A 125679-nucleotide genomic window follows, 5' to 3' on the forward strand; every position below is an offset into this window, starting at 1 on the left:
ATTAATCACTGAGCTGTCATTTGTCCTAAAAAGCAAAGCCATTCATCAAAAGGAGCAGAGGAAAAAATAAGGAAAGAGAGAACAAAGAAGAGAAAAAGAGGAGAGAGAGAACTATCACAGATCTGTGCGGCATTTAATTAGGTCAGTGGCAAATAATGTGGCTGTGTTAGTGCTGATCTTTGCTTTAGAGGTGGAACAGCAGGCTGGTCGCAGATCGTCATCAGCAGGAGAGTAATTCAATCTCATGAGAGAGGGAAAAAAAAGAAATAAGGTAACCTCAAACTCCCAAACGAAACCTGGCAACATACACATTCTTCACATTTCATTGCGCTCGTCTTTTACCAAACACTCAACTGGGTCCAAAACAGCATCACTAAAATGCCAGAGGTACTTGTTGTGCTTTTTCTCCAAGAGACACATAAACACAAAAAATGAGCAAGAGAAGTAAAACGAATGAAATAACACATTTAACCCGAGGGAATGTCATTCTCACAGTCTGTCATTTTATTTGACAGGGGTCATTCTTTGTTTTGCATTGCTACAGCTGGGCTCGTTCACGAACATCCTGTATAAATTTAGACGAAAACAAACGTTCTTGATTTGCTCTGCGCTGCTTGTCAAGGACAAGAGTTAAGGACGAAACAACAGGTAGAGTTAATGGGATCTGCCTGTGTCAGAGCATCTCTCAGGGAGCGAGAGAGACCGGGAAAGACTGATAAAATATAAGGGGAAGATGAGGTTGGTGTTGGATGAAGTGATGAGGGGAACTGATTCCGGTATGAGACCATAAGTCATGCTGGGCTAAACGCGAGCATGTGACGCATGGTGAAAAGAATAATGCACCTTGACAGAGCAGCACTCTGTGCCAGCACGACCAAACACCCAGAGCAGAGTGATGTGGAGTGTAAGCAGCACCTGTGAACTTCCACCCTGGGGGAAACTCAGCAAATATCCACCTGCTTAAAAAATGCTCTCTGTTTTTCATGAGATGTATCGCTTTGAGATGTGATGATTGGGATTTAAAAATCAAGCAAGACTCTCAACTAAAATTACGTAATTCACATCTGATGACTCCTGCTTGATTGAAAAGCTTGAACAGGCTATTTATATGTTTTAGTTTGCTGCTCACATTCACACCATGTTGTCATTCTTTTGCTTCCACTTCTGAATGAAATGCAGGTTTATATGGTCCCAAATGCTCACAATGTAATACAAAAACAAACCTGTTTTCCCAGAGCTGAAGAGACTGAAGAGGCCATGGTATCTGTGTGTGCCGTCTATAGGTGCACATAGAATGCAGCAAGAAATTGTCTGGGTCAGACGAGTTCAAACAGCGGGACAATATTCAGAACATTCGGTTGGTGTCTGGGTCGATCATACAGGATGGAGGACACTCCCCCTACACATTCACCAGAGATAGTCTGGCTGTATTCTCACACTGGCTCATTTAGACATTTTTCAGACATCGTGACAAGGTTGTTGGCAAGTTGTGACAAATGCCCTGAGCAACTTTTGCAGACATTTGCTTTCTCACATGCAGTCCATTTTCACACTTTCAGGAAAATGACTGGACTTAAGTGCGTGTCTGAAAGGAGCTTTAAAGCGCCAGTGTGTAATTTCCATCCCCAAAACATTGCCCCCCTCCCCCCAACAGAGCAGAGCAGTGAAACACCAGCGACTTTTCCATTAGAGAGAGTACCTGGTACACTTTTAGTACCTGCTCTGGCGAGGTTCCAAGTGAGGGTCTGACACAAGAATCAAACCGAACAACGCCGAAGTGCAGATCAGTTGAAGACTTCAAAATCCTGATAACATGCATTGATCGCCATTATATACCAGGGAAATCCGAATATTTAGTCTGGTGTATTTAGTGACAGCACTGCTGAAAGCTGGTCATTGTGAGCCGAATCACAACCCATCCGTTCATCCGTATTTCAGTTCAGTGACTGTGTCAGACAGCGTCTGCGCTCCGGTCATGCATGAAGTACTGAACTAATCTTTCTAATGAAGTGATTCTGATTCAGTACAGCGAAAATTACGACTGTGCTCGTCAATAGTTTGTGTTGCATATAAAACAACGGCAGCTTCATGCAGCCGTGGTATGACTACTAGAGTCATGGAAAACGACCCAAACCGTGTAGAGTCTAAAACTGTACAGTGGAGAAGCGCAATACAGGTATTTTCAGCAGCTACAATCTAAAGCTCAAAAACAAGCTGTTAAAGTAAAACACAGGCATGAAATGGGCTTCTGCAGAGAGAGAGACAGAGAGAGAAGCTGTCTGCAAAGGTCAAGACTATGAGGATTCGGAGGAAACTTTTCATGGGTGCTTTTTGACGTTTTCAGCCAAGGAGGCGGGCACTGACATCAGACCAGACTTCCCCTTCTCCTCCAGTGAGCTTGCAGAGCTTTGTAAAAGGATGCCACTCCCCGTCTCCCCGTCACACTTTACTAGCGTAGCTGTTGTGCATCCAACTTCCCTACGTCAGTCATGACATAACATACATCGTTTTGTGTGGAGCACGGGAATGTTGCCAGGCAACCCGAGATCTTAACACCATGTTACGTGCAGCTGATAGACTGACTCAGCGTTGTCTGAACTCCCATGACAATGGTTGGAATGTAACAGATATTTGTTTATCTGTAAAAAAAAAAGTTACACACTACAGCTTTAAAGAGAGACTTTGTTCACTGGAAAATTCTTCTCACAAATCTGTCAGTCTTGTTGGCTAAATGTATACAGATACAGATACAGTACTGTGCAATGATTTCAGTTGCTTTGCAGCTTTCCCCTGCATTTGCAAACTGCAGCAAAGTCCATCATAGATACTATATAGAGTGAAAACGGGAGCGATATAGCCATATGTCAGCACATTCACTGAGGAAAAACTGATGATTCTGAGGAACTGAGGTCTGCATGAAAAGTAACTTCATTTGATGCTCAGCGATTTCGTGGGAGTACGTGGCCATTGAAGCTGAAGTGAACATTTAAAGATATTTATCCAACCAAATAACCGGTGGCACAGATTATTTGAAATCTGCTCTCACCCTGAGTCTACATGCCTGGTTGGATATTTGAGTGAATAAGCAGGTGCTCAGTGAGTATATATCCTTAAAAAACTGAAACATAATCATTTTCACAATGCACTCAAATCAAGCACCACGTTGTAGAAGAAAAAAAACAAACAAACAAACACCTGAGGTGCGCATATTATTCCTTCAAGGGCAAATGTAGGATGCAGTGTGTGTGGTGGACAGTTCATTTGATCTTTATACGATGCAATTTCTTCACCGTGGTGGTGCCAGATGCTGAAAGATTCAGCATGTGCTAGTGCTGGAGTATGTAAATAGAGGTTTACTCAATCCCAGAGCTAATGGCTGTCTGAGAGGCAAGGGAGGTTGTGGTTGTACACTTAATGGAAAACCTGCACTGCTTTGTGCTGTAGTAATGGGAGGAGATTATCTTGCCATGCAGATGGACTGGATGAATGCCCCTCCACAAATTGCTTGTACCCTCTTCCCTCCTTCCCACAAGTCTCCCTCCCTCACATCCTTGATATGTATTATTTATATTATACACATAAGTGGCACAGACGCTTTAATCATGCTGAATCCATAGCTGGGTTATGTATAGCTCACAGTCACAACTTGATGGATTTTTGACTTGGTCATTTTGTTTCCTTACATGCTTACTTTTATTTGTCATTGAGGCAAGGCTACTTCTCTAAGTAACATTCTCCCTTGTATTTCTTTGGATGCTGTGGGCCATTCCTTTTGTCAGCACCACCGTGCTAAATATCCAGGTGACAGACTACCTAATGTTTACCCCTTAGAAAGATCAATATCACAGGGCAATTGTCCAGGCTTCGTCCTTCATGCACAATTGATTGTGTTTCTCGCCGTGAACCGGGCCCGGACACGAGGAAACCAGAAAGATCCACGTGGCTTTTTGTCAAAGTGAATGTAAAACAGTGCCAATGAAGTCTGTGACTGTTGAATATTGTTATTAGCTCACTTGAAGGACATGATCCCAGTTACTTTTTCAATTAGATTGTAAAGATATTGCCCCGGGGTGGGGGCGATGGAAGGTAAGATAGAAACTGTGATAATTAGCTTCAGTCTCTAAAATGTACACTGCAAGGCTTTCATCTGAAAATGGTGATGTCGTACTATTAGTCCTTATTTTCTTTGGGGATATGAAGTAAACAAATATCTAATCAGCTGAACTCAACTCAACAGCTGATGGCAAACAAATCAGAGACCCTGAAAAATGATCATCAGGATTTTAGAAATGCCATCATGTCTACCCTTCAGACACCAGTGAGAGGCTCTTAATCTTTTCCCTAATTGGATGTTCACATATTATTTATTGAAGTGGTTTCTTAATTGTTGTTTTTTTTATTTTAGCTGAGGTTTAAGTGCAACATCAGATGTTCAGAGATATTTAAAACCTTTTTTTTATGTTAGGAATAAGAAATACTTGCCGTATATGATATTATAACTGCAGTATGTGAACCCCCTAATGTGCTAATGACCCTGAATTCCCAGAATTAATATCAAGGACCTGATCTCAATGTTCTTGACGGTAGCAGTGACCATGACAAAATAAGGGTAATCGGGAGATTGTTTTTCTTTTGGTTGAAGCTACAAGAGGCAGGGTGGTTTAGAACGTTGTTGATTATAGGGTTTCATCCACAGGTTATTAAAATACCCAGGTTTTGGGATTGCAGCACCGTGTCCTGAGCTGCTCTCATCAGATGGACATGGACAGATGCACTCATTTCATATGACACGGAGACAAACTCTCCATCTCTGAAAGTCCCTGCTGTTGTTGACACATTTTTATTGCTTTTATTGTCCAACAGTTTCTTTCTTTCAAGTTTCTGTGCAGCACAGGAAGCTTTTGCTACAGAACAGAACAGATCCGTATGTGTAGTAGGTGTAGTATAACAGCCAGTTGCCCTGTGATACTGTGTTACTTTCTACGATCTTACTTTATGCTAAAATGTCAATACGGCTAAAAAATGCCATGCATACTGTACCTTTAACCAACCCCAAAACCTATAAATCACCACTGACCTAAATGCATTAAGAACCCTCCTGCTGGAGAGTGGGTCTTAGGTGCTCAGCGACACAGAGAGCCTATAACGTCCTATAACAGAGATGCTTGGGACATCAGTGAAGCTAGTTAAGCACAGCTTCATATGCACTTTATTATTTTCACTTAAGCATCTCTGGAGAAGCTGACACCACGGAGACCATGAGACAAATGTTTATGTTCATGTGACGCAGACTCAGACCTCCGTTCCAGCGGCGTCTTTGCAGCGCCGTGCCCCACCAGAGGGCGCTGTTGTGCAGGGGAGGATTATAAGATTGTATGTTTTCCTGTGTCAAAAATGTCGTGGAGCACAAGTTAATAATACATTCAACGTTGTCCCCAAAGAAATGTCCGCAGTTGATGAACGCAGTTTCCGCTGTAGACACATCGTGTAGTTGTATGTGAATAGTTGGTTGTGCCGGATGCTGCGCGTCCTCTGTTTCCGGTCGGTGGGGCCCGGCCGAGATATCCTCCCAGCGCCTGCAGTGTTGTGTATTGCTGAACTGCTGCGCGTGCACGCGTGGGGCCAGAAGTTCAGAAAACTGTTCAAGAAGTGAACGGTCAGTCTAATTTATTTTTATTCTAACTTGTATTTGATAACTAGTTTACATATTGTTTGAATTATACTGGAATTAGTGTGTGGTGGCTTTGCATATAGGGTGTGCGCCGGTCATGCCATTGTTGTTATTGTTGTCACATAGTTTTTTCGATCTTGAGTATTTGATATTGTGAGATTTTGAACACTGCTATTTGGTGGTGCTATTGATATGATAATATATGCCATCAGATTGGCATTGTTTGTGTGATGCCATTATTCAGCTGCAATTTTGTGCCAAATGTGCTGTGGTTCCCTCTCTCACTTGCTACTGTGTTTTTGCTGTGAGGGTATATGAGAGTAATATGTGGTATTTCTGGATTGCATTATAAGATTTTCCTGCATGGCCCCACCAGAATTTCCAGACTAAAATCGCCACTGCTCCGTTCATTTAACAGTATAACTGTGTACTCCTGAAGCACTCTGCATTCATTCCAAGCTACTTCAAGCATGTGGCCCGTGTCCAAAGCACTTATTTATACTTAAGTAGTTTAGCTACAGTAGCCTGACTATTCATTAATGCCATTCCAACTCATTTATCCCCTCATGTGCTTTTTTTTTTTTTTTTCAAAATTAATGAATATACAGTGTTGTGGTCCGTTAACACAATATTGATGAGGTAACAGTGATAGTAATGAGATGGCCGAGTAATGAGATGTCAAATGTTCATGATTGAATGAGCACAAGCTTCATATATTAACCCAACTGCTTCCATCTGACCATTAATTTAAGTGGTTGGGCTTGTTGTTATTTATCTTTTACTTTTCAACCATGGAAAATTATTCAGAAATCCATTTATGCAGTGACCATTTTCCAACAACTAATGCATCATCAAAATGTGGTTTGGCTTTCAATTGCATTCATATTCTTGTGCTCTGTGATCACATGATCTCTCCGGGCTGTACTTGACAAAGAAATCCAGTTCTTACTTTAGGTATTACTAAAATTATTATTATTAGTAGTAGTAATAGTAGTAGTATTCATAGTCACAGTACCAGTACTATTAGTAGTAGTAGTATTTCGAAGTATCCCCTGAAATATCAAATATCAGACAACAAATCAATAAATCAACCTTGTGTTGTATTGTGGGCTGTGTTTCATTTTTATCTCTGTGGCAGATGTCAGCTGTTACTAGAGCTGCCACAATAGGAATTAAAGAGACCAGACAGAAGCCACACAGCGGATCATCTGTCTCCATCTTGCTCTCTCCCGTGCGCCCACTTCTATTACACCAACTGTCCTTATGTCCTCCACCATCCATGAACCTTGTCTGTGGTCTTCCTCTTTTTCTCCTGCCCGGCAGCTCCATCTCCAACATCCTTTATCCAATATAATTGCTATTCCTCCACTGGAAGTAACTAAACCATCTCAACCTCGCCTGTTTATTTCCAAACCTTTCACCCTGAGCTGTCCCTCAAATATGCTCATTTCTAATCCTGGTCACTCCCAACAAAAATCTCATTATCTTGACATGAACCCATACTGCAGCTCGGCGATCTTCACTTCTTTCCTTAACCGGCAACTACATCTCCATTCCACAGGCATTTCCTCGCTCTCCAAGATTGTGTTGTGAACAATCTGGTCAAAAAAATCCTCTGCTCTCTCCTAGACATCTCCATACCTCCACAGGTCTGTCATCTGGACCAACTGTATTTCCCACTCTTCATCCTCTTCAGAGCTGCCCTCACTTCCTCTTTACTAATCCTCTGCACTTCCTGAGGCACTATCTCCCCTTCATTTCTCCCCCTATATCTCATTCTTCTCATTCATCAGTACTCTTTCCATCGTCTCAACTCAGTCTGTTCACTTGTTAGAACATTTCTATCTCTGTCCTTAATCACTTTAACCTGCTGCACATCCTTTCCCTCAGCCATTTCCATCCTTTTCGCAAAATCAACCTCACCATCTGTCCCGCCACATTTCTCTCCTTAACCCCATAGCTACCAAACACTGCCTCATCACCTCTGTTCCCTTCACAATTACCACTTCTCTCTTCATCTCTTCCCTGGAAACACTCTCTACCACTTCATCCAACTTACTCCTCTTTCTCTTCTAATTGACAACCAATGTGTGGGCTATAAGAACTTACAACCTCCAACATCACACCTTCAGTTTCTAGATTAAAACTCATGATTCTGTCTGACAATCTCGTCACCTCCAGAACACTCTTCACAAGCTCTTCCTTCAAGATTACCCCCCTATACCACATTTCCCTTCCTATCCAAACCATGGAAGAATAGTTTGAATCCGCCTCCAACGCTCCTGTCCTTGCCTCCCTTCCTCCTGGTCTCTTGCGCACACACACACACAAATGCTATTAAAGTATGTATATTATAATACATCATCATTATCATTATTTTTTTAAGTTGATTTGTCCTGCACACATCTATGCCATCTATGGCACGTCTCTCCGTCCTGAAGGAAGGATCCCTCTTATGTGGCTCCATCTGAGATTGCTTTCCTTCTTTTTTGTTGTTTTTGGATGTACAGATTGTAAAGCATTCACACACATCCAAACACACACAGCTGATATTGGTCATAGTAGCAGTGTATTGGTGGCAGTAGTCGTAGTAGTAGCGGGATGATTTAATGTCTGTGTGATGCCAGTTTGTCTTCTCATCCGTCTTTCTAAATCTCTCTCTCTCTCACTCACACACACACTCAGACACACAAACACACACACACATTTCTGCTGCCGCTGAGAAAGTGAATGACTTTAACCAGACACGTCACAAATAACAAGGAAGAAAAAGAAGGAGGGATAGAGGAGAGGCGAGCCAGAGAGAGAGAGAGAGAGAGTACAGAAAGAGAGTCAGAGAGAGACACACACATACAGAGAGAGCGAGAGAGAGTACAGAGAGAGAGAGACAGAGTGAGGAGGGTATTGAGTCAAAGCTGGTCTGCATGCTTCCCAGTGTGTGAGAGACAGAGAAACGTGAGAGCAGACAAGATGGAGTGCTGGCAGAGATGAAGACTGTCCCTGGGTATGTACTTGTGGATGGCTATATGTGTGCCAGTGTGTTTGTGACTGTGTGTGTGTGTGTGTGTGTGTACAGTACACGCACACATGTGTTTGAGTGCATGTGAACTCGCATGTGCGTATCTCTGCATGTAACAGAGGTGTGAGCGAATGGTGACTTTACAGGCAACACGCTGCAAATGATGATTTGTCCATGGGAAGCAAAGCACGGAATTTGGATTCTGTTACATAAGAGTGTGGAAATTAGAGACGGAGCGAGCGTCCGTATTAAGAGGGAGAGATTGTTTCAGTGCTGTAACTTCATATGATGAGCAGGCAAGCATGTGCGCTTCCATGTAAAGTCTTGTCCTGTTTGAATGTGGATTATCTGAATTGCACCGATATGAAAGATTATATGAGCATGTGTGTTGTTGTGTATAAAAAAAAGGGAGAAAGTCAATATTTTATGATGCACTAGAGGTATGATACACCAACATGGATGTAATGGTTTGTGGTATATTTAGTTTTTGCCTTTACAAAGAAATAATATCAGTGTATTAAATTTTGATAAGCTGCTGATTCTCCTGTGGCTTCCACATATAAGTCGACCACAAACGGCAGACTGGCAACATTTAATGGTTATCTTGCCATATTGATTACATATGGCCACATACAGTATGAGAGATAAACACATCAAACAGCAAAACTTATTCTAAATGACAATGTTGCAAGTGGCAGAAAATATCTTACTTTGATTGTAAATCGTTTCTGTCAATCAAAGTAATTTAAAGATATCATCCAAGTCATCTAATCAATCCTCTTAAAAATAAATGAGTCAATATACTATTGATCATTGAGTAATAATGTTTTCTCTTGGTATGCCAGGAGTCAACATGTTATTTTCTTTTTTTTCCTAAAGCAACACAAGACTAATGACCAAGCTCCAAATATGATTTGCATAAAAAACAGATGAATCAGTTGAGAGCCGAAAGAAAAAAAAGAAAAATAACAGCCTCATAAATCATGGCAACATTTACTAAACAAACTGCCCAGGCAGAAAAGAACAAAGTCACAAGATGACAATAATGAGCAGCAACATAATGGACATAATGAAATATAGTTTAGTGGAACAACAAGCAGCATTAATAAATAGTCTGCGCGTTTGCAACAGTGTTAAAGTCGAATCATATTGAGAAAGCGCTCGTTCTTGTTCACGGCGACCTACTTTTATTCATATTATCTAGTTCTTTATTATCATCGTGCACTTCACACACATATTGAGCATCACCAAGATGATGTGCGTTTGATGTGGACCAACAACGGAGCGGAGCGCGAGAGGAACTGCGTCTCCAGTGTCTCTCAGTGGCTGAGAGGGGAAATTATTGCATTTGGCTCGGCGACGTTGGAGTTTGGTAACAGTTATTACGCTTCATTTAGTGACAAATATGCTAAACACGGAGAAAATCCTTTGAAAAGTATTATGTAAATATTGCTTAGGGGATTTGCAGAAGGAGAGCGAGGCAGGAGGAGAGGAGAGAAGGAGGGAGATAAAGGAAGGGTTGGAGATAAGTGCATATAAACACAAGTGACGTCACTTGTTTCATACTTTACAGCACTATATATGAATAGGATTCTTAGCATGTAATTGGTGTTCTGAGTCACATTTGAAGTGGCAGTCGTGCTGGAAAATTCTATTTTGACTTTTGACTGCATCGGATCAGCGGATGGAAGCTGAGACATGTTTTTGGTGTCGGATGTGTCAGATGTGTGTGTGTGTTTTAACTTATTGCCATTGTTGACTTGTCTAGATTACCAGGGTCCCATGCTGCTGTACAAACTCACAGAAATTGGAATGGGCTGTGTTTGTTTGTTTTGTTTTACTTTACTAGTTTTGAGCCTCTTGTTTGTCCCCTTGCCACTGATCTGAGCTATTATTTTCTCACCTCATTCTTTCCTTTCTCTCCTCGTGATTCCCCTCTCATGCTCAGTCCCTTTTGACAGCCCACATGAGCGTCTCCAAACCTCCACCGCCGCCCTCCACCTCTCACCTAGCCCTCCCCCCTTCCTCCTCCTCCACCCCTTCCTCATCTGCTTCCTCCCCCTCAGCAATGCCCCACTCCAACCCTCTGCCCCCTCCCTCACCAGTCAAGATCTCTATGCAGGAGCACTTTGCCATCAACGTGTGCCCGGGTCCCATCCTCCCCATCCCACAGATCTCAGACTTCTTCCCCCGTTTCCATGATTACCCGTGCACACCACCACCTCCGAGGGAGAAGAAGATCCTGAAAGAGGAGACTTTCAATGGGGAGACAAGTGTGGGATACAAGGACGGGGAGAGAAGGGGGGACATCGACGAAGACAGGGAGGAGGCGCAGGACTCTGATGATGATGACAGTGAGTTCAGTGTGGGCTAAACTAAGTTTCGTGGTGTTAAGTTTTGTTCAACACGATGAATATTGTAAACGAGACATGACAGAAAAATCGGAAACTTTGGAGTGGAAAGTCCAGAGTGTGCAGAGATGGGCGAAAATTGCATCCAAAGTGTTTGTCACAAGGACCTCCGATGATTTATTAGACAATGTTACAATAGTAGGACTCAGCATGCTAGTTTCTGCTCGTTCCCAAACTGCAATCAAACAAAACAGATCAATACAAATTAGGAAAGTGTCATGTTTTTTAAGTGGCCATCTGCTACAAATATGACTCAGATGTATGTGTGTGTGTGTGTGTGTGTGTGTGTGTGTGTGTGTGTATCGTCCCTTCACTGGCAGTAATTGCTGTGGTTTGTGCTGTTTTCAGCCTACCTGGGAACGCTGGAGTTCAGCCTGCTCTTTGATCAGGAGAACAACTGTCTTCATTGTACTATTCACAAAGCAAAGGTACTCATGATTTCTAAATATCCTTCATCAAAACACTTCTTTGTCTGTCCGTGGGTCTGTCGGTCTGTCTGTGTGGTTGCATAATCTCCATTGAAGTCCCAGTGAAAACCGTCCTGCTGTAACGCTTTAATGTTTGTATCGGAGGCGTCGCACTTCTTTCTCTCAGCCCGTTTCAGAGGAGCGTGTTCGCCACAGCTTGTCACTTCATAGCAAATCATCTCATGGCTCTGTGAAAGGGTGGATAGTGAATCTCCACTGATGTGGCAGACACATTTAACGTGGCCATCATCCAAGGACACAAACCTTGTACTACATATTGGTGAATGTTATATTATGTTAATTATATAAGTGTTACTGAATGGTTCCCGTGAGGACAACACAAGGGAGTTGAGGAGGACAGAAAAACAAAGTGGCATGGAAAGAAACACCCAGAAGCACTTTGGAGATAGATAGATAGAATAGAGGAGGTCTGTCATAGTCTCTGTCTTTTGCTGACCCTGTCAGTTGTGTCAAGAGTTTTGAGGGCATGATGATGTCACTAACTCTTCACTCTGTGTGTGTGTGTGTGTGTGTGTGTGTGTGTGTGTGTGTGTGTGTGTGTGTGTGTGTGTGTGTTTGGATACATGCATGTGCATCTGCTTGTGTCCACAGGGACTGAAAGCCATGGACTCCAACGGACTGGCAGATCCATACGTCAAACTTCATCTTCTCCCCGGGGCTAGCAAGGTCACTGCTCCAACCTTACCTCACTAGCAATTAAAGTAAAAATGCAACAACACTGGGCTGTCCCAGACACGCACACTCACTCACTAAGTCCAAAAAAACCATATTCATAGACATAAGATAGATGCTACACTCCATTTGTCTATAAAAAAATGAACGGTGATTTATTTTTTGGAAATAATAATGTCCGCTGTCCATTTTTTGTTGATCAGACTCTGTGAAAAGGTCAAAATGCTCTTGCAAAAAAGGTGACATGGTCGTGGACTCATTTAGGGTGTCGTTTCGAGCCGCTGAGCACAGAGTGTTTTGTTTGGTTACTGCTCATTGTGGCTCGACCACTGCTCTGCTTTATCGAGCACAAACAAGTTCTGGTCTGCTGCACCGCTCTTGTCTTGTTCTTAGCGCAAGAGGCAGTGGAGATAAGGTTCACCACAACATCCCTCCACACACAAACACACACACAACAACAACAACAACAACAAAATGCAACCTGTTGGCAGCCATTTTGGCCCGAGGTTGACATGAAAAGAGGTTATGATAAGCGCAGGAAGGACACTGAGCAAGGAGAGGTTGAATGAGGCTACTGTCTGAGGTCTAAGGTGCTAACAATAACAATGTCTGGGGGATTTATGTCCTCCATCCTTCCTCTGTCTGTCTTCTCTGCCACTGTTCCTGGTCTTTTTCCCCCCACTTTCTCCACCTATCTCTGTCTCTATCTCACTATCTGGCTGTGACCCTCTTTGACCTTGAAATACCAACAGTGTGCAGAGACAACTGAGAGGGAAGGAAGGGGGACAGAGGGAGGGAGTGGAGAAGAAGAAGGGGGGGGGACAGATGAGGGGAGGAGAGCAGCAGGTGGTTGCCATGGAAACAGGGAGGATTGTTACACGGCTCACGTCAACAGGCAAGCAATGACGGGGAGAGGAGTGGAGTTGGTAGTGGTGTTGACGGTGGTGGGTGAGTGGAGGGTGGTGCAAAGAAAGCATCAATGAGTAGGTAAGTTCCATGTGCTGCCGCTTGTTGAATACCCACCAGACGGGAGCCACGTCACTTGAAAAGTGGGAGCGTGCACATGAGGTGATGATGACGGATGACACGCACTCCCACACCTACACTTATGCACATTCAGATTCAGTTTGTGAGTGTTGCAATGAATAATCCAGAACACAGAGGGTTTCAGTTTCCTGCGTCAAAGTACCGCGGGCAAAGGTGCACGTCTGTCCCACACACACTGTCCCCCCTCTCACCAGTGTACGAGTTAAACACGCTGCAGTGTCAATCACACAGCAAGCATGCGTCGCATGACCTTGTGTTTATAGATGTTACGGCTTGAGTCACAGTCACACAGAGACGCTTCCTTCATCCCTCCTTCTGCATCACTGCCTCTCTCTCTCTCTCTCTCTCACACGCTAACATGCATAAACACGTTAGATGCTGGAGCGTCTGTCGTGGTCACTGGTGTCTTCGTCTGTCTTAATCGAGATGCTTGGAAAATTCACTCACTGCCAGACCCTGCACTTACAGCTCTGGGAAGACGGGACTGAGGAAGAGGAAGAATATGAAAATACATAAAACGACCCATCCAGGCAAATGGAAGGAAAAGGAAGGGGAGAGGGACGGGCAGATGGAGGGCAAGAGATAAAACATTTAGGAACAGATGCAAAAGTGCTGGACTGGTGTAGAAGGAAGATGGAAGCAGAGAGCGTCAGGGGGCCGACAGAGGGAACTGGAGATTTAAATGTTTGTAGATGGGTCTTGTGGAGATACATCTTCTCAGACAACAAACCCAGTCAAACGAAAGAGGTGTGATGATTATTTGCGCCATAGTCCTCCTGTGTGTCTGTGCAACACCATGGCGAGTCGTGACTCTGCCTGATGTGCACGGTTCCTCCTGCACATCAATGAATCAGACAAATGACAGGAGTCAAAGACGCTCATCCCCTCAGGTGAATGAGCCCTGGAGGGCTGAGGCTTATCGATGAGCTAAAAGTTTCCAGCAGAAAATACAGAATAAGAAAGGCGATGTGATGGGAGCGAATAAGAGGCAGAGGGGATACAGCCCAAGCAGAACAATGGAACAAACACAATGACAAAAACAGACGGCATTCAGCATCTGACCCTGAGGCGATGTAGCAAGCGGCTGACTGTGGCAGAAAGAGAGAGGGGATGGGATGAGAGGATTTACCTGAATATGTAAGAGAATATGCTGCACATTGCATTTACCAGCTAGATATTCACATCATATACAATGTTGCAGTAATATTACCCAATGAATAATTGAACTTTAAGATCTGCCTTTCAATAACTGTCTGACTTCTTCAGCTTGCCTGCGACTCTCAGATCTGAGCCGATTCTAAATCCTTAAAAGTGGGTCACAGCCAGTTAAAACAGCTGGTCACTGTATTTTTCAGAAGGAGAAACTTCAGGAATAATATTGCATTTATTGGGACTATTTTCAGATGTGTATTAACACACTTCTAGTGAAGGATTATGGCTCCAGGACAGCGCGCCGTGTGAGTGGTTGACTGAAAATAAGCTACAGTGTCCGTGCTCATTATCAAGAGGGATGACGTCAGTCTGTGCACAACTGCAGCTCACTGATGTTTGTTTTTCTTTGTATGACAGTGAAGCTCTGCAATATCAATTTCACTAGATCTTACATTGTGAGTAAAACTCAACATTGGAAATTGATGTGAAGTTAAATTCATATTAATGTTGTATATTTGCATGAATTTAAGATCACTCAATTAATCAATTAAAGCATTAAAAAGACCCAGATTTGTGACCTGATCCAAACAAGGACGTTTGCATGTTATCCCTGTGAGTGTGTGGGTTTTCTCCTGGTACTCCAGGTACTAAACACATGCAGAGGTTAACTGGACACTATAAATTGACCATAGATGTGTGTCCCTGTGATGGACTGGCGACCTGTCCAGGGTGTCACCCCGCCTTTAGCCCTGTGTCAGCTGGGATTGGCTCCGGCTGACCCGGGACCCTCATGTGGAGGATAAAGCAGTAGATAATGAATGAGTGAATGAATAAAGCATAACATATGACCCACCTACATGTCTTCACTAAATACTTTCTGCTATTAATAGCCGTTTATGTGAACAAATGAATTCTGGCCGTGGCCCCAGAAAGTGTTATTATCCAAATGAGGATAAAGCAGAGGTTTGCATCAGCACAACTTGCATACCAAATACATTTTTAGAGGGATTTGTGAACATTAAAATAAACGTATAAGAATAAAAATAAATAAACAAGATGAACACATCCTCAAAGCAATCGAGGGAAATGAGGCGGAAAGTGGTTCAAAACTTTATTTATGGATGTTGGGAGTTATTAGGTGCTCATGTGAATTTAATCTCCCGGAGAGCTTTAATTTTCCATGCTGAATGTGTTGTGCAGTTTAATTGTCTGCTGTGTTGTGTTTAAGACGCTTGTTTATGAAGTCTGGCAGCACTGTAATGGTGGGGAGGAGACAGATGGACAGGTGAGGTGAGGGAAGCCCTATGTCCTCTCACTCTCCTCTACAAAGTCGGCAGCAGATGTTTGAGATTTCCTCTGGGACAGTAATAAATGATGTCTCCCCACATTTATCTCCTTCTTTGATCTCACAATACCCCCCAGTTTTTCTACCTTATATGCTCTCATTCTGATCTGAAAACATTTGCTCGCTCAACCTTTAAGCATCCTTCACTCTTCTTCTTCTTTTTTTTTCTTTTCCATTAATGTGTCTTCACTTTTTCCTTCCCAGGCAAACAAGCTTCGGACAAAAACCCTGAAGAATACATTGAACCCAGTGTGGAATGAAACGCTGATGTACCATGGCATCACAGCAGCTGACATGACAACCAAAACGCTCAGGTAGGTGTATTTCATTGTGGCCGGCAATTAGCTTTATTCCTCAGACAGCTCAGTGACCACTTTATTATGTGGAGGAAGCTTCATGCTTCCAATCCTCCTGTGGACAACCAGCCAATGCCTATGCTTCCCAGTTGGCTTTTAGGTGATTCATTATAGGATCCAGGTGACACCAGCCTACTGTTCCACTTGCTGTTACTGTAGTAACTGCTCAGGTGTTGGCCCAGGAGTCGCCACCCCCCCTCCTCCCTGCTGTGCTCTCCATATGGAGTGATTGAGGTCAAGCATTGCAGTTTGGGCCCAAAAAAAAGTCTGATGCACTGATGTGTAAGTCAATTAAGTCGATTCAGAGATTATGTGCGTGTGTGCTTTGTTTGTGAACATGTGTACGGCCAGCGACAGTTTGCACAGTGGATTCATAGTAGGGTTGGATGTCATTGTTTATTATGAGGAACCCAGATGCATGCATACGGGTGCACTCACAGATGACATGCACTCGCACACGTACGAACACACTTTTTTGCACAACGCAACGTGTGTGCAGTCATGTGTGTGTGCTTTATTCTCTTGTGTGTATGTCAAGGGCAATCAGTGGCAGGGAGGAACATGCATCCTTCCTCTGTGCGTAGAGAACACACACTCACATACCATATGCAAATAGGGAACGTCCGGGAGCGTTTCAACACATACATTTAGATATAAATCTCCCCTCCCCAAACTCACACCCAGACGTACACACAAAAAGCTGCTCAAGATGATACACTTCAAAATACAGGAAACCTAACTGACCTCTGTTCAAGGACACAGCCCACAGACATAAACCAGCGGGGATGCTGTGGGAGAGTGGGTGAGAGAGGTGGCTGCCAAGACCAACAAAGAGCAGGAGCTAAAGCATGAATGATGTCAAGTGACAGCTGAGGGGTTGTAGAAGAGGAAGCTCGGGAGGCTAAGACTCAGGGAGATGACACACTAGAGAGAGTTCATGTCTCATTTGAAAGAGAGACAGCATGAGGTGAAAATAAAGGGGGATTGCTCTGAGAGAGTAAAGAAATGGACACAGTCATGAATGAGGAAATTCACTAAGCTGAGAAAAAAAAAGTCAAGGGAGAACCCCAAAAAAATGAAAGAATGAGGACAGTAAGAACTATGGGAGACAACAAATGAGCTCGAGTGAGTGATACGCTGTTTGACAGCGAGGAAGTGAAGGCGTTCAAACCTGTTCAACACGATTCCTCAGCCAATAGACTGACTTTGTTCTCATTACACCACAGAGAGCAGTGAACAGCTGGAGAATAGAGAAACCAAGAGGGATCCCCGGAGAGATGTTTACTCGCTGGGGTTGTGCTCTGCTGTATCCTGTCCTGCCGGTCGCAGCAGGGAGCAGAGAAGGGGATGCTGCACTGATCATCATGTGCTGTGAACTGCTGAGGATCCAGACTCACATCTGCCCAGACTCAGTCTCAGAGAGACAGCACAGAGGGCAGACACAAAGTTAGTCAAACTGGGCCATAACACAACTAGTCAGATATATTTGAATTCATGTGAAAATAATAAATAGGCAGTGATTTCATTCAATACACTTAAGAATGTTTTCTTAATGTCTGGCAGCTCAGCCCACATCAGAGATGGTGATTAGTAAGAATGCAGACAAAGACTTGTGCGTCATTAAAATTCTATTTGGTGTCAAGTCCATTCTGTTGCACTGGTCTTCGTCTTAAAGTGCAAATGTAAAAAGACATGTAATGTGCAAAGAGGGTTTGTGCATTTATTTTCCATTTATTCACATAGTTGCTATTAAATGATTATATAAAGCCATTATGCTGAGGTTAAATGCATTTGCAAAATGGGACTAAGTGGAGGGTGGCGATGAAATGGCTTTAAGAGAAAAATTGTTGTCATTGCAATTCTATACTTATTCTTCATCCCCAACAATTATTTTCCTCAGTGTGCAGAGTAAAGCTCTACAGGCCACTAGAGTTTATGTCTGTTATTGGGTAAACTAATAACTTATGCCCTCAATCCAGACTTCATGGTTGACATCACATTGGCTAATCCCTTAAACGGTGCAGCAAGGCTTTTTTAAGGGGACTCAAATCTTCTTCCTCCTCTTTTTGCTTCACCCTTAAGGGGTCACGACAGCAGATCATCTGCCTCCATCTTGTCCTCTCCCTTGCGTCCTCTTCTGTTACACCAACTGTCCTCATGTCCTCCTCCACAACATCCATGAACCTTCTCTGTGGTCTCCCTCTTTTCCTCCTGCCCGGCAGCTCCATCTTTGACAACCTTGCCCCTCTTACTTTATCTCAGCATCTTCAGTTCTGCCACATTTAGCTCCGCCTCTTGTCTTTTAGACCGTGGCAGTGTCTCTCCACTGTCCAAGCTGTACACCGTAGCAGGTCTCACTACTGTCTTGTAGAACTTCCCTTTCGCTTTTGCTTCTTATCCTTCTGTCACACATCACCCGTCTCACTGTCTTCACACAGAAAGTACTCTGCCTTGCTCCCATAAGGTATTTGCCAACATGGACATGCTGGCTGGGAGAGGTCAGAGAAGAATGGCCGTGTGGTTTTAAGGGATAGAAAGGCAACAGTAACTCAAATAACCACCTATTACACCCAGGGTATGCAGATGACATTTCTGAATTCACACATTTAACCTTGAAGTAGCAGCAGCAGAGAACACACCATACACATACTTAAAGTGGCTCGTGACTTCAGATGCACAATGTGGATGTGAATGGTTAAGGGTCAAAACTATAGTGTAAAGGACTTTAAATGGTCATTATAATCAGATAAGTGCTTCATAAAATCCAAATATTTACCAACATTTAAAAGACACTTTTCTCTGACCTACAGCAAATGCTTGTCTCTTGATTGAAGATGTTTTCATTGCAGTGACATTGACAAGATTTTGAGATCAAGTCCAAATTTATCACTTCATCACGCTGCAGTCTGCCCTCTGCCTTTGGGCAAATTATAAATTAGAAAGCACAGACAGCGATAACAGTGCTCCAATCATTCCATTCACTCTGACGACACACCCCTTTTATGTGCTTATGAATACACACGCAGAACTGAGGTGGGATATGTACCTCGGCGAGAATCATATGATCTATACTGTGGCTTTCATCACTGGAATGATTGATGACTTGGAGAGATGGAGCATGTGGAGGTGTTGTGATGAGTGGTGGGGTGTCAAGACATCCAGATTTAGTATGCATGCTTATGTGCATGTTAAAACACTACCCGCGTGATGTCAGTGCAAGGTTCTTTGCTCTCTCCTCTCAGTTTCTTGTGAGATTCTCTACATCCCTCTGTCAGGCTTTGTAATATACTCGTTGCACTGTTGTTCACGGAGACAGCAGTACAAATTGTTGATTTGGTATTGGATGGAGGGTAAGGCTGAGGTTGGCACCTCAGGTGACATTCAGTCAGGTGCTGATCCCGAAGAACAAATATATCATTGAGTATTAGATGCTGTGGTAAGAGTGATTCTTGGAATTCTTGGAAATGGTCTGTCCAGCATGTTTTTTTTTTAAATATTGATGATCCACCGTAGATGAATCGTGGAATCTTGTTTTTCCTCTTGTGCCATGTGGTTACATTTTTAATTTGTCCAGTTATCAGCTGGTATTAACTTATAAATTAATTAACTCACCCCATTAATAAGTTTAACCAAAGTTTTCAGTAAAATTACCACCCCATGTCATGTCATGTCATGTCGATCATCTTTATATACAATCATTGATACAGCCTCAGAGCTGACAAGGAATTGCAAAGCTTTCACAAGTACAGACGCCCTGCAGACATGCTCAAACAGCCTGCACATGTAAAACTGTAAGTCAAAATGCAACGCCACACTGAATTTGGCACCACACGTTGAACAGATTCCACAAGCATCTGTTGGTATTTCAGAGGAATTTTCAGGCGCGGGAAATTGAAGGTGTGAGGAACATTTGTACAGAGGAAGTCAAAACATTTGGCTTGAACATGGCGGTGTCATATTTCAACACAACCTTCACCGCAGCTACACTACACGTATGAGAGAGTAAAGGCACATCAATCATTTGACAGCTGTGGTCATGAGTCAGAGTTGTTCTGAGGCTTCTGCCAGAGAGACTCATCAGTTATGACTAAAGCATGTAAAATGTCCAAATGTCAGAGGAACAGTAAGAGAACGAGAAGAAGGGAGGGTGTTGCCTCTTTTGGACCATAAACACTGACCTTGACAGGACCAGCAGGACTCATGAAGACCAAAATCTGGTCCATAGGAGGAAGAACCTCATTTCTGATTAAGGTTAGGGCTAAGATTTGAATTGTGGTTAGGTTATGGTTGGGGTTGGTTAGGCATTAGCTGATGATGGGTACGGTTAGGGATAATGCTTTGTTCAGTTGTTTTGGCTCTTCAAACAAATGGAAGTCAATCCTAAGAAGAATAGTCGTGCAAAAATGTGTGTGTGTGAAAAGAAAGAGAACGAGAGGCTGAGAATAGAGTGAGTAGAGGAGAAGAAATCAGAAGCAGCAACAATCCATTTGGGAATATTGTAGCAGGTGATGGGCTGGTGAAGTCTCTACTGTGACTGATTAAATATTCATGCTCCATCAGACATCACCATTGGCTTGAATAAGTGAAAAAATTCATGCTACAAGACTGCAACAACGGAGAGTAAGATATTGATTCAGTTGTTTCTGTAAAGGAGACACATTGTGCTTGTAAAGGTTTTTTTTGCAGTCTTCTTCTGGTGTGTGTTCTTTTGTGTAACTAAAAAGTCCAAAGTCATTTATAAAGGAAAGCACTGCTTCTAATGTACCTAAAATGCCCTGTTTTTTGTCCAGCCAATACTTTCACACTGCTGTAATATTATGGCCTTCATTTGCATAAAACATGCCCATAGCAAGATAAAGTGAGAGCAGAGATTGGGGTGTGACATTTCCATGGGGCTGTAATCATAACTAACAGACAGATAGAGCTGACATGTTTTTCACTTAATTTCCTACAGTGGGAGGAAGTGTAGACTTGTCATGCATCTTTATCTAAAATCTACGGCCAGTGTAATATTCAGCAGATGTGTGTATATATAGTATATATATATATTCCCCCAATTGCCCACTTGGGCTCGGGTCCCTCTGGGCTTTGGGAGCCTAAGGGTTCTGTGCAGTATCTTAGTTGTTTCTAGGACTGCGCTCTCCTACACAGAGGTCTCAGATGTCGTTCCAGGAAATTGTTGAAGCCACACTCCCAGTGTGGGGGTTACAGCCCCTAGTGGTCTTGTCACCCCTGAGACAGTGCCTTTACTCCCAACTTCTTCTCTAGCTCTTCTTTCAGCCCTTGGAATTTCTCAAACATCTCGTGTTGCTTCTTCTTCTTGATGTTACTGTTACTTGGATTGCCACATCTATCATCACGGTGCTCTTACCTCTGTTGTCCACCATCTTTCATCTTCTGTCTTCTATTCCATCTTGATCCTGGGACCTCCAGTCCATACTCAGTGCAGATGTTGTACAGTATTCCAGCTAATTGGGTGTGGCGTTCCATGTAGGACTTCCCAGCCAGCATCTTACACCCTGTTGTGATGTGCTGCACTGTCTCAGGGCATCTTTTCACAGCCTATACCTGGGGTCTTGCCAGGTGTGATATACACCAGCCTCATGCTTAGGGCCTGTTCCTGTGTAGGCATGATTAGTGCCTTTGTGCTGTGTTTCACTCCAGCCTGCTCCAGCCATTGGTACATTTTTCCAATATCAACCATTTCTTCTTGTTGGTGTGACATGTCAAGTAGGGGCTTGTCCTTCCTTTTTGCCACTCTGATTCCTCCTCTCTGCTGAGTTTCAGCTGCCTAAGGCATTTACTTAGCAGGCAATCACTGGGGGCCATCTCACAGATGTATTCTTGGATGTTAGTTGTTTCATCCTGGATAGTGTCTTTGACACGCTCTAATCCTCGGCCTCCTTGCTTCCACTCAGTGTACAACCTCAGAGTGCTGGACTTAGTGCGAAACCCTCCATGCTTGGTGAGGAGCCTTCTTGTCATGATGTCAGTGGATTCTATGGCCTCCTTTGGCAAGGTAGTTATGCCATTAGGGTATTTGATTACCAGCAGGGTGTAGGCATTGATGCACTGGATCTCATGTCCTCCATCACAATATCCATGAATTTGAGCTGTCCCTGGAATATGCTCATTTCTAAACCGAAATCTCAGCATCTTCAGCTCTGCCACCTCCAGCTCCGCCTCCATTCTTTAGTCAGTGCCACTGCCTCCAAGTCACACATCATAACTGGTCTCACAACCATGTTGTAGACCTTCCCTTTCACGTTTGATGCTATCCTTCAGTCAACCATCTCCACTCGGACTTCCTCATACAATTCCACAGTTCCTCTCTTGGCACCCGATCATAAACTGCAACTCCTTCTCCATCAGCACTCTCAAAGCAAAATTTGCTTCTGTGGTACTCTTTCTTGGCATGAACCCATACTGCTGCTGACTGATCTTGTCTTCTTCCCTTAACTGAGCTTCAATTCCTTCCCTCTTAACTTCATGGTCTTAAAATATGTATTTACCACAGCCAGTTCCACCCTTATTGCAAAATCCACGACCATCTGTCCTTCCACATTTCTCTCCATAACCCCATATCTACGCACTAGTTCCTCATCACCTCTGTTCCCTTCATCAACATGCCTATTGAAGTCTCCTTCAATCAACTCTCTCTCTCTCTCTCTCTCCCTCTCTCTGCAATCATATACAGTCTCTCCAACCTTCTTTCAGTTGCTCTCTTTGGGGGTCACCACAGTGGATCGTCTGCCTCTAAAGCACACTTGCTTCAACAAATTTGAATTAGAATTTGTTATTTTTGCACACACAATTATTGATAGTCAATTTGATATCTGCATTTAACACATCCTTTTTTACACACCGGTGAACACACACAATGAGGAGCAGTGGGCAGCACTTATCTGTGCCCGGGGAGCAATGGGGATTGGGTATGCCAGCCCTTGACCTGTACTGACAACCCTCCGGTTACCAGCCCATTTAATTTCCTATGGGCCATGGGCTGTGCAAAAGACACTTTAAATATACACGCCACAATTTCTTCTACCTACATAAAAATGACATGCAATCAGTTTGTGCCTTCAGCTCACAGAAATGCAGAGGGAAGACTGATTACCTGCTTCTGACAATCTGTTTTCTCTTACGTGGTTCAATTACGACAAATTAGCATCTGATGGAGTAACAGCTGAGAAGGAAGAGATTGAAATTCTCTGGAAACACTCAGCAGTGGTACAAATTCTCATTATTCACAGAGCTGTGTGTAGTGACTACGAGCTCATCTTGTGCTGCAAATGGAGCAACGGACCGATTGCTCGGGTGCACTTGCGATGTACAGTATTTGGCGAGGACTTCTTGGCAGTGACAGGTTTCATCTGTAACTTTCAAGTGACTCACCTGTGTCTTTTCTGTTTCCCTGTGGTTGCACGTGTGTGTGTGTGTGTGTTGTTTGTCTGTGAAGGTTGTGTGTCTGTGACATGGACAGGCTTGGACGAAATGAATTCATCGGAGAGGTCAGAGTGGCGCTGAAGAAACTGAGAGAGGGTGAGAGCAAACGCTACAATATGGGTTTGGAGAGAATTGCACAGGTATGTCAATTGTATGTATGTATGTATGTGTGTGTGTGTGTGTGTGTGTGTGTGTATTTACATATGTACTAAAAAGGCTCTGGAGGCTATAACCACAATGTCTCTCTCTCGCTCTCTCTCTCTCTCTCTCTGTCTGTGTCTATCTGTCTCCCTCTCCCTCTTAATCTGTCCATCTCATGTCAGAATAAAGAAACTAACAATCAGACTGTGGAACCGGGAGCGCTTGTTGCAGAGGAGGAGGTAATATTATCATCAACTCTTAGTGTAATTTCCTAATCAATCATCTATTTCCGACTTAACTTTAATAGTCCAATGTCAAGGGAAACCACTCACAAGAACACAGTACAGCAATGGTGTGTAAACGACACCAGTGCTGGTAGTTTGTTGTTTTTCTCCTTTGGTGGCTGTTATCTAATTTCCGGTCCAGATTTTATAGACAGAGGCTAATGGCTTTTGGCCTCTGATTAGACACAGTTTATGGTTCAACCTGGTGATTAAAAGGTAGCAGTGTCATTTAGTCAGACTCTGATAAGACCTTTAATTAAAAACTTTCATTTGAATTATCCCCTGGCCTGTATGGAAACCACATCCCACTCAGTGGAAACACAGTTGTTGTGAATATTACACTTGGATCTAGTCTGTTTTGTATTTTTGCTTTTTGAGTGGAAAGTGCTGTGGGGAGGGTGATGGGCCGTGCTGTGTCCAGTCGTTGAAGAGTGAAATGTCAGGATGAAAACAGGTGCTGTTTTTTTGTGTCCTCAGCGTGGACGCATCCTGGTGTCACTGTGCTACAACACAGAGAAAGGCTGTCTGCTGGTTGGTATTATACGCTGTGCCCATCTGGCTGCCATGGACTCCAACGGCTATTCTGACCCCTTCGTCAAAATGTAAGTCCCAGCAGATACTGACGAACAAACCTGGTATTTTATTTTAAGTTATTCTACTATACTCTTACTATTCTGCATCACAAGTGTATATTCATTGCCAGTTTTTTTTTTTTATCCCAGTTCCAAAAGTGATTTTAAAGTACAGTGCATAACTATAACGTGGAGGTAAACATTATTATTATGTATTTATTCATTATCAAGCATTTCTAGCAATAAACCTGCAACTATAGCAGAACCATTATATTATATGATCAAGTGTTTCATCCACCTTTTCCCAATGTAACCATCAGATAATTGTCCAATTGTTCAACCAACAAAATAACCACAGCCACTAGAGGCCATTCACAGTTGAGCATTGTTTTTAGAGCATTTGCTGAAAAGCCTGTAATTAAACTATAATAAAGCTGACTGACGTGCCCTAAAGGCAGCTAGAAAAAAAGAGAAAATGTAGATAGATATGAGCTCAAAGTGCTCAGACATCTTCTGTGGAAGGAAGAATGCATGGTTCTGTCTTTTCACTAATTATTAGAGCAACCGCTATTAACATAATACAGGAAATTGTTGAAAAATGCAGTACTTTTTTTCTTTACTGTTTCTGGAGCTGTTTCACCATCACCCTTAATTAGATCCACCATCTGGCAAAAGTAAAGCATGGATTCAGATGCCGTTTTTTTTTTTTGTGGATGAAGATTACAACTGAAGGAAGATATTTTGGATGATGGCAGTGATCCAAACATGGATCCAGATTCAGGATTATTTTTAAATCACTTGCTAAGCTTACAAGATAAGGAAATGTGACACCAGGGGAAACTGAGCTCCCTTGGTGGAGGTTTTCTTTCTCTACTTAGTTTAAATATTTTCGGACTGTTTCCCTTTAACAAACTGACAGGCTTCAGGGGGCAAAGCCAGATGCTCGGCTCTGACACCTCACAAACCTTAAGTGAGAAGCACACATACTGTACACTGAGCAACAAGCAGATCAACATCTCTGAACACCTGTGAGAGCTGTGAAGTCGAAGGATTCTGGGAACGTGTCTGACAGGCCATTTGCATGCGGTGCCAATGGGAGGATGGTGGTGGATGTGGACGCCTTTTATTATGTGCTGATCAGTGAGAGCGATACTTCTAATGCAGCAGTGTGAAAAAGTCAGCCTGTCTGTGAGGTATAAACAGTGACTGATAAACCCCACAATGCCCAATCTCAGATCTGCTCGCTGCACTTTAGACAACAAATCTTGTAACCCACACCAGGCCACAAACTTGAAGAAGCACCGAGTTACTGAAATTTCTTCCATAAGATATTTTTATTATGTTTATGGGCAGTTGTGTTGAATGGTATGAATACAACTGAAGTAACAGCTGGTTCTGGATTTGACCCTTTTCATTTTTGACAAAGATAATGTGATAATGTTCATGGCTTTGTAACGCTTTACATTGGTTCGAGCTGTAACATTCTTGTAGCCATGGCTTATCAGTGAAGGTTTATGGTTTTCTTAGACGTTTTAGTTATTGTTTATCTCCACAGATATTTATATTCTTTTGCCTGTGTTAATCCACTACCTGAAATCACTTTGTTTGGCACAAACGCTGCATGACTCATTGAGATTTGAGTGTATGCAGCGCCGTCCTCTGCCCCCTACATTTACCCATAACACCCTTCTCTGCTTAGATTCTGTATGTGCTGTATTTTTACACAACTCCTAAACCCAGATTGAATTGGAAGAACCACAACTTTTTTTTCCCGTTTTACAGAACTAATCTATTTGCAAATTATTATGCTTTGGGTCGATCAAAGAGACTTTTTTGGAGGCACAGTATTGGGCTTTTGAAGGTTTTCTGAATTGCTGTGGGAAGAATAAAAGAAAAACACAAGAAGTGAAAGCACACATCATGCGGGAAATGATGGAATTTTTTTATTGATTTGTTTTTAAAATGACACCTTGTGTTTTATTGGCCGATCATGATGCACAGGCATATTTTGACAATGCTGGAAAACATGACATCTGCTCAGGGAATACCATGTTTTGGTCTCTTACTGTTTCTGTTTCTTTTCCCAACACTTCAATTTAGATGAATTGGTTAAACAGCCGCTCTGATCTGATCCTTAATTCTAGCATTTTAGAACCGTCTTTTTCCTTTGCCTGACTGCCAGCTCTTCCCTTCTGTTTTCTTCATTGTTCTCGTGCAGCAGCTCTCTGTATCCATCACAAAGTGCCTGCGTAGATCTCTACACTGAAAGGTCTGCCAAGAATTAGCAGAGCTGCCATAATTACTGCTCTTAGTGAAAGTAACTTGAAAGAGCAGAAGAGTGGATGAATCGCTGGCATATGTGAAGCACAGAGTACAGAGTATACTGAGCAGGGATTAATCTGCTCATTAAGTTTTCAAATGTTACTGTCTATTTGGTGATGGCATGCTGAAATAACAACAGCAAGCCTCTTGAGGAATGAGCTTATCTTGATGCCAGTTGAGAGCGTTGTGTGTGAGTCTGTGTGCGTTTTGTCCAGAAGGCTTTTCCAATGGCTCGGTTTTTCTTTCTCATTTTCATTCAGCCTTTTCAAGCCGTTCCATTTACACAAGGTCAGAATTATCTCAGGATTCATTTGTCTTTCATATAAAAGGTCAGATAGGCATTTTAAAGATTAAATGACTTTACATTGTCCATACGGACTAACGTTTCTCTGCCCTGCACATTTTACACGACGTGTCGGGTGTTTTCCTGCTGACCAAGCACGCTGCATTGTTTAGTAATCTCTCTTTTCTTCTGAACGCTTGTGTGAGGTGAAAATCATAAGTCCCCTCTGCAGCACGCATATATTTAGCTCCCTGTTATTTCCACGTCACACGTCTTCTCAGTCACTTGTTTTTTTTTTAATGTTGCACATTTGTGTCATACCATTTTTGGCTTGGAAACTGTTTTTCTTGTCTGCTGTTCTCATTTACAAGGAGCATGCGTTTGTTCTTCTCTGTGTTTGTCCGCGTCACATTGCTGTCAGGAGGCTTTTAGGTCCCAAAAATTGTATAACCCACCCAGGTGATGATTTGTCAAACTGTCACATGACGAACCACAGGAGTATTTTGGGCAAAGACAAATAAAAGGTGATGACATGCGCTTTTTGAAGGATGCGGTGGAGAATTTAGAGTGTAACTGCTGTTGTTGCTGTTTTCCGGCGTTGTGTTGTCTCCAGCTGTCATGTTGCACATTCAAGAGTATTTTGAAATTTTGGAAGCTCATTTACATATTTGCTGATAAAGCCTCATATTGGCTTGTATGTACACGGGCTGATTCAGTCAATATGTCTTTTACTCTAAACCTTTAACACCTACGCCTCCGTCTGGACTTTTTTGCTTATTTTAACAATAAAAGGGCCAGAAAATGTCCTGTAACATAAATCCCTGTTTTTCGAGAATAGCTTTCAATATCTGGTAGTTATTTACAAAATTACTGCATGTTAAAATACTGTTTAACAATTTAAAATGAAGAAAAACTAAAGGTTTTATTTAAAATAACAAACAAACAAGCAAACACAGTTGTACATGAACACGAGATTTTGCGTGTTAAATTTGAGATTTGAACAGTATAAAACATACTTAAAATAACATTTGTTTGAGTCTTTGTCTCAATGTCCAAAATGTTTTTCCAAATCTTTCCTCTCTGGTGACTAAGACTCTGATTCGCCGGCTTCCTGAAACAGTTAGAGTTAGTATAAGAGTTTTCTGATAGCACAAACCGTCGCGTAATTACGGTAATGCAAAGTGCACATACGCTCGGTGTACGCAAGATAGTGTATCATGATTTATCATTTCAAATAAAGAAAACAAATAGAATGGAATCAAGAATGAAAATGAATATGTGAGACAAAATAAGTCAGTTATTGTAGCAAGGCCTAATATGTAAACGCAGCATAATTAGTGGAATACAAGTAAGGACTTTTTGGATTTCTGGACTCTACTGCAGGACAAGGCCACACACGTTTGTTTTAAGACTTGTTCACTGATGAATGAGATAGAGCTGGTTTCACCGGCGGACTGACTCCAGAGACCAGAGCAGGCATGTGTTCAAACTGCTGTGGACAAATAAAATTGAATTGAATTGAAACGCTTCTGTTCCCAGACCAAATCCAAAAGTGCAGGGCAAATGGGCATATAAATCCCAGCGAAGGCTTGCACGGTGAGGCAGGAAAGACAGGTGGGAATATAAACAAGGTATAAGCAAGGCAGAGGCTGAGAGCGGGCACCACAGTATGTCATACTGTAGTGCTATTACCACAGTGGGTGACTGAACAAGTCTGATTGGATAGTTCTGTGTTTAAGTACTGGAGTACAATTTTAGAGTTGATGGGCAAATAGACCTCAGGTGTGCAGATGAGTGGGCAATAAACAGGAATCTGAATGCCTCCCCCAGCCAGATAAACACATGCAGACAAAAACAAAGACCACACACAAAGCACAGAAAGGAAATAGGAGGAGAACATGACTGAAGTGGGAAGAGGACATCTAAGGCAGCAATGCTGTCATCATGCATATGTTTCTGTTGTGAGTTGTTTGCTTGCTCATTTTGCCCCTATGTGGGAAAAAAAAAAGTCTCATGAACACGAGCAACTCCATCATGATTACTGGCAAACAATAGCTGCCAGTCTCCGTCAGCCTTATCACTCAGTGAAAGCCGGAGCTAAAATAGCTGCGGAATTCAACGCAGAAGTATACGGTTATTTTTACTGAATTCAACAGTGAACAATTAACTTTTTTTACAGGAACAGCTCACAAAAAAACAGAGGGGATAATCCTCTCATATCTCTAAGGACCAGCCTCCTCTGTTGTGAATTATTATTCTCATTGTATTGTCAGCACGGTGTACATGCTGCTCTGTAGACTGTAGTTTTATTCATGTATCGCTGTTATGAATGTAGCTGTCAAACTGTGTTTTTATTTGGGGTGGGGGGGGGGGTGAGAGTTTGTATTCCAGTGGCTGACCTGCCATGGAGCTGGATGTGAAATAAGATTTTGGCACAGCATAGACTAAGATGTCCTCCAGGCTTTCACCTTACTCTTCCAAATACTTCTGATCAAGAAAGGGACTTTTCTCTTTTCCCATGAAGACAAGCAGACAACTGCTTGTGGAGAAAGTGAAACTTTGAGACTGTACTTAACTCTGCAAAGTACTTTAGCACATTTCAGTCATTGTTTTGGTTTCACAGTCGACAGAATGCACAGTTTTTTTTTTTGTAGCAAGCAAAAATAAGCTCTGACAAACCATAGACCCACATATCTAAACCCAGATTTTCTCTCAGGAGCCAGGGGGGAACAAAATAAGTTATTTGATTTAGATTCCTCTGATGTCCAAAAACATGACGCCACCTGAATATAAATATTGCCCTATGTGCGAAGGTAGTTGTTGGTTACAATACGCACATAATAAAAACTCTTAGTAAGTTATTGTGACATGTCAGCGTGTTACAACTTCCTGAAAAAGTTGCCACAAAAATATGTTTTTTAATGTAGATATACAGTTATTATCTACAGTATCTCATACTATGAACCCCTTACATGTATCATGCTTCTCCTGCCATCAATGTTTATCTCTCCTGCCCCAATCACTACTGCAGGATGGAAAATAAGGCTCTCAATGATTCAGAGCCAGACTTATGCCTATAACGGTGTGAGTTTTCTTTTTGTTTTTAACCTGTTAGCTATAATGTACTGTAATCATAAGTGGCCCGAGTCACAAACTGTTGAAGACCTTTTTATATCATAAAAAAACATGACAGTCCTCCTCCTCCTGTTCCTTTTCCACCTTCATCCCTCCATCCTTCACTTGCTCTGATTGCAGCTCTGCAGTCACAGCCCCAAGCCCATCTCATGCATCAGTTGTCAGGCCAGGATTCGTCACTATCGGGCGCAGGCTGGAGGAGTGAGATATCTCAGCACCTTAACATTTTGACTTGATTCTGATGATGACTCCTGTTGCCCTCAAGCGATCCTTCTGTTGGATCTTCACTTGAGAGTATACTCCTCCAGAACTGGCTTGATTATGATCTATTACTGTCTCCCTCTCTTTTCTTTTTGTTTACTTGCTCTCTGTCCTCACCTTTGTTCAAAACACTTCTGGGTCACAATCATCACAAAAAAAGATCTTTGACTTTATATTTCCCTTTGTTTGTTGCCATTCAACAAAGGTTACTCACACATTAGGGCAGAATATAATATAATCAAACACTGACTTGGATCTCAGAAATAATAGATGTCCTGACCCAGTTTAAAATGTGAAATGTAATTTAGGATCTTGATTTAACAAACATTGCTTTCATCAGTTTGTCCCTGATTAAAAATTGTTTAATTTACAGAAGAATGTTTATGGGCTACAGCTTGACTTAAACCAGAGAAATAGTTTGACATTTTGGAAAAGTTAAGTTAAAGCTGCCAAAGTTAAGTAAAAAAAAAAAAAGAAACACGGCAACCATGTCCATCATTTGGTTTGTTTGAATTACAGAAAGACAAGTGGGCCAAGGAAGTAGCCCCAAGATTTCAGGGTGTTTTTTTTAAGTTAAAGAGACTGTCAGGCCTTTACCACAGGTAAACACTTTACTGAGGGACATTTTATTTCAGTCCAAGAACCAAAAAAAAAAGCATAGCATGAGCTATTTCCCAATCTAAACCGAATTGCTGCTGGCTGTAGTTACATTTCAAAGCAGTAAGTTCTCCATTTACCAAAATCCATCTATAAAGTTCAGCTGTTTGATGTCTCGAGGTTGGACATAACTTGAAGACTGTGCAAGGCCCAAGAGATTTTAAATCCACTGTAAATGTTGCTCTGTTTTGCTCTCTTTCTCAGCATCTTGCAGCCAGACATGGGTAAAAAATCCAAGTACAAGACCACAGTGAAGAAAAAAACTCTCAACCCTGAGTTCAATGAGGTAAATATGTCTCTTGTTCCACAAATAACCACAGTGCACCTAGAAATGTCTTTAGTGTCTCTACTGCACTCCAAATGATTTCCTGTTGTGCAGAGCACATCTTTTCATTCACATTTCTGGGCAAAATCAGACATTCTGTTTCTTTCAACTTCTGTGCAAATGAGTCCTTTTAATAAATCATACAAATACATTTGTGACACCTGCACAGGAGTTCTCGTATGAAGTAACCCTGGACCAGCTGGCGAAGAAAACCCTGGAGATTACGGTGTGGGACTATGACTTGGGAATGAGCAACGACTTCATAGGTAGGCTCAGAGAAACTGTGATGTGGCGAGTGGTGGATGAAGGAGCAGCGGTGCCATCAAATTGGATGATTGTACAAGGGTGTTTTAATGAAAGCAATGCAATTGCAGAAAACATAAAAACCAGGCCAAGCGTAGGCGGAGAGAGGAGCTAAGGAAAATGCAGAGAGACGAGGGCTATTAATGAGGCGTGAGGAGAACGACGGAGCGATCAAAGGAGAGTTTCAAATAGTGGAAGAGTATATGGTATGGCTTTTGAAATCCAAAAAAGAAAGACTCTTGACCGCCATCCATCATGGAACAGATCACTGCTTCTTCATCACACCGCTAAACAGCTTTGGCATAGCCTGGTGTTCATATCACAGCAATGGGAGCTTGGGGACCAATAGAGAACTAGTGGGGATGCACACTGAGAATATCACTCTTTGAGCTTGAAGGCCTTCAGATCAAGGTGTTTTAGTCTGTGTAATGTGTGCGCTCCCATGTGTGCAAGGCTTGATGGGAGACTCCCCATGTTTTCATAAGCTCAATGAGTTATTAGCCCTGTCAGGAGGAAAAGGCCATCCGTCTAACTTACAGCTCCTGATAACAGCCGTTCCCTTGACCATTATCATTACAGGTTTAGCTACAGTGGCCTGCCAGTTATGTTAGCTGAGGCCGGGAGAAAAATGACACAGACTATGAGAGAAACGAGTTGATAACGAGGCCGAGCGAGAACAATTCCGCTGCCCTCGAACGAAAGGGGGAGCAATAACAAGTGGGCTAATAGGCTCATGATGTCAAACTGTAAAAGGTGAGATTTCAAAGATACACGGAGGGAAAAACCCCAACAAGGAGAGAAAGAATCTGAGGGTGAAAGTAATAAAATACAGGCAATAAATCAAGTGGATGGCTCAATGGTGTAATTGGAGGAAGAGGAAATTTCATCTTCACCCTGAACTAAATTTAAAGCTCTGAGTTTGAGTTTGTGTGTCTAATGAGAGCCACCCCCCCAAAAAAACTTTAATACCTAAAGTAATACAACTGCTAATGAAAGAGACAATAAAGACAATATAATCGGCTTCTTGCTGCAAGTGAAGTGTAATGAAATGAGTCCAAATGAAGTCGCAAGAAAGGAAGAGACAAATTAAAACAGCATTTCAGTATCAGCAGCAGTACTGATGCTAATACCAGGTATTTATTTGTGACTAATCCATGTCAGAATTCTGCGTTTCAGCATATATTCATAGTTTGTTTTTTTTAATGTTACAGCTCAGCAGTAATTGAGATTTGGCAATATTCCAAAATTGTATTTAATAGCGATGAATGAATGTAATTTAGGAATCATTGTGTCCGTACTACGTCAAAAACCTTCTGTATTTCTATATGTGGAGCAAAGCTGTGGAACAGATTGGAGCTCAAGCAATGTCCAAGCATGACTCATTTCAAAAAGAGCTACAAAAATATGGTTTTCACGAGGAGCAGGGAGGAAGAAGGACTTTGATGGGATGTCTCACAGATGATTTATTTACTTCTTTATTGTTTATCTATATGTAAATGTGTGTATGTCTTTTTATACATCTAATGATTTGTAAATAAGGTGTAAATATGAAGTCGACTGGTGATTATTAATGACTAGATAGTGGCGAAGGGGTAGGACTAAATAAGCTTATGCTTCTTCCTACTCCTTTTCAGACAATTTATTCCCTTTTTTATTGTATTATATTCACATGTTTGAAATTCTTCATTCATTCCTTCTTTTATTTGATATCAGAACAAGGAAAAAAAAATAAAACTATTTCTATTTAGCCGAAGGACAAAGCTAAACAAGTGAAGTCTCTGGTCCTTGAGGAGACATCACAAGTCTGAGTAGGAAGAGAAATCTCATTTGAACAGGTCGTATTCATATAAGGTCAAGTTCATAGTTTTTAATGCATTGGCTTGTTTTTGACAGTGTTGTCTGCACAGGCTAATGTGTTTAAACTTGTTCTCAAATGGCCCATGTGGGGTGCCAATTAGATTTTCCCAAAATCCTGTGGAGGATGAAGCTCAGTTCCAGTCACTTTCTTTCATATGATTTGACTCAACTGCTGCTGCACACAAAACAATTGCGAGAGGAAGTTCAGTGTGGGGGGAAAAAAGCTCAAATCCCAAATATTTCCTCACCTATGCACATCTGACCAAAGGGAAATGTTGTGACTGTGGGCGTGGGAGTGGCAGCTCTGGTTCACCTGCACAGCTGCACCTAATTTTGTAAATTGGATCTGCCACTACTTAAGTGCAGCTGTTACCTCCACCAGTGTCAGATTGTCAGTTCACTTAGAGAGAGCCCATGGTTCGTTTCCTCTTGTAGTAATTCTGATTCCTGTTTATCCTCCAGACTTTTCATGTTGTTACTTTGGCCTCGCTTTTGGTTGTACCATTTTTCTGCAGTTGTCCAGACCTGCTCAGCCCAGACTTTTTCCCTGGCATATTTTGTTCCTTTTTGTAAACCTGTTTTTGTTATTTGCTTGGCACCTCTGGTGTGGGAATAAATCCCTGTTGTTTTTTTTTACCATTTTTACCTGGCTGTCTGAGTTCTGTTTTTTTGGGTCCCATTACCTGCGACGCCATGACAGGAAAGGGAAAAGAGAAGGAGGAGGCTGATTCTGGTACTGTTGACTATATGACCAGGCCTTCATTCAGAGGGCTGATGCCCTCAACACTGTGCTATACACTAGATCTGCTGGTTGAACCTAACATGGAACACAGATTTTGAGTAAGAATAAACATACAGAGAGTAAGATCTCTGCAAGTGTTAGTGCACGTCAGCTTGCTGCTGTGTCAACTTTGCCCTTGTCGGTGGCAACTCCTGTGGATTTCTCATCCTTCTTTCGTCCCCCGTTGCATTTCAGGTTGTCTGACTGTCCGTTTGTCACTATGGCATCCCACAGGCTCAGACAACGTCCATCCATCTCTGTTTGGAGGTGGTGGGAGTGCTGTGGAGGTGGAGAAAGCGTAGTGCGCAATTCTTGTATAGAACCTGTCAACAGGTTTAGACCTGCTTTTCAAGTTGGGTGACTGTTGTGTGAGGAAAGAGAAGCAGGATGCAGGCAATGAGACAACGGAAAACTGCTCCTCTCCTCTCCAGCAGCAGTGCAATGCTCATTTGCCAGTTCAGATGAGTTGAAGCTCACCAATGAGATAATGACTTCTTGAGGCAGTCATTGTCCAAGATGTTGTTAGTGGCCAGCAATGCCAAAGTATCATGTTTAAAACTTCACACGCCATTACCTGCACCATCACTGAAAAGGGAATGGTTCTGAAATAACCTTGGTGCAACAAATGGCCTGCATCTCTCTATCCTTCAATCTGCTGCTCCAACAACGCCTCCATCACCACTGCTCACTTTAACCTCAAACCTTTCCTTTTGCTCTGTGTATTTATGCCTCCCACCCATCATACTCATTGGAAATGCATTTAAATATCTCGTTCTTGCCGCTACCTGTCTTTTCTCTTTCTATCTGCCTGGAGGGATTTGTCTTAAATATATACAAAAAGTTGATTTCCTGCTTGGCGCAATGTACATAATTGCCAAAGCTCAGTTACGCATTAACAACCAGCTCATATGTTCAACATACTTTCTCTTTTTTTCTTCTTTTCTAACCCACCAATCACCCTACAACCCTTTAGATTAGTTTCCACACGTGTTTTTCCGATGTTTAACTGAAAATGTTACTTATATAACTCTAAATTGACCGTAGGTGTGAGTGTGGATGGTTGTTTGTCTCTATGTGGCCCTGTGATGGACTGGTGACCTGTCCCACTCGAGACTCTCATGTGGAGGATAATGCGGTAGAAGATGGATGGATATAAGTAAAAGATCATAGTGTTTCTTCCACTGTTGGGCTTTCTTTCAGTCGGTTATTAGTCTCTCCCGGCCCCTTTGAATTCCCCCTTTCAAATTCCCCCTTACGTCACTCATGTTTCCTCCATTATCATTTCCTCCTCACCTCCTGACTCGTCTCTGATTTCTCCCCCTTGGTTTCAGGTGGAGTGGAGCTGGGCATCAATGCAAGTGGACAGAGACTCAAACACTGGTTCGAGTGTCTCAAAAACAAAGGGAAGAAAGTGGAGCACTGGCATACGCTCACACAGCAAGGAGCCCCGAGCAGTGACAAACCGGACTAAATTATACAAGACATCATGCATACCTAAATCTACGCACTCACAAATGCACACACATACACACTTGACTTACTGAGGAGTGGTTGGAAACAGACCAAGTCAATCAGTAATAAGAGCAAAGGATAAAACATGCAATAATAATAATAATAATAATGATCATAATAATAATAGTAGTAGTAGTAATAATAATAATAACGTTGAAAATGAAATGCCACTCATTAAAGCACTAATTATTACTATATGATATTCATACTAATATTAGTGATGGTAATAAGGTGTATTCTAAACACATTTTTTAAAGGTGAACCAAATTGTGAAAAAGTCCTCATTAAAGAACAAGACAATACTCGCATAATTGTGCATTAGACCTTACTGTATTGTGGAAGTTGTTCATAGTCTGTCATTTAAAATTACACCGAAAGAAGTGATTTGAGACAAATGTGCTCAGACTTTATTTGGTGTTAGGGGTCAACAATTTGGACCCTAGTGACTCAGATTGTGGTATTTAGTTGAAAGGGCAGGGATGTTACAAAAGGGGGATTCTGTTCTCTCTTTTAGTGGTTGTGGATCTGATGCAAAACAGCACACCATATTATAAAGCACAAACTAATCCATTTGGTGGATTTGTACCTTTAATGTTTCTGTGTTCTTCTGTGTTTCGTATGTCTTTCATTCACTTAATGTGACAGTGGCTGTCTGTAAATCATCATATCAGTGTGTGTTCAGTGTGTGTGTGTGTGCGTGCGTGCGGGCGAGGGCTATGAGAATACGAGTGCCTACATGTACTCTCTGTACAGTTTGTGTCTGCATTCACATCATGTCCCGTCCAAAATGTCTCCAACTTCAGGAGCACAGATGTGTGAAGAAAATGATAACAAAGGACAAAAGAGAAAGCCTCCACCAACACCACAGGTCTGTGTGGTAAGAATGTTCCTGGTTGGAGATTTCTGACAAGCTGTCAATCATATGTGCCAAACCTTTGCCTCCTCTGTCTCCCCAATTTGCCAGACATTCACAAAGCAAGTTGAAGAATGTGTCAGTCAGAGCGGTTATTTTTTTTAGAAGTTTCATTTGACCAACATCAGGAATTGGATTACAACTGGAACCAAGCAAGCTTATCTCACTGTTGGCGCTTTTCCGCTATACGGCACGACTGGACTCTACTCAGTTTGGTATCGTTTTCCTGAAATTATTGGAATCTTTTACTGAAATACAGCAGTGCTGTTGCTAAATACACAGACTCTGTTAAATATGGAGATTTTAGACATTTCCCGGCTATATGTTGGAGATTAACGCATGTCTCCAGGATTTTTAAGTCCTTTTAACTGATCTGTAGTTCGGCATTGTTTGGTTTGATTCCTGTGTCCGACATCACACTCATGACTCTTCCAGTGACTCTCTGACCAATTGGAGTGCATTCACACCAGCCCTTCTTAATCGAACCCTAGTTCGGTTGTGCGGAAAGTCCGGTTGGTTTGGGGAGGTGTGAATGCTCAACTGAACTCTGATGCGCATCAAGGTAGCAAACTCTGGTCCACCTAAAAACGTAGGTCTCAGTTTGCTTCAAGTGAACCAAAGGCAGGAAGCGGACTACAATGCAGAGCATTATTTTATCAATTTTATTATTTAAAAAACAAGGCCGATAAGATTTGATGCAGCTCCATGTTCTGCTCTTATGTGGCAGAAATATAGATGAGCGATTTTTCTTGTTCATTGTTTGCTTTCTTCTCCTTCAGTAATTTTTGATGCAGCGCCACCTCGGGTGAGGAGGGGAACACGTTATTGAAAAGGTTTGGTTTGTTTCACTGAAGTGCGGTCCCCCAATTGTACCGAGTGTAGCTGTGTGAAAACGACCTTAGTATCGGCTCAGCTGCTTGGAACCTCGTCAGAGCAGGTACTTAAAAAGTACCAGGTATTATCACTAATGGAAAAGCAAATAAAAAAATGAGTAGAGTAGAGCCGTGCTGGAACTGTGTAGTGGAAAAGCTCCATAACTAAAAAAAATTTCTGCCCGGTAAAATCCAACAAAACTGCTCTGACTCACCTTGACATGGGCTCCACCAAACATCTGAAGGTGTTTTTTGGTATTGCACACGAAAACTAGTCTAGTTGTCTTGGGACTCCTGATAAGGGTATTTTTTGGAAGTGGGAGTGGGTAAACCTCAAAACACCACTCTTGCGTTTTTCCGTAGACATACACTACTCTGTGAACATGATGATGTCATAGTCTCACCTCTGTCTTGTGCTGGCATTCACTGTCACTTATCTTCATCGTCATCATCCTCCTCTTGTTTGGAGATTATTTGGTCAGTTCACTTTATGATAATTTAACGATTTTAATTTGGACTTTATTTCCTTCCTTCCCCCTGCCTTGGTTCGCTCTCTCTGTTTCTGTGATCGTATACATTGCAATGTATACTCATTCAAATAAAGCTTTATTAATTACAAAAAAAAAACAAAAAAAAAAGTTTGCACACAGCATGCATGCTCAATGTCTTCTTCTCCGTTTTTGGTGTAGCAGCGTTACAGCGCCACGCACAGGCCTGGCGTATGTACTGTAGCGTGTAGAGTCGTTTTGGGCATTTCGTGTGCATGAAGACATTCCTTGAAACGATGCTGCGTTTACGGGGAACTTTTTCTAAATGACAAATAAAAAAGATTGTTTACGTTTTTGTCCCATTTCCGTGTGGACAGGGCCTCAATACCAGGGAGACTGTACGGCTATGTCATCCAGTTTGCACTTGTTAAAGCTGCTACTTCGCCGCTTCCCACACATTAACTTCACATCCCGTCCCTTGACAGCTTCCATTGTCACAATGTAACCAATGTTATTGACTTCACTTATCAGTGGTTTTAATGTTGCAGCTGATTATTATGTATTCATTTAAACAAATCTATACTTTGGATTGGCCCTGTAATTGAATCCTTAAAATTAGTTTCTCTTTTCACATTTTTGATCAATAAGAGATCAGGTAACGTTTGGCATATGTAATTGTTTGGACACAAAGCAGGATCACCTGGACTGGTGAAACACAGGACTGCCTGCTGAGAAAAACAGTGTGCAATTAGTACAAATGCAGACATAGAGAATGTAGCCCCCCATAATTTAACGTCAAGGCATAAATGAGATTACAACCTGAATGGGCCACATGTGGCTTTAGCAGACAGCGGATAATCACACGTCTGACTTCAACATGCTCGATTGCACATGTATTTTAACTTACATGTTAAGTGTCTCCATGCACCTATATCTGCATACCGATGCTGTACGTGAGCTATAGCTTGTTGCTGACTTGTCTGAATGCCCGTGAGAGTTTCAAATGTATTAACCCAGTTCAGCTATAAACTGGCTCACTAAAATCATACCCACTGTCAAACAGGGGCTTCCACTAACTGTTGAATCAATCGGACTGTTCATATTCATGGTGTCCCTCAACAACCTTGTGAATGTCTCTCAATGTTGACTGCAAAAAAAGAAAAAAGAAAATGTATTAGGTTGAGATGAAAAAGTGTTTGGGTGTTATGAAAGCTTGGAGCAAAACTATGTGTCGTGACAACAAGCTTAAACAAATTCTCAGTTTTTTTTTTTTGTTTTTTTTTTAACACGAGGGTTGGACAAGGATGACTGGATTTTTCTGTACTTTCTCTATGCACATCTAAACTTCCAGCATGTCAGCAGTGAGATAATCAAACCAAATCGATGACAATATCATGTTATTATTATCATGTCAAGGATCGAAGATGCATTTCTGGGAATACTTTGCCTGGGGTTTGGTTAGGTGACAGTGATCTAATAGAGTTCACATTTCTAGCTGGATGGTTTGTCTGTTTTCTGTCTCTGAATCTGTTGGTTTTTATTTACAGTCACCAGATTTTTTCCGACTGTCGTCTATTGACCCTGCTTCACTTACGTAATCATTTTAGCTGCAGTACAGCTGTATATTTAGCGAGCACCATCAGCTTGTATAATCGAGTGCACCCTTTGCTGATCCATCCTGAATGCAGATGTGTTTACAGCCTATGCCACCAATTCAGTCTCTTACTGTCCGTGTGTATTTGTTTGTGAAAACAACGATTCAGGGTATTTTTGCTCAGTTGCTGTGCTTTACAAAGCAAGCTTTTGCTTTGGGAATTTTGACACTTGTCTTTCTTAAAATGATATCTGTGGTAATGATGCTCGGAGACTTGAGATGGAAGTGAGAATTTACTACTGCAGTCCCTGTGTAGTTACCGTCACTGTCAATCACACAGTATGACTGCCATCCTGTGGTGGGTTTGTGTAACTACTTCGTGAAATAAAATGAAGTTGTTTCATTGCTTGTCTGTCTTCCTTTGAATGGTATGTGCACAGTTCTTCAGAAACACAAAATGGACATATGTGTGTGTGTTTTTTTATTTGTTTGTTTTGTTTTTAAATCATCATCTTTAAAGTTGTATCCAGTGTTTCTTGCTTTAGAAAGCAACACTTAAAAAAACACCGGCTTTACATTGTTTCATGTCATATTTTGAAAGTTCAAGAGAGCTTTCAGTAACTGATGACATCATACATTTTATCCATCATATTATTGTATCTTTTCTACTCATGTGTTACATCTTCACTCTCTCTCTCTCTCTCTCTCTCTCTCTCTCTTGGTTACGGGTTGGTCACCCTGCCAACAAAGAGTGGCACATTGGCCTGGTCACTCCACAGCAGCAGGATGAAAGGCCTCATGGCAGAGAAAGAGGGGCGTGTGCGAGAGAATGATAAACTGGTAACAGCAGCAGCCTCTACTCCTTGTTCGGTAAGTGTGAGGAAGGCCTTGTGCCTGGCATCATCCAAAACCAGCATCCCTTCAGGGGAGAGGCCACACAGGTTGGCACCCTCAAAGAGTGACGAGAGCCCTGTTGGGGAAGGAGTTACACAGGGTGAGGGTGGCAAATAAAGAGATATCAAAGTGTTTCACACAGACCTGCAGTGAACAGATGGAGAGACATAGTTGTGGGACATTAAGGTTTGGTGTCTGGTGGCTGCCAGGTAAAGCAATACACATGAAAATGAAAGATGTACAAACCTAAATTCTTCAAAAGTACATTCATGTCTGGCTGGACATCCAGTTTGATTTGGGGCAGAATAACCTCAAGATGCTGAGGACTGGTTTTTTTCATGTTTTTTATCATCTGTTGCACAGATGAGTCCGTCATCTTTTCCTCCAATCGTTGTAGATCAGTAATTGTGTTGGAGGGAGGCAACAGGATGTAAAGACTGCTGTCACCTGAGAGAGCGAACCTCCCCACCTGTTGGCAAGATTTAAAAAAAAAAATTATAATAATAATTTCTAAATATCTACTGTTTATATAAAAACAAATGGATGATGATGACAGATAATAATAATGATCCATGGTTTATTTTTTTAAATACAGTTTCCATATTTTGTTGGTGGATACAAACAGTAGATACTGTATGTTGACACGGGCTGCATTTAGCAGTAACCTTGTATATATGTGGCAAACTGGCACTATTAAAAATATGCCAAAGTAGCAATGAATGAGTAAATAGTTTTATGAATAAGGAAAAAAAATATGACAATTTCAAGGCAATATCTGGAGTTCGGTTGAGACTTATTATATGATGTACAAAAATGTGTTCATTATTTCTAAACAGCTAGATGTGACTGATTTATGCTTAATAAGCATGTGCTATTACAAAGCACATTGCCATGATCAGGCTGAAAATGTAACATCCTAGAGTAGTCTTGTGTTCTGTTTCCTGTTTTATTTTGAAATAATTACCATTGCCTCTCGTTTCAGAGACTACTTCCTGTAAAGTTTCCCGCCTCTGTGATTACCTGCCCCGCCCTGATGTGTTTCACCTGTTCCTCGTTATCCCTCCACCTGTGTATTTAGCCTGTGTGTTTCATGTGTGTTGCCAGTTAGTCTTGTCTATTGACAAGTGTTATTGTGCTTAGATAAAGATTACTGATAGCTTTTTGAACTCTTCTGTAATTGTGTATGTTTTGTTGCTCTGTGCTTTTAGAAACCTGCTTTTGTTTGAGACCAGTAAAAGGTGTTTTTTCTTCACACTGAGACTGTTGTTGAGTTGTGCCTTTGAGTCCACATCCAGTGGTTGTTCTGCCTGATAGAAAAGCTCTAAAGAAATCTTTAATTGCCTTTCACTTAGTGCAGAGTGTCTATCTGAGGAGCCTCACAGCTCGTGTGAATATATAGTATATAAATGGGTGTGCTAATGTGTTTGGTACCTTTGTCTCTAGCGCAGGGTCATACATCATTTCCAAAGGGTAGTCATGGTGAGTGAGGCTTGGCACAAATACCATATCACCATTCAGTGTTGTGAATAATTCCTGTTTTGGATTCACATCAAACTTGACTTTCCATTGACCTGATGCACAGACACAAACATAAACAGCCATTTATAAGTGTCCTCTGTTTTCACATGTCCATGCACACAGCTGTGCACACACACTTCACTGACCGCTGAAGGAGACAGCGTTGAGCAGGATCAGTTGTGTAGCGGGAGAAATGAAGTCAACCAAATGTGTGATTTTATTTCTTGTCTTATTTGCCACCCAGCTGTTAATCATCTGCGTGTTCTCCTCGCTGTTGTTCAACAGTCTGGTAGGCTCTGCTTCATAGAATTGAATGGACTGGTTTGTAAAGGAATCACTCAGATCCATTTCTACGGGGGGAAAAAACAGAGAAACCATGTTGATCTTCAGAGACAATGGTCTTTTAGGCTTTTGTATGACTTCAGATCCCTGTAAATTTCTTTATGATTGGATTTTGCGTCAAAGAGTGGCCATTTTCTGCACTTGACACTGTGATAGTCGTACCTGAGTTATAGTAGATCTGAGAAGCCATCTGCAAGGAAGTGACCAGCTTCTCTCTCAGCTTCTTCATCTGGAAGTGAACACAGTAGAAGTTCTGAGGCACATAAATTGCCGCTTCGATGGCTTTGCGTGTGTCACCCCTTGCACCTGAAGGAAAGGCAATAGGTTAAAGACAATCATAAAGATGTACAATAGAAAACTGCAGTATGTCAAACATTTAATGTCAGAGAAAACTCTTGTGACATTTAAAAGTGAGAACTATTCAATTAAACATTTCCACACCACGCAGAAAACACAAGTGGACACTTTCATCTAGACATTTTTTTCACTGTCGCCAACAGACATTAAGTAGGCAGAGGAAATAATGTGCTAGTACATGTTTCAGTAATGTCCAACTCTCAGCCAGGGTCCAATAACTTTATGTTTACATGCGTAAGGCTCTAATGACAAAATATTATACACATTATAATATATATATATATGTATATATATATGAGTACTCTTATATTTTATTGGATGAACTGCAATGCCCATGTGTAGTTATTTTTAGCTTATTTTTGGTGGAGGTCTACAGTACAGAACGTTGAGTTACTGTCACAAGATAATAATGTAAATATGAAGTAAATCATTTCCATACCAAGCAACAAATGGGAGAGCATCCCATTGATGCTGATGGGAGAAAAGAGCAAGTTGCTGGAGGGATTTGACTCTCTGAGGAAGGAGTAGATCTTCATGGAGAATTCTGTCATTGACTCCTTCAGCATGTGCTCCCCTAAGTGGCTGCTGGTGTCCTCACATGGCTCCCATGCTGTGGTGAAGCCCTTACACATGTGAGGAGCAGGAGTCGGAGCAGCTGAAAGAAAGCGTAGGCAATTAATATGCACAAATGTTGTATTGCTTAACATCCATTTTGTTCATAGGTCATTCAGATAATTTGACATTAAATGGAATAGTCATACAAAGGTTGTTTGGTTTGCATTTGTTAGTAATAAAGCAGCAGAGAAAGGTCTGTCAAACCTACCTTCAACCATAACACGTATGGTGCTGAACTTCACCCCAGCCTCAGATGTACACTGGTAAATACCAGCATCGTCCATGACTGTGTCTCTGAGTAGAATGGTTTGATCATGGTCATCAGGATAAAGCAGCTTCAGTCTGTTGTTACCATTTCTTGACTGATCTCCAAGAGCCAGCACTGTACTTGTACCAGCAACTGTCTTTCTGAACCAAAGAGCATTGGAATTGACTTGGGTGCTCATTGGGACATGACAAGGCAGGTGAACACTTGAGCCTTCGATAACCTTAATGGCATAGCTCACTGACGCTGTACAAAGAGCGAGTTAGAGAGAGAGAGAGAGAGATGTTTATAGTAATGTCTACTTGTACCTACAATCTAATTGTTATCTAAAATCTATAGACAAAGAGACATCTCACCATCAACTACGATGTTGTACGTGTTCATAAACTCAACATTGTTCTCCTTCCACGAGCACACATACTCGCCCTCATTGGCAGCAGTTATAGTCGCAATAGACAGATAGAAGCCATTCTTTTTCATTCTGAAAGAGCCTGGTGACGCTTCACTGATATCCTTACCTGTAAGAAAATGGTCAGACCTGTATGTGTTACCTGATTTATATAAGTGATGATGGTCATAGACGTATAAACCATTGTACCATTGAATTTCCAAGTAATGACGGCTTCAGCATAATCAGATTGGGACACATGACATGGCAGCTCTACTATGGAACCAGGTACCACCTGGAGTAGTGTGCATGATGATAGCTGAACAAAAACAAAATGTCAAACATCTGATAAAAAGCAGATTACTTCAAAAAGGGTCAAGTACTCAGAGGAGTAAACGTTCTGTTCAATTAATCAATGGCTGTGGATATTACCGATTAATATTATACCTTTACAATTATGACTCACTTATGACTCATATTTTTAAGGTAAATTTACCTCAAAAGCGAGCTGCACAAGGGCACACAGTACAGCATAGGATCTCATCTGTAGTAGGGAACAGAGCAGGAGGAGTAAAATGAAATTAGCAAGTTGGTGGAGATATTTTGCAAGTGCAGGATTTCTAAATAAATGTGGCACAAAGCCATAAGAAAAATCAATATGTGGCGCAATCTTTTAAACATAGTGATATGGCTCACCTTTTAATCTTTTTTACTTTTTATCCACAATTTCTAAACTAACAACTACACTGTTGTCTATAAGTCCATCCAAAGTTCAGCGGTAAAGTTCTTCATAACAGTAATGCAAAACATAATATAAATAATATTGTTAGGGGTACAGCAAATAAGGAACAAACAAAGTCTGAGAAACATTGATCAACTCACACCTCTTCAGTTTCCGAACGTATCCAAAGTGGCAGCACGTTTTTTATTTGCTTGTTTGTTTGTTCGTTTGTTATTTTAACCAATAATTTCTCTGCCACATACGATTACTGTTCACTTTCACCACCACCTCAGACTGTCTGTAAACTGGTACCTATAATTGTTGATTTAGAGATGTGTGTTTGCATAACACTGAGCATCTGACTTTCTGGAAACCACATGACTTTGCATTGGCAACACCATTAAGTGGGAGTATTTACATTCCTGTGCTGACTTTACACTTGTTGATGCATTCCAATATTATAGTTATAATAATTTTCATATATATGTGGACGTGTGCTGTCGTTATTTTGTTCTTTATTTACTGAGTTTAATATGATTTAAGATTAAGATAATAACTAAGAGCTTAAAGAACAGTTACTAAATACAGGAAGAAGATTGTTAGCCAATTTACTGTATTTAATGTATATGTTGCAATGTACTGTGATGTGTAGATCACCTCAAACAGCTGTATACTAAAAAAGATTACATAGAAATCTAACTTTATTCAACACAGCACCTTTACCTTTCTGAATAAAACATATTCTTGTATTACTGATTTTATATGGGGAAATACAAATCATAGGAATAAATGAAATGTCTTGCATCTCCTGAAAATGGAGAGGGGGATTTAATCCCCCAGATTTGGAATTATATTATACCACCAGATACGTGGTTAAAATGCCCAGGTTTATTTCTTATACTGTATATTTTCAAAAGAAAAATGTATTAACAACAAGATGGGACCATTAACAAAGCAGCATGTATTTTATGAATACATTGTGTCAGATAAATATGAGACACAACACTTCTCTCTACAATGAGTTAATAAAGTTGATTGTGTTGGTTAGTTTAATTTATTTGCCAAAATAAACAATCTCTGAAAATCTGGTCCATACTTGATAATAGTATTTTTACTTACAGCCTGAATTTTAAAACTGGGTAGTAAAGAAAACCCCCTCGAAAGATTCCCGCAAAGAAATAATCAAATAATAATAATAAAAAAAAATCTAAAATCTAGATTGTTGTGATATGTTGAACTAGGACGTGATAAATTGTAATCTACGACAAAAACAAAGTTAGGTCCAACTCCAAACGTTTTGCAGACACAGCGTAGCCGATCGATGAATCGATCCTCGTTTGAGCAGACTGACTCCAGACGACACCGCTGGGTGTAATCAGTCGTGAGCAATCGAACACCGTGTGTTAAAAAAGAGAAAGGAAGCGCTCTGATACTTTCCTTTAAAGGCGTTTCTCGCGTTCAAGAACAAAACAAAGACCAATAGAACGCCTTTGCGGAGGATTCCCACTGAGTTTACCAACATGTGACGCGTCTCTGAACAACGTGGAGTCGAGTTTGGCCTCGCAGCTAAAAAGATTAACTCAAAGACAGTAAGTTTTCCTCCTGGTCATCTGACCAACTAGCGGAAAGAGCGCAACAATGGCAGAGAGCAACAACAGAGTCGCTCGTTTATTTCAGACAAATCTGTCCTCAATGGTTCAGTTTACTACGTACTTTTCCACTTTGTTAGACTGACGTGTTTTAGCTTTGTTCAATGTGGTCACCTGTGTATTACATAGTTGATATGAATCTCCAAACTTGAGTGTACTTAAACGCACTTTAACATCGTCATATCTATTAAAAGCCCCAAAAAGATAACGTTTACTCGCCCTCTAAGTACATTCGTGTGACAGAATAATGCGAGTGAGCCAGTGTGTGAAAACATGTCATGTAAACATTGAATAATACCATGAGCTGTGTAACTTAACTAAGACTCTGAGTACATGCTTGTGATCAAACATTGCTCTGCTCTCCCAACCCACAGTGAGCATTAAGAGGACCTGAGGGTTTAAGGGGCAATCGCCATGGCAACACAGTTTAGCATTGATGATGCCTTTGTGCTGGAGGGAGAAGAGGAGGGAGCTGTGTCGGATGGTGAGACAGAGGGATGGAAAGGCCGAAACAAGGATAGAGACGGAGGAGAGATGACTTTTGGTACTCTCTCTTTCACCAAACCTCAGACTCACTCTGTTCCTTCTGCCACCGGCTCCCCTGACCATAGTAACCAGAAGTATCAGGTAGACGTGCAAATAATAATAAACAATATAATTCACTTTGTTGTTCTTCAAGAAATGTTACACGGTGCTTAATTTAAATCTACAAAACTGTGTAGCACTTTAATAATTGTCTCCCTTTTCTGTAGAATCTGGAAAATGAAGACGCCTTTGGCAGTAATGGCAACTCCTCTTTTAATAACTTATTTAAAATCAGGTGGGTTCTCTTGTTCAGTTATTCCCATATCCTGTGTCAGGACTGAACAATTATTCATTGACAAAATGAAATTGCAGTTTCACGCAAGGCTGCTGTTCAATTCTTTTGTTTCTGATTGTTCTATTGTTTTCTACATTCTGTGCATTTTGGAAACGATGCATTCATTTTCAACCTTGCATTATGATAACATTAAAGGTTCAGTGTGTAGAACGTACGTTGGATCTTCAAACACAAATGGAATACTGTGTTTGAATATATATATATATACATATATTACATTAATTCATTACACAATTAAAAACAGAATTGGTTGTTATATTACCGTCTTCCATGTACTGTATGTATATACACGCACAGGAGGGTTACAGGAGACACATTTTGGGTCAGAAAATACCTTTGGTCAGGTTTATGTATTAAAAATAATATGACATCAAATAAGTCAGACACAAGATTCTCTTTCTTTTGTCTGCATGCTTTTTCAGTGTGACTTTCTGCTCTGTCTACAGTGATCCGGCAACTCTTTCTTACTGCAGCTCCCAGTGGTCTTTCAGCACCTTGAGTTCTGTCACACAGCTTTCTGCACACTGCTGCGGGTACGTTCAAACAGCTGAGACGTACACTCTGTCAGGCGGAGGAACAACAATAACTAAACACAGTCATTTTGAATTTCTGTTGCTCAGGTGGGTGTCCCATCCGCTGGTGAAGAAAAACAGAAGAGTTGTTCTTGCCTCGTTTCTTCTACTTATCACTGGACTTGGTGAGTCTTGAGTTTGATGATTTTGTCACTCATCAAATATAAAATGTCCAGTGGGGATATTCTTAAGTGATTATGCTACTTATTTTCATAAAGGTATTAGTTAAATATGTTTTCTTTGTAATGTTGTCACATTTCTTTCCCTAAATGTTGATGCTTATCATGTCTGGTCATCATAGCTCTTAACCTTTGAACTCGTTTGCAGTAGTTGCTTAAATTATACATAGTTTACATATTACATAAAATACAAATTTACAATGAATTCACTACCAGACCGAAACACCACAGACGGAGGTACTTTATATGAAGCTCATGACATTATCCATACAAAACATTCACATGAATTTCGACCTGTATAGTCAGTGTTCCCCAGAATAAGTAGTATTCCTCCCTGTTCTCACAATTCTGCTAATCTACTGATACTTTTGTATTGTTTCCTTGTAGCTCTTATTTTCACGGGTGTTGTCATACAGCTGAATCCAAGTGGAGGTAAGATTTCTCTGGTCAATTAGATTTTCTGAGGAAAGAAATGACAAGAGTTTCGTTCATAATAATATATAATAAATTAAGTTTTATTAACCTGCACGTTATGCAAAGGGTATTTCATAATAGAAGTATCAGAAAGACAATCAAAGAACATGCAGTAGATTATTGTACTGTATGAGCTGTAAAGAAGCCAAAAAGACGCTTGTCTTTATATTGTCCCTATCATTGTGTTGGGTTTGTGGTAATGAGCAACTTGTTTTTTGAGGCTTAATTTCTTCAGATTACATTCTGCTGTGTTTTCTCAACTCACCTAACCTACTAGCTATAATACATTTGTGGAATATTTGTTTGATACAAAGAGAGAAATAAACCATGGAAAGTAAATTACTGTACAGGGATGTCTGCTAGGATATTTTCTTTTCCTTAGAAGCTTCAAATTTCCTGTTAAGATTTGAGAGTGACATGAATGTTCTCAAGTTTCTCCCAGCAAAAGTATTCCCAGTGATGTCAAACTGTTCCTCTAATGTGTGGTTGATTTGATTATAAAAGGTAATTCAGGAATTTGTCCTTACAGGAATTTCAAGTGCTATTTTCTTTGTTCCTGGTTTCCTTCTCTTCATCCCTGGAGGTAAATGGATGATTGAGTTATTAAAATTGCCCTTTGGCTGTATGACCCAATACAGGCTTGGTTTTGTTGACATACACTTTGTCATCTCTCCAGTGTACCATGTGATATACATCAGCTGTGCTGTCCGTGGGAGAAGAGGCTTCAAACTGTTCTACCTACCTTATTTTGAAAAGTGACTGAATTTTATGTTGCAAAGTTTTCACTACATTTCTCTTTTATCTTAAAATGAATTTTATTTTGTCACTTGTAACAAACATATAATGTCCCATGTCTCACGTTGTTTTTTTTCTTGTCATTGTTATGACCACTAATTTAACCACTCGGTGTCTGGAGTGTGTTTCCACTGTATGAACTGACATTGTTGTGTGGCTACATGAAAAGAAGGACATTGGTCTTGGCTGTGTTTTTTTGTGTGAATAATGACTGTGAAATTACAATAAAACGTTTCTATTTTCTACTACATCAGTTGACTCTCAACAAACTGTGATGATCACTGGAGTTAAACCTTTAAATAGGGAGTAATGTGATGAGGTGTGAGGAGGTCAATACAGCTATAATGTTGCCTTCATGCATTGTTTTACAATCCACTGCTGCACATACTGTATAAAAACAGGTTTTCCTGTCACTTCTCTAAATGTTTGAAGCTGTTGTTTGTAACTTTTTGATATAAACAAATATGTGCTACATTCAAATAATTGTTAAATAAGCTAGAGTGTATATATAGTCTTCTCTTTTTCTCTGTTTAAAGCGAGACAGCTGCATACAGTTGGACTACAGCCACAGGGAGCTTTAATGTTTAACTGAAACCAACATGGCAGTTTTATGTCATTTAACTAACATTGCATTTCTCTTATCATTCTTGTAAAATTAAACTACTATTTTTGAGAATAAGCACATTATCAGTATCATGTTCAGACAAATAGCAACCACATTTTTGATTAGATTAGACTTTATTGATCCCACACTGGGGTAATTCCCGTGTTGCAGCAGCTGAAGGACAGAGATCAAACAAGAACAAAATAGGACACAATATAAATAGAATCATTTAAAAAAACGACTGTAGTGCAAAGTATAGAATGAGATATACAAAATTACAGCATATCTTTATAATATTGAAAATAGTAATCAACCAATAGAAATGTATATTAACATTCTGTATTCACACAGTTTTAAAAGAGAAAGAATGGGGACATTCTATGAATGTGTGTGTTATAGAGAGACAGAGAGCTGGAGACGATTATTACACAATAAGATTTTTTATTTCAGTTGTAGAAAATGTAGAAAAATAAATACACTGATCAGCCACGACACTAAAACAGATGGTTTTGTAGTTTTTTGCCCATGTTATCCACCCAAAATATGCAACTGTGCACACACGTATGAACACTTAGAGCTCATTTAAGCGAAGCATGACCTCAAACTCTGAACACAATTCCATTGGTCTCACTCAAACATCATTTTGCTCTGAATCCCAGTTTTGCAAACACAAATTGCACAATTTTGCTCACTTTGTTGACCTAGAAACACTGACCTTCACAGTGTATCACCCTGATTACCAATAAGTCTCACTCATGTTGAGCTCAGCTTCCTTTTTAAGTGTGCAATAAAATATAAAAGATTGCTGGATCTGCTTATAGATGTGTAAAGTGTGTATGTACAGTATATGTATTTATAAGGGCAGGCGAGCTCAGAGATGGGATGCATTTTATTTTGAGCACCTGTATTTTGCTTTTTTTTTTACATCTACTGTTTTGCAGTAATTACATGGTTTTTTTTTTACAATTTTGTATTTGTGCTCTGATTTTCTCTGTAGTGTTTCTTATTGTACTTTTAGGTTAAATTAAATTACCATACTACTACACAAATGAGTGTAATTTGTGTTGCATGCACATATAGTACTGTATATATATAATACTATCCATCCATCCATTATCTACTGCTTTATCCTCCACCAGAGGGTCGTTATTTCCTGTGTTTAAATATGTTTTTGTTGTTAAATGTATGTCATGAGCATTGTTATTGGTGGACAATTGAAAACATCATGATTTCTGTTTTTAATATTAAGAGTTATTTAAGAGAGTTAACAGAAATGTAGTTAACATTTCTGTTCAAATTGTGATGTAATGATGTTTTGAAAACATGAACATAGCAAACACATTCATGACTTGAGGGGACATTGCATTGACTTACATTAATTTCCTGGTGACTTACTCTAACCTTTACCACAATTACTACTGGCCTAATCCTAACCATGACCGTAACATATGGGGACTTGCTTTTTGTCCCCACAAGGAAGACAAGTCCCCATAATGTGACTGTGTAAACAGGTTTAGGTCCCCACAACATTAGTAATACCTGGACACGCATACACGCACACACGGCGCTGCGAGGCCTGAACTGACGTCTGACGAAGCACCAACTTCGGCAAACATCGTCATTTTGTCGTGCGTGAACCCGAGACACTGAGAAGGATGGAGGAAGAGGCACGCAGGCTTCTCGAGGAAGGAATTATAAAGAAACTGGTCAGTCCCGGCAGAGGAGAGCTGTCCACCTTTCCTGATGGGACAAAGGTAAATAAATTACAGCGTTGGTGGTTCTGGGTTATGTTTTAACGTCCAAATTAGTTTGAAATGCGACGAAGCGCTTTAGCTAATGCTATCACCAGTTGTATTTTGGCTAACAGTAGACTCTAGAACGCTGTCACGCGCTGTTACAGTAAAAACGTTGTGCTTGTACACAGACAATCCACTGATAGTTTAGTATTAACTGTCTGTGTGGTGATATAAAGGTAGATTTGTAACTATTGGACGGGTTTATCCCTTTCTGCCGTGTTGGTTTTTTTCCCCTATTTTTTCATCTGATGGAAAGGCAGGGGGCGGGACAGGATGGTGTGTGTTTATGAATGCTTATTGGTTTACTTGTCATGTCAACCACATTATTCTCACTGTGGTTGGTCAGAATATGGTGACGCGTAGACGGCTCCGCAGGCCTGTCTGAAGAAGTGGTTGCTCCTTTGTTTTATAGTAAACAATCGATCAGCTTCATCGACTTTTTTTGTTTTTGAAGTGGCGGAGTTGCAGTGAATATTTACCCGCATATGTAACCGCATATTTAAACGTAGCTGTAGTGGCAGTATTAGTTTTTGATTAAGTTACACTGAATTTGGACAGACAAGACATACTTCTTATGTATGTACACATATACGTACCCTAACGTATATGATATGAGCTGATTTGAAGCATGCACATACTTTAAATCAGTTTCCCTGACTTTGACTTGAAAAGCATTGTTTTCAAGTCAAAAGTGAGCTACACGTTCTATTAGTATTTACTCTTCCACAGTGTAACTCTAAAAATCAAAATACATCTAATTATTTTTGCCCTATTTGGTCCTACTGTATAGTAAAAATAAATGAGCCTCTGAAATCATATTTTCTACACAGTCTTGAACTTTTGTATAATGTGTAAAAAGTTTTTCATTAGAGGTGGGAATCACAGGGTACCTTGTGATGCAATACATGGTCCAAGTCTCCACAATACCAATACATTCATTCTGTGATAATCAATATATTGCAAGACAATCATATATCGATATGTCACGATATCTGTCCAACTGAAGAAAATTAAACTACTGTTAAAAGTGTAGGATTATTTATTAACAACATAGAGAACAAAGTGCAGCAAGTATGTGAATGTACTGATTGTGGATGGGGCATCTCTTAACGTAGCTCCCTTTTCTTTGGCCAGGTAACTTCCACCCACGTTTTCCTTATTCATATGAGCAGCATGGCCGCGAGCAGACGTGAAGTAGCAATACCCAGCGAATGAAACTGGCAGGGTCTACTTCAGAGTGCGCCTTAATTTGTTAATCAAAATATAAATATTCGCCCTGGCGTATCATATAACAGCGATATATCTCTAAATTTATTTTGACCCACCCCTGCTTATCATTAGCTGTAAACATTATTTGCATTATTTTGTAGTAGGGCTGGCCAACAAATTGTTTCACAATGAAATATTTTTAAATCAAAGTCAATATCAATAATTAAATAATTAAAGACTGATTTTTGCTCAGGAGTAGAAGTAGAATAAACAAGTTAATTGTTGTTTTAAACTTCTTTGTTGACAGAAAACAACACTTGTTAAAGATCGTTATATATTTCACACATTTGAGGTAAAATAACCAAAGCAGTTATGTGTTGTGTCTCAAAGACCTTCCCAAAATGCATAAACAATAAATCGATGTACAGTACTGTGCAAAAGTCTTAGGTCCAACTTTGTTGGGGGTTTTTTGTCTGACATTCTGTGATCATTGACATTTGGATTGGAATGACTGAAAGTTAAGTTTATATAATAAAGACTGTCAACCCGGTAAACTCATGTGTATGTAATAATGCTCAAGGATTTCTTGAGTAAACCTGGCGTTATAAACCAGTGTGTGGTCATTATACCACTGCTAAAACAACACATCTAATGGTGGCCTCTGCACTGTTTATCATTTAACAGTTACATTGCAATTGAAGAAAATGATTCTACGATATAAATTGTTAGTGCATTATTGCTCAGCCTTGTTTTGTAGTAAACCAAACCATCAATTTTATTTTCTCCAGTAAAACTATTGATTTATGCATTGTCTTTTTAAATGTCGATTTCCAAAGAAGTGTTGAATTTCTTCTCCATTTCTCCTTTACCAGGTGGTCTTCCACTACCGCACCAGCCTGTGTGATGGCACATTGCTGGATGACTCCAGAAACATGGGCGGCCACAACAAACCCATGGAGCTTATTTTGGGCAAGAAGTTTAAACTAGCTGTGTGGGAGAGAGTGGTCATCACCATGAGAGCAGGTGAAATTGCAGAATTCACCTGTGATCCCAAGGTTTGTGATGGAGCTGCAGGATATTAGGCAAACATTGTGCACCAGTAGTTTGTGATACTGGGTGTGACAGGTTTGCTATCGTGTTCCTCTTCGTCCCTCAGCACACAGCACTGTACCCGCTGGTGTCCCAGTCCCTGAGAAACATCAGTGCTGGTAAGGACCCCCTGGAAGGCCAGCGGCACTGCTGTGGCATTGCCCAGATCCACTCTCACCATTCTTTGGGGCACAAGGATCTGGAGAGTCTTCAGGCCAATCCACAGCCTCTTGTCTTCTCCATCGAGCTTCTTGAGGTGAGCAGGCTGGACAGAGTCTATAGTTGTATATGTACTGATGCCATTTTATTGTATTACACTTTAGGGCAGCATGATTCTTCATTTATGTGTGTTTTCTCAGTTTAAGAGCACATAAGTCTTTTTTTTTATTATTTGGATTGGGTTCTGTGACACTGGCCCAGCTTTTTATTTTGTATGTGAGTGTTTTAATAATTGATAAATGGTCATTGAACATTGTGCATGTGCAATGGCCAGTGAACAAGCAACAAAGCAACAGGGATATAAGCGCAGGCTGTGCATAACTGCATAATGGTTACAACAGGAATATTTGAGAGATGTGTATCGTAAGTAAAAAATCAATACTATGACAGACCGAACAAATACTTTTTTCTATTTTACTTTGAGAAAAAAGACAAGCACAGAGCTGCTTCAGCTCCAGTCCTGCCCTCAATGCACAAGTCTGCTCTTCTTTCTGTTCTTCTTCTGTACTTAATTTCCTCATCTTTAGGAATTTTATCTGAAGTGGTGGAGCATTTCTGCATATTTTTTTACACCGACACATTTTGAAGACAAAGACATCTCGGATAGATAGCAAACACAAGTGTAGGAGCGGGTGCAATTACTAGTGAGTGAACAGGCACACCACAGACAAAGCGCACTGACGGTTTTTTTTATATTGTTGCAGCATTGGAAGAGGAGGTATTCTAACTATGGCTCCAGTGTGTTACCTAACCATATTTTTAAACATTCTTTAAAGAAGACTGGAGAGGAACTGTTCAGTCTTATCACCATAATTGGAGAGGGGAATCTCTGCATTGGCTGAACATGGACTTAATGTCCCCATAGTTATTAAAAAGGTTTTACCTTGTTATTACAGTGTTACTCTCCCCACTGATCTCGTGATCCCACGTTTATATTCTGCTCAGGTTCTGATTCCAGGGTCGTTCCAGCTGGACGTGTGGGCTATGTCGGACGAAGAAAAACTCAAACTCGTTCCTCAGATTCACGAGGAGGGTAACGTGTTCTTTAAACAAGGCCAAATTAAGGAAGCGACTGAGAAGTACTACAATGGCATTGCATGCCTCAAAAATCTACAGATGAAGGTATGGGTACAATTAATGTTCACTTCAATTAGCAGGAATGTAAAAGAATATATTCACATATTTACATTTATGATTTAATTTTTAGATTACAACATAATCTCTGACGTTTTGAATTGTTTGCAACCCATCAACACCTTGAATCACAATTGTGATTGACTTGTTTACACGTTAATCTATTTTAATATTTTTTTAAAAATAGCGATGCCGTATTAATGACTACACGTAAGGAATTATTTTTGCTACATACTTTTAATGAATTTTTGCAGGACTAAGACATTTTCAGCTAACTAGCAAACCAAAGGCAGAGTCAGACCAGGTGCAGGAAAACCACTGATAAAATTTCACTGAGAGTTTTTGTATCATGACAGGAGTAATGCTACTACTCATGGCACAGGCATTTGCTTTACACAGACTTTTAAGATACTGTCAAACAATAGTATGTGAATATGTGTCCTATAAATCGTGAAGTCATTCATAATAATCTGAACAAATGTAACAACAAAGTTCTGTTTAAAATTGACATCTCACGGTTCACCTGCAATACATTCCTTACCAACCAGGGGGCCACAGCTCAATAGTTTGTTAAATCCAGAGCTGTAATTCAATCAGTTTGTCGTCAGCTCTTTTGTCTTGTCCTTTAGGAACATCCTGGAGATGAAGCATGGGTAAAGTTGGATCTTATGATCACACCACTGCTCCTCAACTACTGCCAGTGCAAGTTACTCCAAGGCCAGTACTACGAAGTCATAGAGCACTGCACGTCCTTGGTCTTCAGATATGAGGGTGAGACTATGTTGTGATTATTGATTAAATAAATAATGATTGGTATTTCAAAAAATGTAAGGTTCTGTGAGAATCCATTGCATATTAAACTATACAATGAATGAATTCCTTAATATTTACTTAATGTAATGTATTTACCTCTCCATGTGGCTTATAGTGTTGTAAAACGTTGATGATTAAAAACAGTTTGCGTGCTATTACTTTGTCACGGATCACATTTCATACAAAGTCAGTTGTGTCCGTGTCCTTGGTGTTAATGTTCTCTCTCTCTCGCTCCTTCCGAACAGACAATGTGAAGGCCTTCTACAAGCGAGCTAAGGCCCACGCCGCAGTGTGGAATGAGAAAGAAGCACGAGCTGACTTTGCTAAGGTGATGGAGTTGGACCCATCTCTGGGGCCGTCTGTAGCCAAGGAGCTGAGGGCCATGGAGGAGAGGATTCGTTCTAAGGACAAGGAGGATAAGGGTCGCTACAAAAGCCTATTCGACTACAACACACCACCAGCCACTGCTACTACAGTCAGTGCACATTTTACTAAATTGCAAAAATGTTATTATAAAATGTGACATTTTAAAAGACCATAATTCCTCTCTCCTCCTGACAGGGTTGAATTTCTCATTGGGTTGGACACAAGTGGATGCCTGTGAATTTCAAGACAGAGGAGGAACTGTAGACTCTGCTGGTGTTTTAGTTTTATCCTTAATGCACCCAAGTCAAACTCTGCCCCCATGGAAACGTTGTCTTGTTGTTCAGTTGTACACTCATACACACCCACAGTTAACCTCAGTGTAATTTCCATTCCTGCCATATTACTTTAAAAAGGCCCTCTCTTTTGTTGGAAAGTAAATTATTTGATTGGGACTTATTTTCATGCTGGCTTTAAATGAAATTCCAAATGCCATAATAATCCACTGTGGTCTGACCCATAACTCTAAATTTAAGGTCTTATGAAGCCTGTTAGGTTTCAGAAATGTCAGATTCTTTGTAAATAACATGCCGACGGTGACCCTTGGCTACAATTTTCAAAGGAATTGCGAAAGATATTTCTCTTTTGTTTGATTTTACTTGTGGAAGCACTTGTGGAAGTCGTTATACAGTCTTTATATATCAACCATCAATTTGCTACCATTATTACTTCATGCCTTTACTGTTGTATTGCTTTGTCTGAAATGTGAAAAGCTGTTGAATTTTGTTTTAGCCCAACAAAGAAAACCAAACAAATGTAATTCTGCACAAAGATCGTGATGTACTCGTGCACACCACAGCCTTGCACTGTCAGACCATGTTTTCTCTCCTGGTCAATAGTATAAGCAGGAGACCACTGTCTCCCGGTCGAAGTGACTGGGAAACTAAGCTGACTGTGACAATCATTAGACACATGAAATTGATTTATTTTATTTCTCCTGTGTACTTATTTGATGTTAGAAATAGTAGCATTGTTCTTTGTGTCAAAATGAACTTGTCTAAACCCTCAGTATGTTCTTCACTTGCTGTTACACTTGCTTTGATAGAATTTAATTCACGTGTGGCAGTTGCCATTTATCAAGTAAGATGTCACCGAGGTCGTAATCTTGTAATTGAAAATAAATTAGTTTATCCCAAATATTGCATTAGAAGCCGTGTGTCTCAAAATATTTTGCTATTGCAATGAGTGACCTCAAAAAGGAGTTTCTTCTTCGAAAAACATGAAACACAATTTTATTTTTTGTTATTTAATTAAGATATACATACTGAACTGTAAAAATTTGGTTTACAAAATTTCCATATTAACAAATTGAGATGTACAGAGTTATTGGGGTTGTGAAACATCTTGAGTTTACACTACAAAATATGAAACAAAGCTCTGTTCAAGAAATTCAGAAAATATTAAGTGGCTGCAATGAGAATAGAAATTTGAGGATCTGTGTAGTTTGAACATTGCTTTTCTTAAACAGTGAACATTTAAGAGAAGTGAATCTATTGGTCAGTGGCCATTATTAAACAAATACTAAATATTGTCATTGAACAAGTTTTTTTTCCCCCCAACAACTCTACTTAAAAATGTGTTCAAAATAGATACAAAACTGCATGTTGTACACACCCCACAGTTCACAGAAAATTTCATCAACAAATCAGGTGTAGCGCGATACAGGGAACAGTGTCGACAAGAGGAACATACTGTGCCAATATCAAAAGGCATCAGAAAAAGCACAGAAGATGAGAGAGATTGAAAAAACAACAACACAATAATAAGGGCAGGCTTTTACAGTGAGAGTGAGGGATGACAATCGCTTTCCAAAAGGTTATGTGCGGGCGCTTCTCTCCGTCTCTGCAAGACACTCCCTGACCAGTGCACGGGCATGGATTATTCCTGTACAAGAGAGTGAAATCAAGTTTGACTTAAATGAGATTATGTAACAAAACATAGTTGTAAGTAGTAGTTTCCTGCTTATCACTACATCAGCTATTTAAATCTAATAAACTCATGACAGCTATTAATGCTTAACTTGGAAAAAAATAAAAAAAAAGGGTCTGCCTGGAAAATTGCAGCTTCCAGACAAATTGTAACAATACATATTTGAATTCATCTTTTACCTCTTTAACCTCCGCATGAGGTACTTAATAATATACATTACAGCGCAATGTATATTATTTGAAGCGCAAAACACACCTCTCTTTAGCCGCTCCATAGCGCTTTTGCTCCCAGCATAAGTGGGCCTGATCTCACGGCTCATCTCCTCGATGACAGACAGCAGCTCACTGTAGGTGGATCCTTGAGACACTTTGACAGGCTATTTTTCCCAAACATATAATTTTAAGGGTGGAAAAAAATCCATTAAAATTTGTCAACAGAGAAAAAATTTAAGTTTAATAATGTAACTCTTGAAAGGATAGAACAGAGACTGGGTAACGGTCTTCCAGACAAAAAGGACTATAGGAAAAGCCATTAGTCATTACTGTGCTTCCGCAGTACAGCGCAGATGTGGGGTAATACTCAGAAATGTTTGTCTGGCTGCATTTCAAGGGAATTAGCTTAAGAGGGTTCTGCTACATCCTGTTTTAAGTGTAAAATATGCCTAAATGATGCAACGAGTTAAAAAAACAAAAACGGAAAAAAAAAATGAATCAGACTGAGCCTTTGTTTTGTTGGTGGGTGCATTAAAATGAAAACTCAACACCCAAAAATGAAGATATGTGCTACAGCAAATGAAGGCAATGTCCATCATTAATCCACACCGAGATCATTTCACACACTTAATGGACAGTTTTCGAAGGTATGCAGTTTTCTAAGATGTACGGCATGTCATTCACTTGCACTTTTTATGTTACTTTATGTAAACTGTTAAATAAGTGGCTGACAAATCTACATCGTCACATACAAGTTCTTCTCTTTAACCTACATGTTATCATGTACTGCATGATACATCACTGAAGTAGAAGACACAGAGCAGTATGGAAAACTGAAGTGCACTGCAGACATACCTGAACAAAACCCATGGAGGGCGGGCCAAAGTCACTGAAAGCTGGCCTAAAGCTGGACGACGAGGGGAGGGATGGAGAGGGTACAGAGGAGCCTGGATAAAATGAGGACAACTAATCATGTAAACACAGTTGTTACACAAACACCATGATGAGACACCTGCCTTCTCAAACATAACCTTTAACTTTCTAAGTGACAACCTAATAAGAGAGGACAGCAATGGAAGCAGGGAAAAGAACAGCAGTAGTGCAACATTACAAATGCCAATTGCAATAAAATACCAACCAGGAAGGTTTCTTTTCACTCACAAGCCAAAGCTAAACTTTCACTCTGAAAACAAGTCTGCCACTTTCATACGATCACTAACCACACTTGACAAAACCTGAGGATATTTATTTTATGTTCTCTTAGTAATGAGATGACTGTTTTTAGTCAAACTCTGTGTCAGCCATCACTAAATTAAAAATACTTTTCAGGGCAATGATGTCAATATTTTTCCACAAACATCATTAGGACTGTGTAGAGTCAGAGTCAATACCTGGAGGAGTGTGGTTGGAGCCAGACGGCGCAGGGGCGATGGGTTTGTAACTCATGGCGATGTCAGCAGGCAGCTCCCCGTAAGATGCGCCACTTCCTTCGGTCCCGTCAACCCGGTGCTTATACAGCTTTACTGGTGGTGATGAGCTCCTAAGAGCTGATACAAAAACAGAGAAAACACAAGAGAAGACTTGTTTTATTTTAAATGTTTTATTTATCATCACAATACAGTGAAAGACTGTGGTTTCCAGCGATCAGAGTGATAAATATGATTAAAATCAACTTCAAGGGTTGGGCAATATGAACAACAATAAATGAATCATACAATCATATTTTGGCTGGTTATATACCTTATGTCAAGGTTTCCCAATCCAGGTCCTGAGGACCCACTGCCCTGCCTTACTCAGACACACCTGATTCAAATAAATGGGTCATAATCAGGCTTCTGCTGTGCTTGCCAATGAGATGGCCATTCAAATCAGGTGTGTTGGAGCAGGAAAACATCTAAAACATGCAGGGCAGTGTGTCCTCAGGACCTGGATTGGGAAACCCTGCCTTATATCCTTATGTCTGCGCATGCATGTGAGAGAGAACAGGTATTTTTACTTCTTCAGGACCTTTTCTCACCTTGTAGAACGTGGACACCACAACACGCTCCTAATGAGGCAAAAACTAATTTCTGAGGAATGTGTTGGTATTAAGGGTCAAATTTGAATTGTGGTTAAATTGAGGTTAGGGTTATGTATTAACTAGTGATGGTTAAGATCAGGGATACAACTTTGATAAGGCTGTCCAAATGAATGAAACTCAACGCAGAAGAATCCTAAGAATAGCTGCGCAAACGTGTGTGTGTGTGTGTGTGTGTAGTCATTATCACTGGTGATAACGTTTTCCTCGACCACTAATGACAAAACTGCTAGCCAAGATCAATGTGAATTTTATTCCGTGGACGAGTTTTACCTTTACTTCCACAATGCAAAGACGGGCCCTAACCCATTTGAGCAAGATGTTCCTAATAAAGTGGGAATTAGGTTTAGCGATGACAACCTTTCAATGAAATCAATGTTCGCTTACCATCCATATCTAAATAAGGGTGTCTTGTGATTCCCGTTATTTGTATCGGGAGAACATTATCTCAGCATGGCGTGGATTTATGAAAGTGATTGAAAAGAGACGAATGTACCTGGAGGTGCTGGCTGAAACAAAAGCTGACGTTAGCTTCCCAGGGAGCTAACTACTACTAGATAACGTTAGCTCGTTTAGCTAGCTTTCGCCGGTTAGCAGTAGCACAACATCAAAAGAGTAATGCAGAAACAAACGTCGTAACGCAGCTGTGGTATTCTACAAACAGAGCGCAAACAATGGAAACGTTATACACATCCGTGACCATTGAGACAACCACACGAGAATTGAACAATTTGTATTTTCTCACCTTTTTAAGAAGAGCTGAAATCCTTGTGGTAAGATGCTGCCCTCTGTGTGTTCGTCTGCGCCTGCGCCAAAGAGGAGCGTAGTAGGTTGTTTTATTGCGATATGATTGGTTGCTTAAAAGAAGTCGTCACACTGTGTTCGACTATAATCTGTTAACTACAGTTGAATAGTAATAATTAACAACAGCAATTTCAAAATAATTATCATTACTTATTACTGAACTATCCCAAATGGTATGTATTACTTAATGACTACTTACTCAGAATTAAGTAAGAAATGCACTGTCTCTCTCTGTCCACTGAACCTCAGAGCTGCTGGATCCAGGATGGGAAACACTCTGGCATCTCATTTTGATATTTAACACCATCATTCACAGGTAAAAATAATTTAAAAAAAATTCTTTCCAATGAGTCAAATGTATATAAACCTAAGCAAAGTATGTCAGTGAAGGTTCTCAGTCATCCAGGTCATAATCTTCTTTGATAGTTAGCTGTGGGCTACTGGACTTGCTTGACCTATGCCTGACCACCACCTACCTCCAATACAATGAAGGTAGAAAGCAGAGCATTGGACTCTGGACACTGCACCCACCCACTGGTTCAGATATGTGGATGACTCATGGGTCAAGATCAGAACACAGGAGCTAGAACACGCATCAACAACATGGACAAAAACATAAAATTCACCTGTGAGGATGTCAAAGGCAACACCCTGGCCTTCTTGGACATTGGAGAAGAGAGAAACCTCAACACCAAGGCCACACAGACCAGTACCTGCTGTTTGACTCCCACCACCCACTGGAGCACAAACCTGGCGTCATCAGAATCTTGCACCAGCAGGCAACCAACATAACCTTTTATAAGAAATGGAAAACATCTGACAAAGAAGAAGACAGCAATAGACGGAAGCGTGTATTGCTGGAGTATCTGAGAACTCAGCAGGATCTTCAACAAACACCACATCCACATCCACTTCAAACCCGGGAACACTTTAAGACAGAAACGGGTTCCTCCTCAGGACAAAATCCCCATACACAATCAGAGTAATGTGGATTATGCAGTGCGATGTAATGAGGCATGTCCTGACCTCTACATTGGTGAAACCAAACATCCTCTGCATTTAAACCCATGCCACAGCACAGAAGAGCCAGCTCAGAGTAGTTTGAATATCTGTATCACGTTGTTGTAGAGATGCTGTGTTGTTAAATGTAAGGGCAAGGTTTTCTTTAATTGCCAAATGACAATGACGATGCATTTGTCGCAGCGTTACTGACTGTGAGCAAGATTTGGTTCTCTCGCTCTTATTGGGACGTGCCTGGGGTGGCATGGACATGGCTCATCATGGTTCACCTTTTTGGAGGTGTCGCGGTCTGTCCCTTGGGGGTTCGGTGGGACTGTGCCGAGGCACTGCAGATTTGGGCATTTCAGACCCTGGGACCTTTGGGCCCTACCTGTCCTTGGAGGATTTGCCCCAGACTGGCTCGGGGACCCGTTTCTTGCCTCAGTGGCCTTATTCCTCTTTGGGGGGGCACGTGATTATCCTCGGTGTGTGGTGGGCTTTGTGTGTACTGGTGTGTAAATAGGATGGGTTAAATGCAGCAGTCAAGTTCACTCTCACTAATTGGTGTGTTTGCAAATAAAAACCTATTTTCCTCTAAATGGGGATATCCCTTACAAAACTGACATCATATGCTATTGAAGAAGACCTGAAACTAATGATTTAGATGTACATTAACTCCTCAGGAAAATGCTTACTAAAGTTATAAAGCAAGTGAGAAGTAGAGAAGTAGAAGTTCATGTTCCTATAGATTTCCACTCAAACTGAGTCACATGCATTACAGTTTGTCTCACTCACAAAAAAGAACAGGGGGGAAAAGTACTGTGGAAAATAATGTTACAGTTATCTTATGTACGATTCATTTTTCAAAACATGGAAGAAATAAGACATACTGTTCTGTAAGTGAAGGGACAGAGTGGGTGGAAGAAACGATCAATGCTCTTGTAGAGAGAGCAAGGACAAGAGCCCAGAAATCAATCAGGAAACAGTTCATACAGTTCCAGCACGGCTCACCTCGGCTTGACACGACTCAACCATCAGTGATAGACGGGTTACACCCTGGACAGTCCGCCATTCCATTGCAGGGCCACATAGAGACAAACAACCATTCAACCACTCACTCTCACACCTACGGTTAATTTAGATTGTCCAATTTACCTAATCCCCATGTTGCATGTTTTTGGACTGTGGGAGGAGGTCGGAGAACCTGGAGAAACCCACACACTCATGGGGAGAACATGCAAACTCCTTGTCAGAGCAGGTATTAAAAAAAAGGACAAGGTACCAGATACTACTAGTAGTGGGTAGTGGAAAAGCACCATTACTCATCTACATGCAATTTGAAAATGATAAAAAGATGTACTTAACAGAACTAATAATAAAGCACAGATGAGGCTGCAGCCTTCAGACAGCACTTTTACTCAGTGGAAAGAACTTTTTTTTTTTTAACATGGTCAGAGTGGATAAAAGCGCTGATTATAGATTCTATTTGATTTGTTTTCGCTTCTGGGACTGGGGCTATTATTGTGACAGCTTAAACAACCCTGAGAGAAAATCACATGATATCTTATCTTTAGGTGATTTTCTCTCAGGGTTGTTTCACCAACTGGGCTACAGAAGACCAACATCAATATTCATACAAAGCAAAGATTTCATTGCGAGGGAAATATAAACTAGGATGGGATTTAACAGGGTACAACTCATCAAAAGATGAATCGATTGCATGTCATACCAATGTGATGCCTAATTCTACTAAATCTGCCAAATGAAAATGTGAATTTGGCCCAGAGTAATCGCTAAAAATCTGGATTTACTGTAAAACACGCAGGAGCAGTGGTGGATATTTTTACTGAAACAAAGGTACCAGTACACGTAACAGTACAACAATACTCAAATACATACAACTGACTGATATACATAATCCCACAGTGTATTAATGCCAGATAAAAAAAAGTGACTGATATTATTATATATACTGTATTACACATGTGTAGGTAATATTATGTCATGAGTTGATCCGTGACGGGAGGAAGAACGAGGAAACGGTTAAGTAGCTGGACTTTCCTAATTGCTGATCTTTTGGATTTGTAATGTAATGTAATGTAATGTAATTTATTTTTCAAGACAGGGACAATGCACAATAAAACATTAATCTTGTACAACAAAGAGAATATGCTTTGTGCCAGGTTGTAGCAGATTGCTATTTTCCACCTGTAGTCCCTGGGCAGGTTGATGGAATAGTACATAAAAACCTAAAAAACAACAAAAAAAAACAACAACAAATATAAAATTACAGAACAAATGAAAAGTAACTCCACTTATTTGAGAAATGTAACACAGTGGGGAAAAAATACCCACTGAATTGTTGTGGTGTAGAGGTGTAAAACACTCGCGCAAAGCTCAAGTATCTCACAATTACAGTACTTTAGAAACTGTTCTAACATCTCGAGCATTGCACAATCTCTGTAATCATTTTAGACTTTGGCTGCACTTGAAAAAGCTCTTTCTATGTTAAAATTGTTTTGTAAGATTCATGTAGTCTAAGTAATTTACAATGTGATTTTTTCAACCGGAGATCTTTGCAAGTTGAACAGTTGCGAATACTTTCTATGTATTTTGCAGTCTGTAAAATGCAACTCTATAAAAATTATAAATAATGGCTTCAAATGCACAAAAATATGCAGTTACCAGCTGGGTATGAACGTTTCTTCTGTGAAAAAACATTTATTCCCACGGCCGACCTTTAAAAATAAGTCTCATACTGACATACAGTATATAATTTGTGCTTCAGTGAAGTCGTATGCTGTGCTGAAAACATGGTCCCAATGTGAATCAAATGAAAATCCATTGCCAGTAACATACCTCAGCAGGTAACTGCTGGTAGGTGAACAGCAGTACTTACAACAATTTATATGTTCATCTTACCTCCCTTATTCCTCCCACTTTTCCTCTCTCCCCTAACTCTCTACTCTCACCCCAACCTGGAGAGTGGATTCTCCACTGTCACCAATCTGCTTGTTGCGGGAAATTGTGAGTTTCTTTATAGAAAGTGTGAGGTCGAGACCACAAAGTCCCTTGAAATAATTTGTGTAATCGGTGCAAATTGAATAATCCCACTTTGTTTAGACAGTCTTAATGAATGGAGGTCAATGCAGTGTCCAAAGTAGAATAGCTATACAAACCTGTGTGTGTATCCTTATGACATTTTGGGAAAGTGAGGGCATTTTAGCTGGTCCGCACATTCTTTCACTCCTTAAAACGACATTTTTAAGGGTTAAGACTTGGTTTTAGGGTTGTCCTTCTGTGTTCATTCAAAAACGCTCTGGACTGATGCCTACTCTATATATGGCAGCTGTCTCAGTTTTTACAAGGAACTGCTTCATTTTAAGGCTTCAACTTCAATTGTGGTTTGGGTATGGTTAGGGTTGGGCATTAACTGGTTTCAACAAATCACCAATTATATTCTGAGGCATATGTCAATTATTCAGTAAAACAATCACTATTTGCCTCGTCCTGTTGAGGGTAGTATAGGGGAGCTGGAGCCAATCATAGCTGACGGCAAGCTAAAGGCATGCTAAAGACAAGCTTAAACCTCTGAACAGGTCACAGGGCAAACACGATTATAATAATCATCCGTCAACAGGCCAAATTCTAGACATTAAAGGCAACTGGGGCCGTTAGCAGCAGCAAAGATGTGGACACACCATAAGCACACATGCCTTTGAGGTTGTGAGGATCAGCCTCACTCCCACTTATTATATCATCACCAATCAATTGAATTGTTCACCACCACCGAAACGCCTCGGACTGATGCGATTATTTTTTTAGAAAGCAGTTGGGAGCCAAACAACATGACAATGAAGAGACTTTGGGCTCTGAAAAAAACACAGAATAACCTGCAGTACAACCTGTGAAGCTAATGCATACACTCCATGCATTGCTGCCATGCATTTTCCCACATATACTGTATGCCTCAGTCATGATGCTAACTTGTCTGTCAAATGTTTACTCAGTGCCACTAAAAGCTCTCAGACACAGGAGCTATTGTGTTTTCATGAAAATGGAACTGTAGAATAGGATTGAAGAGAATAGATTGTCATTGTACCAACACAGTACAATGGAACTTGCTGCACAAACCAAGAGTAAAGACTATGAGGGTAAACACATGGGGGGTTGAGTCCTGAGTATTATAATGATACAGAGTCAGTGGCAGTATGGAAGGGGAGGTGTTTAGCAGAGATCAATGATGGCTCTTGGGATGAAAGTGTTTTTAACCCATTGTTGAGCTTTAAGGACGCTGTAGTGCCCTCCAGATGGAAATAGTGTGAAGTGCTGATGAGAAGGGTGTGATTCGCCCCTCTGTATGTTGTTGACTTTGTGGAAGCAGCGTCTTTTAAAGATGTCTTCTAGTGTGAGGAGGGGGGAGTCTGATGATTTTTTTGTGATGTTCTGATCTCTGCTACTGTGCGGTGTGTATACCATGTCTTAATGTTGCATGTTAAAACACTCAGTGATATTGATAGTCTGGAGCAGTTCTGCCATTGGTTTTGATTTCCTCAAAAAATATAGTCACTGTAGAGCCTTATTATTAGTGAAGTGGTGTCCTTATCAGGTCCTCAGTGATGTAGGTCCCTATAGCTACTCAAAACACAAAAGGAGGAGAGACACAGAGTCTCTCCACAGAGGTGACCTCTGTGTTTTTGAAAGTTAATGATTATTTCCTTTGTTTTTTATGTTGAGTGTTCTTCATCCCTTTAAGCCGAGCATGTTCAAATGGCAGCTGTCATTCCTGTGTCTTGTTTGTCTCCTTTTGTGTCTCTCTCTGTTTATTTTGTAGTTCTCCTTCCTGCGTGTGCTTCTCCCACTTACCTGCTGTCTCTGCTCACTCCCCCTCCCTTCCCTGTTCTCTTGATGAGCCTCATCATGTTCACCTGTGTCTGATTTGCCACACCTGATTTCTGTTCTCCACTCACCTTCCTCCCTACTTAAGCCTTCCCTTCCCATTGTGTCTCTGTCAGATTGTCACTCGTGTCTGTGACTTGCTTCTTCTTGTGTGTTGCTTAAGTGCATGTTATAACAGATTTAAGTACTTAAGAGCTCATAATGTGGACATAGTCCATGACTAGCTGATTATGGATAAATTGTGACTTGAATTGAGAAAAAAAAAAAATGACTTTGATAATGTCATTCATACTTACTTAAATACAAGTTCAAATCTAGCATTGGATAAATAATTAGTTGATCATAAAAATGATGCTGAGATGAAAGTGATTTTTTGCCAACAGATGAGTCATATCTCAAATATTTAGTAATTACTGAAGGCTGGTACCAGAATGCATTGCAAGGTTCAGGGTTTTTATCAATTTCTATGTATAGTCGCAGAAGTGCTTGGGCTTTAATGGATTTTTGTGTAAATGCACTGAATAATTGTTTTTCAGGTAAAGCCTGAAAGTTCAACATGATTTTAGCAAGGAATGATACACCATAATTAAGATAACAAAGATAGGAGCTGTAGACACATGCCTACAACAACAACTGACCTTTTTCAATGTTTTCAAGAGAAACTGCATGAAGTGTAAGTGGCATTCCTTAAAGAAAGGATTTGAGGCACTCCAATGTAGAAATGGATAAGGTTCACTGGATGCTTACTCCTGCTTTGTTAACTCCACTGTGCTCATCATCAAGAGTTTTCAAAACACATGTATTTCTACGCTGCTTTCACTGCTCGTCTGTGTTTCCCTATTAATCAGCAGGGTTAGTGCTCCTTCTGTCAAAACAGCGAGTGAGATAACCAGCTCCTGTTAAGGTTCTGCTTCGACTCTTAAATCGTATTCTTTCTATTTTGTCTGGGCATTTTGTCTTGGCATTTCCTGCTTTATTTTGACACTTCCTGTGTTGTTTTGATACCCCGTCTTGATTTGTTTCAGGTCACTTCATCACTCGCTCAGTGATTACCTGCCGCACCCTGATGTGCTTCACCTGTGTCTCGTTGTCTCTCCCTTCCTGGTGTGTATAAGTGCTCACTCTTTTCCTCTTACTCCCTTTCAGGATGTTGTTTCCAGTTTTTATGCTTCAGCAACTTCAGTATCTGTCTTTGTTTTCTGACTTTCCTTTGCCCTTTTAGTTTTACTGCCAGTTTTGTACAATAAACCCACCTTGAGAGTGTGAGTCGTGCATTTTGAGTCCTCGTCTTTGCTCCACGTTTGTTATAATTATAGCAACCACAGAAGTGCACCAGTGAAACCGCCAATAAAAGATTTCTAGGTTCCAATGAAGCTTCAGAGTTTACCTAAGGTGCAGGCTTTTCAGCAGAATTTGAAAGTTCACTGAAGTTAAACAAGCTGATGGTTTGATGATTTTCTTTGGTCATCTTATTATTCAGCCTCCGTTTTATCTGTGTTTTTCATCTGAAAACGTGCTCTGTCGAGCAGGGAGAGGATACAAACGAATGCTGAGGGAGGGGTTGTTTGTATCAAACCGGTAAATGACTTGGTGGTTTTTGTTTGCAGTGCAATTCATTTATGAATATATTCAAGATAAGGTCTTTTCCCATGAACCCAATGTCTATTTCATCAGAACAAAACCAGGACTGCATGGATTTTGTATGTAATATTTTTGTTACATTATTATTACTACTAGAAGTAGTAGTAGTAGTAGTAGTTTTTATGCTCTAAGCTGTGTATTGAGATCCTTTTAAACCATGAATAATTAGTTTGTGACACTCTGCACCAAACAATTAGGCCAACAAAACTGTTTTGGCTTATCTATTAGGTCATGATTGAAAAACAAAATGACATTAAATTAGGTGTGTGTGTGTGTGTGTTTTCCACATCTGATTTTCTGGTCAGAACTCAGTATCATTATGAATAAACCACAAGGGTTTTTGGATACACTTTGCGATAGCCTTTTTTACTGCACATCATTTCTTATTTTATTCAGTTTTTTCTTTGTGCACTGAGATATTATGTTTCATCCAGGATTATGCAACAAGCAATCATCTGTTCATGCAGCAAAGATGTTGATTTACAGAGAGGTGAGGTTTAGCATTTACCATTAGTTACAGCTCGGCTCAAAAAAATTGAAAAAAAAAAAAAGTTTGGTTCTGTCGCCCACGTCATGCTTATGTAAGTGTGACTTCAGGTAGGACACAGGTTGTGTTCACATAACCAGTGTGCAAGTAGAGCATATAAGGAAACAGAAATGTCAAACCACTTAATGTAAAATTAACACATAATGGAATAGAGTAATAGTTATTGTCACCTGAAGTACATGCATAAAAAAGCCACATGAATAAGAAGAGTGAATTAGACTTTTGGACTGCCACTGGCAAACAAAACTCCAAACTGAATTAACAGGAAAACACAGAGGTTTATGTACATCACCAAAGCAAGATGTGTCCTTGGGCAAGAAACACACTTGAATGTGTATGAAAGATGAGTGAATGGGTGAATGTTAAAAACTGTAGTGTAAAGCAGCTTTGAGTGGCAAAATGAACATCTTAAATTTCGTTGTGAATTGGCCTCAAGTATAGGTCTTTTCTGGGATGGGTTGTTTTGACAGCGGCCTGGTGGACACCAGTGTAAGTGACCGCTGGTCTAGCCCAATCGGAGCCTGGTTACATGTGACATCTGTGAATTTCCGGTTGCAAACAAAGTAGCCAAAACGGTGCTTGTCAAATATGCAATCTTGAGGCTTCAAAATGGGAGTGACATCACAATCGGTTGCTACTTGATAACGACAGAGACCGGATTCAAGGTGTTTGGTGTTTACTGTTTCGCGTTTGTCTTCTTTGTTCGTCTACAGTGTGTCGAGCTGTATGATGTCACACTATTTACATGACTTTATAGCTATTGCTCATTTTCAACTCTTGTCCCTAGTTTGGCTTTTCCATGAACAACATGATCAACGCAATATCATATAGTAAATGATCAACATACTAAAACTACAATATACAGTACCATGACATACACATACATGACAAGCACAAAGTAGCTGACACAACTGAAAGCATCCGGCCAACATGCACGAAATACAAGCTAGATCAAGGTTTGTTTACATCGTATATTTCCTGCTTTGAAGTCATGAGTTTGTGATGCTTCTGTATTTAAATTCAGTGCGAGACTGCAGACGACGCAAGGTTAAGTAGATGCTTAATGTACTCCAACAAAGAGATTGGAGGTATTGGATCTGTCAACTGCATCTTTGTTACATGTCAACACTGTGTGTCCCTGTGTGTCCAATTTCTCTTTCCTGTCAGGTGCCTTATACTTAACTGTGACGGTTTGTACTGCGCTTATTTCCAAGGTGACGATGTATCAGAGAGAAGAGACATGTCCGAGTTGCAAAGAGACAACTTGCATCTCTTTTTGTTCTAAAGAGACAGTGGTGCTTTGTGTCCAATGCTGAATGACACGCTGTGATCGTATAGAGACTATAGCAGTGTTACTTTTTGTTGCCATGACATTCAGCAAGTACATCTGAGACTAAATGTCTGTATTATTATTATTATTATTATAATAAAAATAATAAGAAAAAAAATTAATTTCCATTTCAGGGTCCTCAAGGCAAGTTATGAAAGAAAACAAAGGTTTAGTGTTGTCACAAGTTACAGAAATGTTTCTGCAACAAAATCCCAGACTGAGGTTGTATCTGTGGACAAACCCCCACAGTATGGGGACTATATCGTGTCTTGAATATTTCACAGACCACAGGGGCTGACTTTTGTAATAAAGGGTTGCTGTTGGCTTGGACAAAATGTGCCACGGGGCTTCTTTTGTTGGAGTTCAGCTCTTGCCTTGAACTGTTGATGGTGAATTTGCAGCGTCTGTGATTATGGGATTTGTTTTTAAGATGCTGGAGGATTGCACACATTGTTCAACTAATAATTGAGTGGGTCACTGTTGATTGAATGATTGCAGTCACTATGAAATAACACGTGTAGCAGTGAACTATGAAAGGGCGACATGTTTCACAAATTGGAGCTTTAATATTAATTTATCATACCTATAATAAACAATATTTATCAATAGTATGTTGAACTTGGGTTCTCTTGCCATTAACCTGCAGTGGCACAGAGTTCAAAACCCCAGCTGGACCAGTTGCACCAGGGATTGTGTACAAGATGAATGTTGCAGGACACTCATGGTAGAGTACATGACGCTCAGTACACACAGTGACCCGCAGTAAATGTGTTTTCATTCCTCTATTCACTGTGATACAGTCCTTGTGCCAAGTAATATGTTTTTCAATAACAATGGCATTACCAGATATGTGAATCATTCACATAGAGAGGTGACGTTTCACTGAGGCTGATACACGATATGTACCAACAATCACCACTGAAAACCAGGTATTTTAAAACTGAACAGATCAGACAGTATCCCATTTGACTCGTTATTGTTTTGTGTTGGGTTTTTTTTCACAGTGGGAATTGGATGTGGAACCGTGGGGGGACTGAGGGAAGAAATAGTGATTACTAGGCCATGGATGTGCAAGAAATTGCACACTACTAACAAATGCTACCAGCATATTTTTTAAATTATGAATCATAACACACACAACTCTCCTTATCAATTATTAAAAGACCCGGCATTCTCCTGATGTTTAGGCTGGTTGCGGGATCCTTGAGACACCGTCTGAAGCAGTGTCCACAGAGAGGATTTGCGATTTTGACATGTATTTATTTGTTAGGACATTGGCATCTTAGTGAAGTGAAAAAATAATGGTAGTCTTTAAAGTTGTGGTGCATAACTTTTCATAACCTATCAGCTCCCCATGACACCACATGAGTAGGACTAGTACTGTGCCTGCATCTGCACCTCACAGTGAACAAGCAACGCTGTGGTAAACAAAACAACAACCAAACAAAAACTGGATATAAAGTACAGCTTTGTGCAGACACTGCTGGATGGAGAGCAATAAGGCAGAACGACAGCGTATTTAGAGAGACAGCACTCAGATGATTGACTAACAAGATCGTGTCACTGCACACGTGAAACCATCAACTAATTGAAGCGCTGACACCTAAAGCTGGCAGCTGGGCAGTGACAGTGTGCAGCATTGAGAGGAGATGAGATATGGAAGTCTGATTTAGTTGTATGTGTGAGCTTAATTTTTTACGGTAGACCTTCATTTTATTTAATTTTCATCAAAAAATAAGGCAAAAGTCCAGAGTTACCACGGAATATCCGGAGAAGCTTCCACACAATAGCTTAAGGTATACACATACTGGGCGTGTGTGTGTGTGTGTGTGTGTTGCTGCTGTGTCCCATCATGTTTTTTTATTCCAGTGCCCATGTTAACAGATTCAAGTGTTCAAGGAACGCACCTGAGTTTCAGTGTTTAGCCTATTTTTCACGCAAAAATGGAAAGAGAAAAGATGTATTAATAATGATATTGACATGCGACAAGCAATAATACATAAAACTGAAGGTTTATTGCCTGGGCTGAATCTGAAGGGAGATGCATCAGTCATGTCGCGCAGCACATCCAGTGGGAACCAGGCAGTAAGGGAAATACAACAGCAGTAGTGTATGCCTAGCTTGTATTACATTATTATTATTATTATTTTTGAAGGTGATTTGTGTTTAATTTGATGAGCCACATGACATTATTTGATCAGTGTCTTTAATTGTTTGAAAAAAAAATATTTAAAAGAACATTTTTATTTCATTACCATTAGGAATCACAAACGTTTCAAGACAAAGGACAAGAACTGTTAAACCACATTTGCAGACGATATAAAAATGAACAGACTTTGTCTTACAGCACTGAGGATTTGTGGATTCCCTGTTGGGACCCCAAAAATAAAGCAAGTGAATCCTTAATTGTAAACTTTAAACTTTAAACTGTACACAAATACAAGACAACACTAAACATTTGTGTTATATTTTCAGCCTGTTGCACATCGCTTTCGCTTGTCTGACAGAATGTGACAGAAGCCTAACCCTGAGAGAAACTGCATTTTACTTAACGAACCTGGAACAAAATGTCAGTCACTTCTCAGCCGAAAATATACATATAATACATTAAGTGTCCAACCCTGCATGGAGCAATGGAATGTACACTCTACTTGTGATCACAAGATAATAAAATAGTGTTAATACTCGTAGTGTTAATGTCGTCAAACAAAGAAAACAACGTATAACCATTTGTTGCATCCGAGGACTCTCGTGATTAGAAGTTAGAGACAGAATTTTGTCCGTAAAATACAAAAGTTGTGAAAGGATATCGTCCTCGTTTGGCACTGGTTTGTTCAACGCACAAGAAAACATGAGCATCTAGTTTGCCTCATTGTTACTTTATCACTTCATGAATAAATAAATGTGTGAATGGAATATATAAATAAATGATCAGATTCTGGTTTCTGCAGGATGGAACTACCCTATGGAGGTATATATATATTTTTATAATAGTATTTTATAAAGTGTGCAGGCCTCCAAAAATACAGCTAATTACAAGAAACAGTCACTCAACAGCAAAACGTCAAGACCAACAATACCGTGCTTTCACATCTTTGGCACACACATTGCCTTTTCTTTATCAGTTGCCATTGTGAATCATTGACCACTGCGCTCCATCGGTGCTCTCACTGAAATCCATGGATTTATTTTTTTTTCATTCAACTTCCATCAACTGTACAGTAGTAATTTAGGGTGAATGTACTCAGAGGCAGAGGCAATGGGAGATCATTTTCTGGAGCATTTTTTTTACTGTATTGCTTAAGATCCTCTTCCCCAACAGTTTGATTGTGATACATCAATCAAACTGCCATCAGCCCCCCCCCCCCCCCCTTCGTGCATTCTCAGAAGACAACACCAGAGCTTATGCTAGCTTGCTAAATCCAACGAGACAGTTACAGCAACAGAAAAGGTGCCAACAACAGGTGTTGGTCGCACACGAAAGACAGTTTTTGGGAAACATCGGTGCTGCGTTTGAACGGTGGCGACAACTGAAAGCCCAGAAATTGGATGCAAAGTGATGCCACGGTGGCTCTGTTTCTACTGGACGTAGGTTGAATTTATGTCTTTGTGAACTTTTTAGTTTGTGAGTATTTGTTGTTTTTTTTCGGCATCACATTGTCAATTGAACAAGTATCCGTAAAACTAACCGATAGTTACCGATGCGGTACCTTTGGAGGGAAGTCTGAAGAAAGGGGCTTGGGCTTTTGAAATCAAACTGTAGCCTGCTCCAACTGTTTTTCCAGGATCTCCAATCCTACCTTTAAGTCTCCACTTTGAGTGTGAAAATGACACACAAAACAGTATCACAACACGTTTAGTATGTCAGACCTGAACACTGACAGCTGTTTGAGCAGGTCAACACTCGCACTGCTTTAATATAATTCAAATTGAATTAAAAAAAAATATATGATCAGACCAATCAGTTTAGCTGTCTACACCAACCTCATCTCCAGTAATTATTTTTCCATGATTTTCTACAGCGTAGCTCATTAAAATATTTATAATCTGCTTTATTCCATAACATGTATCTCACATAATGATTTTCAAATCACAAATGGGTTTTGCAGGATGCTCACTAATCCACATTTTATCTCTAATTAAAGTGCAAAAGATTAATGAATATTGTTGCTGTTATTATAACTACTTGGTTTTCTTTTTTATTATTTTTTTAAACCACTGATGTTTTGATGAATATTTGAGTCAAGACTCGTCACACCAAAAGATAAATTAATACATCCATCCATCCATTATCTACCGCTTTATCCTCCACTGGAGGGTCGCGGGGGTGCTGTGCCAATTTCAGCTGACGTAGGGCAACTTTAGCATAAATTATCCGATTAATAAAAAGATTTAAAATAAAAAGATTTAAAATATGTAAAACAAGTTAAAATCGTATGTAAAATCTTATCTGTGAAGTTTTATTGTTCGAACATCTAAACCAAAGACAGACTGGCTATAAAAACCAGAGCTCAGTGACAAAACTCTGCATTGATTGTCAGTGATCACATTATCATTAAAGATTATCAGAGTAACATATATAGACGTTGTATAATACAAATTATGTTATACATTCAACTAAACTGCAACAGCAAATGCATTTTGGTAGGAATTGTGATTAAAGGTGGATTATGTTATATGATTTGATCTTTCTATATCTGGATATTCCATTTCAAAACGTGTATGTTTCAATCTAGAACTATATGTAGTTCACAAAATTATACACATATAAATGTATTATAAATGGAATCAAAGGTTAAATCAATAAAAACGTGTAGAAAATTGTACTTTAAACACTAGACAGCAGGCAGCCCGTGGTCAAGTGGAAAGGGAACTTGGCTTGTCATCAGCACCCAGCAAGGTACCCTGCTCAGTGTGGCTGCCTGCTGCTTCTAATTCTAGGAAGGTTTCTAGTAGAGGGTGGGTTAAATGCAGAGAAGGAATTTCCCCTGCGGGACTGATAAAGGACTCATTTAATTCAATTTTAATTTTAATTTAGACAAGCTAATATATAATTTAATGTTGAATATAACCTAATCTATTATCATTCTAAAACTATTGTTCGCTGTTCTTGCCAGTTGCTAACAAAACACACGCTGTGTTTATGAGCCAGTTTTCAATATAACTTGATTGTAAGTGGTGGGCCACTTGAAATCAACACATGTGGCGGGCGTGACTTTGAGACCTCTGACGTAAAAAAATACAATTTCCCTATACCTTGTATAGGGTTGGGCAACAACATAAAATAAGATAAATAATAATATAAAATAAATAAATAAACACATGAAATCCTCTGTGTGCACAACTTTCAGTGATTGATCACCGGTTCAAGCATGTTTTGAAAAAGTCAGACTTTTGTCACTATGTGTGTGGTCATGTCTTATATAGGCTGTGTGGACCAACTGTGGAGGAAACCTATCTTTGTGAGGACATTTTGGCTGGTCCACGCAATTTTAACCCTTAGAGTACACAAACTCTAAGGGTTAAGGATTAAAGTTAATATACAACTCCTTATATGGACATCCTGGGGGGTGGGGGGTGTTTATAGGTCACATATTCTTACGTGTTGTTGAGTCAAAGTTATGATTAATTTTATATCGCATTTTTAGTAGCGATATGAAGTAGCAATAATTAAGCAGAAGTCAAAAAATAAACAGTTTTTCTTTTATTTTTGTTCATAAAACAAGCCAAGTGAACTGTGATTTCCAAATTTCACAAATTCAGTCCGATTTTAAACAATTTGAGTACTTTTTTTTCCAGATTGCCTATAGGTTATGCTGAAAAAAAGCACATAAGACACTCTATATTGCACATTCTTATAGCCTCTGTATATACTCTTAGGGTTAACTGACTTTTTGAGGATTGAGACCTCGTTTTAGGGTTAGGGTTAGAATTGGGTTTGGGTAAGGCATTTATTTGTGATGATTAGGGTTATGGTAAGGGGCTTGGGAATGCATTATGTCAATGAGGGTCCACACAAAGAATGCGAAACCATTGTGTGTGTACAAGTGAGGGGGAGAGAGAAGAAAAAGGAGTCAGGAGGAGCTGAGAGATTCAAAGCTTTAACTCGCACGGTTTAAACATGAACTCCTTCAGCGCTCATTCCTCCTCACGTGCTGATAGAGGAGACTCCGCTCTCCTCCCCTTTTTTAAACGATGCATACACAGCTTCATAGCGACAGTAACAAGGTTACTGTGTAATCAGATACTGTGTTTGAAAATAATATCAATATGCTTTAAATACTTGATACTACCCAGCCCTACTACATATATATATATATATATACCTGTTATATATATATATATATATATATATATATGTATGTAAATATGTGTATATACATATATATATATTCAGAGGAATTAAAAAAAAAATAGAACCTATTTGCTTTTAAGATACTGACAAAGAAAATCCAAGGCCGAGCTCTGGTGGAACGCGAGGCCGCCACATTCCTGAGAGGAAAATGTACAGTGAAATTCTGGTGCTCTGGAAAACACCTGACAGAGTAATACATTGAAAAATAAAGTACTGAGTACTCTTGTAACAATTACCTGTTGAGCATGACAGCATTGTATTGTTCATCAATTTTACATATGGTCTCCATGGCAACAACATGAGACATTTACAGGCTCCCAGTGACGTGTTGAAGAAATGCAAGTCAAAGCTGCAGAGATTGAAAAGCTTTCCACCAGAGTTGGGCAGTGTGAGACCATTATATGAACAGACCATGGAACAGATGAAAGATCTTACAAAATGGATGCATGAAAGTCTCACTGTGCTGCAACAGACTGCAAAAGGCGTTTTCAAGAATTGATCCAAAGCTCCAGGTTTATAATCACGAAATGGACTTCGTGGTGAGACCATTTTGTCAGCTGCTGTTTAAACGAGCCAGCGCAGTGAAGTCCATAAAATGCCTTTTTCTTTTTCCAAGAGCTAAGAGCCTAGTTTGTGACAAACATACCAAACAAGACAAAGGAGGTTTAAATGTTCCATCGAGTGGACAAAGTCTCAATAAAACCACCGCAAAGTTGCCAAACAAAGTGAAACTATGACAGTTTCGTCTTATGTAAAGTCGCAAAAACCAATCTCTCGTCGCTGTTAGATTCCTACAGGTTAATTCAACTGTTACTCCCCTTTTTCACTTCATTTCCTCTTGATGAAGATGAAGAAATACTGACGGCAGCTGCACCACAATGTGAGAAATGAAGTATTTCCAGTCAGCTCACTGCCACGATGGGCTCCACTGAAAGGATGTCAGTTCTCCCTGTCAGAACCTGCCTGGCCGTGAACAGCACATGTGTCTCTTTAAGATTGTGGGTCTGACTGGAACTGGCCTGACTCTGCTGTGAAGTGGCATGGCCCTGGAGTGACAAGTCATGCCTTGGTCTTGAGGAGTCGTTGTTGTCGGGCCAGGCGGTTTGATGGCCGGGAGTGCAGATGGCTGCTGGGTGAAGCTCCGGTTCCACCGTCCTCTTTCTCTTCCTGCACATGTCAAAGAGGAGCCGGAGTTCCTGGCGAAAGGTGGGATTCAGGCAGCAGTAGATGAAAGGGTTGTAGCAGGTGGAGCTCATGGCCAGCCAGTGAAAGCAGAAGTACAGAGCGTTGGACGAGTGAATGGCCTGGCTGGACAGCAGCACCACGTAGCAGTTGAGGGGAAACCAACAGACGGCAAACACCCCGACCACCAGAAGCAGCATCGCTAACGTCCGCCGGCGCTTTTTCCTCTGGGTGGCGTGCTGAGCGGTGGTCGTGTCACCGATGGCGTTGTGGCGCCAAAGCCGACAAGCCACTGTAGTGTAGGAAGCGGTGATGATCAGGAGTGGCAGCATGTACAGTAATGTGAAGGTCAGGAGGTCGATATACTGCCAATAGACATCTGATGGCTCTGGGAAGTCTGGCACACACAGGCTGCGCTCCAGCTCCTTACTGATGAGAACAATTATGACACACAGAACACAAGAAGGTGGTGAGTGGGAGGAAAAGGTCACGAAAGTGAGAGGCAGGTCACACAATGTTAATCATCTAATACTTTTTTGTATCCTGTTACTATCATTTTTGATCATTTATTATTTTTGTGAAAATGTAATTTGTCTATACGTCAGAAAATTAATGGAAAATTGCTTCTTCCACTTGACTTTAAATATGTTTAAAGTCAAGTGGAACAAGCAATTTTAAGAGATTTTAAGAGGAAACATGTTCAATTGAATTGGCTTCATTGATAAGAATGGTGCAGCCAGTATATTCCCAAAATCATTTCCATTTGTGGGTCACACACTGTGGTTTGGTCTGTTATGTGCGGAAGAGTATTAGGCCACATGAAAAACTGAAAGAATAAAAAAAATGAAACAGCGTGAATTCTGTGATTAAAGTCAGAATTCATGCTGTTTTATTTATTTTTTCTTTCTGTCAAAAAACATGTTATCTAGATTGATGAATACTGTGTCATCTTTCATCCTTTCACCAAAGAAGTTACGTTTCCAATAAAAAAAACTGAAACATGCAGGAGGACAAATTGTTGCTGTGGATTCAGATAAAAGAGCTTTTGTTGTTTTTGTTTCAAGGGACCTTGAATTAATAATAATATAGTACTCTTTAGTTACACTTCCACAGAAAACCAGGAGGATATTGTGGGCAACAGCAGACCTTTGTACATGATCATTTGCATTAAGGTACCAAAATGCAAGTGACTAAATAATACTGAGCTTCAAATGTACAAAAGCAGATGTCATTTGCCGAGAGTAACTCGTTACATGTTCAGGATGTTCAAAGTGATATGTATTTCCTGTGTGAATTTCTCTGGGTATTAGATATTAGACGCTTGCAAATGTCACATTTTACAGTACCTGTACGTAAAGGTTAGGAGTTTTTGGTAGATCGCATGTGGGAGGGAGAAGCAGGTGGCCATAATCCAAATGATGACAACCCAAACACGACCTTGAGCGGGAGACATGCGAGGTCTCAGAGGATGTAAAATCACCTGGGGGACAAAAAAATAATAATTTTAACTATTGTCAGTTCCACTTCCTGTTCATCAGCAAACACTTATTCCCCTTATTCCCAGTGGTAAAAACAAAAAAATGGTTTATCGTCTTCACAACATAAGATGCTTTGTCTTTTACTTTATTTTTGGCAGTGGTGGCAATGAATATTTTTACCTAACTTAATTTTATTAGCAAGTTAAAATCATCCTCACTCAGAGTTTTTTTGTCCATTCATTTTGTTTGTAAAGCCCAAAAATCCAGCCTTGGTGTTATATGTACTGAAATTCTTTCATCCACAAATAAAAGGTATTTGTATGAACGTGTGTGTCATGTGGAGCTGTGTTGATGGAAATGTGTGGCATTATCTAAGTAAGACTGGGTTGGTTGCTTTGCAAATATTCTTCTGAAAGTAAAAGCACCAAAGCATATGGTTTTTGTTGTTAAAAGGAACGGTGCCACATTTATACAGATTTGTGAAGAAAGGTCTCCCTACAGTGTTGTGCTTTTGAATGCACTGACACGTACAAGTACATGGTGCGTCAGACACCTCTCAAGTTGAAATGAAAATTGTGCCATCGAGGAACTATGGACGTATGTATAGACAGTACTTTCCATTTAAGCTGCTTTAAAGGTGCATTAGGAAGGTTCTTTAATGACCTGTATGGACATGGAGGAGTGTATACAACAGAGAAAACATTTTTATTTGTCCAATATGGAACATCAGGATTTTAGAAAACAAACTGTACTGTAAATTAAAGTACTGTGGCATCACACTCTTTCTTTGCATTTAAGTACCTGGTCGGAACAAGGGCCAAAACATGCAATATGGGGATTAGGTAAATTGGACACTCTAAATTAACCGGTGTGAATGGGAGATTGATTAGTTGTTTGTCTCTATGTGGCCCTGCGACTGGCGATCTGTGTACCCCACCTTTCACCGTATGTCAGCTGAGACTGGCACAGGTCCCCCCGCGACCCTCCTCTGGAGGATAAAGTGATAGAAGATGGATGGATGGATGGATACACATTTACCACTAAATTACAAACTGCAATCTGATTACTTATGGAATAAAAACTAGGGAAAAAAAGAACAAAAGAAAGTTGAACACTGAGGCATCAACACAAATACATTTAAAACCCTCGACAACCTTCAGTTGATTCAGGGATTTTTTTCCCATATATATCTATATGGACTCTCACAGGTTTTACTGGTGATGAAACAATTTCATCAAAAAAGCTTTTGTCATATTCAATATAACAAAAAAGGCTTGTGTTCTGTGTTTATGCTGTGGAGGATACATTTAGAGAGCTGCGTTGCTTCCTGCTCGAGAATGAAAGAAAGGATGTTTTGGGGGATTCATGAAAAGCCGGAGAGACAGTGAGTGATTTGAGTCCATTCTGCTTCACAAACGCATACAGCAGAGTGCATCTCCCTTCAGAAACCAGCACAAAAAACCTTCTAATAATAGAATATGGTACATCAGCAGCCCAAATTAAGACAAGCTGCAATTACAGCTGCTTCTTTCAAATAAAACCTTCCTCCCATTTGTGCAATCATGAGTGCTGTCTTTTTATCTGATGTAAATAATGATGGGTTGTTTTTTTTTGGAGAACTTTCTATTCTATTCTTTCTATGGCTCAAAAAGAAATCTATCTTTTCAAATAATCAATTTGTTTTTACTTTAAACAGAAACGGGTTCAAATGTTGACCAGTATGTGACCAAATGTCTTGCTTTGTCCACAAACCAAAAACATTGACATTTAATCTTCAGTACTGTTAGGACTGTACTACATAAAACGTCTCGCCTCCTGTTTCCTCTTCCCATTTGCCCTCCAGTTATATGGTCTGTCTGTTTTCCCCTGTCTGCATGAGTGGCTGTGTTTGTGTTTGTGTCTGATTGTCTTTTCCCCTGCAGGTTGGCCGGAGAAACCCCTTTACCTGGTTTCCCTCCAACTCACCTGCTGCAGATTGTGTCGAAATAGAATCTCGTTATTTAAAATTTCTAAAGATGAGGAAATGAAGTAGAGAAGATTATAAATGGTCTGTATAGCACTTTTCTAGTCCTGATGAACACTCAAGGCTGCTTCACGCTGTTTTGTCATTCACCCCATTCACTCACACTTTCACTTCACTTACAGTGCATCCATGTGCAGCGCATGTTCTATCACTCATCTTTCATACCCATTCACACAAATGATTTGCTCTACCACTGACTGTCACCCTGTTAAGAAGAACAGAAGGAATGTGCAGCTGCAGGTGCTGCTGATGAAGAGGAAGAGAGATTTGAGTCCATTTAACTCCTACCTTCTTCATAGTTGGCTTGATATACTAGGCCAAGGGACCCAGATCTACAGGGGGGTCCCAGTGTTACCACCAAAAACCATCACTTCTGTCTTCTTTGCATTAACATTTTAAAAAGCTAAGAGCAGTTGATGAAGTATTTTAAGAAAGAAACGCAGGCTGACAAGCTGAATAACCAGGCAGATGAAGAGGAATGGATAAAACGCTATAAAATCAGGAAAAATATAAATAAACTGAAACTGATTGGGGGACTCAGGACCAGCGTAAGGGGAAAAAACTGACAGGAAATGATCTCTGTGTTCACACTATGTCATTTTTGTCTTGATTCTCTACAGACTTTTGGTGATTGCAAAGAAAAACCTATTATCAGAGGTGCAGCACCTGAATCACGGTGACTTATCTGATCAGAGATTTCTCTCCCCGTCTTGTTTTCAAACATGAACTCCAGAGAATCGGCTGCAGACGTTCTGCAGAGTTTGCAGTTGATGGGCTTCTCAGATTTCAGTGCATGTCTGAGAGCGGTTTTACAGCTGCAGTGCGTACATTTTGGATACAAACAAATGTTGATTGCATTGAAACCACTGTCAAATGAGTTCACACGGGGCCGATTAAGCCTATCAGATCCACACAACTGCCTGTATTTCTCAGCATGGCAGTGTTTTGTTCATGCGTTGCCACCGATATCCCTGTGCTGCACAAAGGGAGTGATGCACTTTTACATTACGACTGATCAGGCATGATGGAGGCAAGAAGCGAAGCACAACAGCTACATACAGTAGCACTTGTAAATCAAGACATATATAACATAAACTTGATTTCTAATAATCAAATGGACATGGTTGTCCATTATTGATATTTAGTGATGTGCAATACTGATACGAGCTACAAGCTCCAACATGACGACAAGAGCCTGTGCAGACATGAATCACCTTCCCACACTCTGGGGTTATTTACCTGGATATTGCCTATCAGTGTCAAAGGACTGAGTAGGGATTTTTGTCTCGCCCTTGCAACACCTTTTGTGCGCCACTGCATGATCTCCTCATTTTCTGCACTTTGATGATATGGTTCATGGTGTTGCCATGTTCACCACAGTCTTTCATCAGACATCAACTGTGTTGTTGCTGTTATCAGAATTGAAAGGAGAGAAGTCGTGTGAATAAAATGCATCCAGTATTGTAAACTGCATTTAAGATTTAAGTATGTGTAAGTGAGTGTGTGCAGCAGTGTGCAGCATTCCACCACAATTATACACCCATAGCGTACAAGAAAGTAGAAGTTCCTGCTAAAAATCTATCTTTTAACATGCAAATTGATTAGGGATACATAATATTACTGGCAGATATGGGATTTAAAATGCATTATGACATATGATTATTGATTACAACAGTAGCATAAATAGGCTTTAATGATGGTATTGGCTCCCTTATGTCCATTTAAACGTACTGTTGTGACATGAGTATGAAAAATATGATATCACTACAAAAACATATACTGTGTATATCGGTATCGTGTCAGTTATTGGCCCATGCACTCCCGATATATTGACATGTCGGATAACAGCAACAAGTCCAATATACATATACGTATAATATATATATATATATATATTGATGTATCCGATATATCAAGCACTTCCTAAAAAACTGCCTGCATGTGCCACTCATAGCAGCTGCTGTTCCTGGACCAGGAAGCTCCAAGTTTCCTGGACACTGACTGGATGAGTAACTTGACATCAAAAGACAGACATACAACAAAAATCTAACGTCTTGCACAGCAAAGAGCTTTCTCTCTCACTCAAGGGGAGCGATAGAACTTCTCCGCACAGGAGCTTTAACGTCAGAACTTAATGCACACTGCATACATAAATGTGCCACTGTCCTTTGTGACACAGGAGCACCAGTGTTTCATCTCCAGACGTCTACAAACCTGTCGTCGGTCCAGTGCAATGGCAGTCAGCGTGAGCGTGGAGACGTGCAGAGAGCAGTACTGCACAAAGCGGCTGATATGACACATTGTCCTCCCAAAAATCCAGGTGCTGTTCACAAATCTGACCTGAGGGCACACACACACACACACACAGTTAAGTTAATCTATTTCCAGATCCATCCTTCCATCAAATCCATTACCTTTTTAACCCTTCATATCTATGCCACAGGCGCACCCATGGTAAATTGCCGTTGGAATAATACATATATTATACTTATATGGATATCCTGGGGGTGTGTGTATATAGGTCACATGTTCAGGCTTTAAAAATAGCTGGGTTTTTTCGTCTTCTTATGTGTTGTTGAATCAAAGTTATGATTTATTTTATATTGCATTTTTAGTAGTGATATAAAGTAGCAATAATTGTGCAGAAGTCACAAAATAAACTTTTCTTTTCTTTTCTTTTTGTTCTTAAAAACAAGCCAAGTGACTTATTTCCAAATATCACAAATTCAAACCAAATTTTAAACATTTTTAGTACTTTTTGTAGTCTTATGTGTTTATATAGTTGGTGGAATTTTTTTTTTTTTCTGAAATAAAGGATATAAGACACTCTATATTGCACATTCTTATAGTCTCTGTATATACTGTACGTTTAAACATAGTAATGGGGAAAAAAAGCAGCTAAAATGCTCTGTGTTCTAAGGGTTAAATGTTCAGACTCAGGGCATGAGATGACTGACAATTCATTGAACAGTATATGTATTAATTTTTAATAAAAATGGTAATGTGCTTTCTGAGTTTTATTTTTTCAATTAAGTCCCACGCCCATGGAAAGATGAGAGAGAGAGACCCTCTCCTTGTATTGACACAAATGGCGCCATCTTTTGGTGGCAAACATCTTAGTACATACATGTATTGACATCTCTATTGCATGTGTTAAAATCAAAAAGGGGGTCAAAGATGAGATAATCTGTCCACCTAATGCCCTATTCTTATTATTTTATGATTAGAAATGTGTTAGAAACAGTTATTACACTCATACACAATAATGTCCAAATGTGTCCACAGATGGGTGGGACCTAAATGGTTCTGGCATACCTTTTTATTTGGGAGTGCAATGCAAAAACATTTAGCTGTCTTGATACACAAGGGCCTTTTTTTTGCCACAAAAAATAAAATAGAAAATTGTTTTAATTTTCATAATCTGAAATACTTCATAATTGCAGTAACCCCAGAGTTAAGGGCCGAGTACTCAGATGTGCGATAAAAGCACTCAGCTCTCCCTAATAATTTTGTTTTCACTTCAACATGTTCAAAACATCTAAAAAATAAAAATAAAAATGATAAAATGCCTACTCATTCAATTGCCCTATTGTTCCTGCTAACCAAAATGTCCACCATTGGCGTCAATTAAGGTCTTTAATTCTGAATAGTTTCCAGTCTAATCCAATTATTCCAACACAAATACATGTGGGGGTCCCTGAGATATTTGGTGCAACACATTTTCTTTATCTCCACCGTTTTAAAACAACACAATCACTCACAAATCAGACAACAAAAATCAGTCATTCTAATAGACTCAATATGTTTTTTTTTCCATTCAGCTCTATTAAAAATAATACATGCATCACATGAAGTTGGGAGTCATTATCTGTCGTCTCTTGGAAACGGATGTTTTTTTTTATCTACATGAATATTCTGTAGTGGATTGCAGTGTATCACCCAGGGTGAGAGCGGGTCTTACCAGGGTGAAGGGTGTATTGAGCACAGTGATGAAGATGTCAGCCACTGCCAGGTTCATGATGAACAGACTGGTGGCGGACTGGCTGCGCTTGTTCTTCACCAGCACATGGCACACCAACGTGTTCCCAAACAGAGACACCACGATGATGAGAGAGTATGCGGCCACCAGCAGCACCTTCACGCTGCTTTCCTGCGACTCTCCCCCGCGGCTCTTCTTACTGGCCAGAAAGCGCCAGTCCTCCAGGAGCCCCTCATCAAAGTCCAGGAGGAATAAACCCGAGGTCCGGTTGTCCGATTGTCCACTGGAGAAATTCCCCCTAGGAGACAGCACCCGCTCTCCCACGAGTGAGGAGTCGTTGAGTGCCTGTCCCGCGCCTGCAGCTGCTGCTCTGTCCGAGCTTCCGACGCACAGGAGCAAAGACAAGCAAACACACAAAGGTTTCATTGTTTTCTCACTGTTTTCCATTTCTTTCCTCTCTCTTTTTTCTCTCCTTTCTCCTCTCTTGATCTTTCTCCTGCCTTCTCAGCTGCTCTCGTGTCTGTGTCACTGAAGAGAACAGAGATGCTGAAGCAACAAGTCGTGGTGCGCTTCTGCAGCAGCAGCAGCCTTTTAAACCATGCGCGCACGCGTGCGTGTGAGCGCGCGACTCGGCTTACAACGGTCTGTCTCTACATATTCAGAGTTTTAATGGCATTTTTTTATTCAAACATCACTATTTTATTTTATTTTTGCTTTGAAATTATATACAATATATATAAAAAATACACTGAATATTAAAAAATATACATGTAATTCAGACTCACATCCTGAAATTCATGTTAAAAAAAAACAAATTTTCTTCCAAATCAAGTGGTCAAATCGTTCTTTAGAGAACTTTCCCTGGCAGCCAAAGGAGAAACTAGGGGGGAACCTTCAGGGAACCAAAAGGTAACGTTTCCCAAACCAAAAATTGTTAGCTGGCAACCTTTACTTGACCACCTTCCTGATGATCTTGTTGTCTTGCTACAGAAAGGGCAACCATACTTTGGCTTTCATAATAGGCCATAAACATTTTTGATTTTATTTATCTGGTTTATTTATTTATTTCCTTATTTTTTGGGGCATAGTACTATTGTAATTAAGTTTGTAGGCTATGTGATTTAGAGGTATTTGCAATTTATGTTAGTATGTTGATCTGTTTCTGTCTTACACATGGGCAATATCCGTGCTTTTATTTGTTTTGTTTGGTTATGAGAAATGAATAAAACATAGTTGACATAGTGTACATGACATTCTGTGCCTGTTTTTATGAACAGAAAAAACAAAATTTTTTCTCTTCTGTGTCGGATAAATATATATCAAACCTGGGGCCTGTTGCACAGAAGTGGATTTAAGAAATCCAGGATATCTGTGAAAACGGGCTTTATCCTATGCTACTAAATTCCTCCTGGCTTAATCCATTGCACAAATGTCAAACCAGGATGCTCTTTGGAATAGACATTAGGGTCGATCACAGATTTACTGAAGTAATGGAGACGAGAGCAGCACCTTATAATGGATAATTATTAAGAGATGAACAAAAGGTAATGCAGTCGCTTTTAATAAGATCAGAGGAAAAGCCTGGCTGAACTGGGGACAAAATGAATGTATATGTAGCCCAATATAAATACTCATTTGAGCAAAATAACCGTTTTTATACTGTCCTTTACGGTTTTATACTATAAACTGAGGTTGGTGCCTTTGACTCAGCATTTTGTGTTACAAAACAAGAGGTATCCTAATAAAAACATTTTAGTTGTTCTTATATTGCAAATGAACTCCTCACTTAGCACTGCTTCACTAAAATTATCATATTTGCAGTTTAAAGAGTTACCTCTCGGTTTGATAAAAAAAAAAAAAAAAGGTGGAAAATCTCACTTTATGCCCAGGTGTTCTAGTTACTGAAGAGTTGTTGCCTTGGCACAGTGAGCCCCCGCGACCCTCATGTGGAGGATAAAGCAGTAGAAGATGAATGGATGGAGATCATCTGTGGTGACTTCACGACTCCGTGCTGTGTGATGCAGAATGTTGGAAAACCATTAATACGTCTCATGCAGCTACATGTCCTGAAACAACTCTGTCCCGCTTCTCATCATCTCAACAACTGCATTTATATTAACAACAACACGGACATCAGTCTTCATGAAAGACCAAGAGTAAAAATGACCATCAGAATTAAAATTACATTGAAACACATGCACTACATCAAGAGAACTGTTTATTTCTGATCAGAATAACAGCTGACTGAACAGATCGAGCAGCAGGATTTACAAATCCTTGTTGTTTAGGCTGACTACACAGAATAAATCACCATGGTAACACCCTCTCCTGACTTAATTCAGCCAGGTTAACGAACATATCCCGGCATTGGTGCAGCAGGGCCCCAGGCATGAGCGGGGACATGAAGCATTTATCTTGTCAAGTGTCCTTGATGTTTAATATTAATTTTTCATCTTTTGGGATTTGGGGATGTTAATTTGGCCTTTCAAATTTGAGCATGTTGAATATAAATGATTTGTATATTAGAGCTAGAAATTCAGTAGGTTTTTAAAAAATTAAAATTCTGACAGATGTGCATCCATCCACACACTTAATTTTCACTTACATCTTTAGTGAGGTTATTATTATGATGATTTTGTATTATTATTATTATTGTTATTACTATTATTAGTAGTAGTATAATAAATAGATTTGTAGTGTACTGTTACCCGTGCAATGCAGTTTCATGGTGTTTGTTTTTGAGGTGCCCAGCGATGAGCTGTTACAGAAGGTTTTCTGGTTAATAAAGTGAGATTCTCCACAGATTCTCCAGCATGGAGGTCAGAAAGTATTGTAAAGGAGTGCTGGGTACAACGGACACTACCATTGATGAAACATAATTAGTTGACCTTATGATGCCCCAGTGTACTGTTGATCCATATTCTCTTTGCTTTGCAGCTATATGTCAGTCACTTTAACCGTCTCCTGCAGGGAGAAGTTGTTTTTAAAGTGAGATGTTGCTCCATCCCACAATAATCAGCTGCATTTATTTACAAAACAAGGGGAGGAAAAAGTCTCCCCTCTTTCTCTGTGACAAATATTGATTTGTTGTGGAGGCTCTGTGTTGTGATATGGTTTTATCTTTGTGGTCATAGGTGAAGAAGAACAATGTGAGTGAAAATCATCATACATACGATATTTATACAGAAACACAAACAATAAGCATAACCTGCGCTGTTAACTTCACAGCAGGTTATGTCCACTACAAAATTATTATTTACCAAACAGCACAAGAACCATAAGTCACAATAAAAAGTACAATGTGAGATGGTGTGCTCCCTTTATTCCAATGTTCCTTTCAAACAGAGGCAGGACATGTGGCTTGGTGCAGTTGTTAGTTTGTGAGGACTAAAATTGTGCATCAGTTTGTTTTTTTAAGCCAAGCCATGTTTTCAAAACATCCTTTGTCCAAAAAGATCGTTTAATAGTTTTCCGTCAGTGGTTGTCATGAGTTTCTGTTAAATCACTGAATTGAATCTTGTGATAAGGGTGCTCTGCAGCTACACACCACCTGCAGCACCACTAACCAAGCTGGCATGAGTGGTGGAACTAATAATTATCAAGGCTGCTGCTGCTGTTTCAATAAAGCGACATATTTAAAAGCTGCTGTGTGTAACCTTTGGTGATTTTAGTTGTTTATTGTGTTATTATGGTCTTCACAAACAGAAACAATGACAGCCACAAGAGCCATATTCCATCTAATGTGTACCACATTAACATGGACAGGAGGTACGAAACTTATGGAACCACAGCACGATCCATCTCACCGGCCATATTGCTGTTTGTTTTTCTGTGACGTAAAGGTCAACAGGAAGCTGATTCAGTTGACATAGTGTATTGTGCATACAAAGAGAGTAAAAAGAGAGAGGGCTCATTACACCATGGGAGTCTCCAACATTAAGCAAGGCAATGTCTGAAATGGGGCTGCACCGTTGGTGTAGTAGTGAGCGCTCTTGCCTTTGCAGCAAGAAGGCCCAGGTTCGAGTCCCGGTTGGAACGAGGGCCTTTCTGCATGGAGTTTGCATGTTCTCCCCATGTGTGCGTGAGTTTTCTCTGGGTTCTCCGGCTTCCTCCAACAGTCCAAAAACATGCAATATGGGGATTAGGTAAATTGGACACCCTTAATTGACCGTGAGTGTGAGAGTGAATGGTTGTTTGTCTCTATGTGTGTGTGGCCCTGCGATGGACTGGCGAACTGTCCAGGGTGTACCCCGCCTATTGCCCTATGTCAGCTGAGATTGGCACAGCACCCCCCATGACCCTCTGGTGGAGGATAAAGCGGTAGATGATGGATGAATGTCTAAAATGTCAATATTTGACAGAAGAGTCCAGGGTATTTAGCAACAGCCGCAGTTTAGTGACTGTGTCAGACGGAGTCTGTGCTCCGGTCATGCAGGAAGTACTGAACGATTCTGTGAACAACTCTTTTTAATTAACTGAGTCTAATGATTCAGTACATCGAAAACAATTGCTTAAATGTCACTAGTCACTTGTTGTAAAACAAGTCACGGCCAAACCGAGTAGAGCAGAGTCGAGGGTTAGTTGCCGTTCCCTCCGTCTGTCTTAACATGAATCAAATCAATTCCTGTGTGCATGGCAGGACTATGTCTGAACTACATGAGATCTAACCCCCATGCTGAGAAACACAGAGAAACTCATTTTGGTTTGAATGTAACTGGCATTTGTTTATAAAGCTACGCACTACACCTTTAAGAGTATATTTGTTTCTTGCATGACTGTCAAGTGATTATATTAGTACATGTATCTGTGAACACACAAATACAACAGAATATACGATGAATTATTGTAACATGCTGAGAGTACATACAGTATCTCTGCCAACACTTAAAATGCCATTTCTTACAATGCTAAAGAAAGCGGGGGGGGGGTTGAATAATCCTGTGACGATTCCATTAATTGGAACTGAATGGGTCATGCCTCACTCCTACATAAAATTGAATGGAATTTGGTTCAGGAGACACACAAACGACGAATAAAACATTATCTCTATGCCAGAGTTAACAAAGATTCATGGTTGCTCTGTTTATTTAAATATGTTGCCGTCTGTCTGATACCCTGACGCTAATATCTTACATAAACTCTAACGACAACACACTCAGTGGGATGGAAATCAATCATGGCTCTCACAGCAGGCAGTGTTTTATTTGTATGGGTGTAAAATGAGCTCAGAAAAAGGTGTTATTAGGAAAAGGGTACCTGCACATGATGCTCCACATTATGTATCACAGCAGATGTATTTGTCTGGGTGTTAATGAATGGAGAATCAAAGATCAAGTCAGATGAATAAAAGGCAGAGAAAGACAACAAAATGTTTTAAGTCTAACTAAATACAGAGAGAGTGTCCGCCTCCTGAAACTATCACTCACAATATTTCCACTGTGCTTTTGTGTATATTTTTAAAGTCATGTAAGGTAGATCATGCCTACATCAAAGGCAACTGCAGGAGTGCTTCATACTTCTTTAAACACAGCACGTGTGGCTGAGGCACAGCTGCCAGAATACTGACAGAATATGATAATAGCCATAAATATACATATATATATATATATATGTGTATGTATATGTATATATATATATATAGTAATAATAACACATCACATTTTTAAATGTATTACATTCAACATTAAATGATGTATAAGCTTGTTTGGTGTTTAAATTACAGTGGTCCATGTTAGTATTTATTTTATTTTACATTTATTTCACATTTATGTTTTTGATTTTAATAGACTGCATCAATTATATATGTTTTTATTGTGACACATACATCATTCCATGACAAAACAAACACCTTTACTTTGAAATTCTGAGAAATATCATCCTGGTCCTTTGAGTTTTAATCTGTCTGTTTGTTTGTTTGTTTGTTTGTTTGTTTGTTTGTTTGTTTATATTCCTGTAAAACCATCAGACTGGATTTAGTCTCCAACTTTACGCCACAGCTTACTCTATTAGGTGATTTTTTTTTTTGTAGTCAGGCAAGGTTTGAGATTCCAGACAAGCGTTGACCGGTAGATGGCAGAATTGTGTTGACATACGACTGGACTACTACACATTGTGTTAACGAAGAAAAGGAAGAGAGAGGAAGCTACCAGGCATTGTGGGTAATGTCGTCTTTTAATCGTCGATTTCGCTGAATGCTAGTAGCAAAGCAACTACACAGTCCACATGTCTTTGCTACAGTCACTAGTGTGTTTTGAAATCGTCGTCGTGGGTGAGTGTGAGATTCTGTACATTTTCGTTCTCGTATGATAATTTAACCTCTCGACTGACTGAGAACAGACGCTGTTAAGACACGTTACTGAAATATTACTGGTAGCTACATGTGATGTCAACATCCAGTTTTTAACGGACACCCGCTGGACCGAAGGTAACGTCAGCGTAATGTTTATATACGTAATTTAGTGTAAATGTTACTGAACTGTTAAGTTCAAACGTTGTACTTGACGCCAAGTCCTGTATTTACTTTACTCATTCCAGTCCTACTGTGCGCAAATTAGCAGTTACGCATGGAACGCAAATGTGCTGTTACGTGTTGATTGATTCTTGCGAGCCAATTAATATTAACTGATGTTCAATAACTCTACTGTACACCATTGAAAAACAATATTAACTGATTGCATGCACCATTACCAGCAACCATGTTACATTCGAGTTGTGGTTATCTGATTAGATATTTGTGTTAACAAGTGGCCTGTGTAAACCTGTATAAAAGTTCAGACGTGAAAGAGTATTATATGTAATATATGCATTTGGTATACACACAATGTACAGACGTCCTATAATATTTATCATAACACATGTTGTATGTAAGACACGAGAAAGAGAACTGTCAATAAGCACATTCAACTCAGTGGTTGTGAAATTCAATCAAATGATAGTTATTGTATAACATTGATATTCCTTTTAGAATGTTCAGTTTCTGTCACACCCTCTCCTCCACGTCTAACATTAATTCCGCTTTATTTGAATTACATCAGGTTTGTCTCTTGGACTTCAATGATGGCGTCTCCTGAAGATTTTAATCAGCTTGAGTTGTTGAACACACATGGACATCTGATCCCCCGCGGAGCCAGCAGCCTGTGGACCGGGAGCAAAGAGAATGATGATGAAGAGGAGGAGGAGAATTACAGTGAGGAGTTGTATCTACAAAAGGAGCAAGCTCTTAAAGATAAACCAGTGGAGCTCATTCTGTGGGCAGCAGAACATAATCGTGTAAGTGATCAATAACCTTACTCATTAAGTGTCTTTAGTGTCAAGAGGTTAAATGTAAAAGGACAAAAGCCATGTCCTTATGTTGCATATTTAATTAAAAAATGTCCTATTATCTTTAGTCAGTTTTTGATCAACTAAAACTCATTTTAATTCCATTCTACTCAAGGAAAAAACATTTCACTGCAGTTTGTTAATACAAACGATTGACACAGTTTTAGTAGAGCCCAAAATCCAGTAAAATGATACAGTTTATGTATGGAGACATTTAAACAAAGATACAACACCATTTGCAAATGCAATGCTATCTAACTCGTGCTTACAGAAAGTAAACATTAAGAGAGAGAAACTGTGATAATCTCTCTTTTCTTGTTGTTGCCCTGAGGCAAAATTTACATCATCAACATTTTCATGTTGTTTTTCTCTTTGGCACTTCAGAAGGTCAAGATCAGACACATGAATGCAATTACTGATGATTACTCAAGATGTTTAAAGCGTAACTAAACCTCTTCTGCAGCTGACTCTGACTGAGTGTTAAGGGGGGCGAGAGCAGACCAGTGGTCTGGTAGTGAATTCTGACACTGAGTTGCAGCTGCCAATATGGTGTTCTGTGCTTCACTCCGTTTGGTATCAGGCACGTTGTTTTCCATTACTATAGAACCTCCTCAACGTGGGTGGAGTTATCATAGCACGGCTGCACGAAACTGCTGTGACAAACCCAAACACACAAACTGTGATGAGTAAAGCTGTTGTTTTTGGTGTACTGAATCATTAGAATCAGCTAATTAAAAAGAATAGTTCAGTACTTCCTGCATGACTATACCACAGACTCTGTCTGACACAGTCACTGAACTAAAATATGGCAGAACGGGTTGTGATTCGGCTCGCGATCGCTGGCTTTCAGTAGTGCTGTTGCTAAATACACCAGACTCCTCTGTTAAATATTGAGATTTTAGAAACGTCTGGCATTCTTCGGTTTGATTCTTGTTTCGGACGTTACATTCATGACTCTTCCAGTGACGACACTCTCTGCCAATCAGTGGCTGGCAGTCTGTCGACGTCACATTTTAGTATTGGCAAGATACAGAGCAGGTGCTTAAAAAATAAAAATAAATTCACTTTGACTAAAATAGCTAATGGCAAAATTGAAATGCTGTAGTTCTGGTGTTTGACCAGAGAGAAGCAGAAGGTAAACAGATTTTTAACACAGCTGTGAATATTTGCACCTGGATCAACAAATAACATTACTAGTTACACTGATTTTCACCTGAAAAAAAGTGGATAAGGGGTTTAGTTACTTTTTAAATAATTTCAGCTATAAGTGATTTCAGCTGTTGACAGTTTTTTGGTACATGCTATAAAATAGGTCACTCAAATATTGTCAGATATAATTGATTGAATATAATTTGACAATATTTGAGCATGAAGGATCAAACATGACCACTCCTAACATGCAACAGGGCATGTTCACACCATAGATTGCCATATGGCAATCTACTCCTGAAGTCGCATGTTTTATATTAAAAAATATTTAGCCTCTGATCATGTTTTGAATGTGCTTTAATTAGAAAACCTGATGTTTTTCACACTAAAGGCCTCACCATTGTGCAAATGTTTTTAGATTATCAGACTCAAACGTGCCATTAAGCACTTAAAGAGTTACTCAGCAGAAATTAATTGCAACCATTCTTTCTTTAACAAATCGGCCAAATTAATTTTGAATGTAATCAACAGAGAACGAGTTTGCTACTCTTTTCATAATTTCACATTTAAGAGGTGTTAGTGGATAAAACACTCTTTCCCAAAGAGCAACAGTTTCAAGTAAAACATTGAAGATGTAGTGAGTGACCTTTTGGTGATTTTGTTTTTGTTTCTGTTGAATAAGTGTCAAGGGTGCGTGGCAGCTACAAACCACCTGCAGCACCACCAAGCATGATGTGACGAGTAATGCATTGAAGTAATGATTTTGTTTTGATAATGATTGTGGCTGCTTCACTAAAAACACATTTTAAGATTTAGGTGTTTTTTTTTTTTTCAGTCTGCCTCAGTTTTGTCTTTGTGAACAGATGATGAATAGGCTATGTCAAGCAATGCTATCAGACCTGACTGAGGCTGTGTTGTGTGTTGTATGGGTTTATCCCTAAATGACAGGGTTTTTTGAACTTGTGTGAAATTCTTTCGTGGACGCTTCTTTCAGACTCGAGCTGAATCTAACAGATCTTTGTCTATTTTTAAAAGTTACGCACTACAGTTTTAATTGATGACTTTGTACCTTGCTGATCCTAAGCATATTTCTTTCTCCAGCTTTCAACAGTGCATAGGTTATTAACAACTGACCCTTTGCTGGTGCACTGCTGTGATGAGGACGGTTACACTCCCCTGCACCGTGCAGCATACAGCGGCCATGCTGATGTTTGTTCTGCTTTAATCACTGCGGGCTCTAAAGTGAATCCCCGCACCAATGACGGCTGGACACCGCTCCACAGCGCCTGCCGCTGGAGCCGCGTCACTGTGGTGAGTTTCCTCCTGCAGCATGGAGCTGAACTGAATGCTCAGACCAATGGTGGACTCACACCACTGCACCTTGCTGCCTCCAACACCAGCTCCTCCAAATCAGACTCCGCCCACACCCTCGAGCTGCTCCTCTCTCAGCGTCACCTAAAGGCAGCACTTCGCAGTCACTCTGGGGAGACGGCCAGTGAGGTGGCTCGTCGTAGTGGTCCCCTTCACTTCCTATTTGAGATGGTAGAAGACTATGTCAGTGTGATTCCAGACACGTGACCACGCACATTTACGTTTTCAATCTGGAGAGCAGGTACATTATGGATTTTTAATCTAATAAATATTACACGTCTGAAACCCAGATGATGTTAATTTTAGCATCAATTATCACAGAGGAAAGCATAAAAATATTATAGAGGCTGAAACCAGCAAACGCCTTCAAAAAAAATATAATAATTGATGTTCATGGTCATTATAATAAATTAATCCTGTAGTTTTAGAGATACGTTGTCTCATTTATACTGTCTTTATTTCTCTCTCGCTCTCCATCTCCCTTTCACTCTTCCCTCTGCTGTCTCTCTCTTTCTGTCTCAACCTCCCCACCTGAGGCTGATGGCCACCCACACTGATCCCTTCTCATTGTGCTGTCCTTTTTTAAAAAACAAAAATAAAATTAAATAATGATGTCCTTGCTTGAACTGTGCCCAAACGTTCGCTTTTCCTGTTATGTTGGATTTAACAGCATTATTAATGAGCATGGTCCTGTCTTGCCCCCATGACCCTCATGTGGAGGATAAAGCAGTAGAAAATGGATGGATGGAGTATCTGTAATTACCTTTTTGACCATGACTGCCCATGACTGAAATGTCTATCTAAAAATAAATTACTGAACTGGAATCACGTTACTTTGACATTTTTGTCAATATTCTAAGAGTTAAAGGGAGAAACCTGTCTGATATGATGAAGAAAAAGAAGGTCAATCTATTGTGTGTGTGTGTGAGTGTGAGTGTGAGTGTGAGAGTGTGAGTGTGAGTGTGAGTGTGAGTGTGAGTGTGAGTGTGAGTGAGAGTGAGAGTGACCAGGTGGAAAGGAAGCAGGGCCAGGAGCATCTGTGGATTTAAACTGTTCTATCATGGTTCAGATAGAAAGTGAAATGTGGTAGGGGGTAATCTTGAAGGAAGAGCTTGTGAAGCGTGTTCTGGAGGTGATGAGAGTGTCAGACAGAATCATTAGTTTGAAGCCAGAAACTGAAGTTGTGATCTTGAATCTTGTCAGTTCTTATGCCCCACAAGTTGGTTGTCCAAGAGAAAGAGGAGTTCTGGATGAAGTGGTAGAGAGTGTTTTCAGGTGAGAGTGAGTGGTGATTGGAGCAAACGTCAATGGGCGTGTTGATGAGGGGAACAGAGGAGATGATTCAGTAGGGTTGAGTAGGTATGAGGTTAAGGAGGGGTTGTGGCAGAACAGATGGTTGTGGATCTTACAAAAAGGCTGGAAAGGGCTGTGGTAAACGCATATTTCAGGAAGAGGGAGGAGCATAGGATGACCCATAAGAATGGAAGAAGATGCTCACGGATACACTGTATACTATGCAGAAGATACCATCTTAAGGAGATGGGGGACTGGAAGGTGAGGCCAGAGGAGATTGTGGCAGCATAAGGTGATCTGTCTGTAGGATGACTTTGGAAACCAAGAACAGGAAGCCAGTGAAGGCGGAGCCAAGGATTAAATGGTCTAGCTGAAAAAGTAAGGATGTTGTCCCAAGTTTCAGGGAGAAGTTGTGACAGGCTCGGAGAGATAGTGAACAGTTACCAGATGAATGGAAAAGTACAGCTAAAGTGGTGAGGGACACAGCCAAGTGGTTTTTCCTCTTGACATACTCAGTGGTGGAACAAGGAATTACAGGAAAGTATCTAAAGGAAAAGAATGGCATCGAAAACGTGGGACAGCCAGGGAGATTAAGAAAGTAGGCAGGAGTACTGGAAGTCTAGTTGTACGGCAAAAAGGCGGTTGAAGTGTTTGGAAATAAAATAAGAGAGATGGTTTGGTCATGTGTAGATGATGGATGGTGATTATATTGGACAGAGGATGGTGAAGCACAGAGAAGGATCATGGATGTTGTGAAGGAGGACTGTGCAACAGAAGAGGACACAAGGGATCGACACTGATAAACATGTTTATCAGCAAGCCACAAAGGTCTGTTGACGATCATTTTCTATGGACCATCATGTCTTTACCTGTAATTGAAAATCTTAAGTGTACTGCTTAGTCATATCGATGCCTGAGTCACCACACAGGGATAATTGGTCACATTACAGAACTGGATTCTAATTACACTGGTGCTGCGAGGACAGCATTTAAAGTAAACAACTTACTAAACATACTATTCATAAAAATAAACAGCATGTCAAGGTATTAAACTCTGATTGATAAATCTATACAGAACCATGGTATATATGTTGAACCATGTACCATGTCTGTATACAGGCAAGGCAAGTTTATCTGTGTAGCACTATTCATACCCAAGGCAAGTGCTTTACAAAGGCATTGATAAATATTATGATTATTGAAGAATTTAGGAAAAAGCTGCAGTTAACACTTATGATTTCGGGTCTGATTTAAATGAGCTGACAGTCTGAGCAGACCTCAGGTATTCACGAAGTTTGTTCCACAGGTGAGGAGCAGAATAACTAAATGCTGCTTCACTTTGTTTGGTTCTACTTCTGGGAACACACAGTAAACCTGTCTCTGATGGTCTTAGGCCTCTGGATGCTTCCTAGGGAACTAATAGTCTAGGCTGTATTTTGGTCTAAGAAAGTAAGAAACAAAGTAGTCCCTATCTAAGTACCATTTGAACCAGTTTAGCACAGTACCAGTAAGTCCCACCCACTTTTCCAATCTGTCGATCAGTATGTTGTGATCAACTGTGTCGGAATGCGGCACTAAAATCTAATAATACCAAGACAGAGGTGTTGGATGCATCAAATATTCAGTGTTTAAGGTGTAATGGGGTTAAGTTTGTGGTGAGTATGACGGTTTTGGCTCAGAGCTGATTGTTGCATTATTTCAGTTCAAGTTATTGGTGGGGGGGTTGTTATTTTGCATCCAGAAAGACAGCACAGCAAATTGTATGGGATGTGAATAGCTCCATTTCTCACAGACATCAGTGCAGCTTCAACAGGATTGAAAAGTGCCCATACATCAGACTGTGAGAGCACAGCCAGTCTTACAAAAGCTTACAAACATGCAGTAAAGCTACAAAAGAAAGAGACAATATGGCCTCTTGAGAACACTTTGAAAAGTGCATCAAAACAAAACGATGAAAAAAGATGAGATAAGATCCTCAGGAAATATATTTCAAGTGCATAGGCCTCACCACCTGTTGTTCCCAACCTTTATGTACCAAGTATGACTGAGGCAGTGAAAAGGTAGACTAAAGGCAAATTGGACGATATAAGTGGTTTAACATTTAATCAGCAAAGGAGCTGGTGATTTTGTGCAGCACTCTCTCAAACATCTCTCCCTCACATGTAGTTCAAACCTAATCTAGTATATCCTCAGGCAATGTAAAGCCTGCCCCCAAACTAGAGGATATTCAAATCTTATCCTCTGGTGTGGGGCCGACTGAAGGACAACACAGCATTCACACTCACAGGAGTGGTTGAGGTATTTGCATTAGACGCAGAGTAAAGCCAGTGAAACGTTTTTGTTACTCTTCATCTTATGTTGTGTCACTCAGCACATGGAGACATAACCTAAGACCAAGATCTCTTCCTCTTGGTCAATAACTGCTGGAACGTCAATCTCCAGAGCAATTTGTGCTTCTTTTTTTGTAATCTTGTAATTATCAGAACGACAATCACAGCAGTACAGGCGTCGTTAAAACTAGTTTTGCGTAAATGACTGTGCCTACTTATTATTTGAGTCCTCACTGAAATGTGCTGAATGCCTTTTGGTACTCAAGGAAAGGCGGTAAGTGAGGAATAAATTACACAAATTGAATGTTTGAAAGACCAGTTTAATGAACTGCATGTTATGTACTGAATCCTAGAACTACCAGATTCAATTCACACCCGTTCTGCCTATTGACACATGGAGGAAGTCACAGTTTTATTTTTATGTATTCAAGACGGTTTGCAGCGCTTTCAAGACTCAAGTTATATTCAAGACGTACTGGAGCATCGTCTGTTGTATGAGTTAAACTCAGTTTCAGCTTGCTAATATATAAAGTCACATCATTCCAATCCAAATGCAAATGAGTACAAATTTTGACAAAACACAGCTGGTGGTGCTGTGAGACTTTTGCACAGTACTGTAGCCTAGCTTATTTTAGCTGAGCATAAAGACTGCAAAGCAGGGAACATGTCCTCTTTTGAAAATTACACCAAACCAGCATCTACCATGTCATCTGTTTTCCAGTATGGACACAGTCAATAAGGACTTCACTTGATCAAAACAGCGCTTAACAAAAAAGACTGTGGTATCTCATGTTCACTTTTCTATCCCGCGTGTTGCAGCCTTTTGTGAATGGATAATAACGTTTACACTACTTTGCAAATAGCTTAATACCGATCCCAACGATTTTTCATCATGACATAAAGGAGTTGTTGATTAAAAGGAACATTTAAATAAACAGAACTGCGTGACACTTTAATAGACAAGGTTTAACTTGAGTAAACCCGCGCTGCAGTATATTCAGCAACACAAACACCATTTGCATGATAATGCTATTTCATCTGAAAAGGTCTGGGTGGTTTTCATCACAACATCACAGTTGGGAATATCATTCGATCACAATTACACCTTTAACTGCGGCAAATGTAAATGAATGGCAGTGGATTCAGCAACATAGAGAATGGCGTTTGTGTTCAGAGGAGCACAAAGAGGAGCCTCAGAGCGACGAGCACGTTAATGCAGCTGCACGGTGGATTCATTTGGCTTTCAGGAGATAGCTGGTGGAAAGGAAAGTCCTTTGGCTTTGTTGGTCGACTCTCAAGTTGTTTGTTTAAAATTGCCACATTTGGAGCAGGCACTGTTTCCTCTCCCTTAGGTCTAGTGGCACTACATGGAAAAACTGACCTTACTTTGGACATAATCAGCTTCACTCAGGGTCCACCTCGAAGCTTTTCTTTTCTTTTTTTAAATCCTGCATTTCAGCATCCTGAAATGTTTTTTTTGGGGGTGGGAGAGTATAAGTGGGCGGACCATCTTGTCGCAGAAAAAGTAAAAGTAGAAGTAGAAAAAAGGCAAACAAACTGAAAAAACAGCCATCATTTTAATATGCCATATCATGCACTGCAGAGGCAATAACGGCAACACATTGTACAATCTTGCTGCTGGCAGAACCAGCAGCGCTCTGGCTCTACAGTTAACGGAACTGAGTTAACTCATTGTACAACGCGGCAAATAAACATAAACCTAAAGAGCAGATAATGTTTTAACTAACAGGCTGCATGAGATACAGGCAACGTTTCTGTGCCATTGCAGCTTCAGTACCACAGACAACTCACGCAGATGTTATTCATGAGCTGTCCCATGGTACTGAAGCTGCAATGAATGTATTCAATGCAAGAGGGATCCTATCTTAATCCGATATCCCTCGTACATTCATTACAGCCATTGCAGCTTCAGTACCGTCAGACAGCTCATGAATAACAGCAAATGCGCACGCAGCTGCTTTGATGGTGGTGCATCAATTGCAGATAAATTGGTGGGTGAACACCAATTACATTTCCCTGGTGTCTGACCTCTTGTTTCTGTTTTAATTAAACACAGAACAGGTCAATAAATCATGTTTGTATTTATCTCTTCCTAACATTTTCATTTTTCTAACAAAATGTCTCTTTGACTCGAGATGCCCGGGTTGGGCCAGTGAGTCATGTGGTCTACCCAGGCCCATTACTCGTTACGCCACTGCTTCAGAAAATCTGACCATTTTGGATGGCAGGCCGTGCTGGGCTGTGGTGGAGTCTTGACGGCTTGTTGCATGGTACACTTTATAATTACAGTCTGTGTGCACTACTCCACACCTTTAATACTTTCACATTATTTATATATCATCAGTTTGATAATTAGAGGACACATGGAAATCACGTTTCAAACAATGTCGGACCTTCACTTGCTCTGTTTGGTCATTGTCACAGTTAAGACGCAGTTACGCAATTAGTTCCTTCCTTGTTGAAAAGTCTGTCCTGGTGTCAAAGAGAATAACTTGGAAAGCAAGACTTATAGGGTACCAATATAACTGCATATTATATTGTTTGTCTAATGCAATTACAATGTGCACTCGGTGTTATGTTCATTTCAGCTGTACAGTGTCTCAGTGCAAAGGTTAGATCAACCTGGCTGCATCTATAAATCTCACAATTTATTTTGATCTACTTGCTTATATTGTTGTACGTGGAGAGATCCTGGAACGCTTCCTCCCTCTGCTTTCAGTCTGTATGCTAATTTAGGTGGCCACTGGCTCCAACTTCACATTTATGAGGAGACATGAGAGTGGTATACTGTAGAGCTAACTGTCAATAAAATGGGAAACTATTCTTTTAGGGTGTAGTTAATGTGCAGTTAGGCCTAATTTACCTCTTTTTATTGTGCAATATATTAAGTCATTTGGCTGTTGAATGCCGAGACATTTTTCATCATGTATTCACCACACATAACTGTTATTGTCATATTTGGCTTGTTCCCCAAATTCATTCAATATAATTAAATCACTCTTGCCTTTGCAGCAAGAAGACCCAGGTTCATGACCCGCTCGGAACAAGGGCCTTTCTGCATGGTGTTTGCATGTTGTCCCTGTGTGTGTGTGTGTGTGTGTTTTCTCTGGGATCTCTCCTCACACAGTCCAAAAACATGCAAGATTAGGCAGATTAGACACTCTACATTGACTGTAGTTGTGAGAGTGAATGGTTGTTTGTCTGTGGACTGTGCTGTCACAGTTTTAAACCATTAGTGAATAGAATGTCCCAACAGGTTTTGTCTAACTTTTCAGTGACTTTTCTAGCACAGACTTTTATTTTTTTTGATTTCCTGAGTTGCCCTCCAGCTAAGCTTTTCATGTTTAGACCTCCAGTCTGAGGAGCTTCACAGCCGCTGCGCTTCACCGACTCTCAATCCTGTCGGCCCTGAATTAATTCTCATCGCTCCCAACCTGGCTTCACATTCTCTCAGAACCCCCAAAGTGTTGACAGCAAACATACATTTATGTCACGGCCGTTAAAGCAGGTGTTTGCTTTTCATCATGTGTTCCATTGGTCTTACATGGGCTCACATACACATGGTTCATTCACACTGAATGAATCAATACATTGCAGGAAGCCGGAGCTCTACAGCTGGATGTTAGATGATTGATTTTGTATAATTTGTTAATTTATGATCAACCCCATAAGAGCTGCAAATTATAATAACATAATTATACAAATTATTTGTTACTGTAAATGTGTAAAAGAAAATGTAACCTATGATATGAAAATAACTAGTTGTACAGTGTATTACACAATGACTGAACAATGGGCAGTCCCATAAAAATATCTTTATCAGGAGAGACCTGGCCAAGACAGGTAGCAGCACAAATAAAACATCACGTTGCAGACATGGCCTGCCTGACCTCTGCCTGACCTCTGCCTGACCACCCCCTACTGTCAATGTAATGACTATAATGAATGTTTCCACAGGCAGAAACATGGGTGTACCATGGGGTGTCCAGAATCTCCCATAGTGTCCAACCTCTACATGGAAAAGGTGGAAAGCAGAGCCTTGGCCTCATTCACAGGACATGCATGTACATGCAAGTTAAGAATCCTTCAACGTGTGAGGATGTTAGAGGTCACACCTGGTTTGTGCAGTGCACACTGGAGAAGACAAAAGCCTCAGCATTGAAGTATACAGGAAACCAAGACACACAGAACAATATATGCTGTTTGACTCCCACCACCCACTGGAGCACAAACTCTGCATCAGAACATTGCACCACTGGGTCACTAACAGAAGAAAGAAACACATAAAACCTGTGGCTACCCAAACTGGGCCTTCATCAAAGATTCCAGAAGAAGAACAACATCAGACAAGGAAGGAAACTGCAAAAAACTAAAAAGTCCTAAACTTTATATTGGGCAAAGCAAACACATGGCACAGCACAGCTAGCGTACAGGACTCAGCTGTAGGATGTGAAGAATGTTTGCATTCTGGCCAGAGAAGATGGTTTGAAAGAGGCCTGAAAGAAATCATGTAAAAAGTGGACTAATACACCAACTGTCAGCCACCTACGAGGCTGCCCTGAGCTCTTTTCCAAAAAGAAACAACACAGGTGAGCTCCAGCACACTCATTAGCAGACTGTGTCTCACTAAATCAATTCAATTCAATAACATCCTATATGTATAGCACAGATTCATAACATACTGTACATTATCTCGAGGCAATGCACGACCACCTGCATCAACTGCTTGGGGTAGGAGAGAGGAGAGAACAGAGGGGGAAGGGAAGGAGAAATGTGGTATGATCACATGGTGCTTTCAAATAAATATAAAGTAAAACAAACATGGGAAAATAACAAAAACTTGATTAAAATAAAGGTTGCTCCACATGTGATCCTCTGAACAGGTTAGCAGTAATGAGTATTAGTAGTAAGCTATATAATAAATAGTAATAGTTATAGTTGTACCAGCTCTGGAGTCGGAGACAAAGAGAAAACAAAGTTATTGTCATGACCAAGTGTGAGGGCTGAGGAGGGAAGGAGAGTGCTCGCCCTAAATATAATCTTTATTATGGTTATAATATATTTATAGTTAGGAAACCAGGGCTAAATATAAGCTTTATTAAAAAGACATTAACTTTAAATGTAGGGAGAGTGTCTGCCTCCTGGAGCCACAGTGGGAGCTGCTTCCACAGGAGAGGAGCTTGGTTTCTGAAAGCTCTGGCCTCCCATTCTACACTGAGAGACTCTGGGAATCACAAGCTGGCCCCCATTTTCAGAGTGGACTTGTCTGTTTGAGTAGTAAGGAATAAACAGGGTCCCATTTGCATTCTGAACCAACTGAAGACTCGTCAGAGCCTTTTTAAAAGCTTTTTAAAAGCTTTTTTAGAAGCTTTTCAGCATCCTTTGAAGACAGGAGGTTTCTGATTTTTGTTATGTCGCGCAGGTGAAAGAAGTCTCCAAGTTTCCTCACAATAGAACTGGAGGCCATGGTAATGATATCCAAGTGTTCAGAGAGTGTTTCCCTTCATTTTCTCTGCGTTAAGAAGTAACACGGTATGTGTCATCCAGGTGTTAATGTCTGTGAGACATTCCTGGAGCTTTATAACTTCATTACTGTCATTCGACGACATGGATATTTACAGCCGCGTGTCATCTGCATTACAATGAATATTTAGGTTGTGTTTTTCAAAAATACTATCAAAATAAATGGTTGCTCCCTACAGTTAGTGAGATGGTTCCAACTGTGGCTGGCTAAATGACGTCATGATGCAGCTATACATGTCAGATTAGGTGGGAGCCCAGAGAAAACTTTACTGCAGCCGCGAATTATAATCTTACCATATTTGCGTTTACCATTTTGAAGCTTATCCTTAGCCAGCAGTTCTCAGATATCTATGAAAAAGTACATCTCATGCATGTCGCCCACTCTGGCCCCAGGAATCAGCAGTTTCTGAAAGAGTCAGACCCCTTGTCTTGCCCGTGTCTACATGCCTTAAAGGGTCTGTATTAATCTACCAGTTTTCTACTCTCGATGACCCGTCAAAACTTCACATATGCTTCACATTACAGTTTCATACCCATTCACCCACTGCTGGCACAGCCACTGGGAGCAACTGTGACATGTCGACGAGCAGAGCCAGGGATTGAACCCACTATCTTCCAATCTGTTCCCCCACTGAGTCATCACCTCCCTGGTAGGTGCCGCTTCTTCTTCTAATAATAATCTATGACTAGACAGTGCGATGTGGTATGCTGCTCTCCACGGTTCCAAGTTCTGAATCCACATCCTCCTTCATCTCAGTTCAAAGCATCTTCTCGTCTCACCAGTCTCACCCTCAGCAGGTGACTCACTCAGGAAACACCAAGGTGCTGCTGTACATGTTAGAAGCAGATTCAATAGCCAGGCTCCTTCAGTCTGGTAAAACCCTGTAGGTGGTCAGTAATGAAAATGCTGGGAACATGTGGTTGATACTGTACATGCTGTGAGAACATAAGCACACGCATGTCTGTACCCTCAGATTCCTCACATGCTTTGACACATGTGTGTCCTCATACTGCTTTGGTCAATGACCGTCTGAGGAGACAATCACGCTTTTGCAAATGTCCTCATTTACTTCTTGCCAACAGTTTCATTAAAACCCCAGAAGTCAGTTTCTAGCTTTGATCATAGAGAACTAAAAGGTCTGCATTTATGCATTCATGTAGCTTTACAATTTTTTTTATGTGACCAGTGCATGGACCTTGAAAATGTCTCCTATTATCTTCAGTGGTCTGCTTCTGTCCCTCTGCATGTCCTCCTCTGTGACTGGTTTTAGACTCCATTAATTAGGAGACTCATCCATTCTGAATGGAAATGACCTCCATCACACTCTTCAGAGTGATTCATGAGATGTACTTTTAAATGTCAACTTTTGACTTTTTCAGCAGGGTTGGAAAAGTCTTTCACTTCTTACATAAAATCCTAATGGTTTGATTTTAAGAATTTTCACCAATTTTCTGGACAAAAAGATACATTTTCCAAACGACTTACAAAAAGAAAGAAATATAAATATCCTTTGATATCGATTATATTCCTTCACTCGACATCTCAAAATACACAGTAAAACATCTCAGTCTCAAACTCTCCCTAAAGCCCTAACATTTAATGAGGAGAATGACAAAACGTCTTAATGCCAACACACTCAACAACCAATTTGGTGCCATTTTCAAAGCTTTTACCTTGATTGAATTTTGTTGATATTCATGCAGTGTCTGGAGTGTAATTGCAGACAGGTTCATCAGTGCTTACTGTAAACACAATCTGTATTCCCTGCACTATATCTCTTATTTTTTTTAGTTTGTTAACAGCTTGGTGGTGAATGATTTAAACTCACATCACATCATATCACAGAAAATAGATGCAGATAAAAGGGAAACATTATAAAGTGTGGCTTTTTTCTATTTTACATTTGACCCTCATTAAACCAGGATGGTCGTATATATGAACCTTTGCACAAGGCGAGTTCAAGGCGAAAAAAATGCCACGTTCATGTTATACAAACAGCAGTAAACATCTCCAGGGCAAATGAGGAATAAGGGACAACATTTCAACCTATTAAAAACACTTCAATTAAGCATTCAGAAGAGTCCATATTCAGCAGAGTCATGGGGACTGCAAGAACTCCAGGCTTATGTGATGTGGCAAAAATCAAAAGCATAACATAATAGCTTTCTATAGCTGAGACCTGACCCTGATGAAGTCAAATATGAATAAATAAAAGTTACACAACACGCTGAATGGCAAAGTGTGTTTGCATTAGTAATATAGACAGTGAGTCAACATCATGTCCCCATCATGTTCCCTCTGTGACATTGACACACATAGTTTCATATGTTATGAGTGAATGACCTTTTTTTTTATCAGTGACGTCCTTGCTAATTCTGTGAGTTCTTTGCAGCTCATCTTCTCTTACCCATGTCCTCGCTGACTCCTGTTTGAATTACACATTTCAATTTCTTACGTAGTGGCAGTCCAGATACATGTGAGCAGTATACACCATAGTAACCAAGCTGATTTTATGTTTTTATACAAATTTTGGCTGAAGTTTTCATGGTGGTGTTGTTTTTTATGTATATACATATATATATATATATATGTATGTATGTATGTATGTATATATATGTATGTATATATATACATATATATATATATATATATATATAAACATATATAAGTAGAAGGCTAGAGAATTTATTGACCCAAATCAATCATCTTCTGCGAAACCTGAATCTCCACCTAGTTTCCGGGAATTACTGTTGTAACCTAAGTGTTCTTTTTTTATTTCCTCCACATGTGTAAGTTTCCCTAAAATAATGGTTATTCAGAATCATGTACTCACACAAGTTTCTAGTAACTGCTGTTTCATGAACCTAAACATCCCTCTAGTGGCTTTAATGCTGAACTGCACGCAGGAGACACATTTATTCCCAGTTTCCTGCAAGTTCCAAAAAAATATTTCATTTCATATTTTCTATAATAAATTTCATTTAATAACCACAGCACCAAACATATAGAGCTTTAAGTTTTTATAAGACTTATAAAAAAAAGAAAAAACATAACACAATAACCAATGCATGTCATACATTGTGTTTTTTCTTTGTTTCTCTGAGGAGTATTTACAGACAGGCTTATGTACAGATAGCTATAACTGAGAGATGAAGAACAGAGCTACATGTAATCTGGCACAAACAACCAGTTAGCAGTATGATAATATATTTGTTATGTACAGTGTAACTGGCAAAGCTAGAGCAGGACCGAACATAAAGATTATGTAAGAAGGTTTAAATAACTTCAAGTATCCGTCTCGAGGTCTCGCGGAGGTCTTTGTCCGATGGACGTAGATTTCCAGAAACGCTGGAGAGAAACCAAATATCTGGTCGAGCTTCAAACCACGTAGTGTGACTGGGGAAGTATGGGACAAGCTCTAGCCATTGGAAACGTCAACGTAACAAAAGCTGGTAACGCAGGACAATCACTTCTCTGGTAAATGCCCACTTTTTAAGAAACATTTAACACTACCATGGGAAACATCCTCTCAGAATATAAAGTGGTATCCAGCTCATTGGCCTATAGCACCTTTTTTACTTCTCTGAATAACAAATGTGCAACAAGCAGACAAAAACACAACAAACAATAGGACACATGGACACACTGGTCCTCTAGGGGAAATTATAGCTGTTGACATGTGTGTATATGTGTTTAAGGGGAGAGGGGAAAAAGACGACAGTTCATTTAGAATGATTCTTGAAATTTGTGGTTCAACTAAACATCTTAGGTATTCAACGTCACAACATTCTGATGCCATACAATTTTCTTTGTGATAAAACCCACAACTCGAACAATTGTCATAATAATAAGATTGTGTTCTATTTCAGTAAGAAAACAAACACACACAAAATAACAAAATTCATTACAACTGCAAAAGGCATAACTCATTCATCTCCTAGTACCTTACATGAAAATGAAGGTCCAAATATAATGAAACCATTGTCAGAATTGCACAGTCAACTGTGTGTAAAGAAGAAGTAGCTTGTCTGGGGAAAGATCGGACTATTCTTCTAAGTCAGCATTAGTTAGGCCTACTCTAATAAAGCCACGATTAAGGAAAGTTTGGCCTTGGCGCAGGCCATTCGTCTTATCAACGTCTCCAAGTGCATGAAACACTGATGCTACCTCACGACGTTCATGTAACAACACTGTAGGGCTCAGTCACCGTCCATGTTTACGTTTCAGTTTAGTGTCCTTGGTGAAAGGAGGAAAATAGACGTTCATATACAACAAGACACAGGCCGCAGTCAGTGCCACGGTCACAAGTCCCTGCAAGGCGTGTCTCAAACGGCACCTGCTTTTGACAAGACTTGGGTTGTAACCCTCAGATCAGGAGCACCAAAAAGACTCTAGTGTCATTTTTAAGACCTTTAATGTAGAGCAGCTAAAAAAAAGTCAGTAAAAACATCTCTACTTGTGTGGCTCAAACTGAACAGGCCATCAGGTGTCAGATTAGACATCACGTCAACAAAAAAAACAATGCTACCAGAAGACTAGAATGAAATTTATGACCTTCCTCTCAAAATTAGTGCATTTCCTGGGCAGCAGGTACCATTTGAGAATCTGTTCTGTTCAGCTGCACCACACCACTCAACACTGAATCACATCCCCCCTCTCAGCAGACTATAAGTGGATGTGGTTCGCTGTAACGCCGCTGGTTTTTCTTCAACAGCTGAATGCGGTTGTGGCAGTAGAACTTGATGGCACGCCAGTCGCGGTGGTTGCTGACCAGCAGGGGGCACTGTTGGAGGCAGCGCTCACAGTCAGCCTTGGCTGGGACCCGCAGCTCTGTGATGTTCTGGGTCAGGTGCTCCTCGACTGCTGCACGTTCTGCCTCCGACCAGGGACGCTTCAGAACGCCTCGCTTACCTTCAGAGAGGGACAATAATGGAATAAGTTACAGATTTCATATGGTAAGACTTTTCTTATGATTCAGTAGTCTGTCATTTATTTCTGTTACACTTATTTTTCATCTTATTTGTGGAAATTGACTTTATTTGTCACCAATGAATTAAGCTGCCTGACCTGCCTTTCTATGCAGTTCATTTTAATGATGATTAAGAATTTAAAGATGTCTCTTTCCTTTAATTCAAGTGCCATTTCTCTGGATTTCACATACTGTGTAGTCATGGTTTATACCACCAGAGAGTGCACATCAACCAAAGCACTAGTGTAATCAGCAGAAAAAAGAAGTCAAAGAGCCTCAAACAAATGTGAAACTAGATGAAGCGACCGCTGAGCTGCACCTTCTCTGAACACAGGACAGTGTGACTTCTTCTCAAACGTCAACAGAAGTGAAACTAAATTTCCTCTACAACAATCTCTCTCTCTCTCTCTCTCTCTCTCTCTCTGACTGGCAGAGAGAAAATGAAAATCTGTGTATCTCACTTACATCTGTGTCATCAGAGAGTTTCTCTGCAGGGCAACACAAGTTATTGTCTCACAGAGTTGTGGTACAGAGTTTACTTGTTCTCCCCGTATATGCTTCTGGGTTTTTATCTGGCTTCTCTAGTTTCCTCCCACAATCCAAAAACATCCAGATTAGGGATTAGGCAAAGTAGACACTCTAAATTGACCATAGGTGTGAGTGTAAATGGTTGTTTGTCTCTATGTGTCCCTGTGATGGACTGGCGACTGGAGGATAAAGCAGTAGAGGATGGATGGATAGTTTCACAGAACTTATGTGACACTAATGTACAATGTTTAAAATGTGAGGATGTGCTTTTCTTTAATGTAGTGGTAATGGTTGACCAACTATTATTTGTTAACCCGTTAAGGGACTTAAAAAACTTTAAAAAATCAGAGCACACAATGATCAAAAAACCTTATGGGTCGTATGACCCTATTATTTATTTGCACATAAAACCCTAAACTTAACTGCTATGTAAAAAAACACCAAAGTATGTCCCGTATGTGTTTTCAGTGCAATTTAAGGACAACATTGTCCATGTTGGCTTTTCAAGGTTCATTCAAGTTCATTTTCCATCTGCTGATTAAGATCAGCTGATATGATAAAGAGCCACAGAACACGAACTAAATGGATTTGCCTTTTCATTTGTTCTCAAGACCAAGAATAAACTTTGACTTTGTGAATTCTTGTAAATACAATTATACTGAAGACATTGTAGGCAAGTAGAGAAAAAATAAAAAAGCATTTGACATTTTCATTTCTTGGCAACAGGCTTTAAGTGTATTCACCCCAATCAAGAATGAAAAAATGATATTGTGACATTATGTAAAAGATTGACACAGATTTGAGAAAGACTTTCAGCTTTGACATTTTCCTTACATCACTGAGATTGTGAGATGTATTTTTTTATTATTATTTCTTATGTTGGAGCTTCTGGGTTGGCCTTCCTAGCAGAGTACAGAGTATAAAAGCTGATGAACACTCTGGTAAGTCGATTTTTCCAGTTAGACAACTAGTGTCAGTTTTCACACATTTACATTGAAAAACTTACTGTTACAGACACTTCCCTCATGTTTTAAACTCATGGCAACTTTCATGTTGTGAAGATGCAGCACCAGCAAGATTCCAGCAATAAACATGATTCTTTTTCAGTGTTTTGAATAAAAAACCATGTAGTTCCATTGTGCCATAAATGTATAAATTAAGAGTAATTTTCCACAAAAAACAGTGGCAAAGAGAATATGTAGGATGACAAATCGTCATTACACTGTGCCATCAATTTTCAAGTCATAATGAAAAGTTTAAAAAAGTTTCAGTCAATTTAGAATATCCAATTAGCCTAATCACCAACCTGCATGTTTGGACAGTGGGAGGAAGCCGGGGCACCCGCAGAGAAGACGCGCACACATGGGGAGAACATGCAGATTCCACACAGAAAAGCCCTCAGTTGAACCGTGATTATGGTACCTCACCCTATACTACTGTCTGGACCACTTTCTGATGAACCAGGACAACCATAACTGATATAATTAAGATATGTCCTCCTCTTTCTCCAGAGGAGTTCTACAAACCTAATCAAATGTGATTTAGACTAACCTGAGCCTCTCCTGCGGTTTGTTTCAGACGAGAGCAGAAGTGGCGGAGTGGTTAGCTGGGTGTTCTTGAGCTTCTTTGGTCGTCCCACTCGCCCATTGCTCTTGCCCTTCCTGACATACAGCAGCGTAGGTGTGGGGTTCACAGCAGGAGAAGAAGCAGGATCAGGAGCAGAAGCAGGGGTCGGAGACTCTGTCTTCTCCTTTACTTGCTCTCCATCAGACTCTCCCTCTGAGTACGAGTCGGCAGAGTTTCCTGACATAACTGGACAGAAGGAAGCGGGGGTATGAAAAAAGAGGAGATATGAGTAGGAGTAGAACGGGAACAATTTCATTAGTTTCATCTGTTACCAATCTCTGTGTCGCTTATAAAACTCCATTCACACACAAACACACAACAACTGGAAGGAATTACAATCATTTTCCACTCAGGGTTTGTTTACCACCACTGAGGGAGAGAAGATACAGCTGTCCTTAGACAACAAACTAGAACACCTCTTCTTCACTCATCCATTTCTCCATCCATCCATTCATCCATCTCACCATCCAGCTCCAGGCAGATGTGGTTTAGGCTCATTCCTCTGAACAGCACTCCATCTCTCTCTCCACAAAGCACGACTCGACCTACTCGGCCCATGAGGCCTGGGTCTTGGCCAATTCCAGCACAGTTCTGTGTTACGTGATACTCCCTCTCAAGGAAGTGCTCCAGCCTCTCCACAGCGCTGCCTCCTGGCTGCCCAGGCTCCTCTCCTTCTCCCAGAAGCAACAGCTGTGTTAGGATCGCTACCTGGCGGCGAACCCTGGTCTGGGTCAGGGCACGGGGATTGCGGGTACCGCTAGAGCGAGCCAGACTGCGCAGAAGGTCAGTGCCTCGCAGTGGTGTGGCGGGAGAGTGGTAGGGCCTGGCAAAGACGTATGGATTTGTGGGGTCAACTCCTACATCCTGCCGTGTCTGCAGCAGGAGCTCCAGGCATGACTCACAGTGAGGGGGGAGGATGAGGGGCTGGACACGTCCACGTTTACCCTGGACTCCAACTCTGGCGAGATGAGGAAGCACAAGGCGTTCAAAGGGGGACAGAGAGGCCTCCAGAGGGGTGAGTGCTGGAGGAGCACCAGGTGGAACAGGAACAGGGCACTGGGGAGTGATGCGGACACGATATTCAGCAATCAACAACTTGGACACCTCACACTCCCGACGTCGATTGTAGAGGATTAAAAGTGCCAGGCTGGAATTGCAGAGAAGACGCCACGCCTCAGATGATTGCAGCTGCCGAGACAGGGACAAGAAAGCGGAGTGCTGCAGACGACGAAGGTACAGGACCAGAGAGGACAGGGACGAGAGGAGGGGCAGCATTTGGTGACGCCCCGAACTGCTGGAAATAAGACAGTAAGACATGAGTTAGATTTGTTATTAATGTGATCACAAAACCAGGAAAGATTCACAGGTGAGTCTTGAAATGATTCAGGTACAACATCAGCTGTCAAAATGAGTTATTAACATGATTTATTAATCTACTGGTTGCTTTCTCTATTGTTTGTATGTCAGAAACTTAAGAAAAAAAGCATTATAGAGTATTTCTCCCACCGCGCATCTAATATCTTGTGTTTTGGTCTAAAAACTAAAGATATTGCATATACTCTCATGGCATATGGATGGGTGAGATGGATGAAATGTCAGTTTCCCAAAAGTCAATCTAAAACCTCTTGGTCACCACCTAGTGGCGAGTTGCAGTAACTGTCATAAATCCCCCTCAATGATAGCAAATAAGATATTACAGAGATAAAATAAAAATGCATCAAATATATTTCTCCTTAAGATGTCGTTGTAATTAAGTCGTTCTTATCAAGTGTAAATGTTCTTTTTCCTTTGCTTTAATGTTGATAATACGGAAATGATTGAGACATTGTGACTGAAAGGTGGTCAAAAATTTATGCTAATCGCATAAATCTGCTCACAAAGCAGACAAAAAACGTACCTAAGCAAGTCCTTGTCCTTATCCTCTGTTCCACTGTCGTCTTCCACCTCCATCACTCCATTTTCTTCATCCTCCTCAAACTCCTCCTCTTCAAATTCCTCCTCAAATTCCTCCTCTTTTGTTGGCTCAATATCTTTGGCCAATTTGCCGCCATAGGACTGGGGACACGTCACCTCCACATCTTCCTCATCTTTGGGCCTCTTTACCTCAACAACCTCCACATCTTCATCGTCATCCCCCTGCTCCTCCTCCTCCTCTCTGTCCTTCTTAACCCTGCTCACCGCTCCTTTCCTAGACTGCGTCACAGTCACGGGGGGCGGGCTCCTTTTTAAAACTGACACTGGCACCGCGTTCTGTCCACGAGGAGGATTCTGCATGGGTGGGGTGGCGTTCCTTCCAGAGGAGGTAGGGGATTGGTTGGCTGCTGTAAGAGTGGGTGGAGACATGGAGAGGTCCTGAATGCCACTCTGCGGAAGATCTGCACAGCGGCTCTGTCCTACAACCTGTGAAGACTTTGAGTGCTGCTGAGCGTGTGAGTGACTTGTGGCATTGTTTGTATTCTGTGTTTGTAGGCGGGGCTTCTGTGTATATCGCTCGACGAGGGCAGAGCATACTTCCGGTTGGTGGGCATGGTGTTTGTCCAAGTGACGACCCAAGGAGCGGAAATGGCGTCCACAGTATTCGCAGGTTTGGCGCATGGAGTCTATAGACACGCCTCCTCTGGGGACACTTGTGTTGACGGTGTTTGTACTGCTGGAGCTCAGTGGAGCTGGAGCTTTGAACACAGGCTTAGTCGGAGAAGAGGAAGACGAGCAGGGTGTGGAGGACTGTGTTTGAGGGTGTGATGAAGGGAGTGGACGATTTTGATGCGGAATGCTCGTGGGGGAGACTGCTGTTGGCCGCCCAGGTGGGATCCGATGGGTGGTCTTTTTCTTTGAAGGGGTGCCACGCCGTTTCTTTCGCCGGCGTAATGCACGCCCACGGGGGGTGGAGTTGTCGTCATCCCCAACATCTGAGTCACTGGCATCAGAGTGGGAGATGGGAGAGGAGGAGGGGGACAGGGACCAAGAGGGGGTGACATAATCCTGCTGCTGCTGCTGCTGATGATGATGCTGTTGTGGCCTCTGCTGATGGGCTGTCAAAGAGAGCGGCTCATCCTCCTGGAAGTGAAGGACAAAAGAACATCAAACCCTGCACCTTTACAACATTAATGCAACAATTAACAAAAACAACACTAATAACTGTGAGGGATGAAAATCCAAAACTATATCAATCTTTCTTTCTCCCTCTCACTTAAGTGAGATGCTGTCACATGACTCCATTTCCTGTTATCATTCGATTCACATTAAAAGCACTCAGTGAGTTGGGAAACTGCGACTTCATGACACAGCAGTCGCTGCAAATCACAGTGGATTGTCGACTCGTTAATTTGCACTGATAACTGGTTTTCTTATTTTGAGAATTTAACTTGAACCACTGCTTTAGCATAGGCTGCAGTAAAATAAGGAAAATTATTTAGTGACACTTTACATGACAGTACAATGATAATTCTACTGATACCAAGTAATAGCTTGGTGATAAGAATAAAAAATGTATATAATAAAAGAATTTTGACTTTTTAATTTCAATTAAATGAAAAAACATTTTCATATAAAGGTGTTACACTGGCGGCAGCCTATGGTATTACTGTAATATCTCCTTTTAACCACACTATTACCACTGCTATTACAAAGCTGCAAACTGCTTAAGACATAACATTCAATTAAATTCAATATACTTCATTCATTTGTTTTGGACTCAAGCTGTGCAATGAATGCCCTCGTGGTACAATAAATAATACGACAGTAAAATACAATAAAAGCACTAACACAGTAAAAGCAGTAAAGGAGCAACACTTGTTAAAAACACCATAAAATGGTATTACACAATGTTTAAAACATGTAATATACTATTACCATATAGTTAAGGTTCTCTAAAGTTTTGCAAATCATTTAATATTGTGCGAATGTAATTTTCCCAAACAGGTAATGTCTTTAACTCCCATTTTAAATGTAAAAATGATGTGTTCTTAGGAAACAGCTGGTGTTTGTAAAGCTTACCTTTTTGATATTGTTATTATTCTCATTGTCAGAGTTACACTCATGCCGGGCCGGAGACACCGTCCCACGGAAACCCTGTGGGATCCAGAGCAGTCACATTAAAACACACTGATTATCAATGGTTGCCATCACAAATCAGCCCAAGTCCTGACTCATCCCTCTACTGTTGGACATAAGCACAGAGTTTGCTGAAGGTCCGACTAACAATCCTAACAAAAGTCGTGAACCAGACATGCCTTAAAGAGACTGTGAACATCTCATCAGTAAAATAAAAACACCATCAATCAGGCAGAAATACGAAGAAGAGAACGAATCAATCAGTCAATAATAAAAACCTTTAAGAGTGATTTTAAGACCTAATCTGTGCAGGATTAATAGATGTAATATTATTCCTGGTCCCAGTTAAACCTCTGGCATCAATTAATTAAGGATGTGTTTTGTATCTTCATTTTGTCGAGTAAATTGATTCAATCTAATGAGAGCCATTAAAAGAACTGATCATGCAATAACCATGGTTACTGTTGCTAAAGCACTATAGGTAGACAGAGACGAGAGCTCAGCCATCACCATGGTAACCCCATGCCTTGCTTGGTGCTTGTGTGTGTGTGTGTGTGTGTGTGTGTGTGACACTGAGTGAACAATACATAAGGTTGTTTATCAGAAATACCCAAAGTGCGTCAGTATATTTAAATACTTAAACTAGGAATAAAAACATGAGGAAAAGTGAGGAAGGATGTAAGTTCTTAGCTTTAACCTACTGAGGAACAAGTGCAATAACATACAAACATGTGTGTCATATGCATCTCTTTTTTAAAGGCACTGACCAGGTTCTCTCCCCACTCAGTCAGACTGTAATCCACGGTGATCTCCTCCCCCTTGGTGATGTCTCGGATGGCGATAACGACCAACCGCACCTGGCTGCCACAGTGAACTTCTCGAATGCGGCAGTTTGGGGAGGGAGGGAAGGAGCTGGCCGCTGGGGCCGGAGTGGAAGCTGCCGGGGCCACTGGAGCAGTGGAGGCAGGAGTCAGAGATCGAGCCGAAGTCGCCGTGGCTGGGGCCGGAGTGGTGTTGGGGGTTGAGGCTGAGGCTGAGGAAGCAGCTGGAGCTGGTGTGGAGGCTGAACAGGAGCTGATCTTGGATTTGGTGGAGTCTCTGTCACGAGCCTGCTCCGATGGATTACTTTGGGGTAAAGATTCATTCATGATTCACTAGAAAACATGCAGTTGATCTATTTCAATTATTTTCCCAAGCTATTGGGTTCTGACAATTAAGATATTCAATCTCTCTGTCTTCATTTTAGCACTATAATGATAGTATGATTGACGGAAAACAATTTCTGTAAATGAATAACAATCAAACATCAAATATTTGCTAGTTCCATCTTCTTAAAAATGTTCCTGCAAACTGAAGATGTGTGAATTTCTACTGTGGTACTTACAGAGTAAGCTGAAGTTTTTAATTCATTACCATTTTAACAATATTTTATTGACCAAAGAACTGAGGAAAGTAGTTCTTACTGTTATTTATTACTGCTATTTTCTGCGTTGTCATATTATAATGCAGCCCATTCTGGTTCCAGTCCGCTTTCAGGCTTAAAAGCACAGAAGTGGTGGCAGAATTGTAATTTTATTTCCCTTTTTTGTCCTTTTTTTGTTCATCAACTGCATCTGAATACGTGTAAAATCATACAGACTCCTTCCAGCGCCTCAGGGCAATGATTCTCAATCTTAGTTGACAGAGATTTTTTTCCTTCTGCCTACGTGCATTCTCTTGACATCCCAGGTTTTAAGGAAAACCTTTAGTGTCAGTGAGTTCAGGTTGGGAGTCAGAGGGGCTGCTCTCAGACAAGCTGAATTGAGATCACCAACTTAAGTCTAAATCTAAAAACAAAGAAGGAAGAGGTACACTAAAAACAGGCCTCCGAGAACCTTTTTAACCATTTATTTGCCTGGACATACCCTGATATTTGTATAAAACCTTTAAGATTTCACACGGCAGAGGAATTATATTCTAATCACAACAATATGAAACTGCACCAATGTCTACCTACCACTTGTGCAGCTCTGTGTTGGAGGGAGGTGCATCCAGTGTGGCCTTCCTATTCTCTGCTGCTTCCTTACGATAACCTGAGAGCACAGGAACAGTCAGTATAAAAGGATTACATATAAGTGTGCAAGGACACACACGCACACACAAAGGTCATCACACGATCTCCTGGAGCACACACTTAGGTGCACATCAGAGAACATACGTGGGCAAGCTGCCTGTACACACACACACACACGCACACACGCACGCACGCACGCACACACACACACACACAAAGTAGGTCACACTCACGTGTACTTGCTCCGCCCCCATACTGATCACACACACACACACACACATTTGATGGTAGTAAGAATATGGGCAATAATAATATATATTGTACTACATACAAACACACACCTGGGCTGACGCTGTGTTCAGGCACGCTCTCCTCCTCCGTGTGTGTAACAAAGACTTTCACAGGTGTCCCTTTCCTTTTCCTTCCACAACCGCGGCTGCAGAGAATACACACACAAACACACACGCATGATTATCATTTAATCAATTGGCTTGCTGGCCAAATTTCACATCAATCAGGTCAAGGAGTAATCAATAAGCTGACCAACCAAACTGATCAATATAAAATGGGCTTGGGCCTCACTTGTAAGATGCAAAACACCAAATAATTAAAACAACAACACTGTATTGAGATAAAGATTGTGACTGTGTGACTGCAGCATGAAAGTCAACAGCACAGTTTTACATTTTACACACATTCTCCACTGGCTGACCTGGAAGAGTCTTAGATTTTTGAACAAAACAAATCTGGAACGTTGCCAACCCTTGTAAGCTCTCGTCAGGGGCAGAAATTAATCTCAAAACTCATAACGCATAAAATAATGTACACGTATTATCACTGAAGACCTGGGTTTAATTTGGGGTTTAATTTAATGGCTATGATTAAAAAAAAAAAAAGTAAGTATGAGTGGCACCGCTTGTGCTTCAACCTACATGATTTCACTGAGCACATGAACATTTCTAACCCTTAATGAAATTTAAATTATTATTTCATTATTTGAAATACAAAGATCTGAGGATTTGTAGATCTGTTGTTTTATCAATGTCATACAGAGTAATTGTTTCTGAATCGTTTTATTGGAACACAAACATGTATGCAGTTTTAAAATGAAACACGTTTCAGGTTAAAGTGTCAAGTATTTAATATGACCTAACATTACACCTGAACAATAGCATGACCCTGGGTCTCTTAAAACTGGAGTGGAACCCTGATAACCTTGTTATTAGAAAAAAAAAACAAAGAAAAAAACCTGTGTTTGTCCGATTTCATGTCGACAAATATCTGCTGTGAAAAAAAGGGTCTATTATGCCAGGTTTATTCAAGATTATGCTTGGCATTACATACACAAGATCAAAGAGATCACAGGATTCGACAGACATAAAAACAACAAAGCTGGCAGTGCCCTGAGACTTTTGCACAGATATAAAACAAAACCTGTGCCAAAAATAAAACAAGCACCACCATATAAATAGGTCTAACTGACGATAACTGTATGTCTAATTGAATGTAAATATGGCTTTCTGCAAAACACAAAGGTTAACTCTAAGACAAAATAATAAAATAATATACATTCCGGTGAACTTAAATCTGACCATAGACATTAAAGTCATTTACCATCTTTAAGCACTAGATAAAATAATCACTGATCAGTGCATCTTTATTATGTAAGTCTCAACCTCTGACGGAGAGCATGTTGAACTGGTTAGTTTCTTTCTTTGATTTCATGCTTAACACTTTCCAAGACAAGATCCAGTATCCAATAAATATTTGGTATTAGTAGCCTTCGAATTAGCCTTTTTGTAGGGACTTTAGGGAAGGGCCCAGTTTCACAGAGGCTGACACCCGTCATGATTTTACAGCACTCTGAACCAGCCTCTCATTCTGATGCAGAGGCTTACTGCAAAAACAAAGTAACATGTCAACTTAAGGCCACCATAGTTCCCAGACGTGCTGGGAGAGACAGGGGTGAGCAAAAAATATCATTTGCAGTCTCGCCATTAGGTGTCGCTAACTCTTTACACACTGGACCTCTATGTGAAAATAAAAACACAAAGTTCAGGCTTATTTCACATCTGCAAGTTGTGTTTCGCAGCTGAACACAAATCAACAGTTCAAGGGACGGACACACAACAAACACAAAATCTATTTAAAGACAAGTCAACACGTTGACTCCAGCTTGATATTGAGAATACCAGCCACAGAACAATTCTGGGATCCAGTTAGTGTTCACACAGTAGAGTGCTCTGACCCCTGGATCACCACTTATGAGTGTGCCATTACCCCCCAGAGCTGAAACGCAGCGACCTGTGTGAGCTTAGAATGGCCGAGTGAGATTAACTTCTTCAGACTAAATCCATGCCAAAACCACCATGCTTCAGGAGAGCCTAACTGGTCCTGCCTCCGCCGATTCTGGGCCTGCTCTGTTACCACAGATCACAATACTGTTTTCCGTCAGTCTATTTTTTACTCACATGACATTGGAGGCTCTTAAAAGTAGGCCATAGAAAGATCGTGCTTTGGATTTTGAAGTGTTCATTACAGTGTGTGTGTGTGTGTGTGTGTGTGTGTGTGTGTGTGCGCGTGTGCGTGTGTGTGCGTGTTCGCGTGCGTGTGTTTGTGTGCGTGCATGCCGTTGCATGCAGACAAGAAAAAGAACAAAACCGAGGAGATGAAAAACAAGGAACTGGAGAGAAAAAAGTGAAACAGTAAAAAGCAGACGGGGTGAGAGAGAGAAAATGGGAGGTGTGGGGGGGGGGGGGCAGAGATATCAGCCAGACCCACTGTCTTTGTATTGATCCACTCCACTGCCATCTGGATGCGTGATACTCTGCGTTTAAAAGAGTAAGCGCCTGCATTTTGTGCTGTATGTACAAATTTTCTCTTCAACAACAGCCCAAACACACAAACTGTGGCTGTGAAAATATGATCAAACACGACGACTAACAAGACGTCATGCTAAAGCTAAGGCATTTAAGAACTATTCATTCAACAAATGTTTTTTTACTTAAACAAAATGATTCAATGCTGATACGATGCAAAATCTGAAGTTATTCACAAATCAACATCAAAGGGCCTCATGACACAACAGTAAAGATAATGCACTGATAAGATCATCAGCAACACACACTTGAGTCACACCAAAGCTGTTGAGTTTCTATTAAATATCATGTAAACAAACTCTGATATTGATCTATGAACAAATATCCCTGACCCTCGCTTTCTACCACAACTCATATTTACAAACTTATGAAACATCCACATTTTAACTTAAACACGTGTAAATTCAGCTTCAGATTCGCCTGTCGACTGCACTGATCTGGTGTGTTTTGCCACCATGTCCTTTTTATGTAAAAACTGACTGAGAATAGTAGATCTTATGATGCACTAACCCTCATACACTTCTTGGCAGATTCTAATTAGCCATAAACTGACTATCAGCTAAGAATGACAAGCTCTGGTGAACTACAGTATATACCCCATTCCCACAGTTTAATCCTGGTTTTTTTTACTGTCGAGTTTAATCAGCAGTGACTCCGGGGTCAAATGACAGGTTTGATCGGCATTTGTGGGAACAAGTTTTTGGGAACCAGCTCAACATTAAAATGTTACTTTTGAGTTTGAATGAGGGACCAAAGTTAAAGCTACAAAATAGTAACAAATGTGACACTGTCAATAAGCTCCACTCTTTTTTTTTTTTTAAATGTTCCTCCTCCGACTCGTTCTAATTCTGGCACATTTGTGCTGTCACATTTCATGCACATGTGACACGGGTGAAAAAAACATCAGAGGGAAGAAAAGGCACAAGCTATGGGAATGGTGATAATGACCTTTTTTTAGCGAGTTCACTGGGGTTCAAATTCTCAGGTATACCTGTTCATTTTAGATTTTTTTTTTTAACCATTAGAGGAACAAAGGCTGTTATATGGCTGCAGCCTCAGGGAACGTGATGACATGAAGCTTGAGGCAACAGCATTTTGTAAAATTCAAAATCATCTGCCTTTCTTTTCAAACTAGCCTCACAAAACAAAATTTCAGGGCCGGCCCAAGCCTTTATGGGGCCCTAAGCTGAATTTGATTAACTATATTTTAGCTGTGTTATTTACTCCAAACCAGTGTCACTCTTGTTTTTTTTTTTTTTTTTGTGCATTAGAGGGGAGTACAATCAATGGCCTAGTTTTAGTTTGCACTTTCATATTCAAAGAGAAACACTATGTGTGGTGATACTGGACTTAAATCGCAAAAAAAATAGATAGATATATAAATGTATCTAAAGATATCTACATTTCTTTCAAATGATAAAATATTTGTCCTCCTACACCCAATCACCAGGGGGGCTCCAAGCAGCCGCTTAGTTCGCTTATGCCTCTGGCCAGCTCTGCAAAGTTATATTTACAAAAAGTGATAAATAATCATTGATGAAGTAAATTTGTAACCATTACAATTCGAGTGACGTTGGGTCATTACAGTTGTATAATACTGCTGCCACAGTTGTCCATATACTCACAGACAGCTAAGCCTATCCATGTACTGTCTTGAGGTAAACCTGATCCCTGCAGGTCACCTGCTCTCTCCAGAAAGACACAATTTTCCTCAGAGTTTATATTTTGCTGGATTATTTTTGGATGTCTGAGTGTGTGTGTGTGTCTGTGTGTGTTCATTTCTGGTTCAGTAACTTTCTGGGGAACTTTTTCGCCGACCACTGTCTCACCTCCACTCCTTCAGAGAGCTGCCTGACCCTCAGTCTCTCTCTCCATCCTTGACACTTTCTGTCTCACCCTCCTGATCGATTCTCTCATTCCTCTCTTCCTCCTTCACACCACACACACACACACACACACACACACACAGCCCCCTCCCTCAACCCACACACATGCAGAAATACACAAACAAGTCCATACTCAAGACCCACATATGCGTGAGCAGTCAAACACACACAGCACACACACAATGCGTGCATGCATGCACACACACACACACACACACAATTACACACACAATTACACACACCCTCCCCCTCTCTGGCCCACATGCATTCACAAACACACACATACACACAGGCACCAAAACAGCCCAACACACACACACACACACACACACACACACACACACACACAGTCAATCACACCCCTCCCTCTCAGGCTTACAGGCACGAAGACACACGCAAACACACACGCACACACACACAAATATCCCCTCTCTAGCCAAGCTCACATGGACACACACGCACACAGACACAGACACACACATCTTCTCTCTAGCCAAGCTCACATGAACACACACACACCCCTCCCCCCTCTAAAGCTCACATGCGTACACACACAGGAAAGCATGCGCACATACACACACACACACACACACACACAGACACTCTCTCTCTCTCTCTCTCTCTCTCCTGTGCTCTCTCTCTCTCTCTCTCTCTCTCTCAAATAACCAAACCCACAGTCTCATGTTCCATCCCTGACACACACACACACACACACAAACAATGTTTTCCTCTCTGACACACACACACACAAAGAAAGGACAGCATGCACAAAATCTGTAAATTATAATTTCAAACTCATATGCATATCTGCTCAAATGTATTCTCTACTCTCTCTCTATCTCTCTCTGACACACACACACACACACATTTCTAACACATTATTCTTTCTCAGTCACAAACAAACATTAAATACAAACACACATCCTCCTGTCACACAGCAGCTTCCTTCACATACGTTTGGAGTGTGCACATGAACACACTCACACACGCACCCAAGGCACACACACGTCAATAAGATTCACATACACTCCAGTCCTCATGCAGTGTTGTCTCTCCCTCCGACACACACGCACACTGGTTTCCATGACTTCAGAGGACATTGACTTACATTCATTTCCTGGAGACTTAACCTTAATCATGATTACTACTGGCCTACTCCTTACCCTGTCCCTAACCTTAACCTAACCCTGACCTCAGCCTAACTTTAAAATATGTCTTCACCTAAAAATGTAGTAATTGGTGACTTGATTTTTGTCCCCATAAAGAAGACAAGTCCCCATAATGTGACTGTGTTAACAGATTTAGGTCCCCACAACATAAGGAATACAACACACACACACACACACACACACACACACACACACACACACACACAGGTTCATGCAGGTTTCCAAACACGTCCATTCATTTGGTTAATCCCAATTCAAACCTTAACTTTAAATTTAATCACGTCCCCAGCAATGAGGTTCTGCCTCATTAGGACCAGGTGTTGGTCTCCAATGAGGACTACTGGTCCTGACAAGGTCAGTGTTTATGCCAGATAAGGTCCTACAGAGGTAACAAACACAGACACACGCACACACACACAATCCTCAATAATAAAACCGATACACCATCCACCACATACACACAAACATACTTTTCCTTCAAGCATGCGTACACATATCCAGACAAAATACACACACACACACACACACACACACACACACACACTGTCCTCTTTCATAAACAAAGTAGATGCATAAACACTCTCTCCTTCACTCTGCATGACACGCACAAACACACTGCCCTTGTCTAAGAGCCACACACACACATAAACAGACAGAGAGACACACACACATACATGTTTGTACAGCTCTCTTAGTGAGACATAGTGCTTTCCCTAGCAGCCTTAACCGAACCTTGACCGTCACAACTAACACTAACTCTTGACCTCAACCTAATTCTACCCCTAACCCTAGAACCAGGTATTTATCCATAAACAGCCCTTAAAGTGTGGGATAGGACACGAGGACCAGCCAGAATGTCCTCACTTCCACAAAATGTCCTCACTTCCTATGGTTTAGTGTAATCCCTAACTTTAACCATAACCCCAACCACAAGTCAAGCATTAAACTTAACTAGTCCCTTAACCACAAATACGGTTCTGCCTCACAAGGGCCAGGTTTTGGTTTCTAATGAGGCCTACTGGTCCTAACAAAGTCAGTGTTTATACCAGAAAAGGTCCTAAAGAGGCAACAAATACAAACACATACACATACACACACACACACACACACACTCCCCCTTGACACACACCCCTCCCTTTCCTACTGACTGCAGAACAAACACACACGCACACACACACAGAGATACACACAAACACACACAGAGACAGAA

The 125679-nt window shown here is 40.5% G+C and overlaps 8 protein-coding genes and 1 long non-coding RNA gene across 12 annotated transcripts in view; 5 read left to right on the forward strand and 4 right to left on the reverse strand.

Moving 5' to 3' along the window:
• Positions 1-8476: 8476 nt before the first annotated feature.
• doc2d (double C2-like domains, delta) lies at positions 8477-40315 on the forward strand. Its single transcript, XM_058640481.1, has 11 exons — positions 8477-8675; positions 10639-11044; positions 11450-11529; positions 12181-12255; positions 16010-16119; positions 23621-23747; positions 23931-23987; positions 24510-24634; positions 31467-31548; positions 31757-31853; positions 35860-40315. The coding sequence occupies exons 2-11, from the start codon at positions 10657-10659 to the stop codon at positions 35997-35999; spliced, it is 1281 nt and encodes a 426-aa protein (XP_058496464.1). The 5' UTR covers positions 8477-8675; positions 10639-10656; the 3' UTR covers positions 36000-40315.
• Positions 40316-40375: 60 nt separating this feature from the next.
• Positions 40376-45332, reverse strand: serping1 (serpin peptidase inhibitor, clade G (C1 inhibitor), member 1). Its single transcript, XM_058640480.1, is given in 13 exon segments — positions 40376-40877; positions 41048-41270; positions 42233-42372; positions 42466-42669; positions 42824-42967; positions 43458-43673; positions 43842-44004; positions 44006-44085; positions 44088-44144; positions 44255-44416; positions 44497-44605; positions 44783-44830; positions 45171-45332. Coding segments are annotated over 12 exon segments (1794 nt in total). The 5' UTR covers positions 45171-45332; the 3' UTR covers positions 40376-40629.
• A 1045-nt stretch (positions 45333-46377) lies between these two features.
• On the forward strand, positions 46378-49806 carry tmem134 (transmembrane protein 134). Its single transcript, XM_058640664.1, has 8 exons — positions 46378-46596; positions 47031-47283; positions 47409-47476; positions 47983-48069; positions 48157-48233; positions 48675-48719; positions 49291-49344; positions 49438-49806. The coding sequence occupies exons 2-8, from the start codon at positions 47071-47073 to the stop codon at positions 49518-49520; spliced, it is 627 nt and encodes a 208-aa protein (XP_058496647.1). The 5' UTR covers positions 46378-46596; positions 47031-47070; the 3' UTR covers positions 49521-49806.
• A 1951-nt stretch (positions 49807-51757) lies between these two features.
• aip (aryl hydrocarbon receptor interacting protein) lies at positions 51758-57980 on the forward strand. The gene is made up of 7 exons (XM_058641242.1): positions 51758-51914; positions 54038-54220; positions 54322-54510; positions 55419-55595; positions 56237-56378; positions 56666-56895; positions 56982-57980. Exons 1-7 carry the CDS (start codon positions 51816-51818, stop codon positions 56985-56987), a joined length of 1026 nt encoding a protein of 341 aa, XP_058497225.1. The 5' UTR covers positions 51758-51815; the 3' UTR covers positions 56988-57980.
• A 79-nt stretch (positions 57981-58059) lies between these two features.
• cdk2ap2 (cyclin dependent kinase 2 associated protein 2) lies at positions 58060-61944 on the reverse strand. The gene is made up of 5 exons (XM_058641244.1): positions 61807-61944; positions 60376-60531; positions 59840-59931; positions 59028-59148; positions 58060-58727 (listed from the first exon to the last, which is right to left on the reverse strand). The coding sequence occupies exons 2-5, from the start codon at positions 60428-60430 to the stop codon at positions 58660-58662; spliced, it is 336 nt and encodes a 111-aa protein (XP_058497227.1). The 5' UTR covers positions 60431-60531; positions 61807-61944; the 3' UTR covers positions 58060-58659.
• A 15823-nt stretch (positions 61945-77767) lies between these two features.
• On the reverse strand, positions 77768-86811 carry gpr83 (G protein-coupled receptor 83). The gene is made up of 4 exons (XM_058641185.1): positions 86281-86811; positions 84534-84659; positions 80165-80298; positions 77768-79247 (listed from the first exon to the last, which is right to left on the reverse strand). The coding sequence occupies exons 1-4, from the start codon at positions 86743-86745 to the stop codon at positions 78539-78541; spliced, it is 1434 nt and encodes a 477-aa protein (XP_058497168.1). The 5' UTR covers positions 86746-86811; the 3' UTR covers positions 77768-78538.
• A 5761-nt stretch (positions 86812-92572) lies between these two features.
• Positions 92573-110150, forward strand: ankrd49 (ankyrin repeat domain 49). 2 transcript variants are annotated; one of them, XR_009241448.1, is made up of 6 exons: positions 92573-92722; positions 93333-93567; positions 95869-96379; positions 103740-104371; positions 105831-105955; positions 110021-110150. XR_009241448.1 is itself a non-coding variant. In XM_058640155.1 (3 exons), exons 2-3 carry the CDS (start codon positions 93352-93354, stop codon positions 96343-96345), a joined length of 693 nt encoding a protein of 230 aa, XP_058496138.1. In that variant the 5' UTR covers positions 92573-92722; positions 93333-93351; the 3' UTR covers positions 96346-96567. The 2 variants fall into 2 exon arrangements, 1 of the variants encoding a protein (XP_058496138.1); XM_058640155.1 differs by lacking the exons at positions 103740-104371; positions 105831-105955; positions 110021-110150 and having other exon boundaries at positions 95869-96567.
• The window catches only part of si:dkey-117m1.4 (uncharacterized), a 20995-nt gene continuing 3627 nt past the window's right edge, over positions 108312-125679 (reverse strand). The window contains exons 1-9 of one of the 3 annotated variants that reach the window (XM_058640151.1): positions 119785-119819; positions 118877-118971; positions 118479-118554; positions 117250-117607; positions 116426-116500; positions 114327-115486; positions 112894-113723; positions 112355-112615; positions 108312-110217 (exon numbers count right to left, since the gene is read on the reverse strand). In XM_058640151.1, coding sequence (XP_058496134.1) covers positions 109964-110217; positions 112355-112615; positions 112894-113723; positions 114327-115486; positions 116426-116500; positions 117250-117607; positions 118479-118554; positions 118877-118971; positions 119785-119804 — 3129 coding nt within the window. In that variant the 5' untranslated portion in view covers positions 119805-119819 and the 3' untranslated portion in view covers positions 108312-109963. Of the gene's footprint in view, positions 110218-112354; positions 112616-112893; positions 113724-114326; positions 115487-116425; positions 116501-117249; positions 117608-118478; positions 118555-118876; positions 118972-119784; positions 119820-125679 lie in introns of those variants that run through there. The other 2 variants (XM_058640150.1, XM_058640149.1) reach the window with 2 other exon arrangements.
• Positions 117524-125679, forward strand: part of LOC131466721 (uncharacterized) — a 20389-nt gene continuing 12233 nt past the window's right edge. Inside the window, exon 1 of the long non-coding RNA XR_009241449.1 lies at positions 117524-117614. This is a non-coding gene — a long non-coding RNA (uncharacterized LOC131466721). The remainder of the gene's footprint in view (positions 117615-125679) is intronic.

The sequence above is a fragment of the Solea solea genome, chromosome 10 (assembly GCF_958295425.1).
Source record: "Solea solea chromosome 10, fSolSol10.1, whole genome shotgun sequence".
NCBI classification, from domain to species: Eukaryota; Metazoa; Chordata; class Actinopteri; order Pleuronectiformes; family Soleidae; genus Solea; species Solea solea.

Bases quoted from the DNA above. Each gene is read 5' to 3' on its own strand.
- ankrd49 (XM_058640155.1), top strand. From the start codon at position 93,352: ATGATGGCGTCTCCTGAAGATTTTAATCAGCTTGAGTTGTTGAACACA. The intron at 93,568-95,868 runs GTAAGTGATCAA...TTCTTTCTCCAG, and splicing joins GGGCAGCAGAACATAATCGT to CTTTCAACAGTGCATAGGTT.
- cdk2ap2 (XM_058641244.1), bottom strand. From the start codon at position 60,430: ATGAGTTACAAACCCATCGCCCCTGCGCCGTCTGGCTCCAACCACACT. The intron at 59,149-59,839 runs GTATGTCTGCAG...TGGGAAAAATAG, and splicing joins CCTCCATGGGTTTTGTTCAG to CCTGTCAAAGTGTCTCAAGG. The intron at 58,728-59,027 runs GTGTGTTTTGCG...TCTCTTGTACAG, and splicing joins TATGGAGCGGCTAAAGAGAG to GAATAATCCATGCCCGTGCA.
- aip (XM_058641242.1), top strand. From the start codon at position 51,816: ATGGAGGAAGAGGCACGCAGGCTTCTCGAGGAAGGAATTATAAAGAAA. The intron at 54,221-54,321 runs GTTTGTGATGGA...TTCGTCCCTCAG, and splicing joins AATTCACCTGTGATCCCAAG to CACACAGCACTGTACCCGCT. The intron at 55,596-56,236 runs GTATGGGTACAA...CTTGTCCTTTAG, and splicing joins TCAAAAATCTACAGATGAAG to GAACATCCTGGAGATGAAGC.
- gpr83 (XM_058641185.1), bottom strand. From the start codon at position 86,745: ATGGAAAACAGTGAGAAAACAATGAAACCTTTGTGTGTTTGCTTGTCT. The intron at 80,299-84,533 runs GTTTGTAGACGT...TTTGTCCCCCAG, and splicing joins TTGCACTGGACCGACGACAG to GTGATTTTACATCCTCTGAG. The intron at 79,248-80,164 runs GTACTGTAAAAT...TGTTCTCATCAG, and splicing joins CTCCTAACCTTTACGTACAG to TAAGGAGCTGGAGCGCAGCC.
- tmem134 (XM_058640664.1), top strand. From the start codon at position 47,071: ATGGCAACACAGTTTAGCATTGATGATGCCTTTGTGCTGGAGGGAGAA. The intron at 48,234-48,674 runs GTGAGTCTTGAG...GTTTCCTTGTAG, and splicing joins TCTACTTATCACTGGACTTG to CTCTTATTTTCACGGGTGTT. The intron at 48,720-49,290 runs GTAAGATTTCTC...TTGTCCTTACAG, and splicing joins ACAGCTGAATCCAAGTGGAG to GAATTTCAAGTGCTATTTTC.
- doc2d (XM_058640481.1), top strand. From the start codon at position 10,657: ATGAGCGTCTCCAAACCTCCACCGCCGCCCTCCACCTCTCACCTAGCC. The intron at 23,748-23,930 runs GTATGTCAATTG...ATCTCATGTCAG, and splicing joins GTTTGGAGAGAATTGCACAG to AATAAAGAAACTAACAATCA. The intron at 31,549-31,756 runs GTAAATATGTCT...ACACCTGCACAG, and splicing joins TCAACCCTGAGTTCAATGAG to GAGTTCTCGTATGAAGTAAC.